The 122,609-nt window shown below is 43.6% G+C and overlaps 2 protein-coding genes and 2 long non-coding RNA genes across 9 annotated transcripts; 2 read left to right on the top strand and 2 right to left on the bottom strand.

Annotated features, from left to right (window-relative positions):
* The first annotated feature begins 6,328 nt into the window (after nucleotides 1–6,328).
* On the top strand, nucleotides 6,329–33,463 carry LOC120945179 (interferon-induced very large GTPase 1-like). Of its 4 annotated transcripts, none has more exons than XM_040359104.1 (5): nucleotides 6,329–6,359; nucleotides 13,076–13,199; nucleotides 13,282–13,375; nucleotides 20,928–21,154; nucleotides 25,654–33,463. In XM_040359104.1, the coding sequence occupies exons 4-5, from the start codon at nucleotides 21,016–21,018 to the stop codon at nucleotides 32,859–32,861; spliced, it is 7,347 nt and encodes a 2,448-aa protein (XP_040215038.1). In that variant the 5' UTR covers nucleotides 6,329–6,359; nucleotides 13,076–13,199; nucleotides 13,282–13,375; nucleotides 20,928–21,015; the 3' UTR covers nucleotides 32,862–33,463. The 4 variants fall into 4 exon arrangements, with proteins under 4 accessions (XP_040215038.1, XP_040215041.1, XP_040215040.1 ...); XM_040359107.1 differs by having other exon boundaries at nucleotides 21,003–21,154; XM_040359106.1 differs by having other exon boundaries at nucleotides 13,285–13,375.
* Nucleotides 33,464–45,654: 12,191 nt separating this feature from the next.
* Nucleotides 45,655–121,567, bottom strand: FAM3D (FAM3 metabolism regulating signaling molecule D). Of its 3 annotated transcripts, XM_040359109.1 has the most exons (11): nucleotides 121,550–121,567; nucleotides 121,332–121,459; nucleotides 93,259–93,329; nucleotides 89,354–89,461; nucleotides 83,180–83,203; nucleotides 79,494–79,617; nucleotides 58,654–58,712; nucleotides 57,296–57,346; nucleotides 54,920–55,004; nucleotides 50,282–50,408; nucleotides 45,655–45,918 (listed from the first exon to the last, which is right to left on the bottom strand). In XM_040359109.1, the coding sequence occupies exons 3-11, from the start codon at nucleotides 93,269–93,271 to the stop codon at nucleotides 45,829–45,831; spliced, it is 681 nt and encodes a 226-aa protein (XP_040215043.1). In that variant the 5' UTR covers nucleotides 93,272–93,329; nucleotides 121,332–121,459; nucleotides 121,550–121,567; the 3' UTR covers nucleotides 45,655–45,828. The 3 variants fall into 3 exon arrangements, with proteins under 3 accessions (XP_040215043.1, XP_040215044.1, XP_040215045.1); XM_040359110.1 differs by lacking the exons at nucleotides 121,332–121,459; nucleotides 121,550–121,567 and adding an exon at nucleotides 117,915–117,956; XM_040359111.1 differs by lacking the exons at nucleotides 121,332–121,459; nucleotides 121,550–121,567 and adding an exon at nucleotides 109,167–109,185.
* Nucleotides 86,668–87,538, bottom strand: LOC120945181. Its single transcript, XR_005750542.1, has 3 exons — nucleotides 87,296–87,538; nucleotides 86,975–87,153; nucleotides 86,668–86,879 (listed from the first exon to the last, which is right to left on the bottom strand). It is a non-coding gene; the product is annotated as an uncharacterized LOC120945181 (long non-coding RNA).
* Nucleotides 87,980–88,853, top strand: LOC120945182. Its single transcript, XR_005750543.1, has 3 exons — nucleotides 87,980–88,222; nucleotides 88,365–88,543; nucleotides 88,639–88,853. It is a non-coding gene; the product is annotated as an uncharacterized LOC120945182 (long non-coding RNA).
* Nucleotides 121,568–122,609: the final 1,042 nt, after the last annotated feature.

The raw sequence follows: 122,609 nt of genomic DNA on the forward strand, positions 1-122,609 counted from the left end.
TGTGTAGTGTTTTTTTATTGACATTTTTCTTCCACCAGGTGAATGGGTAGGGGTACGATGTACCCCATACTCATTAACATAGGGTGGGGGGCCGGGATCTGGGGACCCCCTTATTAAAGGGAGCTTCCAGATTCCGATAAGCCCCCCACCCGCAGACCCCGACAACCAACGGCCAGGGTTGTCGGGAAGAGGCCCTTGTCCCCATCAACATTGGGACAAGGTGCTTTGGAGTGGGGGACCACAGGGCCCCCCCCCTCGGCCCCAAAGCACCCCCCCATGTTGAGGGCATGCCGCCTGGTATGGTTCAGGAGGGGGGGGAGCTCGCCCGTCCCCACCCCCGTTCCTGACCAGCTGGTCTGTGTGCTCGGATAAGGGTCTGGTATGTATTTGGGATGAACCCCCATGCCGATTTTTTTGGCGTAGGGGGTTCCCCTTGAAATCCATTCTAGACCTAAGGGCCTGGTATGCTCCCAAAGGGGGAACTCATGCTGGTTTTTTATTTAAAATTTGTCATCCAGTTCCCCCCCTGGAGGCGACTTCAAGTCGTGTTGTAAGTCGTGTTGTGATTCATACTCAAGTCGTGTTCAAGTTGCCTCCCAAAGTTGCGCTGAAAGTCGTGTTGCCCCAGTATGAACCGGTTCTTATATTCACTTTAAGTTATGAGTGAACACAGTGAGCGATTGGTATTGATAACTCACTGTGTTCATTCTGAAAAGGAATAGGCGGGTAAATGACATCCTGTGCCTGCAGAAGCAGTTGGTGGGAAAGGAGAAAAGGGAAGGCGTCAGTGCTGTGGGGGGAGGGTCATGGGGGGGGGGGGGGTGGGTAGCAGATGTAATCTGCGCTGCACAGGGGTGATTGGGGTGTGCTCAGGCACACCCATGACTAACATATTTTTATTTACTTACTACACTATGGTACATTTCTATTTTTTGGTTTCTATCTGATCCTAGTATACCAGAGACTGTGGAGGAGTCACTGAAGCAGATAGGAGTCTTCACCATTTGGTAATTCAAAGGTCGGTGGGCTCTGGGTGAGATTTTGTGCACACATTGTAAATCAGGGCACGGGGTTCACGGCCATATGCACGACAGATTGGATGCATGAAAAAATAGATTTTTATTAGATGAACACAGAATATTGATGTATCACTTTTGTGTTTATTTCAGATTGTTGCTTTGTATTTTTCCACAGTGACAAATTGGGGTGGATTTACTAAAAGCAAATAGACTGTGCACTTTGCAAGCACAGTTGCTCCAGAGCTTATGCAATCCACGTGAAAGTAAAAATGTGATTGGGTATTCTTTGCAAAGTGAAGATTCACCTCATTTACTAAGCTCTTGCAAAGCTGCACTTGCAGAGTATATTTGCCTTTATTACAGTTTTTCTCTATTGTTTTGGCTCATTTCTTGAAACAGAAATGACATTCTCAAAACTCTAAGATCATTTGGCAAAACAGTCTTAAGCCTCGTACACACGGCCGAGGAACTCGACGTGCCAAACACATCGAGTTCCTCGGCCAGTTCAGCCCTGAAGCCGCCGAGGAGCTCGGCGGGACGAGAGCTCCCATAGAACAACGAGGAAATAGAGAACATGTTCTCTATTTCCTCGTCGAGCTCCTCGTCGGCTTCCTCGGCCGAAAGTGTACACACGACCAGTTTCCTCGGCAGAATTCAGCCAGAAACTCGGTCGGAAGCTGAATTCTGCCGAGGAAACTGGTCGTGTGTACGGGGCCTTACAGTTAGCACAACACTATAACTCACGTGCAAAAGCTCATATCTCTCCCAAAACTGTTCACTCTTGCTTCAAAACCGTATTAATTTCCCATATAAAGAGTCAGTGCCCTCAAAATGGCAAATATTTTTCTCAATTGCTTTGGCTCATTTCTTGATACAGACCGGACGTTCTCAGCTCTCTTGGTACTTTTGCCAAAATAACCTGGATGGTTCGGCACAACACCATGGTTCACCTTCAAAAGTTCATATCTTTCCCAAAACAGTTCACTCATGTGTCAAAATTAAATTTCTTTCTCATTCAAATAGTCAGTGCCCCCAAAATGCTTCATCCCTTTGGCATTGTGTAAGCACTGCAAGTCAAAATGTTTAGATGTTTTGTCTCTATGGCAGAGGACCATTGAAATATCCCTCATGTCCACCTTTCAGTCTTAGCCCAGTCCTTCATTGACAATGGTTACTGTACAGTTTTTGTCTAGCTAATTGAATACAATTGTGTATAAAACTGAAAAAAAAAGAAAAGATTTTAGGGTAAGAGTCGCCTCCAAGGTTTGACATCACACATTGCACTCATACTGGAAAAATTACTTTACAGTATTGTAACCATTATCATTCACACACAAAGTAACTTCCATACTTCAGAGTAAAAAGAAAATGTATACAGCATAATATATACAGAAATATAAATACACAAACATAAAACAAGGAAAATTACATTTAGCCTACAATGCTGTAAATAAAGCTGGAGTTTTACAACTACTGTAACATCTCTTCACTGGTCGCTGTCCTCACCCTCCCTCTCCTGTCCACCATCCTCACCCTCCTGCCCATCCACACGCTGCTGTCTGTCTGGCCACAGATTTTCGTCAACATCACAGCACATATTCTCCCTTGTGATGCAACGAGGGAAGAAACAGAGTGCATGTTGCAACCATCCCCTACACTGATCTCCTGTAATATCCTCACAGGCAGCGTCCATTGTATGGATCAGGGACCTCTGATCTTGAGCCCGATGCTCATACACTCTCCACCTCCAAGCGGAGAAAAACTCCTCAATAGTATTGAGGAAAGGAGAGTAAGGTGGTAGGAACACCATATCCATCCTTGGATGAGCAGTAAACCAGGCCCTGATAAGCGGGCCATGGTGAAAATTCACATTGCCCCATACAATTATATTTTGTAGTAGGTGAGGCCCTATGAGACCTCTCTCATTTTCAGGGATCAAATCCAAATGAAGGCGGTCCAAGAAGATGAGGAGCTTCTGTGTATTGTATGGGCCAAGACAGGGGATGTGAGTGGCCACACCATTCTCAGAAATGGCAGCACACATAGTTATATTGCCCCCTCGCTGGCCTGGGACATCCACCGTGGTCTGGTGGCCAATAAAATTATGGCCACGTCTTTGGCCCTTGGCCAGGTTGAAGCCAGCCTCATCCACATACACGGGTATGTGAGAGGTCTCGTTTCCTTCCAGTGCCATTATTATCTACAATAGAGTAAAAAAAGAAAACATCAAATCAGTCATACAGAAGAGTCATACACTACAGTTACAGACAGCTACATAGGAATGTTCTATGCTCTACACAAGTTCAATATACTACTGGCCAGTATTCCAGTGGTTCCAAACCTGGGGTACATGTTCTTCTCAGAATTGGGCACCCAGTCGAATACTGGGGCCCCGCCACAGCTTTAAATGTTCCGGGCCAACATGGTCCCGGAACCAGGAACACCGCGTGGCACGCACACCCCTGTCTGGTAGGCCATCTCGCTGGGGGGCCGTGATGTGTGGTCACCCTAAAGGTGGGTGCCACCTCAAGAAAAGAACCCCACCTCAATGGCGTCTGCTCCAGAAGTACCCTCCCCCAGCTTGCCCCGCGAGAGAAACTCCCTCCCGATTGGCTGCTGGCAAGAGGCACCCCAGCCTGGACTCCACTGTCGCCCCGGGGTGGTATGACAACCCAGCAACCACAGAATGGACCCGCAGCACAGCCCAGCTGAAACAGAGACCCTTTGTAAAATTGCAATCAGAATCAGAATCAACTACACTCTGATTATCCCTTAACTTTTACAGTAATAGCACCGGTACTTGGAAGTACACAGGCGCTACATCTACAATATTTTTCTTGTCATTGTTAGTATCATACGTAACATCCCACTGAGGTAAGATACTGTAATACTGAAGGCCTATCACACACACACACATACACACTAAATGGATATGTAAATGAATAAACATATTTGTTGCTCTATGCACAGTGTCCTGTCCTATACATTATATAATTCCATCATTGATTGTGAGGCCATGGTTGATGACATGGTCTATAATTGTGGCCCGAATTTCATCAGGGACAGCATGGTGTCTTCGTGCTCCTCGGCCTCTTCCCCCTATTCCACCATCATGCACCCTTACTCCTCCTCCTCTTCTTCCTCGAGCAGACAGTTGCCATTGTTCATTTACTTGGCCAGGTGACTCCATGTTCAGAAATTGTACTGGTCCTGCATGGTCAAGATCTATATATACATGTTTGGCATGTATATCATGGACAATCATGGACAGCACCTGTCAGGTACAGTAACTAAACATACTGTTTGATTGGTCATCTGAGACCAACTCCAACTCCTCCTTCGTTAGTCAAGTTCTAGTTGCACCCGACTGTCAATTGCTGTAATCATTTTATCAAATGTTCCAAGAGATTCATATATGGTATTCATGGTATTATGTTCCTGAATAATTTTGACAATTGAACAGACTATTGTGCATGTGATGACTTAAACAATGAAATGACGCTGACACATTTTGGAGAGAACGACCATTTGACTGAAGAAATGACAATCAGTTTAGATCAACAAGATCTATTCAATTGGAAATTGTGCTAAATGTAGGCTACTTGTACTAAATCATTTGAAAGATGTACTGAGACAGTGAAACATGAAATGAGACATTTGCAATTTGATGAAACAGTTGTGAACAATTGCAAAGTGGTTTAGAGATTTGTCCATGTTGTTTTGAGAATGTCATTTCTGTTTCAAAAATGAGCCAAAACAATGGAGAAAAACTGTAAATCAACCCCATAGTATGGATTATGTGGTGTTATCACTAGGGTTGTCCCAATACCACTTTTTTTAGACCGAGTACAAGTACCAAGTACTCGCCGATACCGTATACCGATAATTTTATTTTGATAGTGGCACTAATATGCAGTACTGACGTGTGGACTGTCAGTTTTTTTTTTCTTAAATATTATTTACAGTTTTTTTTTCTTTTTACAATGCTTTCTTTTGGAGGGGCGGTGTCAGTGTGTTTTTTTTTTATTTAACTTTATTATTTTTACAATTCTTTTTACAATTTTTTTTTTTTGCTTTTATCAGCCCTGTTGGGGGGGCTTTGGTGAGATTTTGGGGGTCTTAACAGGCCCCTGATATCTCCTCTTTGAGACAGGCTCAACTGCGGAGCGCAGAGGGGGACACGAGCGGAGCACGGAGGGGGACACGAGCGGAGCACGGCGGGGGACACGAGCGGAGAATGGAGGGGGACCGATGCAGAGCACAGCAGGGTACAGGAGCAGAGCACGGAGGGGGACTGGAGCGGTACTCGGCGGGGGACACGAGCAGAGCATGGAGGGGGACCGATGCAGAGCACAGCAGGGTACAGGAGCAGAGCACGGAGGGGGTCCCGAGCAGAGCACGGAGGGGGAAATGAGCGAAGCACAGAGGGGGACACGAGCGGAGCACGGTGGGGGACACGAGCGGAGCATGGAGGGGGACCGATACAGAGCACAGCAGGGTACAGGAGCAAAGCACGGAGGGGGACCAGAGCGGTACTCGACGGGGGACAAGAGCAGAGCACAGCGGGGGACCGATGCAGAGCATGGTGGGGGACACAAGCGGAGCATGGAAGGGGACCGATGCAGAGCATGGCAGGGTACAGGAGCAGAGCGCGGAGGGGGACCGATACAGAGCACAGCAGGGTACAGGAGCAGAGCACGGAGGGGGACCGGAGCAGTACTCGGCTGGGGACACGAGCAGAGCACGGCGGGGGACCGATGCAGAGCATGGCGGGGGACACAAGCAGAGCATGGAGGGGGACACATTCGGAGCATGGCAGGGTACAGGAGCAGAGCATGGAGGGGGAACGGAGCGGTACACGGCGGGGGACAGAAGCACCACTGACAAAGTATCGGATTAGGCATCAGAGCATTTGCCTGAGTACAAGTACTCGGGCAAATGCTTGGTATCGGCACCGATACCGATACTAGTATCGGTATCAGGACAACCCTAGTTATCACGCATGTTTTTTTCCTATTACTTCGGTAATAACACAAGATTTTCTTCATTTTTATTTTTAGGAGTGTGATATATATATTTGTACTAAATGGATGTTGATTTTCTACACTGTGATATTACTCCGAATTTAAATAAACTTTTTTTTTTTAAAAGGAAAAAAAATCCATCTATCTTTTTTTCCTCAGACCCCTCCTTTCCAGCCCCTGTGATTTCTTGGAAAAAGCCTGACTTCAGGAAGATATTCTAATAATGAAACTGAAAGCAGATCTCAGTGTATAAAAGCCGACTGTTTCCAGGACATAGCAGGACTATGCAAGAAACATCGGAATGTTCGGAAGCAAGGTAAGAAATCTTATCAACTCGTATAACATGTGATTTTGATAGACAGAGATATACTATAGATATATAAAAAGATAGATACATATTTATATATATATTAGATAGATATATTGCTGTGTTTTTAAACCTCCTCTTTTGATGCCGTTTAAAATTGCAGAGGGTTGAAGAATATCCCTTGCCAAAACTGTCTTTTTAGTTTTGCTTAGAGTAGGGAAGGTTAGGACTTCTGTCAAGACAAAAAATGATGGAAAACCTAAATTTTACATTTCTCACCAGAACAATCGGGGACATATCTGTGTAATAATAGGATTTTCCCCCACCATATAGAGAGATTTCTCCCTGGTCATGTTGTGTATTCATGGTAGGATGTAAATGGAAATCTATGGGGGTTATTTACGAAAGGCAAATCCACTGTGCACTACAAGTGTAAAGTGCACTTGGAAATGCAGTCGCTGTAAATCTGAGGGGTAGATCTGAAATGAGGGGAAGCTCTGCTGATTTTATTATCCAATCATGTGCAAGCTAAAATGCTGTTTTTTATTTTATTTTATCTACAGCGACTGCACTTCCAAGTGCATTTCAGTGCAATTTCAAATGCACTTTGCACTTGTAGTGCAAAGTGGATTTGCCTTTCGTAAATTATCCCCCTATGTATAATAATATCTTTAACCGCTTGGGATCCGCGCTATAGTCAAATGACGGCTACAGCGCGGATCCGAAAATCCAAGTGGACGTCAATTGACGTCCGCCCCTTTGCGCGTTCCCCGCGCGCGCTCCAGAGCGCGCAGCAGGGAAACTCTGTGTTGGTCGTGTCCCTTGGACACAGCCAATTACAGATCGCCGCGAACGGCCAATCAGAGTGGCCGTTTGCGATGCGATCTGTGTGGCCAATGAGAGATGATCTCATTTGTAAACATATGAGATCATCTCTCATTGCCGTTTTACACAGAGACAGCGTCCTGTCTCTGGAGAGGAGACCGATCTGTGTCCCTTCTACATAGGGACACAGATCGGTCACCCCCCCAGTCACCCCCCTCCCCCCACACAGTTAGAACACAATGCAGGGAATACATTTAACCCCTTCCTCACCCCCTAGTGTTAACCCCTTCAATGCCAGTCACATTTATACTGTAATTAGTGCATATTTATAGCACTGATCGCAGTATAAATGTGAATGATGCCAAAAATGTGTCAAAAGTGTCCGCTATAACATCGCAGTCCCAATAAAAATCGCAGATCGCCGCCATTTCTAGTAAAAAAAAAATAATAATAAAAAATAATAATTCTGTCCCCTATTTTGTAGGCGCTATAACTTTTGCGCAAACCAGTCGCTTATTGCGATTTTTTTTTTTTACCAAAAATATGTAGAAGAATACGTATCGGCCTAAACTGAGAAAAAATATGTTTTTTTTAAAATTGGGATATTTATTATAGCAACAAGTAAAAAATATTGTATTTTTTTCAAAATTGTCGCTCTTTTTTGTTTATAGCGCAAAAAATAAAAACCGCACAGGCGATCAAATACCACCAAAAGAAAGCTCTATTTGTGGGGGGAAAAGGACGTCAATTTTGTTTGGGAGACACGTCGCACGACCGCGCAATTGTTAGTTAAAGCAACGCAGTGCCGAAAGCTGAAATTTCACCTGGGCAGGAGGGGGGTATATGTGCCCAGTAAGCAAGTGGTTAATCTACGTATCCATTACAGAACAGCTGCTGAGGGGTTTATTTGCACTTTTAGGGATTGGCAGATATGATTTTTTTTTTGGGGGGGGGGGGAGTTTTTTTGGTCAAAGCATAGAAGGGTTTGATTTTAATAAATGAAAATCTACCCGATGGGGCAGGAAACAAATAACCCTGACAGGAGTGCTAATCATTCGCTATGTATCAATGACCCTCCAAGGGAATCAAAAAGGGATAGGGAAGGAAAGGGAAGGAACCATAAAACACAGGGAAAGGGAGGGCAAGAGGCAGGGAAAGGGAAGGGAAGGACAAGATACACAAGGAAAAGCACTCACATAAGCCACATCCGTATATAGTAGAAACAAGGAAAAAACACAATCACTAGAGTGATGGTCGGACTTTGAGGCAAGGCGGAAGTATGTATAAAATATATTATTTATTACAAAAGTAGAAAAATAGAAAAATTACAACATTGATGAAAAATAAGTAAAACCATCTAAATTAATAATTCATTAATTATAGACAAATCCTTTGAAGTCGCCTATGCGTTTCGCCGTTGGGCTTCCTCAGGACGAGACAAGAAGGATTTTTTGGCAATATACAAATATTGTTTCATAATCTAGCACATCGTGGTAAGTATATTCATCCAGACTGTTCCGGGCATTCCACAATAAATGCCGAGATGTCAGAGAATCGATTTCATGTTACTTCCAATTGTATCAGAGAAAATCCTGATCATCAATGGTCCTAATTGATTACACCTAAATTGATAATCCTATGATGTCAAAGATTATATGGTAAAGTGGTACAACAGAGCAAAAACCGAAAAGGGGGTATAGGGGCATTGCCCCCCCCCCCCCAAAAAAAATTACATGCCAAATGTGGCATGTAAGGGGGAGAGGAGTGGGTTAAGAGGAAGTTCCATTTTTGGGTGGAACTCCTCTTTAAGTGGCTCCTCTTTTGATCCAGCACTGTGCCCAAGAGCAGCATCGTTGCTCTCTCTCTCTCTCTCTCTCTCCTAACAGGCACAGAAGCATCAGTGGGAGCCATTGGCTCTTGTTGCTGTCAATCAAACCCTGTCAACAGAGAGCAGGGGTAGGGCTGAGCAACACTGGGGTAGATTCAGGTACAGCTGCGCGCTCCTTACGGAGGCGCAGTGTTTTTTACCCTGCGCCTACGCAAATTATTTGCGCTACGCTCCATTCATGAAGCAGTAGCCACGTAATTTGCGTGGAAGCTCCTCAAAAATGCCCTGCGTAAGGGCGCCTAATGTAAATGATCCCGTAGGGGGCAGGAATCATTTAAATTAGGCGCGTTCCCGCACCGAGCGTGGAGGGCATGCTCCGTCAGGAAACTTTCCCGACGTGCATTGCGGTAAATGACGTCGCAAGGTCGTCATTTGCTTCAAAGTGAACGTGAATGGCGTCCAGCGCCATTCACGATTCACTTACGCAAATGGCGTAAAATTTAAACCTCGCGACGCAGGAACGACGGGTATCCTTAGCATTGGCTGCCCCTTCTTTTAGCATGTGCAGCCTTACGCGAAACTCGCCGTACGCAAACGACGTAAACTGCTAACGCAGGGCTCGCGTAACATTGTGAATCGGCGTTGGTATGCAATTTGCATACTATACGCTGACCACAACGGGAACGCCACCTAGCGGCCTGCGTACGAATGCAGCCTAAGATATGAGGGCATAAGAGCCTTATGCCACGCATATCTTAGGCTGCAGTCGGCGTAACGAGCTCTCTGAATCAGGAGAAGTCGTTACGCCGGGGCAAGTAAGCAATTGCGCTGCGTAACTATGGTTACGCAGGCGCAATTCCTCTTTGAATCTGGGCCACTGTGTGTGTCAATAGATGCACACAGCCTGGATCAGGAACAAGCCCACAAATGTGCATCCATAGCAAGCGGCATTATTGGGGTCACACAAAAAAAAAAAGAGGAGGAGCCAAAAGTGCTGCTGGGGGACCATAGACGACCATAGGCGAGAAAGTTTGGGGCGCTTTGTGGAATAATGTTGCACAGAGCACGTTAGTATAACATGTTTATTATTTTAACAAAAAAAAATGTGCCCTCTCCAACACTAACTTTAATGCTACACCAAACTCTCCCTATGTGGTTTGTCATTAAACCCACCCTTTTATAGTGAGGGATCTGCATTTTCCATCCCACCCTACAATTATTGTCTCTTATAGTTCTGCTGGACAGTCAAAGGCTATGCAGTGCATTTGAGGTTGTCCCAAAATTCATTCAGGGTTTTTTCCCCACACATTCGCCTGTTTAACCAAATTCAAATCCCAGAAAAATATTTTTATCAGTTCGGATTTTACATTGTATCTACAGTGAGCTATTATACATCACAATTCACTTATTCTTATACACAATTTGCTGTCCTATTACTGTACAACTTTGAGAAAAACTGGCTGATAACATTTTCAATATTAAACTTCAAATAAAGAATGATAATTCTCAATGTTGTGATATGGTTTTATTAGGCTGGGTTCACTCTGGTGCGACAAACGCTCCGACATTGGGATCTCATGTCGCATGACGTATGAAAATCAATGTTTCCCTATGGGAGCCGTCTTAACTGGTCCTACACAAGTCGGTTCCGACTTTGAAAATGCTCCCTGCACTACTTTGGTCCGACTTTGATCCTACTTCAGCCCATTGAATATCACTGAAGTCGGATCCCCGTCTTGCATGATCCAACTTTGGCATGCGACTTGTGCTCTGATGATCTTGAGGGGGAACTCCACGCCAAATAAAAAAAAAAGTGTTGGGGTCCCCCCAAAATTTATACCAGACTCTTATCCGAGCACGCAGCCCGGCCAGTCAGGAAAGGGGGTGGGGACGAGCGAGCCCCCCTACTGAACCGTACCAGGCAGCATGCCCTCAACATGGGGGGTGGGTGCTTTGGGGCAGGGGGGCACTGTGCCCCCCCCACCCCAAAGCACCTTGTCCCCATGTTGATGAGGACAAGGGCCTCTTCCTGACAACCCTGGCCGTTGGTTTTTGGGGTCTGAGGGCAGGGGGCTTATCGAAATCTGGAAAGTGTCAATAAAAGAAATGCACTACACAGGTTTTTAAAGTGATTTATTAGGCAGCTCCGGGGGTCTCTTCTGACTTTGGGGGTCTCTTCTAGAGGTCGACCGATATATCGATTGGCCGATATATCGGCCGATATTTGGCGTTTTTAAATTAATCGGCATCGGCCGATTTGTGCTTTAAAAAAGCCGATTGATAAATTCAGCACCGCGACTTGCAAAAAGCTTCTGCAATACAAGTCAATGCAAGTGCTTCCCGTAGAAGACTTCTCTCTCTCTCTCTCCTGGGCAGCCTGCCAAGTTTTAGAAAAGATATACAATGTTGCTACTTATCAATTAACTGAACTCCGTGTAGGAGAATTCTCAGTTTAACCATTTAAAGGCTAAATCTTTTTTTACATTTGTTGCTTACAAGTAAAAATCCTGTATTTTCTGCTAGAAAATTACTTGGAACCCCCAAACATTATATATTTTTTCTTAGCAGAGACCCTAGGAAATAAAATAGGGATTGCTGCAATATTTAATGTTACACGGTATTTGCGCAGCGCTCTTTCAAACACATTTTTTGGGGAAAAAATATACTTTAACAAATTAAAAAAAAAAAACTAAACCCATATTTATTTATTTTTTCGACCAAAAGTTTTCATTACCTGTTTTTGTGTATTACATTTTATATATATATATATAATATATATATTACACAAAAACAGGTAATGAAAACTTTTGGTTGAAAAAAAATAAATATGGGCTAACTTTACTGTTTAGCCCAAAAGTGCCTGAAAAATCGGCTTAACATATCGGCCCAAAAAAAATCGGCATCATAAATCGGCTATCGGCCGCCGTGATTTCTAAATATCGGCATCGGTATCGGCCAGAGAAAAACCCATATCGGTCTACCTCTAGTCTCTTCCGTCTTCTCCGCTCTCTCCGGCCCCTTCTCCGTGCTCTCCGGTACTTCTCCCACTGTCTTCTGCTGGGGTCTTCCGCTCTTTTGCCTGCTCCTTTGCTAGCTCTTGCCCGGTCTTCTCCGTCGTCTTCTTCCCTCTGCTCTTCTTCCGATGTTGACACGACACTCTCTCCCGCTGTAATGCCACGTGCGTAACAACTTATATTGGCACTGGGCGTGGTCACCAGGTGATGTTATCCGGTGACCCCACCACTTATGATGTCACGTACCATCATGCGCCGGGAGGTGACGTCATGAGTGGCAGGGTCACCGGATGACATCACCTGGTGACCACGCCCAGTGCCAATATAAGTCGTTACGCACCGCGCAAATGGCATTACAGCGGGAGAGAGTGTCGTGTTAACATCGGAAGAAGAGCAGAGGGAAGAAGACGACGGAGAAGGCCGGGCAAGATTATTAAAAGGGGCTGCCAGATTCCGATAAGCCCCCAGCCGGCAGACTCCGACAACCAATGGCCAGGGTGGTCGGGAACAGGCCCTTGTCCTCATCAACATGGGGACAATGTGCTTTGGGGTGGGGGGGAAGTGCCCCCCTGCCCCAAAGCACCCACCCCCCATGTTGAGGGCATGTGGCCTGGTATGGTTCAGGAAGGGGGGCGCTCGCTCGTACGCACCCCCTTTCCTGACCGACCGGGCTGCATGCACGGATAAGGGTCTGGCATGGTTTTTCAGCGTAGGGGTTTCCCCTCAAAATCCATACCAGACAAAAGGGTCTGGTATGCTCTTAGAGGGGGAACCCATGCCTGTTTTTTAAAAAAAAAGTTGGCGTGGAGTTCCCCCTCAAGATTCATACCAGACACAGTGCCTGGTATTGTCGGGGATCAAAGTTGGATCCCTGTTCATTGAAGTCGGACGCATGTCGGACTTCAAGTTGCAGAGCAAAGACGGATCTAAAGTCGTACGACTGTCATGTGTGAACCTGGCCTTAAGGACAAGGTGTTGCTTATTACCTTTGATATATTTGCAGGTGGTGACTGTTCGGATTTTTCAATCAGGAAATTAAAATTCTGTTTTAAAAACAGCTTAGGAATCAAGAGAGCAGATATATTCAGCAACTTCAGAATAAACAAAATCATTAAGATTTGCCAATGAACATGGTGGATAATGACAATGTAGGAATATGAAGGAAAGTGGAGAACCTAACAGGTAACCCATCACATTACATGGAAATTATATGTAATTGTAAAGCTATTAGATGCAGTAGTTTAATCTATTTTAACCTTTTCAGCAGTGACTTGATAGGAAGATCAACGTGCTTTCCATAGAGACTGGCCCTGTGTGATAAGCATCCCTCTTGACTTCTTACTCTTCACTGGCAGCAGGTAAGCTTGCTTAGCGAAGGTCCACCAGGTGTGGTATGGATAGACAATAGGGCAATAAAAATGTGCTGAAATCCATAGCTGAAAATGCAGTTCTAGTAGTAATTCTCACCTCCTTCTCCCTGGTCCAGCACAAGTCCTCTACCAGGTTAAATGCTACCCAACATCATTCAACCCCACTTTGTGAGACCAGGACGTCACGTTCCCCCCTCCCCCCCCCCCCTGCAGGTCGTAGCCTAATCTCAGAATACTCATGAACAGCGCGATACTTGCATATCATTATGTTAGTGCTGCATGGTTGGGTAGAAAAGATATTGTCGACCACTGACATGAGAAGGTAAATAAAATCATCAGTTGTAGTCCAAACTTTGCAAATTAAATGAAGGGCTTTAAGTCCAAAAATAAGAAACAATCTTGCTGTGACCAGAAGAACGTGACTTCTCCAATCCGTGGTGGCGTGCGTTCCACCGGCACTACCCAGATGAACTGGAAGTGGCGTAGGGCATAGTACACGTGACCGCTGCGGGAACCTGGTCACATGTACATAGTTAGTCAGGTTGAAAAAAGACACAAGTCCATCCAGTTCAACCACAAAAAATAAAAAAACAAAATAAAAAACACAGTACAATCCTATACACCCAACTCCATACCCACAGTTGATCCAGAGGAAGGTAAAAAACCCCAGCAGAGCATGATCCAATTTGCTACAGCAGGGGAAAAAATTCCTTCCTGATCCCCCGAGAGGCAATCGGATTTACCCTGGATCAACTTTACCTACAAATCTTAGTACTCAGTTATATTCTGTACATTTAGGAAATAATCCAGGCCTTTCTTAAAGCAACCTACTGAGCTGGCCAGAACCACCTCTGGAGGGAGTCTGTTCCACGTTTTCACAGCTCTTACTGTGAAAAAACCTTTCCGTATTTGGAGGTGAAATCTCTTTTCCTCTAGACGTAAAGAGTGCCCCCTTGTCTTCTGTGTTGACCGTAAAGTGAATAACTCAACACCAAGTTCACTGTATGGACCTCTTATATATTTGTACATGTGGATCATATCCCCCCTTATTCTCCTCTTCTCTAGAGTGAATAAATTCAGTTCCTCTAATCTTTCCTCATAGCTGAGCTCCTCCATGCCTCTTATCAGTTTGGTTGCCCTTCTCTGCACTTTCTCCAGTTCTCCGATGTCCTTTTTGAGAACTGGTGCCCAAAACTGAACTGCATATTCCAGATGAGGTCTTACTAATGATTTGTACAGGGGCAAAATTATATCTCTGTCTCTGGAGTCCATACCTCTCTTAATACAAGAAAGGACTTTGCTCGCTTTGGAAACCGCAGCTTGGCATTGCATGCCATTATTGAGCTTATGATCAACTAAAACCCCCAGATACTTCTCCACTACAGATCCCCCCAGTTGTACTCCCCCTAGTATGTATGATGCATGCATATTCTTAGCCCCCAAGTGCATAACTTTACATTTATCTACATTAAACCTCATCTGCCACTTAGTCGCCCAATTCGACAGAGCATTGAGGTCGGCTTGTAAATTGGAGACATCCTGCAAGGACGTTATTCCACTGCTATGCCCTACGCCACTTCCGGTTCATCTGGGTAGAGCTAACGGACGGTGAAACACACGCCACTACCAAGGTGGGAGAGCTAGTGATTCCCAGACAAGCCTGAAGCCCCAGTGCCAGGTTAAGGCACTTTTTATGTGAGTAGCCATTTGGCTGGTGTTTTTTATTACATTTTAAATAAAACAGCGTTGCACTATGGAAGCCTTTTGTTTGTGTTACATGTCCTATCCATAATACTCAGAGTGAGGTATCGTACATGCTTCTGTCCATTGACATAAAAAAGGGGATGATACTGAGCTGTCTGTTTAAAATAAATGAGAACAATTAACAATAATGCTGCAACTTAAAATGTGAGACACACACAAAAAATAGACATATATAAAAAACAAGCAGTGCAAATGAACGTGAAAATATCCAAGATATCATTACACAAAACAGGTATCCTTATTTGTAGTAAATTCTAATGTGTCCAAATACAAAATGAACAAGTGAATGTTCTGTTTTTCAAAAAAACACATCAGATGATGATCAAAAAAAGCTAAAGATGTACAGTCCTCCCTATAGGTAAGTTGGTGTCTTCAAACCAGAGCAAACCAAGGAAAAGTGATGTAATAGGAAAGAAATCCTCCACCTTCTGTGTAACTGCCTCTTACTGAAGATGAAGATCCCAACTAGAGATCTTCTGTAGATGTATGGCCTATAACCCGGCCTAAGGGTCTATGCGACTGGATGTTGTTTCTTCGGCAATAAATCGTTCCCCAACCACTCACAAGCAGTCATGTATGATTATAGCCAGGTGAGGAAGGAAAGAAAGGCCAACATAGTGTAATCCAGTAAACATTTAATATAAAAAATGGTTAAAATTACACTTACAGTGTAAAGATAAAAACTCGCATGTGAAAATTGTATAGCCAGCGGGCTAACACAGCCCGTTCACTCCGGGACTCTCTTGTGTAGTGATGACGTCAGCATGCCGCTTCTCCCTACATCGTTTCGTCAAAACTGACTTTGTCCTGGGGCACGGGGACAAAGTCAGTTTTGACGAAACAACGTAGGGAGAAGCGGCGTGCTGACGTCATCAATACACAAGAGAGTCCTGGAGTGAACAGGCTGTGTTAGCTTGCCGGCTATACAATTTTCACATGCAATTTTTTTATCTTCACACTGTAAGTGTAATTTTAACCAATTTTTATATTAAGTCTTTACTGGAATATGCTATGTTGGCCTTTCTTTCCTTCCACACCTGCCTATGATCATACATGACTGCTTGTGAACGGTTGGGGAACGATTTATTGCCGAAGAAACGACATCCAGTCGCATAGACCCTTAGGCCGGGTTATAGGCCATACATCTACAGAAGATATCTAGTTGGGATCTTCATCTTCAGTAAGAGGCAGTTATATAGAAGGTGGCGGATTTATTTCCTATTACATCACTTTTCCTTGGTTTGCTCTGGTTTGAAGTCACCAACTTACCTATGGGGAGGACTGTACATCTTTAGCCTTTTTTGATCATCATCTGATGTGTTTTTTTTGAAAAACAGAAAATTCACTTTCTTCATTTTGTATTTGGACACATTAGAATTTACTGTCCATTGACATGTCTGCAGGCATTATCCTATACAAGCGCATCTGACTATATTTTTAAATAAAGAGGTCAACTAGTTGTGGTAAGCACAATACATATCCTGTGCACTTTTGGGTGTAGTATCAAATATTCTGTTGGAGAAGGAATATATATCGCACGATTGGAGAAGTCACTTTCTTCTGGTCACAGCAAGATTGTTTCTTATTATTGGACTTTAAGCACTTCATTTAATTTGCAACGTTGGGACTACAACTCATGTTGTATATGAAGCTTGATCTAATCACGGACTAATTTTTACTATTCACTAATTTCTACAGCTATTGTTTGTTGGTTTGTAGTATTTATGTAATTTATTGTGCACTAGAATAATTTTGCACTATAAGCGCCCTCTATAACTCACATCCTAAACATATTGGCAGACCTACTTCCAATTATGCCAATTCCCCTTAACGTGTTAAAGCAGAGGTCCACCCTAAAAAACATTTATACATTAAAATGTTCTTTGAAATAAATTAAAAAACATAGAAAAAAAGTATTTTTACTTACCAGAAACCCCTGTTCCTAATCTGCCTCTTCCTAGTCCGCGGAGCTGTTCCGCCACTTCCTTCTCTTCGGCGAGCTCCCCGTTGTCTTCTGGGACCTGTGTGTGTCCCAGAAGACGACGGGAACATTCAAAGCACCGCGCGACTCGCGCATGAGCAGTAGGAAACGGGCAGTTAATTGCAATGGCGGCGCCGGCACCCTATCCGATGGACGGATCGGCCTTGGGGGGCCGTCACCGCGGGCTCTCTGGACAGGTAAGTGCCCTTATTAACCACTTCCCTACCGCGTCATTGTGAAATGACGGCGGCAGGGACCCCTCCTCGATCCGGGTGGACGTCATGTGACGTCCTGGACTTTGAAGGGGGATATCTGAATGATGCCTGCAGCTAGAGGCATCATTCAGATATCCTTCTCTAATGCCGGCGATTCTGCACAACGTAAGAACGATCATAGCGGCGATTCCGCCGCTAGATCGTTCTTACAGGCGGCGGGAGGGGACATCCCCCCCTCCCGCCGCCATCAGGTGCTTCACCGGGCTCTCCCGTGCCATCGGGTGCCCGGAGAACGAACCAGATGGTCACCAGTCATCTCTATGACCGTCGGAGGACCCGGGCGCGATGTGATGACGTCACGCCCGGGTCCCCGTAAGTAAACAAAGCCGCAATTGCGGCTGCTAAGCAACAGCAAGCATGAGATCGGTGAATTTTTTTTCACCGATTTCATGCTTTCCAGCCTGGAGGAGAGATGTGGGGTCTTATTGACCCCCCTCCCCGCCTCTCTCCATAAAGAGTACCTGTCACACACATTCCTATTACAAGGGATGTTTACATTCCTTGTAATAGGAATAAAAGTGATAATAAATAAAAAAAAAAAAGTGTAAAAAAAGAAATAAATATGTAAAAAAAAAAAAAGAAATAATTTTTTTTTTTTTAACGCCCCTGTCCCCAGTAGCTCGCGCGCAGAAGCGAACGCACACGCAAGTCCCGCCCACATATGTAAACACCGTTTATCGCCGCGTGCGTTAGAGTGCCAGCAACAATTCTAGCACTAGATCTCCTCTGTAAATCTAAACTGGTAACCTGTAAAAAAATTCAAAGCGTTGCCTATGGAGATTTTTAAGTACCGAAGTTTGGCGCCATTCCATGAGTGTGCGCAATTTTAAAGCGTGACATGTTAGGTATCTGTTTACTCGGTGTAACATCATATTTCATATTTTACAAAAAAATTGGGCTAACTTTACAGTTTTGTTATTTTTTTTTAATTCATGAAACAATTTTTTTCCAAAAAAAAGGCGTTTGAAAAATTATTGCGCAAATAGCGTGCAAGATAAAATGTTTTAATGACCGTTGTTTTATTCCCTAGGGTGTCTGCTAAAAAAACATATATAATGTTTGGGGGTTCTGCATAATTTTCTAGCAAAAAAATGATGATTTGTACTTATAGGAGAGAAGTGCCAGAATAGGCCTGGTATGGATGTGTGTATAACAGCCCGGTATGGAAGTGGTTAAAAGTCAGCAGCTACGGTGTTTGTAGTTGCTGACTTAAAAAAAAAAAAAAACGGCTGGAACACTGCTTTAAGTTCACCCCCACTTGGATCAGTTCTAACCAGAATTGACTCACAACAGACAAACATGATCAACTAGAAGGGTCGTATTGTGGTTTATGAGGCAATAAGTGCTTCACAAATACACAGATAAAATACTGTAGGTACTAATTTGAAACTGGATACATCTCTCTTCACCAGCTTCTAAAACCCCCAAATTAAACAGTTGCTAGATAATCAGATTTTAGACTATGACAAGAAATGGATTTGGAAAATATCAGTGAGCCATATAGCTGTTTGACCACATCATAGCTTGTAGTTCTCAGTAACAGCAGTAGAATGTATTTTATTTGATATCACTGTAATAATAAGGCTTGGGGGTAACAGATAGAAAGTATTCCTGGATATCACCATCCAAAGCTTCCAGTAACATTGCCCTGTGAATCAAACCACCATGTTCAAAGCCCAAATTTCTAGACATTACATATTCCATCACATTGGTTGTACTATCTGTAAGGTCCTTTGGACATTCGTTTTTCGTTGGTCCAATCTTCTCTAACAAGAACACTTTTGTTGTCACACCATAAAGTGCCTTTAATAATTCCCTCAAAACAGCTTTGGTTTTATGATGCTGGCCACAATTCTGCAAAATCTCTACCCATAAATCATTGCCTACAACTTTCTGAAACACCCTAGTGGTAGTGGTATTCTGTATTTAGGTTGTATGCCTCTCTGGCTTTCTGCAGATCATAAACCCATTTCATAAACCTATTTGTCATAGCAAGGTACTTGTCCTATCTCTTCTTCAATGGCTTTCATTTCCTGCTGGGGACACGGGTCTGCATTGGTTGGCTATTGGTGCCATATGGACTCTGTACCCACCGCACTTTTTCTTGCATAGGACAGTCACCTGTTGTTTTAGAGAAACTCCACCATATTGTGTCATCTTTGTCCGACCTGAAGCCCGCTTACACACATATTCCCGGCCTGAGATCTGTTACTTTGAATAAAGAAATGTCCAGACAAGTTGCATTTTTACTGCTTTACTGTGTTCAGAGTCACTGATAACAGTTCACAATGCAGAGCACTCTCCTCTTTCTCATAACTTGCTATGCATTGGTCACAAGGGCAAGAACACTTACTAGTCTTCCAAGCCAGTAAAGCCATCTTCCCCAAATGTTGCAGTCTATTTATCTAGGTGTTACTCACTCAGTATGTCTTTCTTTTCACACTAAGAAGATCCTCCATAGGTCTTGGGGCCCATCAAATCTTAACCGTAAGCCATCATCTGAGGGTCAGGGGTGACAGGTCTCCCTGTCTGTTCCTTAGTGTCCTCTGTCATCATCTTGGCAGTTTGGCCCTGAAGAGGGAAATCTGTTACAGCTCCAGCACAACATCCTTGGAAGACCTGCTCCCATGCCCCAAGTGCAATGGGCCCCATCAACAACTGACATATAAAGAGGCCCTATCTCCCTCCATTACATTGATACAGGAGGGGCAACAATTAAAAGGGCACTAACAGCTAACATGTCACCCCCTACAACCAACCCAACCTTTTCTTTCCTGTATTGCCTTTATGGGTTACTAAACACACACGTTTTTTTTATATAACAAACCTGTCATACTTACCTCCACAGTGCAGTTCATTTTGCACAGAGTGGCCCCAATCCACCTCTTCTGGGGTGCCTCAGTGGCGCTGGTGGCTCCTTACCCGCATCGAGTGCCCACGTTGGAGAAGCACTCTCCTATGGTGGACACCCGTGCGGGCGTGCTCCTGAGTCCTCCTTCTGTGTGTATTTACACAGAAAGCAGGACTTGGCCCCGCTCCCAGGCGCCCTCGTCATTGGATTTAATTCACAGCAGCAGAAGCCAATGGCTGTGCTGTTATCAATCTATCCAATGAGGACACGAGACAGGCCTGAGCTGGTGTGCCCACTCCTGGCGTGGGACTTTTGGAGCTCAGGTACGAAAAAGGAGGGTTGGGGCTTCAGCACTACAGAAGGTTTTTCACCTTAATGCATAGAATGCATTAAGGTGAAAAAACATGAGGGTTTACAACCCCTTTTAATTTAATTAGTACAATTAAAGGTACAGAATCTTTCTTTGTTTATGTTTTTGAGGTCCTGTGTCTCCTTCCTGCACCCCCCACTCCTTACATCCTGGTCACTTATAAGAAGTTACAGAAAACAGCTATTATCAGAAGATCCTCACTTTTTTCATCTTGGCAGTTAAAAAAAAAAAAAAATGATTTGAAGCTGAGCATTGAATGTAAATTAAGCAACCAATAAGGGTACATTTTTCCTTTATAGGTTTTAAATCTGTGGTCTGGTGCAACAGTCTGAATCTTCACTCAAGCTATCATCTCTTATCTCATCTATTACAAGCCTATAGGATAGCATGGATGACCACCACCGGAAACGGTCACAGGATGTCTTGGAGAAAGAAGCAGACTCCCCACCACAGAGAAAGAGGAAGCTCCCAGCACTTGATCAAAAACACCTTCTTGGAGAAGAATCAGTAGCTTCTTCAGGGCTTGGTAAGTGCAATACAGGGGTTGGGAAATCTACTTTGTTAGAGTTCTCTTTCCACTGTCCCAACTACTTGGTTCTGTGGATTCCTGTTATCAGGCCAGGGGTGGCAGAAAGTTGTTACCATTATTTTGACATTTCTCCTTTGGGTGTTTATTTATCATTTGGTATTATAGAGAAAATTTAGCAAGGTAAATATTTAGATATCTTATCATTGCTACCCAGTCAGAAAGTTTTTAGTCAGAAAGAAAGGAAGGGGGGTGTGGCCGAGATGTGAGAGCGACAAGATGTGCCCTACTGTAGCTTCCGCCATCCATCCGGATAATCCGTCCAAATCCTGGGCTTTCCCTAGCCATCCTGCTTAGCAAACATCTCCATACCGCTTAGGGAGCAGCTCCAGTTCTTTCCATAACTGGTAAGCGTAAATCCAGCAAGAAATCAGCCTCCCACAGCTCCTGGTCTGTGCTGCCGATAACTTGAATTTTCTCATGGCTCGCTCAGAGGATGCTGAGAATCGCCTCAGACGCAACAATGTCTGGGTGGTCTGGCTCCCGGAGGGCGTGGAAGGCCCTAACCATGCAGTGTTCGCTGAGGCCTTCTTCAAGCAACTTTTGGGCTTGCAACAACTGTACTTATGTAGGCAGTCGAACGTGAGCATAGAGTGCCTACTGGCCCGAGACATGCAGGTTTTATGCCGCATGCTTTCTTGGTTCGTCTGCTTGACTTTAGAGACAGAGATCAGATCCTAGCGGAGGCCCGTAAAACATGCTGTATCCTAGTCGCTTGAAAGTCGTCCACCATAGTTCTGCTAAGTTCTTCGAATCGCCTGCGGAGGTTGCTAACTGGCTGGATTCTATTGCCTAACAGCGGCGGGTCACCTGGCCCACCTGGTAATGTGCACATGGCCGTGGGCACTTCTTCTCACCCTGTTCCGAGATGGTGCTGAGAGTTGTGGAACATGTTCCTCTCTTATGAAGTTGTTCTCCTCTTCAAATTTCCCCCACCTGCAAGAGATTCTTATTGGAGAGCTCAGAATTGCATGTCCGTTTATTGCGGGTGGCTAAGGTACTGTTACTGGGCGCTATGACTTGATCATACGTCTCCTCAGCCCCTCTACAAGTAGATTATCCCTTGGAACAGTCTGCTGCTGTTTTTTCTAGTTTTGGGACTGAAGTTTCTTTGGAATTTTAACAGTTTTTTTGGTTTGTTCCACTGGAGTATACAGGGTGTTGGGATTATAGCCTTTTTTTAAAATCTTTTTCTACCCTCAGTTTCTGATGTTTGGACCAACGGGTTTACCCATCCCTGGTCTGTCTATGGGCCTTCGATTTGCACAATCTGTACTAATATTATATTGCTGTCTGGTGGGATGTGGTTCTCTGTATCTAGGCTCCCACCCCCCTAGCTTCCCCTCTAGTCACACACATCCTGTCTCACTGGAATATAGGTTAGTGCTATATGAGTAATATCAAAATTGGGCTAAACTCAAAGTTTAAGAGATCCCTAGTTCTTCAATATCTCAAATCCCAGAACCCACATATAGTTTTCCTACAAGAGACGCATCTGATGGGTAGTAAAACACTCTCCCTTACCAGAAACTGGATGCAGAGAGAAATACACACTACGCATAAAAAACTGGCATGTACAATTGAACATGTGGTCACGGACCCCCAAGATCGCTTTGCAATAGTGGTTCTGGACATAGAGTCCCAGATGCTGGCAATAGTGAATATCTATGTCCTACACCCCCTTCCGAAATGAGGTTTTGTTCACTGTTTTGGAGAAAGTCGCCACCTTTGGTCCATTGAAGCTATTCGTGGCTTAAGACCTCGATAACATTTTAGACTATGTTCTAGACACCTCTAACCCAACTCGGGTACAAAAGCTTGACCTCCGGCACTGGGCTGACTCAGCAGCATTGGTGGAGTTATGGCGTTGAAAAAAACACCTCATGGAGCGGGGTTATTCCTATCTATCCCATGTAACAGCTTCTTCCTCCCGCATTGATTTAGCCTTCACCAACATCTGGTTACGGATGTCTGTTATTTAGCGGGTGGAATTTCTGACCACACCCCCCTGCAGGTAATACTGGATCTGGTGCCCCGGAGACACAGGGGTGTTTGCTGGTTACATCTGGGTTGGTTGGCGGAGCCCTCAGTAGCTCTAAGTGTTGTTCCTCTCTGGTGCTTTGTTCCTCGTTTATCAGCATGAGTCACTTCTGAGAAGTTTTCCTAACACATAGATAAATTTGTATCGAGAGGGAAGAGGGGGGGGGAGTGCTCAGAACAAAGCTTATCTATTCACAATACAGTTCTGCTCTGTGTGGAGGGGGGCGAGGGTTTCTTTCCTCCAGTCAGCTCTCACACAATGTAACTATAGTCTCTACACCCTCTGCTATCTGCTAAGACAGGTGAAGAACGATTTTTAACACGATCTACACTTCTGAAGGGGTGTAGAGAGGGGAAAACTGCACAAAAACCTTATAAAACCTACGTAGGAGGATTTGTTTCATCTCTGTCTATCACCTGAGGAGGCTGTTCCCTTCACTTGGTATATGCTAGTAGTTCCAAAACATACCTGTAAAGCAAAGTTAGATTAATACTTACCTTATCCCCATCTACCACTTACAACGCCTAGGTGAGGTTGATGTCACACTCCTGGTTAGCTCCTGGGGGATACAGAGCAGCCAAGATCTTGAGAGAAGATGCTCTTGCAATGAACTGAAGTGTCTTCTTGCAAAATTTTGCCTGCTCTGCATTCCACCCAGTGATGCAGAATACAGAGGTAAGGTGTATAGATAAATATAACCTTTTTCTTTATAGGTACATTTTGTAATTACTAACATTAGCTGATATTTTATGTGGACCTTACACTGTACTGCAAGGTGCACTATAAAAGGCAAGTTCACCTTTTCATAAACAATGAAAAGCTGAAGTAATTTTGAAAAAAACTCTACCTAAAAAACCCCTTCTTACCCCCTGCACATAGCTGGTCCCATGTCACTCTCCCACTGCCCCTGACAGCTGCACACTCAAAATCTTTACCACATGGTTCCGGCAGCTGTGTAGCATCATAATGCAGGCTATGGTAAGCCGTGACTGGTTAATATGGACTCTCAGCCTTCCTCGGGGACCAGGTTCCAGAAGAAAGAAGTCTCAACATAGATTCACATTGGTCATCACGGTCACATGGCCTCATTGGCCAATTACCACTCACTTGTGCTTGCGTTATGAAGCTACCCACAGATTATGTAGGGAAGATTTTGAGAGTTCAGCTGCTATAGTGACTGCTGGGGACAGTGGAAGAGTGACATGAGACCAGTTTTGTGCAGCAGGGGCCGAGGGGTTTGGAGGGTGTTTGGAGTTTAATCAAAATGTTAAATTTTTTTGAAAAGGTGAAGTTATCCTTTAACCCCTTCCATACAGGGCATTTTCACCCCCTTCCTGCCCAGACCAATTTTTAGTTTTCAGCGCTGTTGCACTTTGACAATTGCGTGGTCATGCAACACTATACCCAAACTAAATCTTTATGTTTTTTCCCCTCACAAACAGAGCTTTCGTTTGGTGGTATTTGATCATCTCTGTGGTTTTTATTTTTTGCGCTATAAACAAAAGAAGAGCGACAATTTAAAAAAAAAACCCAATATTTTTTACTTTTTTATTTAATAAATATCACAATTTAAAAAAAAAACTTTTTTTTCCCTCAGTTTAGGCCGATATGTATTCTTCTACATATTTTTGGTAAAAACAAATCGCAATAATCGTATATTAATTGGTTTGCGCAAAAGTTATAGCGTCTACAAAATAGGTGATAGATTTATGGCATTTTTATTTTATACATTTTTTTACTAGTATTGGCGGCGATTTGCGTTTTTTTTTTTTTTTTTTACTGTGACCGTGACATTGCGGCGAACACATCGGACACTTTTGACACGTTTTTGGGACCATTTACATTTATACAGCGATTAATGCTATAAATATGCATTGATTACTGTGTAAATGTGACTGGCAGGGAAGGGGTTAACCACTAGGGGGCGCTGAAGGGGTTAATATGTTCCCTAAGGTGTGTTCTAACTGTGGGAGGGAGGGGACTCTCAAGGGGAGGAGACCGATGTGTGTTCCTCTGTACTGGGAACACACATTGGTCTCCTCACCACTGACAGGAGGTGGATCTGTGTGTTTACACACACAGATCCACACTCCTGCCATGATTACCGGCAATCGCGGGTGCCCGGTGGCAATCGTGGCCGCCGGGCACCCGCACCGGGTGTCGAGCGCTGCCGCGGGCGCGCGCCCTAGATCGCCGGGGACACAGGACGTCATATGACGTCCACCCGGATCGGCGAGGGGTTCCTGCCGCCGTAATTTCCCTATGGCGCGGTATGGAAGCGGTTAAAGACAGACATATAATCCAATTCATAGATAAATTATCCTAACGTATGAAATATGTACATATTTTAATTAAAATGTATCTTCCTAAAAATATTTTTTTTATTGAATTTATACAGAGATGTCAAGCCATAAACCCAACAACTATTCTACCAATACTGATCTTACCAATAAACTGGAGGAGATGGGTTTGGATCCTAAGTACTGGCTTCCCATCTTAGAAGAATGTTTGGGTATACGAAATATTCAATCATTAAACTTTATTGAGCTCGAAGATTGCTCTGTGTTAGAGGAAAAAATTCGCTATCCCTGGGAAAAGAGGGCATTGCATAAAATGTTTAATAACAGCAGTGCAAACATTTCTGAATTTCAAGAAAAGAGAAACCAATTCATAAAGGAGAAAAATAAAGAAGCACATAATTTAATAGAAGCGTTAAAAAAAATGACATCTGAAGGGAAAAGTCGACATGATGACATTGTTAAAGAGCGTGAAAAAGAAATGTGGAAGATTCTGGAAGTTTCTCCTGAATACTCAGCACTGCCTGAGATGTCATTGTTGGATCTCATAAATTACTTTGAAAAACAGATTTGCTTTAGAGAAATGTCATTTTCAAAAACCGAAAACTTAACTGATAAAGAGGTCATTCAACATTCATCTGGAGGCCTAGCACTAGAGGGAATTTTCCAAACCAAAAACGCAGAGGATCTGTTTAAGAAACGTGAACCACTTTTGTGTATCCCAGAAGGCTTCAAACTTGTTGGACCAGAACAAAGTCCTGTTTTTGAACAAAAAGAATTTACCTCTCAGAAAGCGGAATCGCATTTTCATAGCACAGTTGAGAAAATCGGGTTAAGTTTAAGTAGTTCAATTACTGCAGGTTTCATGGGATTTAGTATAAAAAGTAGTTCTAACTATAACAATTCTGTAGAGTCTAAGCACACAAGCCAGCAGTCAGTTCAACACGGCTACGTTTGCACCACCAGATATAATTACATTCCTTTAGCATCCTGTTACTTTAAAATGGATCAGCTGAGACTTTCTCCCTCTGCTCTAAATGCATTACAGAAGATAGAAAATGTATTAAGAATTGATTCAAATGCACCAGATTTGTCAACAAAATGTTCAGAGTTTTTCCAGAGGTTTGGCTCACATGTAAATCTTGGACCAATACACTTTGGTGGGATACTCTGGTGGAAGGCATCCATGGAAGGAGTAGACAGTAGCAACATGGAAGAAGCAAAAAAAATGACATCTGAAGCCCTGAATATGTATGTGGGCGCTAGTTATGCTGGATTTGGAGGGGATATCGATGGGTCAAAAACAAATACACAGGGATCTGTGCACAATTCAAAAACATCCAGCCTTCAGAAAGATGTTCAATTGTTTGTTACTAAAACTGGAGGCCCTTTAGAGGCTGATTCTCTCCCACAGTGGAAATCTGGTTTAATAACCAGTAACAAAACATGGAGTGTCATAGATCGTGGATTTCAGCTGATACCAGTATGGAAGATTATTGTGGACAATCACAGGGAGGAGTTTACAGATAATTTAAAACTTGCTTTTTGTTTGACTGACCATTACAGGTCACAGACCGGTCTCACCACAGAAATGATGGTTGGAGAAAATTTACCAAATGCTTTAGAAAAAGCAAATTCATTCCTGCAGGGTGTGGAGTTCTGGGATGTAAGCAATGCAGAAAAACACTTACAGGAGTTAAAGGACTTTAAAGTGGAACTCTGTAAAACAACAGGAAGTTACAGTGCTTGGAAAACTATTTGTCTGTCAGATAAAAACCTGCAAGCATTTTTAGTCAGTATTGTTGACAAATACAAAGACGATTCTACAGAAGACACAAATCGTATAAAAACTTTAATGAAATCTTTAGTGGATCCTCACATTTATTCCATTGAAAGTTTTCCCAATACATCAGGTATTATGAGATGGATACATGACTCTGACAAGGATAAACCTGACATAATTACTGTATCTGATTTTGAAGAGCTTCTTAATATTTTAGAGATATCTATTAATGAAGTTCTGCAAGTTACTGCCAAAATAAACTCGTCCAGTGATGATCAACGTCAAGCAAAGATTAAAGTTACAGAGAAAATTAGTCTTTCACTATATTCCTTTCTAAGCTCCCTAAGGAAAACAAATCAAATAGACACAGAATTACTGCTGCTCTGCATTGCCAACAACTCTGGGTACTGTATTCAAAACTACAACTTTAAAAATCTTTTAGGATACAGAGAAATAGAATTTCTAAAACGTCAGATGCAAGAAACTTATAAGGAGTACACAAGCATCAGAAGTCAGTGCACTGATCAAGCTCAAGCTTTTGTCCTGTACACAGGCCTGACATCTGTAGGGGAATACCAAGAAATGTCTCTAGATAAGAAAACAGAACGTCTACATTTTATGAAGAAACACATGGCAGGACATATTTCTCCTGATGTCAATAAAATAATACAACAATATTCAGAACATGAATTGCACAAAATAGAAAAAGAGCTTAGAACATTTAGCTATGGGGAATCAACAGACATGGACCTGGAAAAAAAGATTGCCACTGAGCTGAATAATATATGCAAGGAAGAAACAACATCTACTAAAAATGACATAACAACTGATTACAGCAGTGTGGACAAGAACTTTTTACTATTGCTGAAGAGACTGGACCTTGAGATGTATTACCCACAAAAAATGAAGAATGCTGATTTTCATAAGATTTGTCAGCCTTCTTTGGTTGAAGAACAGATTTCTAAAGAAAAACAACTTCCTCTCCATTTTCTGCAGAAATTACTTATGTTGGACTATCGTGCAAGATATGTGCAGTGTGAATGCAATAGTGAACCCCTCCATGCAGAGGTCAGGAGCATTCAAGAAGAAGAAGAAAACATGGACACAACTGATCTTGATTTAGAACAATTTCTAGTTGATGAAGATGAAGATTTGGAGCAGCAAAATTCAAACTGTGAACAACCTATTCACCCAATGGATGTGCAAATGTCAATATTCCATTGTGCTAATGATTTCATGAGACAGTATCTTTACACAAAACTTTCATTTTGTCAGTTTGCTCTTCCACTTTTGGTAACTCTTCCTAATACAAGTTCTATAGAGTTCCCACTTTGGGCTTTTCAGGAAGTTAAAAAGAAGTGGAAAAATAAAAGTGACAAATCTTTTGACAAGTTCATTAAGAAAACCGAGGCTCCCATCATATCCTTCATTCGTCTTGGTCCATCTTCTACCTCTAAATCACAGTTAATGAACTGGCTGATTAGTAAACAGAGGCATGATATCTTCTATCATAGACATTGCAAAGGAAGCACACAAAATTATTTTCTAATGAATGGAGTGGCAGAGATTGCCTGGTATTGTCCAGGTGCAAAAGAGGATGACACATTTGATGACTGCATTGCATTTACCAATCTACATGGTGATGCCACAGAACATGACCAGCAAGTGAAATTCTTAGAAGAAATTTCCTCAGTTATTGTCATTCTATTCAGTGAATTGGATGAAAAAGGGAAAGATCTGTTACAGTGCCTGTTAAAATCCTCAAAATCACTAATTTGCCTGTGTGCAAACAAAGAGAAGAGTCCTCCAGCTAAGGGAACCAAAGTAAAAATAGGTATAAAAAACCGAAATGAAGCAGAATTGTTACAACAGATATCAAAAACGATACAATCTTTGTTGGCTAGTTCAAATGAGAGATATTCACTTGACACATGTGCCAGTATTGCCAGGAAACATGGATTTGTAGTGGATGAAGACAAAGAATTGTGCAAACAGGGAAGGGAACAAGCAAAGGTTTTACTGTCATTGTTAAAGAAAAATTTATCAGCTATGAAAGAGGCATTTTTGCCTCTACAAGGAGATCTCTGGAAAAAATGGTGCAAGAAAGACAAAGAATTGACTAGACTGAAGCAAACAAGTAACATGAGTATTGAGCAACAGCGGAGCAACATTGAGTATGAAAAGCAGGCAATAAGGAATACACAACTTCAAAGGGCAGTTCCCCTCAATGACTTCATGAAATCTTTCCTACAGATTCTTTTTTCAGATAGCCAAGACTCAAAAATATACTTTCTGCGATGGTTTAGCATGTATTTAGATGACCTGTCTTCAAAAACTCTTTCAGTACTCTACCAGGAATACCACAATAAATGGTCAAAAATAAAAGAGCAAAGGGAACTAAAAGATAAAAATAAACAGAATATAGAAACAATGGAGAGAGGATTAGAGGAATTATCAGTTAAAATTGAAGTCTCAACTTTTGGCCTTGAACACATTCTAAGAGAAATTGGACAAATATATGAAGCGTTAGAACAATTTCCAGAAAAGGATGAAAGTTTTTTCAAATTGCCAAAAGTGGCTGCCAATCTCATGGTCTCAGGATATCCACTTGAGCTGATGGATGGTGATGCTGCACATGTACCATTGAGGTGGATTGGAGCCATTCTGGATGAGCTGATTAAAATATTAGGAGACAAAAAGCTGTATGTCCTCTCTGTATTAGGTATACAGAGTACTGGAAAATCTACTTTGCTTAATGCTATGTTTGGTCTTCAGTTTGCAGTGAGCGCCGGCAGATGTACTAGAGGAGCATTTATGCAGCTTTTAGAGGTTGACAAAGAACTCAGACAGGAAATGAACTTTGACTATGTGCTTGTGGTAGATACAGAAGGACTAAAGGCTGTTGAACTCTCCAAAAATACTACACTTAATCATGACAATGAACTCGCTACTTTTGTAATTGGCCTGGGTAACCTTACCTTGATCAATATCTTTGGGGAAAATCCTTCTGAAATGCAAGACATCCTACAGATTGCCGTTCAAGCATTTTTAAGGATGAAGAAAGTCAATCTAAAACCCAATTGTGTATTTGTTCATCAAAATGTTGGAGAAATAACAGCCAAAGAGAAAAACATGGAGGGAAGGAGACAGCTTCAGGAAAAACTGGATAAAATGACATTGTGTGCTGCACAGCAAGAGCAGTGTGATGTCACATGTTTCAATGAAGTCATTAAATTTGATGTAAACACTAATATCCATTACTTTGCTCACCTCTGGGAAGGTGACCCTCCTATGGCTCCCCTAAATCCAAGTTACAGCCAGAACGTTCAAATGCTAAGACGGGTCATACTTGAATCAGGAAAACGGGAAGGGCAACACAATATTTTAAATATCTCTACATTCAAAACTCGAATAAATGATTTGTGGAATGCATTGCTTAATGAGCATTTTGTATTCAGCTTCAAAAATTCACTTGAAATTGCTGCATACAAAAAACTGGAAGAAAAATACAGTCAGTGGACATGGAAATTAAGGCAACACATGTTGACCCTTCAAATTAAAATCCGCAACCAGATTTACAAGGATGAAATAAAGCAGGTTGATAAGATGTCTCTAAATAAGCAGTTTGAAGAAATATACGGCACAGTCCTAGGAGAGCTTAAGGCATTTTTTGATGGTGAAAAAGACAAAGAGATACTAGTTCAATGGAGAGCGAACGTTGAAAAAAAACTGGATGCAGTCAGAAATGAATTAATAGAAGAAATGCATAAAAAATCTAAAGAGCTCATTAGATCAAAGAAGAATAGTAAAACTATAAACCAACTGAGTAAGAAATATGAAGATAAAATGTTAACTGAAAGCAAGAAATTGGCCTTGTTTTTGCAGGGAAAAAATGTCACTGAAGAGGAATTGGGAGAAAAATTCAACAAAATGTGGATTTCTCTGATCACTAAAGTAGCTGAGGAAACATATACTCCCGAACCGCCACAAATCAACTGTGATTTGCAAAATGTGTTACTTGAACACTTCAAAACTGAACCCAATATAGCCGATACAATTAAAGATTCTTGTCATTGGAAGAACTTACTACAAGAATTCTCTAAATATATATCAAGCAAGCGAAAATTGCATGTATTGTGGAAGGAAAAGCTTTCAGATGATGAACAAAATACAATACAACGTTCAATAACAATTCTAAACAAGAGAATGGATAAATACATGGACGAAAAGCAACAGAAAAAAATAGATTATCAGAACATTTACTTCCATGAACTTCTGAAAATAATAACATCTGAAATAAGCATCACATTAGATACGTTTAAATTCAGGAAGGAGTTTACATTGTACGCATCTCTGTTCTTGTGTCAGGAAGCAGCTCGCAGATTTCACAAGATTTCTAAAGCTTTTAGAGAAGCCAATGACCCCCTTGTCTACCTAGGAAGTAAGAGAAATGAATTTTGGGAAAGTTTTAAAATCTCCTGTGAAGGAAAAAAACAAATCACAACATTGGCAGATTTCCTGTGTAACAAGTTAGAAAAGGCCATCCAGCAAGGTGTCTATGAGAAATCTGCAATACACCTAGCTGGGGAGGTAAACAATAATAATCAAGCCTTGAATGGAAACAGATCAAAACTAGAGTTCTGTCTGCTCAGGTCACTGGCAGAGGAGGAAAATTTTCAGCAGTATATAGACTACATTAATGATCCAGAATCTGCATTTACTGACTTTATTCAAAAGTGTGTTGAACAATATTGTAAAGACAAGAGGAACATATCAGAAATTCTAAACACTAAACTGGATGAATTTGAGAATGTTATATTAAAGGCCATCAACAAATCAACTACAATAGTCCATGACACACAGGGGGGTATCAGTGAATGGCTGGATACTTTCTGCTCTCAGCTTGGAAGTGACGTGAAGCTGTCAAGTGATGATCTCAAGAGTGTGAAATATCAGAATATAACTGATATTGATTTTTTGAAGGAAGCAATGACACAGGCTCTGAAAACTGTGTTGAAAAAGCTCAAAGAATTATTTTCTAAATGCAATCTTACCCATCTTATACAAATGATTCATGAAAATATATCTGAACAGTTTTCTAGGTGCTGGGCAAAGTGTCCATTTTGTGGGGCTGTATGTACAAATACTATTCCCGGGCATGATGGAGACCACAGTGTTCAATACCATCGTCCTGCTGCTCTAAAAACATGGAAATATAGAAACACAAATCAATTTTGTCTTAATATCTGCTCCAGTGTTGTGTCCAGTGATATAGAATTTCATCCTGGTAGTGATGACAGAAGTTTTCCCTACAAAACATACAGAGATGCTGGACATCCTTACAATACCTGGTCTATTACTCCAGACAACTCATCATTGTCTTACTGGAAATGGGTGACTTGTTTCTTCCAACGTGACTTTGAAAACCATTACAACCTAAAATTCACAGGTCTGGGGACAATTCCATCTCAGTGGGCTAATATAACAAAAAAGGAAGCAATTGAGGAGCTTGAAAAAAATATGTAGATTTCTAAAATTAAATTTATCCTGACACATTGGATGGACATTTGAGGACCTAAAGACACACTTTATATTTAACCCCTTGGAAAGTTTAAAAGGCAAACTTGATGGAAGATTTATTCTTGGATAGATTGTACATATGCAGAATGTTGAATATGATCATGATCGATGTGCTGAAGGTGACTGAAGACCTGTGAAAAGCATCATAACTATTGGTGTACAGAATGACACCTACAGAAGATGTTTCCGGCTCACTACCGATCACATACAACTCTGTACAGTGAAAAAAGACAGAAAAAAAGATGATTTGCCACCAAAAACAAGTCTGCAGATTTAAATCTGGAAATCATCTTAATAATTAAGAACATTTTGATTAAGCTGTAGTTTAGGTATGGGTATGTTTTTCATAGTTACATTAGTCCAGTGTAAGTATGTATGTGCCATAGCTGGCTGATCCCTGAAGAAGCTGGAAATCTTTCTAGTAATCACCACTAATACAGTGATTGCTGCTAGCTTCTGAGCCTGCTGCTTAGTGAACACAGGAGGTCACTCACTCGACACAGGCTCACTCAGAGAACACTTTGCATTTTCTCAATTAATGCAAAGTGTTCTCTGAATGAGGTGGAGATTGTGACATCGCCACCCCTCCTCTCCACCTCATCCAATCTGGGCTAATGTATCTATGCAAAAATATTCATTCCCAAACTTTAGCTTTAAGTAAGTTAGAGAGCAAATACTGTGTGGACCTATATACTTCTTTTTTTTTGATTGATCTGTATTAAAAACATAAAAGCACAAAAATATATTCAAATAATCATATATCTGTTATCTTTGTCTTTATTTCTAAAAACATTTAGGGGCAGTTCCACAAAAGGATTACGCCGGCGTAATTTTAAATTTCCTGCGTTGTATCTTTGTTTTGTATCCACAAAACAAGATACGACGGCATCTGGGATCGATCCGACAGGCGTACGTCTTACTACGCCGTCGGATCTTAGATGCAATTTTTCGGCGGCCGCTAGGTGCCGTTTCCGTCGAAATCCGCGTTGAGTATGCAAATTAGCTATTTACGGCGATCCACGAAAGTACGTCCGGCCGGTGCATTTTTTACGTCGTTTGCGTTCGGCTTTTTCCGGCGTATAGTTAAAGCTGCTGTTATGAGGCGTACTCAATGGTAAGTATGGGCGTCGTTCCCGCGTACAATTTTTATTTTTTTACGTTGTTTGCGTAAGTCAATCGCGAATATAAATTTGCGTAGAATGACGTCACCATCGTAAGCATTGGCTTGTTCCTGTTAAATTTCGAGCATGCGCACTGGGATACCCCCAGGGATGGCGCATGCTCAGTTTAAAAAAAACGTTGTTTACGTCGGGTCACGACATATTTGCATAAAACACGCCCCCATTAGATCCATTTGAATTCCGCGCCCTTACGCCGAGATACACTACACCGCCATAACTTACGGCGCGAATTCTTTGTGGATTCAAAATAAAAATAAAAAGTTACGGCGGTGTAGTGTATCTTAGATACGCTGCGCCCGGCGGAAGATTACGCGCAGGTACGTGGATCTGCCCCTTAGTCTGTAGCTTTTCCACTATAAGGCTTGTTTATAAATGGAAATATAAAGGCTGCCATTGCAAACCTGCCTCAGAAAATGCTAATTACCAGGTTGACAATGGCTTTACAGCGGGGGTCAGCAACCTGTAGATCTCAGACAGGTGACTGGTAGATCGGTAGATCGAGGTCTGGGCTTGCTGACCCGCCATTCCAGAGCATCAAACAGTGCAATGTAGAGGGACTATTTGGAACTGTAGTAGGGAGCAAGAGCCGCATAAGCCGATATCTCCTCTGTAGCGCTGGCTCCTCTCCCATGCGGAGTGATGCCAACTGTACTCCACATCTTATGCTAGCTAACAGACTCCAGAGTGGTGCCAGCAGCTGGAAGGAAGAGATCTTTAGGTCAGTAAGGGTAAGTTTATCTTTTGTAACATGTTGCATCCATATTCAGTGTATAACATGTTACAAATGGACCGGCCCCCATATCTCCCTCCGGGTCCCCAATCTGACAGCTATAGGGGATCCCCCCGCTAGCGGTCACAAATGGGAAAAAAAATGTGGCAGGGCGGGAATCCACAATCCTGGCCGTGTCACTCATTCACAGAGCTCTGTGATTGGAAAACGACAAAGTCTGGCAGCCTTTGCTGCTGTCAGCTTGTAATCTTTAACGAACCATCATGGTGATGTGGAGCGCTGTGGTACTTCATTCTCTCTTCCTGTCAGATTGTATCTTCTTACCTGTATGGGACGTACGGGCACACAGATACACTGACAGATCTGCAGGAGACCTGCATGGCACCATCAATCTGCTGATCATTAGTGCAATATTTTGCATACTCCTGCAACAAAAAATAATAAATGCACATTTTTTTACCTGCAAAAAAAAAGTGCAGTTGCTATTTTTTGTTAAAAGGTGAACTAATTCTTTTAAGGACAAAAATCTGCTGCCTTGGATAAAAATAGAGCACAACGCATAGAACGTTGGGTAGAAAAAAACATCACAGAAAATGCTATCCACTTGGCAGATGAGTGCGCTCTCAGTACAGAACCCCATTCTTCATGGACACATTTGTGTGGCAGCTCAGTGTTAAAGCTCGCCCACCACATATATGGGTAGGAAACAGGTGAAAGTAAGATAAGTCAACTGTACAATATATCACCCAGCTGAACACATTCGTAAAATTAAGTTATAAAGTGCCCTAGTGCAGTGGTCATCAACCCTGTCCTCAGGGCCCACTAACAGGCCAGGTTTTATGCATTACCTTGGGGAGATGCAGACTAGAATACTGCAATCACTGAGCAGTAAATGATGATATCACCTGTGATGTATTTCAGTTATCTTGCAAACCTGGCCTGTTAGTGGGCCCTGAGGACAGGGTTGATGACCACTGCCCTAGTGGATGGTCACATGTTTCATATGAGTGGTCACACATTATATCCAATCCACCAGAAATATAAGGAAAGGCAAAGTTTTGAAGAATTGAGTGAAACCATTTTCAGAGTATAGGAAATTAAGGTGAATCTCTCTAATGCCTCGTACACACAGTTGGTTTTCCCGTCAGAAAAAAGTTGGATGCTTTTTCCGATGGAATTTCTCTCAAGCCTGCCTTGCATACACACGGTCACACAAAAGTTTGGTGAACTTTTGACTGCCAAGAACGTGGTGACGTAAAAGCCTACGACAAGCCAAGAAATTGAAGTTCAGTGCTTCTACACATGCGTAGGAATTTTGCGCGTTGGGATTTGTACACATGATCGAAAATTCCGATCAGTTTTTTTCCTGATGGGAAAAAAGAGATCCTGCTCTCTATCTCTTTCCATCAGTTTTTCCGTTGGAAAAAGTCTGATGGAGCATACACACGGTCGGGATTCCCAACCAAAAGCTCTCATCAGACTTTTTCCAACAGGAAAGCTGATCGTGTGTACGGGGCATTAGGCCTCATTCACAATGGTTGTCTGGGTGCGGTAAAAAGTGGTGGTTTATCTGCATTTATACCATCTCCCCGACCACCCAATTAAACTGTGCAATGGCCGGTAGAGGGGGAAGTACACTTTGTGGTGGCCTCAATGCTTTGCAGCACTGCAAAAATTATAAAGCATGTTGCATTTGGGAGGCAGTGGTACCACCAAACGTGAAACCATTCAAGGTCACTGGCTCAAGAAGGAACCAATGAGCTGTTCCGAAACGCGTCCCGCCTCTATGACACACGTCCTGTCCTCTTCCTGTTTGTGTTCCATGCTGGTTTTTGTCTCGCTTCCTCTGACATCATCCCCAGGCTCCAGCACCATTGTGTTCCCTAAACACTCACAGCACAAGTTGGCTGTTATCTTGTGGACTTTCCTGGAAGCTTTATCATCAGACTGGGACTGCCCTGCCACTGGAACATCTTCTAGACACACTTACCTGCTACATGCCTGCTTCATCCACCATCTTGTAAGTGTTTTTAACCCCTATAGGGGATATTAAAAGTTTTATATGTCTGCACTTAGAGGCGCCTTGTTTGTTTTTCTGTTCCCATTAGAGATTGCTTGTCTCCCTGACTGCTGCCTAAAGTGTGTGAAGATCTGCTACCCTCTCCAACACAGACTTTATCTGTCAGGATTCAAATTCTTGGAGCGCCCTGTATATACACATTTTTCTGAAACCATTCAAGTGAATGGGGCATTGCCACAACTGCAATCCAAACACGTAGTTCACGTTTGTAGTGCACTGTATTTTAATAGTACACCCCCTTTCAGCTAAAAAAATAAAATAAAAGGGTGGCAGTATTACCTTCTGAATGTCTGGCAGCTGCTGCTCTACCACCCTCTTAAAAGGGTGGTAGATAATTTTTAAGAACAAGAGAGCATGCCACTTGTGTACACAAGCCCTAACTGAGCCCCTGATAGCATTACAAAGCAGACAAGAGTTCTAATCCTTCCACACTTTTCCAAAAAAAAAAGACTAAGGGCCAGTTCACACCAGATGCAGTTCGGTGCGCTTTATATATATACACTAAAAATGCATGCACAGTGTTTTCCATGTATTCCAATGGATCTAGTTCACACCATGCAGTCAGATTCCGGTGCAGAAACTGACCAGAAACTGAATCCATGGTGTGAACTAAAACTACTGTGCATGCATTCTGTGGAACACGCTACTGTGGAACAGCTGTATGACAGCTATGAAGGGGTTAAGTATAAATCAACTGCTACAAAACACTGAAAGGTAAAACCAAGACCTGAGTGTGCATGAATATAAAAAGTAGTGCTGAGCTGTTGATAAAATTGTATGCAAAATTATAAAAACGCACAAGCATAAAAGCAATGAGTATAAAACCGCACACGCATAAAAGCAATGATAATAGGTGCAAAGTGCATAATATTGTGCAAGTGGCAAACTAAATAACATGCCAAACAATATAGTGTCCAAATAAACCTCAAATGCTGAAGAGGTATGTAACACAATGGGAAATAATCATGGAAAAAAACTTCATATAGTGCAAGTGCAAATAACATCTGCTCTGAAACGAACACATCTGCTGTGAAATATGTAAAATAAGCATAAAATGAAATGCAAATGTGCATTAGGTGAACGTGGTAAATTCCAAAGTGTGATGCAAAAAGAAAAGAAAAAGTCCAAAATGTGCAATCACACATAAAAAGTGATGTGTGCAAGGTGATGGCTTCTTCAGTGCCTTCTACTAAGATGCAAATGTGCAGAGTGATGGCTCTTCAGTGCCTTCTGCTAAGGTAAATGGATGGCCCCTCACCCCACTTCTGTGAGATTACAGCATATAAGAAAAGCCTGAATGTATCCAGCGTAATGCAGCCTGCCTGGATGGTGCCTTGGGTAATTCCTGGATGTGGTCCCTGGTTGTAATCCATGGTGTAAGGCAGGGGTGGCCAACCAGTGGCCCAGGGGCCACATGTGGCCCGCGGAGCCCTCTGATGTGGCCTGGCGACCTCCTGCTCTGGAATGGCGGCTTGACAAGCCCAGTTTGCAGGTTGACAACCTGTCATACCACAGCATCAGTGTTGTGAATGAAGCTGGTGGTAGAGGAAGCCGATGCTTCCTTTATAGCCCTGGCTTTTGCCACAGGTGGAGTCTATGGCAAAGTTCAGCTAACCCGCAGGATAGACATAGGTGCACTACGCTGCACCCACGGTGTGGGTAAACCGCAGCACATCAGTGTGAAAAGCAGTCTTAGGCCCTTTTCACACGATCGTCCATACCTAATCGGATCCTCAATTCACCTCTACAGAGCAGCAAATATAAACAGACTTGTGTCCGCTTACGCCCGCCTACCTCCAATCCGATCCTCTAAAAAAAAAATGGAAGGGAATTCATACCCTTCCATCTGGGCGGATCAGATCGGAGGCCCTATAGAGTAGCCGTGACCTGTCCAGAGCTTTTTTTCTCAGAAAATAGGTGCAGGAATTCAACCACGACCCCATTCAGATATCACAAACAGTAGAAGGGTCTTAAAGGGGCATTAAATACCAGGATTGCATTACATACAGAGTTTAGAGTTCAGGGGGGTTACACACAGAGTGCAGAACTGTGACTTGTACACACAGAAACCAGACTTCTGTGTTTACAAGTGATTGTGGTGAGCAGGCACCAAAGGGTCTGAGCCAGAGGTGGTGGAACTGAGTTCCACCAAGTTCCCCCTGAAAAAAAGCCCTGGACCTGTCATCCGCCTGCTCCGCTCATTGTGGCCCGCGACTGGTTACCAAGTTCCTTAAGTGGCCCTTACTCTTCAAAAGGTTGGGCACCCCTGGTGTAAGGGGTCTCCAGATGTTGTGCCTCTATGATAGCAGGGAAGGTAAAAGGAATCCCAGGATAGTGTAATTTGTTTTAACTACAATTGTGTTTATTGCATAAAAAGCATTCAAGCTACTCACATTCAAACAGTAAACAAAACGTGTATCCACGAGCGCCGAGCTCGCCTGCGTCACTTTATATTCGTGGGCCCGGATTCAGATAGATTCCTCTATCTATCTGCGGGTGTAACGTATCTCCGATACGTTACACCGCCGTAACTTTGGGCGCAAGTTCCGTATTCAGAAAGGACTTGCGCCCTTAGTTACGGCGGCGTAACGTATCTCGTCCGGCGTAAGCCCGCGTAATTCAAATGGGGATGTTGTGGGCGTGTTATATTTAAATGACACTTGCCCCCGCGTATTTAAATTTTTTGGTGAACGGCGCATGCGCCGTTCGTGAAAGAATCCCAGTGCGCATGCTCAAAATTACGCCGCAAAGCCTCATTGGTTTAGACGTGAACTTAACTTATTCGCGAACGACTTACGCAAACAACGTAAAATTTTCAAAATTCGACGCGGGAACGACGGCCATACTTAACATAGGATATGCCACACATACCCCTCGTATAGCAGGGGTAACTTTACACCGGAAAAAGCCTAACGCAAACAACGTAAAAAAAAGCGCCGGGCGGTCATTCGTTTCTGAATCGGCGTAAATACTAATTTGCATATTCCTCGCGTAACTATACGGAAGCGCCACCTAGCGGCCAGCGAGAATATGCAGCCTAAGATACGACGGTGTAAGACACTTACACCAGTCGGATCTTAGGGATATCTATGCGTAACTGATTCTCTGAATCAGGCGCATAGATACGACCAGGCACACTCAGAGATACGGCGGCGTATCCGGAGATACGCCGTCGTATCTTCGTTCTAAATCTGGCCCATGGTGTGAAATAGCACTAAAGGTTAGAGTAAAGGCTTGACTTTATTGGTGAAACAGTGACCTCATGTGGTGAAATATAATAATGCGGTTTAAGAGTTTTCATTGATTTTAATGGAAGAAAGATATAGGAAAACAGAAAATGTACAATTCATTTAAACTTCCCAAAACTGTTTCTCAGTCTCAAAGTTCTGTCAGAGAACTGATTTTTATTTTAAATGTAAGTTGCTGCTGTTAATAAATCTGTTTTCGCTTAATGCAACTATAACAGAGGTTTCACAAGGTTGGCTTGGGTTCACCAAAGACAGTGGAGTCCATACTGGAAGAAAGAGAGTATTCCTGCTCCTCCTCCAGGTGTAGCAAGTTTTTTTAATCAATAACTCAGAAGTACATCCTTTAGCCCTAACTGAACAGTAAGTGCAAAACATCCCAGGGTCACAACACTAGCAGTACACTTGGACCAATCCTGGACTGGACCTCCCCAGGACTTTGGGCTTGTTCATATGTGTGGCAGCCCGTGACAGGTGATAACGAGGCAATGGGGATGATTTATTAAAGACAAATCCACTGGCAATGCAGTCATTTTAGATATGAGGGGAAGATGTGAAATGAGGGGAAGCTCTGCTGATTTTATCATCCAATCATGTACAAGCAAAAATGCTGTTTTTTATTTTCCTTGCATGTCCCCCTCAGATCTACAGCGACTGCACTTCCAAGTGCACTTGTAGTGCAAAGTGGATTTGCCTTTAGTAATTAAACCCCAATGTGTCTCTTCCTTACCACCTGTTTAACCACCTCAATACAGGGCACTTACACCTCCTTCCTGCCAAGGCCATTTTTCAGCTTTCAGCGATGTCACAATTGCCCGGTCATGCTACACTGTAACCATGTGAAATTTGTTAGTTTTTCTTAGTTTCTGTCAGTAAATTTTGTAAATAAGTAATATTTCTCCTTCAATGATGGACGCTAATATGCTGCACTGATGAGCACTGATAGGTGGCACTGGTGGGCTCAGATAGGTGGCATTAATGGGCAGCACTGATAGCCAGGACTGACATTGCTGGCACTGGTGGGTGCTTAATTGTAATAAGGACACTGATGATCAGTGCCCTGATTTCATCCCTAGATGTCCTCTGTGAGGAGATGCCACTGATCGGCTCTCCTCTCACTCTGTCAGTGTGAGGCGAGGAGCGCCGATTACCGGCATCTCCATGTGTACATGTGACCGGCTGTGATTTGACACAGCCGATCAAATGGTTATTGGTTAAAGAGCTGTGGCAATGGCTCTTTACAGAGATCAGGGTCACACTGTGATCTCCACGCTGTACCCCAGAGCGAACGTTCTGGGAGGCCGTCAAATGGCGTCCAGCTAGAATGAGAGCTGGGTGACGATGCGGTTTTTCGTGGGCAATTTGTCAGGACATGGCTGGTGTTGGCACTTCAATCATCACAATATCATGGTTAATATAGTGTCAGGATGATTGAAGCGCATTATTTTTATTATAGTTCAACTCACCATAATGCAGAATCTGCCACCAGATGCAGCTTGCCTGGGGGGTGTCCTTAGTATTCCTGTAAAGTAGCGCATCTTTCTCATGTTTATAACAGTGCCACAGCAAAATTACATTTCTAAAGGAAAATATTTTTATCAAAACTGCTCACGGCTGTAATGTATTGTTGGATCCCAGCAATATAGATAAGAATACAAACAAAATATGGCGTGGATGTCATCCCCCCCCAAAGAAAATCCATACCAGGCCCTTCATGTCTGGTATGGATATTAAGGGGAACCCCGCACCCATTTTTTTTTTTAAATGGCCTGCCCTATATACTCTGCAGAAAATTTGGCCTTAGGTGTTGGTGGTACCAGAACACTGTAAGCCCTCACAGTTACTCTTGTTGGGCACGGAAAAGGGCACCTGCAGAGGATGCACCATGTCTACGACCACCACTGTTGACTGTAGACACAGAGGCTGCTTGTTCTCTTTTACTGGCCTGTGAGCGTCTGCCTCTCCTTGGTGGCCTTCCAGACATGATGTATTTTCTGTTTTGCAACACCACACTACATTGTATTAGATACTGTGTACATCGCCTGAAGTGTATTACAAAGTGTACAACGGCTGCACTGTATTGTATAATGTGTACATCACCAGAAGTGTAGTAGAAACTGTAAATACTGTTTACACCGCCTGCACTGTATTAGCTACTGTACACCACGGAATGCACTGTAGATATAGGCCAAGTGAAGGGACAAGCTACAAGGAACCAGTCGTTATGCGTGGCACCTGGCAAAGGTGACAGGTCCTCTATAGCGAGGTGGTTGATGACCTGGCTCCCTCCCTAGTGCTTGGTGCTCGGCCGGAACCTATTCTGTTACTGGGAGTGAGGTAAAACAGAGGTACACTGGACTGGTGGAGTGTGCACGGGCTTAGCATGTCCCTCCTAATGCAACCAACATACAAGTACAATGTGTGGTGACATGGCAGAAGTCCCTTTTCAGAGGAACTCTGCATTTTATTATTGCACACAATGAAGACTCATCTCTACTGTAAGTGGAGTAACTGCCCTTTATTCTCCACATCACTGCAGTCTCTGCCTGGACCTAGTCATTGATTAGCGTGCTCTGCGCAAGTGTTACCCAAGGTGCATGGGCACAGTAGACCACTGAAGGGGGTAGCACTTTACGGCAGCCATATTGCTCCTGAATGGTAGTTTGGAAATGTGGTCACCCTAAGGTGTACATATTGAGGTTCACCAAGATAGTGGGGTCCATAATGGATAAAAGAGGATGTTTGCCTGTTCCTTAGCAGGTGTATAAAGATTTTTTTTTATCAGTACCTCTTTGCCCCTCACCAGAGATGGATGCCAAACATCTAAGGGCCACAACACTAGCAGTGTGCTCAGCCCAATCATAGACTGGACCTCACCAGGACTTAGAGCTTGTTCATATGTTTGGCAGCCCTTGTGATGGATCGCTTTTCAGAGGCATTTGACAGGCAGTAAGGAGACGATGTGTCCCTTCCTCACTGCTCTTTTTAACCATGAAAATGGCAACCCACCATGCTGCACCTGCATGCATAGCATATGGTTGCAGAGCGGATGCACTGCAACCCTATTCACGCTTGAATGGGTCACATTCGGCAGACTCACCACCCATTTAATTTTTGCCAAAGCAAAGCATAACAGCTGTGCCATGTGTACAGCCCTGAATAGCTGCATACATACCCTTGTTTAGGTGGGCAGACAGTGAAACCGCTGCTTAACCTCCTGCTTTTACTGCACCCTGGCTGTCCATATGAACAAGGCCTTAGACTTGTTACTGGTACTTTCACTTCCTGCCTCTCCAGTGGCAGATGTCAATGTCTTACCTATTTCCTCTCAGGGGCTCCCTTTGGAAAAGTTGCCAGATCTGGTCAATCATTACTCCAAGCCCTCATCACTCTGCTGTTCCTTCCACACCTGAATGGTTTCTGCACTGTCATTACTTTTTCTTTTCTGTTTGAAAGGAAGTAAAAAAGCCCAATGGAACTGCATGCTGACAGTATTGTGCTGTCTCTCATGGGGGTTCAGCACTCCTCATGGCCAGAGGTCAGCTAAGTTCACTGGCCCTATATACGGAAGGATAATGTCCTTACCCTTGAGAGTGACACCTATCCCTGCAGAGTCATTTGAAGAAACCATAATGAGTGCTGATTCCCTCCACCAGCTCTTCACCACAATTCTTAAACTTCAGCCCATAGGATAGCATAGGCCTTCAGACCCTGCACACCATGATTCTAGGCCAGGTCCATAGGCCCTAAGATAGGGAGCCTACCGCTTGGCAGGGTGCATCACATACCAGATCATTATGCCTATGGCACCTTCATCACCCGGCCACCACAGCTTCCTCTCCCGAACTGGCTGCTCCTTCTCCTCACTTCACCACCCAAAGGGATAACTTGATGGTTTACGCTTTGTTCCCCAGATCATATTTACTGTAGTTTCAAACTCTTCACAAGAATCAGACCAGATGATTTATCTCCACCAGTAACCTCTTTACTTAAAGCGGTAGTTCACCCTCCTTTCCATCATTAGACCATTACATTCGGCATCGTAGCGTGAGCTACGGTATGCCGGTCTTAAATTTTTAATCCCCGTACTCACTGTGCTATCGATGATTGAAGAATCCGACTCCCGCGGGGAATGGGCGTGCCTATGGAGAGGGAGGATGATTGACGGCCGGCTCTGGCACGTCACGCTCCCCGAAGACAGCCGGAGTAGGTCTCGGCTATTCACGGCGCCTGCGCACAGGCTATGCGCAGGCGCCGTGAATAGCCAAGCCTATTTCGGCTATTTCCGGAGAAGCGTGACGTGCCAGGGCCGGCCGTCAATCACCTTCTCTCACCATAGGAACGCCCATTCCCCGGATTCTTCAATCATCGATAGCACAGTGAGTACGGGGAAAAAAAATGTAAGACCGGCATACCGTAGCTCGCGCTACGATGCCGAATGTAATGGTCTAATAAAAAAAAACTTTTTTTTTTTTTTAACAGGGTGAACCCCCGCTTTAAATCTTTACTTAAATTGGAACTTTAAAAATTAAGTCCTGCTAGATCACTTTATGCTGACTCCTTTTGCAAGTATAGCCTGGTGCTAGAGTATTTTGCACCATAGGCAAGACTAGCTACTTGCACCCCCCCCCTTTCATGATGAGGGGTAGGTAAGACAGTATGAGGGGTAGGCAAGGCAGTATGGGAGGTAGGTAAGGCAGTATGAGGGGTGGGTGAGGCAGTATTAGGGGGGTGAGGCAGTATGAGGGGTGGGTGAGGCAGTATGAGGGGTGGGTGAGGCAGTATGAGGTGTAGGGGAGGCAGTATGAGGGGTGGGGGAGGCAGTATGAGGGGTAGGTGAGGAACTATGTGGGGAGGCAGTGTGAGGGGTAGGTGAGGAAGTATGGGGGGAGGCAGTATGAGGGGTGGGTGAGGCAGTATGGGGGAGGCAGTATGAGAGGTAGGTGAGGCAGTATGGGGGGGGTAGGTGAGGCAGTATGGGGGGTGGGTGAGGCAGTATGGGGTAGGTGAGGCAGTATGGGGGGAGGCAGTATGAGAGGTAGGTGAGGCAGTATGGGGGGGTAGGTGAGGCAGTATGGGGGGTGTGTGAGGCAGTATGGGGGTGGGTGAGGCAGTATGGGGTAGGTGAGGCAGTATGGGGGTGGGGGTGAGGCAGTATGGGGGGAGGCAGTATGAGAGGTAGGTGAGGCAGTATGGGGGGGTAGGTGAGGCAGTATGGGGGGTGTGTGAGGCAGTATGGGGTAGGTGAGACAGTATGGGGGTGGGGTGAGGCAGTATGGGGAAAAATGGCCTGGTAATGAAGGGGTATTACAGATACTCGAGTCATTAGAGTGGAACATTCAGTAACTATATAAGTCTGCATGAATAAATTCCTGTCATGTCACAATATACAGGACCTGTATGATTTTTCAATAATTTTCAAAAATGCTATATTTGATGCTAGGTCCACTTTAATGTCATTTACTATGTTATCACCTTTTAAAGAATGTATCACTGGACAGCATTCCCATCATTAGATCCTGCCTTTATTAAATAAAATAATATATACATTAACATATAAAACATATCAAAACATCCTGTAGAGATCGTATCACATTTCTCTGCTAATAAGCGATGTGTACAGAGGAGTCCTGGGAGTGCGGTGCGGGATGAACGGAACAATAACCAGACCACTCTCTCATTCCATTTTGCGTGGAATACAGCCTTCCATCTCCAGGACTTCCGGCCAGCCGTCATATTTGTTTGTCTCCTTATCATTCTTGATGTACTGTCAGGAAAAGAAACAACATGACATTTACATTTTTACCTAAACGTTTCCTGCCCAGAGGCCATTGATGCCTATCCAGACCAAATTCAGCATCAACTGGTCAGCTGGACTCTATAGCCCTCTCCTGCCCGGCCTGACTGTCCTTTCATTCGCTGGATCCAGTTGTTTCCAATGACAGAGACCAGCATCACATGTAGGTGGTCTTGGGTGGTCAGCATGTGACACAGCCTGTCTAGAACGCTGCTCCTCCAGACTAACATCCTCCCTTCAAGCATACCTCCCAACATTTCAAAAATCCATAGCGGGACATTCTTGTTGAGCGGGGGGGGGGGGGGGGGGGGTGACAGCCGCGGATCAAAAGTTGTTAAACGGGGGGTGGGTGATTGCCGGTGATTGCCGCGGATCGCAGAAGTTGTGGAGCGGGGGGGGGCGGGATAATTAACCACTTCTTGGGACTGTGGGAACATGCAGTCTGTGCGTGAAGTTCCCCCGCAGAATCCGGGCGGGTTGGGAGGTATGCTTCAAGGTATTTGGTATTTGAATAACTCCTCATCACGGCTGAGGGATCTTTTTTGTAGCGGCTGACTTTTAATAAACACAAAAACGAGTGGAACTCTTCTTTAAGATAAGTACTGAGGCAGGGTGCTGTGATATTTTCAGGAAGCTATGTACAGCACCATGCTGGCCCCTCCAACCAGCCAAGATCTGCCAGCATTGCATAAAGAAATATAGAGACTTAGTGATGACATTACTGGGTTAAATTGGGTATTAATAGAAACTGATCATTCACATTTTTTTTGTTGTCGAGGGGGAAAGGAGGACCCCGTGAAGGCAAAATATAGTAAAATTAAACGTATAGCCGGATTCAGGTAGACTCACGCCAGCGTACTGTATCTACTGATACGCCGTCGTAAGTCCAAATGTGCGCCGTCGTATCTATGCGCTGATTCTCTAAATCAGATATGCCTGAATTGTGGCAATATACGACCGACGTAAGTCTCCTACGCTGTCGTATCTTTGGTGCATATTTACTCTGGCCGCTAGGGGGCGCTTCCGTTGATTTACGCGTTGAATATGTAAATTAGCGAGATACGCCGATTCACGAACATACTTGCGCCCGTCGCTGTAATCTACGTCGTTTACGTAAGGTGTTTTTCCGGCGTAAAGTTAAACCACCAAATAGCTGGTCTAAGTCGTTTAGGGTACGGACGTCGGAACTGCCGTCGAGTTTTACGTCATTTACGTAAGTCGTACGTGAATGGGGCTGGGCGTAAGTTACGTTCACGTCGTACGCATTGAGCCGTCGTATCTTAGGGAGTATTTGCGACGTGATTCTGAGCATGCGCGCGCATGCGCGCGCATGCGCCGTTTGTACGGCCATGCATTTACATGGGGTCACGATTCATTTTAATACAACACGCCCACTACCTGCCTACTTTGAATTAGGCGGGCTTACGCCGGCCCATTTTAGCTAGGCGGACGTAATAGAGGGAGCAAGTGCTTTGTGAATACTGGCCTTGCCTCTCTATTTTACGCCGGCGTAGCGCATATGAGCTGCGCTACGCCCGCTTATATATACATGATTTTGAAGATGTATTAATTATTAGTTTTCTTTTTTTACTTTTTAACATAACTTTATATTTCTGCTATATAGAGTGTATTGGATAAATACAAAAGTTAAAGTGGAGGTTCACCCTATAAAACATTTCTAACACTACATCCAGCCCAGTTCTGCATATAAAATGACACTGACCTTTTTTTTTTTTTTGCCGTAGATAGCGTTTAGCCTTAGAATTCAGTGCACACAGCGAGTCACGACTTCCCGAAAGAAGCTCGGGTCGGCTCGGCTCTATACGGCGCCGGTGCGCAGGCGCCGAATAGAGCCGAGCCGACCTGAGCTTCCTTCGGGAAGTCGTGATGCGCTGTGTGCGCCGTCGTCTAGCATGTCAATCAATTGGCATGTCAATAGGAACGCCCACTCCCGCGGGATTCCCTACCCGGAAGCCGCGGTGAATTCTAAGGCTAAACGCTATCTACGGCAAAAAAAAAAAAAAAAAAAGGTCAGTGTCATTTTATATGCAGAACTGGGCTGGATGTAGTGTTAGAATTTTTTTATAGGGTGAACCTCCACTTTAACATATTATAAGAGAATGCATTAGATAAAAAATGCTAAGCATCCTAGATTCTGAAGAATAGCTTGGGTGATTTAAAGTGAACCTGTGATTTGCCTGTGGAAGGCTGAACCCTGTATAGCAGCATGCAGTCACATTTCTTTCTATTCTCAATTACTCTGCTCAGCCATTGGTAGTGAAGAAAGGCACCCCCCTTAGGTTTCACAACACTTCCCATCTTCTAATGTACCAGTGCTTGATGATTGGCTCAATGTTGTCACATGGTGGGGAAGACTAAACTCCATGCTGTGAACTACTTTCGGATCCATTTTTTTTGTCAGCCTGATTGATGGGCGTCTGTCACAGCTATTGTTACTAAAGACTTGAACTCCCCAACTTTGAGGTTAACCGCTTAAGGACCGCCGCATGACTATTTACATCGACAGAATGGCACGGCTGGGCACATGGACGTACAGGTACGTCCCCTTTAAGATGCCCAGCCGTGGGTCCTGTCATCCGTGACCACGCCCGTGGGACCCACAGACCCAGATACTCAAAGCCAGATGCAAGTCCAAAGGAGATCAAAGATTTGCAGTCCAAGGACCCCGCCTGTGGAATGCACTACCAACCACCATCCGACTGGAGTCGGACCACTTGGCCTTCAGGAGAAAGATTAAAACCCATCTATTCTGAGGTCAAGGGGTTCCTTACCCATGAAATGGATACAGCGCCCAGAGGGGATTCAGTTCGCATGTGTTGCGCTTTACAAGTCTCTCTCTCTCTATCTCGCCCCTGGTGTCCCGCGATCGGGATACAGAGAGGAAAAACAGGGAGAGGTAAGTGTAAACAAACCTTTCCCGTTCTTCCTAGTGTGGCTGTCAGTGATCGTCTGTTCCCTGTGTTAGGGAACGACGATCAGTGACGTCACACGCATAGCCACGCCCCCGCAGTAAGAACACTCCCTTAGAACACACTTAACCCCTACAGCGCCCACTCCTGGATAACCCATTCTCTGCCAGTGTCATTTTCACAGTAATCAGTGCATTTTTATAGCACTTTTCGCTGTGAAAATTACAATGGTCCCAAAAATGTGTCAAAAGTGTCCGATGTGTCTGCCATGATGTCGTAGTCACGAAAAAAATCGTTGATCGCCGCCATTAGTAGTAAAAAAAAAATATTCATAAAAATGCCATAAAACTATCCCCTATTTTGTAAACGCTATACATTTTGTGCAAACCAATCGATAAACGCTTATTGCTATTTTTTTTACCAAAAATAAGTAGAAGAATACGTATTGGCCTAAACTGAGAGAATTTTTTTTTTTATATATATTTGTTGGGGATATTTATTATAGCAAAAAGTATTTTTTTTAAATTGTCACTCTATTTTTGTTTATAGCACAAAAAATAAGGTGATTAAATACCACCAAAAGAAAGCTCTATTTGGGGGAAAAAAAGGACGCCAATTTTGTTTGAGAGCCACGTCCCACAATCGCGCAATTGTCAGTTAAAGCGACGCAGTGCCGAATCGCAAAAAGGGGCCAGGTCCTTTACTTGCATATTGGTCCGGGTCTTAAGTGGTTAAACTACAACCACTTGCTGCACCCATTTAAACAAGATCTCGAGTGTAATGTAGTGCCATCTGTTGATCAGGAGATGCAACCAATACAACTAATGCCACGTACACACGATCAGAAATTCCAACAAGAAAACCGTGGATTTTTTTCCAACGGAATGTTGTCTCAAACTTGTGTTGCCTACACACGGTCACACAAATTTCCGACTGTCAAGACTGTGGCGACGTACAACACTACAACGAGCCGAGAAAAATTAAGTTCATTGATTCCGAGCATGTGTGTCGAAATTTCATACAGACGATCGGAATTTCCAACAATAACTTTTCTTGTCGGAAAAATTGAGAACCAGCTCTCAAATTTTAGCTGTCGGAAGTTCCGACAGAAAAGTCAGATGAAGCCTACTCACGGTCGGAATTTCCGACCAAAATCTGACTTTTCTTGTCATATGTAAGCGGCATTAAGGTTTGGTAACCTTTGATTCTCAGGACGTTCAAGTTTTTAAAGGTTTGTAATAAAAGTTTGGTCCAGAAAGAGAGAAAATGTGTGAAGTTGAGCAATTTGTGCTATTTTCTACAGAAGGTCAGAACCTTTTCAGTTCACTTATTTACTGATGTGCATATATAGCTTGTGTGGACTTTCTTTGCTGACCTCGGGCTTAATCCAAAAACATATTTACCTGTTCAAAGGGACTTTTATTCTTGATGGCTTTTCCTCCGACAAATGTCCACGAGTCCCGGAAACCAACTTTCTTTGCATAACTACTGCCATAACCGGAAAATAAATTCCTGGTTTCCTCATCCAATCTGAAACAGAAAACAGATTCAATTTTTTCAATGTTAGAATGTATATCAGGGCAAAATGAAAAAAATAAAAAATATGCAGTACATGTCTGCAATAAATGCACATGTTTTACCCCCTTTAAGACCCTGCAAGTGCAGAACTACATCCGTTGATCTGCCAGAAATGCATTCATCTTATTGAGGGCTGATAATACTCCATTAGTGCGCTGAGTGGTGTCAGCCATTCCCAGTTTTCTCTTGTCAATTACTCAAATTTTCTCACACTTTTTATCGCTACAATATTGACAGTAATTGATCTGTAGGCCCAAGATAAGAACTAGGGGCCAGATTTACAAAAGAGATACAACGGCGTATCTCCTGATACGCCGTCGTATCTCTGTTTCTATCTATGCGACTGATTCATAGAATCAGTTACGCATAGATAGCCAGAAGATCCGACAGGTGTAATTGTTTTACACTGTCGGATCTTAGGATGCAGTACCGCGGCCGCCGCTGAGGGGATTTTGCGTCGTAAACCAGCTTTGGGTATGCAAATTAGGAGTTACGGCGATCCACGAAGATTTTTCCTGTCGTTACGGCGTCGCAAGTGTTAGATTTCCGTCGCAAAGATAGGGCACCTTTAACATGGTGTAAAAGTACTCCACCATGTTAAAGTATGTCCGTCTTTCCCGCGTCGATTTTGAATTTTTTTTAAATTTTTAAGTCTTTTTTTCACGTCGCGATTCACAAAACGTTGGCGCGTTGTAATTTCGCACAAAGCACGTCGGGAAATTTGCGACGGGAGCATGCGCAGTACGTCCGGCGCGGGAGCGCGCATAATTTAAATGGTACCCGCCCCATTTGAATTGGGCCGCCTTGACCTGTTTACGATACACCGCCGCAAATTTCCCGGTAATTGCTTTGTAGATCGGGCACTAAATCGCAAAACTTGCGGCGGTGTAACGTAAACTGGTTACGTTACGCTGCGCCCGCTCTACATGAATCTGGCCCTATGAGGGCTAATTATTCTCCCCAATTTAAAACAGAAAGTGTGCATAAGACATGGGACATGTGGGGCTTACATACTTAAACTATTATTTGAATATTATAATACAGTGGGGATCGAAAGTTTGGGCACCCCAGGTAAAAATGTGTATTAATGTGCATAACGAAGCCAAGGAAAAATGGAAAAATCTCCAAAAGGCATCAAATTACAGATTAGACATTCTTATAATATGTCAAAAAAAGTTTGTTTATATTTCCATCATTTACACTTTCAAAATTACAGAAAACAAAAAAATGGCGTATTATAAGAATGTCTAATCTGTAATTTGATGCCTTTTGGAGATTTTTACATCTTTCCTTGGCTTCGTTATGCACATTAATACAAATTTTTACCTGGGGTGCCCAAACGTTCGATCCCCACTGTATATACACTATGTGGGCCAAACTTTTTTTTACACCTGACCATCACACCAATATGATCTTATTGGATATCCCATCCAGTATCAAGCCTCGTACACACAATCAGATATCTGATGGAATCTAATCCGATGGATTTTTTCGTCGGATATCCGATGAAGCTGACTTTCATCAGCCTTGCCTACACACCATCAGTCAAAAATCCGACCGTGCCAAAACGCGGTGACGTAAAACAATACGACGTGCTGAGAAAAATGAGGTTCAATGCTTCCGAGCATGCGTCGACTTGATTCTGAACAGGAGTGGATTTTTGACCAATGGACTTCCACACAGACGATCGTTTTTTTCTATCGTTTTTTTATCCATAGGTAAAAATTAAAACATGTTCTATTTTTTTTCACAGATGGAAAACAAACCGATGGGGCCCACACACGATCGGTTTGTCCGATGAAAACAGTCCATCGGCCTGTTTTCATTGGACAAACCGATCGTGTGTACAGGGCTTCAGAGTGTCAGAAAAAGGTTTATGCCAGGTACAAACGATCAGTCCATCCGATGAGAACGGACCGATGGACCGTTTTCATCGGTTAACCGATGAAGCTGACTGATGGTCCGTCGTGCCTACACACCACCGGTTTAAAAACCGATCGTGTCAGAACGCGGTGACGTAAAACACAACGACGTGCTGAAAAAAACTAAGTTCAATGCTTCCAAGCATGCGTCGACTTGATTCTGAGCATGCGTGGATTTTTAACCAATGGTCGTGCCTACTAATGATCGGTTTTGTCCTATCGGTTAGGAATCCATCGGTTAAATTTAAAACAAGTTGCCTTTTTTTTAACCGATGGTTAAATAACCGATGGCGCCCACACACGATCGGTTTTGACCGATGAAAACAGTCCATCAGACCATTCTCATCGGTTGAATCGATCGTGTGTACGCGGCATTAGTCTTTAAGTGGTTAAACTGACCACATTTACAGGCCGAAGGGTCATCCTTGATCTCTAAGGCTGAGTTCACACTATTGCGACTTGGATGCAGGTTTCCCCGCATCCAATTCACATAGCAGGAGATTGTGACCACCTCTCTATGGAGCGGTTCACATATCTCTCCAGCGGCTCCAGTGCGAATTGCACAGGAGCCCTGTGTGTCTTTTGGTCTGTTTCAGGTCCGAATTCAGCCCAAAATTTGGGCAGAAATTGGACCTGAAACTGTGAATGGAAATGCATCGGACTCCTGTTGTGAGCCACTGCGTTCTCCAGTGTGACCCCAGCCTAAAAGAACAAATTGTTACAATGTTTATAGTTATCTCCCAGAGCTGACAATGTTGTAAAAAACTTGGCAGGCTGCCTATTTTTTACAGCTGAGTGAGCTGAGAACTCTCTGCACTTGTTATATGAATGAATCGGGGAAATGCTGCATAGAGATCGTGAGGGGTGTTGAATCGAGATCGCATTTGTTTTACAATTAATCGTGCAGCTCTACTGGGAATGCATGCCCATCTTTAGTAACGAGATGGCACCACTAACATTGCTAATGATTGATCACTACACATTTGCATAAATAGGCTCCCTAGACATTTGTCTGAATATGTATTCATAAACTGCTACTCTTAGCAATAAACCTCTAGTGATTTTAGTAGTGATAATGCTATCAAAAGGATGCCCATGTGCTCCCACATTATATACAAGGACTGCAGTGTCTTGAGTAATCAACCATGTAATGAAAATGTGACCAAGGCCCAAACCCTTCCACATTCCATTCCAAACTAAAAAAACAAGAAGAGGTGGAAGCAGTGCCTGTCATCTCATTAATTGTTATGACAACAGACCCTTCTCTGACGAGCTATTGTCTATTAGAAACCCTTTGTATAAGACACTAAAGAAGGATTTTTTTTTTTAAGCACCAACACTGCGGGTGAGTGATATATTCTTGTCACACCCCAACACCCGTCATACTTTTATCTTTTCTGATAGAAAACAAACAAGCGGACAAGAACTTTAAACTTTCTATAAATACTTTGTGATTACGTAATGGGTAATTAAAGATTAGCCAGACAGATATAAAACACCAAATAATGAGGAAAAATAAAAGTTTTTATATAACCATATGTTGAAAAAAAAAAGGGGGATTGCGATATAGGAGGAGGGGGGCTGTGATGTGAAGGATTTCAGTCCTCGCACAAACATGCAATTCTGGCATTTGCTTGAAGACATTTTTACTGATCAGAACTCTGATTTTTATTTCAAAACCTCTGATCTAGAGCTTCCACAAGGGCCCAGACCCTGATTTAAAGATCAATACAGTTTTCTGTAGACATGACAAGAAGCCCGCACTACAGCAGAATGCTTAGTTGAAATAGATGTACTTTTTAGGACTTGATTGGTTCACTCTGAAGTAATAAGAGCCAAGGTAAATTCACATTTGTAAGTGTGGAAATTTCGAAATTTCCAAATAATCTTCAATTGAGACATTCAACATTGTATAGAGTTTTGCTGTTTTTCTGTTATCAGCTTTTTTAGGTTAAGAAGAGACTTGACTGCAGCATTCAGCACAACCATGTGACTGGGGAATGTATAGAATGCAACATAATTTTTGTAACACACGATAAATGCTTAGCAGCCCCCGCTCAGGCTAACAAGGTCTGATGAATTGGTTGCTGCTGACTAGTTAGGGTGCAGGCTGGGGAAAGGTTGTCCAGATCCAAAGCATGCTTTATATATATAAAGAGATAGGCTGGCCGCAGCTAGGGTTGCCACCTCATCCCTTTAAAAAGGAACACATATTAATTACACAGGTTCTGTGGCTAATTAAGGAGGTAATTAGACTCATTTGGTGCCTTACCTGCATTAAATTAACCTCAGAACCTGTGTAATTCATATGTGCTCCTTTTTAAAGGGATGAGGTGGCAACTCTAGCCGCAGCACACCGCGTGCAGCCCAAGTGGTTAGCAGGTAAAAGTAGCCTCAGCTCGATTCATCCAGGCCACATCCCAAAAATGTTTTACCCCAGGGGCGGAACAAAATATTTTTGTGGGCATGGCCTGAATAAGGTGAGGTGTGCAGCGGCCGGCCTATCTCTTTCTATTTCACAACAAGATACTGTTTACTTACTTTGTGGCTGGATCATCATAAGACGCCATAAGTATCAATGTGCCATCTACCATCTTCTCCAAGAACTTCTTAACTTCCTTGATATCTTAAGGAAATTACAAAAAATGTCATGACAAAAAGGTTATAGCATTTTGCACACTACAACTGCTTATCCTCATTATTAAATTAGTTTGTATTTTTGTTAAACCACTTGCCAACCATGCTAAAGCAAAATGACAGCTACAATGCAGTCGGCCAATTCTGGGAGCACTCTGTGATCGGGGTAGTAAAGACACACTCAACGGCTCTTTACCACCTGATCAGCTGTGCCCAATCACAGCTGATCATGATATAAACACATTTGCTGGTTATCGGCATTTCTTTTCCATGCTGTCACATTGCTGTCTGCACTGATAATCAGGGCACTAATCATCAGCATCCTGATTATCAGTGCAGCCCCAACAGCGCCAATCATTGCTGCCTATCATTGCCTATCAGTGATGCCAATAAGGGTCCATCAGTGATGTCAATCAGTGTCCATCAGTGCCGCCCATCAGTGCCTCCAAATCAGTGCCCACCAGTACCGCCTAATCAGTGTAGCCTATTAGTGCTCATCAGTGCCTCCTCATCAGCGCACATCAGTGAAGGAGAAAAATTACCTGTTTGCAAAATTTTATAACAGAACTAAGGAAAACTTTTTTTCTAATTTCTCTGTATTTTTTCGTTTGTTTAGCAGAAAATAAAAAAACCCAGTGGTGATTAAATACCACCAAAAGAAAGCTCTATTTGTGTAAAAATAATGATAAAAATGTCATATGGGTACAGTACTGCATGACTGCCCAATTGTAATTCAAAGTGCAACAGCACTGAAAGCTGAAAATTGGCCTGGGCAGGAAGGGGGTAAAAGTGTCCAGTAGGCAAGTGGTTAAACAACAGAAGGTGAAACACATAGTCAGGTACCAAACCGACAGAAACTTCATCTAACACAATGGTTCTCAACCTGGGGGCCAGGATCCCCTCGGGGTTAGAATGACGATTTGCCAGGGGTCACGGAATCCACAAGCTCCAAGGAGGGCTGTCCCTCGAGTTTTTGGCCGCCCAGCTGGGCTGTCCCTGGAGCCCACTCAGCCTCTTCGCAGCCACCAATTCAGTTCCCGACATGGCAGGGGGGACAGAGACTAGAGGTCAGCTGACTGGTGAGGAATGTGAAGTAGGAGGGGCTGGAGGAGACCATATCTCCTGATTTTGGCATATGTGTCACTGCTGCGAGACACCACAGAGCTGGAGACACAGTGAAGTCAGAGACACAGTGAGTAACACTACCTGTGATTATAGTTGCCATTAAAAGTCCCCACTACAGTTCTCAGATCAGCAGATTACCTTGATCAAGAGCACCTAATTTGGCTGATCAGAACTGCCCCCCCAGCACTTGTCACTGATCCCACCCCCCACCAGCATTGCCACTCATCCCAACTCCCCACCAAGGAGTAAGAGAAGGAATAAAAATAGAGAATACATGGAAGGGGGAGGAAAAGAGGGGGAGGAACAAAGAAAAAGGGAGAGAATGAATAAGAGAAAGAACACGAAAGATGGGATGGGGGGAAAAAAACAAGAAATTAGGATAGAGAGAGATACAAGGGAAATAAAGGAGAACAAAGAGTGGTACATCCTAAAATGTACCATAAAAGGGTTTTAATAGTGTACGAGTGGATGGGACTCAGGGAGGGCTAAATGTCCGTGGGTTAGGGTCGCAAATTACTTGTCTTGCCTTGGGTGCTGACAACCCACGCTATGAAAATATTACTGTTAGGGGTCCCCACAACTTAGAAAATTTAATCAAGGGGTCACGGCCCTAAAAAGGTTAAAGCGGATCTCCACTCTAAAGTGGAGTCCCGCTGATCGGAACCCCCCCCCCCTCCGGTGTCACATTTGACACCTTTCAGGGGGGAGGGGGGTGCAGATACCTGTCTACAGACAGGTATCTGCACCCACTTCCGGCCCTACGATACGGGCAAAGGACGGGTTTTTTCCTTCCTTCCCGTCCGTCCCCCCGTTGTATGCTGGGAACACTCGGCTCCCAGCACACAGCGGGAGCCAATCGGCGGGCGCAGCGCGACTCGCGCAATGCGCCGTAGGGAACCGGGCAGTGAAGCCGGAGCGCTTCACTTCCTGGTTCCCTCACCGAGGATGGAGGGGGGAGCAGCAGGGTGACGAGCGATCGGCTCGTCATCTGCTGCGATCACCGCTGGACTCCAGGACAGGTAAGTGTCCTTATATTAAAAGTCAGCAGCTGCAGTATTTGTAGCTGCTGGCTTTTAATATATTTTTCCCGTGGCACATCCGCTTTAAGAACCGCTGATCTAATATAATATATGAAAAAGAGAAAAAATTACTTACTTCCAGAGTACATGTCATAATGGCCCGTATGTTGAAGTATACCTGTAGAGGCTAAAACCAAGTTACACATATTAAATGAAAGCAGTTAAATAAGGATTTTTATCTTGATTACATTTATTTTCATACAAAACTAAACTCTATTGACACTAAATGAGGGATTCCTAACTAGGGGTATCCATTTTCCTTTGGGGTATGGGAACCAAATGCTGAAGGTATGAGACTGGATCTCTGAATAATTTTAACAAAATTGTTGTTGGATCAGATTGTTAACTATCACCATTATCAATACAAATTAAATTGGTAAGGCCACTAAGCAATCAATACTCGAAGCAATCAACACGAACGTCTTGCTTTTCCCAGTACTGCCAGTTTGTGCAGTACAGTTAGGAATAGTAATAAACAGGAGATCCGATGACCCATTACAAGTTGCACTTAATGAGAGATTATATGATATTATTTTCATCTATCCACACTTTGAAGAAAAACCTTTTTGCACTGTGAAGTGAGACTTTTCTGCACAACTTTGAGTAGCGCAGAAATCACATTTTACAAGCACTTTATAAAAGAAGTTTACTTACGCTTTAAAATGTTTTAATAATCTATACTGTGTATGTTACGTATAATTCTATCAATATCTGTGCTATAAGCTTGTACAATTAATTGCATCTCATTGGTCTATTATATAAACAGTATATAATTTTGTAAGTTGAGACAGCTGTTGCACTATTTTTTTTTTCTTTTTATATAAACCATTGTGACACAATCTTCCTAAATCGAATTATGAATGAGCAAAATTATAAGCTTGATTTCACCATAACTTTGGGGACAATTAAAGCAACATTTTGCTATTTTGGCAAATGCCTTGGAACCCAGGGGGAAGATGAAATGAAGGTGTTTTTTAGCCCTTGTTCACACTGAAGCCGGGTTTGATATTGTGCGAGTTCTGCTGAACTGTCAAAATCATCCCTGAAGTCACCAAAAGTAGTGCAGGAACCAATTTTGGAAATAGGTGCTGCGTCGTAAATATTGGGACAATGCTGTTGCCAGCAATAGGCTGCGATTTGGTTTTGACATGTCAAATCGCACTGATGTGAACAAGGGCTTAAAGTTGTTTTATAAGGGTGTGGTGGGTTTTGGCTCCTGGTTATGTTCTTGTGCCTCTCATTAGCATTCATTTACATTTTATTTTTACAGATCATGAGTGTCAGGTCCTGTGTGATTCCCATGCAACTCAGTGGGCTGAAATCATACTGGATCACACCAAAAGTATGGCATGCACTACTTTTCAAAAACTCACTGCACCGGATTGCATGGTACTGTGGTACATTAGTCTGTATTTACTTTTTCATTTTTCTTACCATTCACAAGGGCCATGTTTAGTCCTCTTCCGATGTTGTTTTTTACGCTGCTCATTAGGCTGAAAAAACAGAAGAACATTTAAATTATATATATATATATATATATATATATATATATATATATATATACACACATATACACTGTATGTACAATATATGTCATGATGAATAATAAACACAGTACTACTCTGAACTATAGATACAGTTTGAATAACAGATCCACAGTCTGTATTCAAGAAGTGTACATAAGGGCAAAGCCAGCATGAGCAGTGGCATATAATGACTGCAGGAGCAGTGGCATCTAACGACAGCAAGAGCAGCGGCATGTAATAACAGCAGGAGCAGCAGGATCTAATGACAGCAGGAGCAGCGGGATCTAATAACATCAGGAGCAGCGGGATCTAATAACAGCAGGAGCAGCGGGATCTAATAACAGCAGGAGCAGCAGGATCTAATAACAGCAGGAGCAGCAGGATCTAATGACAGCAGGAGCAGCGGGATCTAATAACATCAGGAGCAGCGGGATCTAATAACAGCAGGAGTAGCAGGATCTAATGACAGCAAGAGCAGCAACAGGTAATGACAGCAGGAGCAGCGGGATCTAATGACAGCGGGATCTAATGACAGCAGGAGCAGCGGGATCTAATAACATGCGGATAGAGAAATAGATGGACAGCCGCACTCCAAAAATGGGAGGACCTGTACAGCAAGAGGCTAGAACAACAAAAGCATAATAGCTAGGGTGTCTCCTGGAAGAGACTGTAGGGTAGAGGAGATCCCTCTGTCCTTTTAACTTCCTCAGCTCCTAGCCTGGAGGCAGAGCCCCCTCAGCCCTGGGGTCCCCTCCCAGGCTACATGACACACACTCAGTTCTCCATCTTCCACCCGACAACAACCCTACTGACAAGGCTCCACAATATTTATGGGTTGACCCAGCCACCCTGCTAGGCTTTCTGCCTAAGGATTGGTCAGATCTCCATAAATATGCAGATCATGTTCTCCTTACCTCCACCCACTAGCTTCTAGAATATTTCAGTAGCTTCTAGAACCAGGGGGAGGTACCTGAGGACTGACCTGTGGAGCCCTCCAGCTTGACCTACAGTAACCCAGTGACCAATTATTAGACTCACACAGCTACTGTGAGTCAAATAAATTTTTCTCACACTATACTGTACACTAGAGGGAACTACATAAGGTTGCACTGATTAAATAGATACAATTTGTGTCAAAATTGTGAGTACCTGTGAAACCCACAAATTTTGATATCCAACTTTTTTCACAGGCTACGCTTTAAAAATCATTAAAGGTCATCCATTTGGCGTTAACTATAAATAATGAGCCTAGAATTATTGTTCTCATTCTGGCATGTGCAGCAATACATAACATGTGTAGCACAAACAAAAGTTTCATGCGTAGGTGCCTTATATGCATGCATTTAAGTTTATACATGCATTTATATTGGGATGGTGGGCTGTCTCAAAAATGTTTTTGAAGGGACTTTAGGTGCTCGGTTGGAATTTTAATATTTTACAAGTTTTTAATGCTTTATTACACTGCATCAGTTTCTTCCCCAGCTTCTGGGTCAGTAACAGGAGGAGGAGACCAGTAAATAGGCTCTTCCCCCCTCCCCTCGAATGGCGGCACCTGCCATACTGATTTCAGGTATGCTGATGGTCATGCAGAGTCTAGGAAAGCTTGTAGCATGGCTGTCCCCCTGAGTTAAAGGGTCACTAAAGGAAAAAAAAATGTGCCTAAAATTAATGTCTGCAAGACAGAATAGTGTAATGATTCTGTTAAAAAACAAGTAAATACCTATTAAATTCCTTCATCTATATCACCTCCGGCATTCTAGTTTCTGTTCTCTCATTCACTTCCTGGTTTGCATCGCTCGTTCATGTAAGAACTACATTTCCCAGTATGAATTGCGGCACGCCCAGTAATTCACACCTCCTTGAAGTCTCTAACACGTAGAGAGCGTCCTGCCACACAGATGTAGTTCCCAGGAGGGAGTGAGCACGTCATTGACCACCGCAGTAAAGCCTCCCATCACGGTGGTCAGTAAAATCAGACAAGCAGGAAGTGAACAGAACAGAGAAGAAATAGAGCAACTTCTGAGCAAAAACGAACAATGAGGAAGTGAAAAGAGGAATGTCTGCAGGTAAAGGATGCTTATTATGAAAAAAAGATTTTTCCTTTACAACCCCTTTATCTGCTCATTTAGATCTAGGGGACATGGAATAATAAAATGACTAACACCATCCCCTGCTCCTGCTAGCTCCTCTGTGCTGCTAAACCCATTCCAGCAGCCTCTTCTTGCCTGTGCTCTGGTGGTCTAAGGTCATGACATCATCAAGACTAATGCAAAATCCAGGACCCCTGCATTGGATGGGAGAACGCCAAGACAGTCAACCGTTGGGGCATGGGGGGCGCTCTGTCTGGTGGGGGAACAAGTAAGCATAATTGCCTTTCCCACCACCTAGAGTCCTAGACTAATGCCACATACACACGATCAGAAAGTAAAGAAAAGTCCGATGTGAGCTTTTGGTCAGAAATTCCGACCGCGTGTACGCTCCAATGTAATTTTTCTCTGGTTCTCAAATTTTTCGAAGGGACAAGGAAAAATCCTACGCATGCTCGTAATCATTGAACTTCATTTTTCTCGGCTTGTCATAGTGCTGTACGTCACCTCTTTCTTGACAGTCAGAAATTTGGTGTGACCGTGTGTATGCAAGACAAGTTTCAGCCAAAATTCCATCGGAAACAAATCCTCGGTTTTCTTGTCGGAATTTCCGATAATGTGTACACGGCATAAGAGTTTAGCTTTAATGTATAGATTGGGTATGAATTTATACACTCTTTGCTTTGTGCAGCCGGGCAGTACACATTAGGGTGCTGCATGAAAACTATCTGGGTTGATTAATTCGCAGCATTACAGCTAATCATCTTTTTGGCAAATTTTCTGGCACTTTACATTATTCCCTACGAGTCTCCCAAAACACATTTGCCATATGTTTCTAACAGGATAATACAATATAGAGCAATAACCCCTCATCTGCTGATGTCCTACGAAAGGAGAGATTTATCAAGAAGGGTGCCGACTGAGGCAATGCAGAGAAGCAGCAATGCTAAATCATTTCAGACATGTTTACTAGTAGATCATATTTTATTCATAAAATTTATTCATAAATAACCGTCGTTCAGCATGTGTGCCCCTGACAGCAGGGCCATCCTAATAGCATCATGTGCCCCGGGGCAAAGTAATGCACTGGGGCCTCTACCAGCCTGCCCCACTTTATTCACTCACTCTCAAGAATTAAAGTACAGTATATATAGTTGATAGAATTAAACATATAGGTATTAGTACTTTTAATGAAATAGATTTGAAACAATAAGAAAGCATGCCATAAATCAAAGACTAATCAACACAAAGGGACAATACAGGGAAGGGGGGATGGGAGGCAGTAGGGTACAGTACAGGAGGGGGTACACTAGTGGGGTCTGGAGGGCACAGTTGGGAGGTTGTGGGAGAGCACAATACAGAGGGGTCAAGAGGGCACAGGGGGCCGGAGGGTACAGCACAGGGTTCCAGCAGTCTACAGTACAAGGGGGAAGAAGGGCAGAGTACAGGGGGTCATGAGGTCACAGTACAGGGGGTAGGAGGGCAGAGTACAGGGGGGTCAGGAGGTCACAGTACAGGGGGTAGGAGGTCACAGTACAGGGGGTAGGAGGGCAGAGTACAGGGGGTCAGGAGGTCACAGTACAGGGGGTAGGAGGTCACAGTACAGGGGGTAGGAGGGCAGAGTACAGGGGGTCAGGAGGTCACAGTACAGGGGGTAGGAGTTCACAGTACAGGGGGTAGAAGGGCAGAGTACAGGGGGGTCAGGAGAGCACAGTATGAGGAGGTAAGAGGACATAATATGGGGGGGGGGAGGCAGGAGGGCACATAATGCAGTAGGGCAGTATTGTTTAATATACAGTAGATATAAGGCTCTATTCACAAAAGCACATTACATGCAGTATTTAGATGTTTTCCCAAATACCACATACGATCCTAAAAATGTCAATTCACTATTGCTTTATGTGGTATTTGTGGTTTGTTTGTGGGGGAGCTTATCGGAATCTGGAAGCCCCCGGATTCCCCCTCACGAGTGAATGAGTATGTGAATGAGTATGAGGTTTTGTACCAAAAGAGTGATAAAAGTAAAAATGCAGAGCCAGTTTTTGACAGTTTTTGAACAAAATGTAATTGTCCCCCCCGGTGCAGATCCACAGTCAATTACAATGAACGCCAGCCCCCTTAAGTAAATATATGTGCTGTAGGAAAGAATAACTTCTTCTAATAGTAGCTGAACAAGACTTAGCAATGGCACTGGGACTGTACAACCAGAAGTGTCACACCAGCAAAGACAAAAATGTACGAGAAGGGTGTCTGATTTTAGCCTAGTCATTACCCAAAAAGGACCATCTGCCTCGCCTCCATTTACGTTGTTTTCAATGTGTTCAGCCAGATGGGAGTTTAAGAAAGTTTTTGTGATATAAATGACACGTCACATAATTATGCTTAGTAAACATAATATCAAGTCTGACGACTGCCGTATGTTGTGCTCTAACAGTTAAAAGTTTGTATATCTACAAATCATTTACAAAGATCAGCAGGAAGTTTGGCAATGAAAGGGCCAGAACAAGGAAGAATTGTTGTGAAGCATGTGTTATAAATGTGACTGGTTGTGCTCCACGTTGTGCACTTCTATCTAGCAAACTGTTTAATAAATCTTTATATTTGCAGCCAGGGGGGGGGGGGGGGCGGGGACGGATTTGAGCCCCTGCTGATTTTGTGCATTTGCCCACTGACAAAGAAATGATCAGTCTATACTTTTAATTGTAGGTTATTTTAACAGTGAGAGACAGAATAACAACAAAAATATCTAGAAAAACGCATTTCAAAAAAGTTATAAATTGATTTTCATTTAAGTATTTGATCCCCTATCAATCAGCAAGATTTCTGGCTCCCGGGTGTCTTCTTTACAGGGAACGAGCTGAGATTAGGAGCACTCTGAGGGCCAGTTCACACCAGACGCAGTTCTGTACAGTTCCGTGTGCATTTTTTCTGCACTAAAAATGCATGCACAGTGTTTTACATGTATTCTAATGTCTCTAGTTGACACCATGCAGTCAGTTTCTAGTCAGTTTCCGGAGCAGAAACTGACCGGAAACTGACTGCATGGTGTGAACTAGAGCCAATGGAATACATGGAAAACACTGTGCATGCATTTTGTGCAGAAAAAAAGCACACAGAACTGAACGGAACTGCGTCTGGTGTGCTCCTAATCTCAGCTTGTTAGGCTGGGTTCACACTACGGTTTTCCCGTCCGTCAGCCGCATACGATTTCAGTATTGAAAACGTACGGGCACGGACGGGAAAACGTATAGATAGACAATGCATTGCAAATCGTATGCACTCAGATGCATCCGGGTGCGTACGATTTGCTGGCAAAACGTTTTTTAAACGTACGCAAAACCGTGTTCAACCACGGTTTTGCAGTCGTTTTTAAAACAGTATGGCAACCGCATACGTTTTCCTTTAACATTAATGTCAATGGAAAACGCACATATGTGCGGTTCCATACGTTCCCGTCCGTTTCAGCCGCATACGGTTTTTCATATAAATAGTATGCGGCTGACGGACGGGAAAACCGTAGTGTGAACCCAGCCTTACCTGTATAAAAGACACCTGTCCACAGAAGCAATCAATCAGGCCTCGTACACACGACAGAGTTTCTCGGCAGAATTCAGTGAGAAACTCGGTCAGAGCCGGATTCTGCCGAGAAACTCTGTCGTGTGTACACTTTCGGCCCGATGGAGCCGCCGAGGAACTCGTCGAGAAAATAGAGAACATGTTCTCTATTTTCTCGTTGTTCTATGGGAGAACTCGGCCCGCCGAGCTCCTCGGCGGCTTCAGGGCTGAACTCGCCGAGGAACTCGACGTGTTTGGCACGTCGAGTTCCTCGGCCGTGTGTACGAGGCCTTCGATTCCAATCTCTCCACCATGGCCAAGACCAAAGAGCTGTCCAAAGACATCGGGGACAAGATTGTAGACCTACACAAGGCTGGAATGGGCTACAAGACCATCGCCAAGCAGCTTGGTGAGAGGGTGACAGCAGTTGGTGTGAACAGAATATGTCACTTACGCCTAGCAAAGCTCACAGGTATGGGTGCCAATCCCTAATATTAAATATGAACAAACAATACTGGGAAGGGGACTTTCTAGGCACCAATGACAATGACAGTGGGGCAGATCCACAGACAGAGTACGCCGGCGTATCTACTGATACGCCGGCGTACTTTCAAATTACCTGCGTCGTATCTTTGGTTTGAATCCTCAAACCAAGATACGACGGCATCTGGGTTAGATCCGACAGGTATACGTCCTCGTACGCCTTTCGGATCTAAGATGCAATACTTCGGCGTCCGCTGGGTGGCGTTCACGTCGTTTTCCGGCCGTCGCATTCTCTTACGTCGTCTCTAGTCTGCTTTTTGCGGCGTATAGTTAAAGCTGCTTTTTTGCGGCGTATAGTTAGATTTGCCATGTTAAGTATGGCCGTCGTTCCCGCGTCGAAATTTGAATTTTTTCCTTTTTTTTGCGTAAGTCGTCCGTGAATCGGGATGGACGTAAGTCACGTCTAAGTTTAAAAAATGACGTCCTTGCGACGTCATTTTGCGCAATGCACGGCGGGAAATTTAGAAACGGAGCATGCGCAGTTCATTCCGGGCGGGGACGCGCTTCATTTAAATGAAACACGCCCCCTATTTGCCGATTTGAATTCCGCCGCCAGAGATACACTACGCCGCCGTAACTTACGGCTCAAATTCTTCCAGGATTCGAACCAGCCAAAAGTAAGTTACAGCGGCGTAGCGTATCTCAGATGTGAATCTGCCCCAGTGTGTGTAAAAAATACAAAATTATTTTATTTAAGCATAGAAAAACATAAAGATGAGATAACCCCCATGGGGTTACCATTGGGCTCTATTGCCCTTGTGACAGATTAAGAATTCTAAGTATGACATGTTTGTTATTTAAAAAAAAAAAAACCTTTAGAATCACTTTAAAGTGCTATTAAGCTCATGTATTAAGAAATAAAATACAGAGGCACATTTTATTTAGTCGATTAGCTGCTGTTTAGTTTTTTCTCAATGCCGTCCTTTCCTAAAATGAATAACTTGAAGGTCTCCTTGGGGTCACCCTTACACAGACAGCCTGCTCTGTAGACCACAGCACTGCTCTGATCACCAGTTCTCAGACTGACGGTCTACTCTGTAAACGGCAGCAATGGTTTCACGCTATATGTGTGATGTATACAGTGTTTGCAACCTAACAGGAGGTTCAGGGAAGCTGAGTGGAGAGTCATACAGTAAACACAATTTGAGAGCAAAATAATCATCAAAAAACAGTTAAAAAAAGATAGACAATGTATGAAAGTGGTTAAGAGTGTCTTTACTGCTTGCCTTACTGGTATAGTAATTGCTCTGCCACAGCTTAGCAGGCAATGCAGCAGGTGGTAAAGCTTGCCCAGAGGTTATTAGCAGCAATATACCCACTATCAACAGTATATACAAAGGGAGGGAAAGCTTTTTTCAGATTTTGTGAGACTGACAAATCCTGAATCATCCTGAATTATTTCTGTTATATATTTGTATTTATGCATACTCTATGATTACATACCTGCAATATTATTTTATGTATTTATATTAACTTATTTATTTGTTTTTCTTTATTTGTTTGTCTTGATTTTATTATTGTTCACTGGGATCTGAGTACCCTAAAGTGTTACTAAACCTAAAACAGTTTTTTACCTTAAAGCGGATGTGCCACAGGGAAAATAATATTAAAAGCCAGCAGATACAAATACTGCAGCTGCTGACTTTTAATATTAGGACACTTACCTGTCCTGGAGTCCAGCGCTGATCGCAGCAGAGGAAGAGCGATCGCTCGTCTCTCTGCTGCTCCCCCCGCCATCCACGCTCAGGGAACCAGGAAGTGAAGCGCTGCGGCTTCACTGCCCGGTTCCCTACGGCGCATGCGCGAGTCGCGCTGCGCCCGCCGATTGGCTCACACGCTGTGTGCTGGGAGCCGAGTGTTCCCAGCACACAACGGGCGACAGACGGGATGTGACGGAATGCCCGTCTTTCGCCCGTAGCGTGTGGCCGGAAGTGGGTGCAAATACCTGTCTTTAGACAGGTATCTGCACCCCCCTCCCCCCTGAAAGGTGTCAAATGTGACACCGGAGGGGGGGAGGGTTCCGATCAGCGGGACTCCACTTTAGGGTGGAGAACCACTTTAAAGTGGATGTAAACCCCACATTTTTTTTGATGTCACAATGTAGAGAATAAGATTTCCTATTATCTGTGCCCAGTCTTGCCACATAGAGTTAATCCAGCTCTGAGCAATCCTCTTTTATTGTTCAGTGAAAATTAACAGACTTCCAGATAAAACCCTGTCTAAATAAAAAGTCCTTTCCGTCCCCTTGCTTCGAGTGACATACATTACCTCTCACAATAAACTGTGGATCACCCCCCATATTATGATAAACATCCAGGAATGTGCATGTGTCCAAGCTAGTGCACGAGATATGTAAAAACCCTGTCACTCGAAGCAAGGGGACGGAAAGGACATTTTATTTAGACAGGTTTTTATCTGGAAGTCTGTTAATTTTCACTGAACAATAAAAGTGGATTGCTCAGAGCTGGATTAACTCTGTGTGGCAAGACTGGGAACAGATGATAGGAAATCTTATTCTCTACATTGTGACATAAAAAAAAAAATACATTTGTTGGGTTTACATCCACTTTAAAGGGGTTGTAAAGGTACAATTTGTTTCCCCTAAATAGCTTCCTTTACCTTAGTGCAGTCCTCCCTCACTTACTTTACCTTTTGCTTTTAAATGCCCTTATTTCTTCTGAGAAATCCTCACTTCCTGTTCTTCTGTCTGTAACTCCACACAGTAATGCAAGGCTTTCTCCCTGGTGTGGAGTGTCGTACTCGCCCCCTTGCTTGGACTACAGGAGAGTCAGGATGCGCTCTACGTTGCAGATAGAGAAAGGAGCTGTGTGTTAGGGGGCGTCCTGACTCTCCGGTAGTCCAAGGGAAGGGGCGAACACAACACTCCACACCAGGGAGAAAGCCTTGCATTACTGTGTGGAGTTACAGACAGAAGAACAGGAAGTGAGGATTTCTCAGAAGAAATGAGGGCATTTAAAAGCAAAATGGAAGGATGAGGTAAGTGAAGGAGGACTGCACTAAGGTAAAGGAAGATATTTAGGGGGGAAAAAAATTACCTTTACAAACCCTTTAATGCATTGTTTGCATTAAAGCGGGGTTCCAACCACAATTAGCATTTTTTAAATGTATGTCCTTTCATCCTGCGTTTTTATATTATAAATCTGGTCACTTACTATTTTACAATCCGCCGCCGCTCCGCATAGTTATTCAAAAAAGATAGTTTATAAAACTATGTCCACACCGTTGTCATTTTGCTTGTGGGCACTGTAAAGCCCACAAGCACTTACTTCCTGGAAGTCTTGGATGGGGAGTGATAATTGGGTAGCGCAGTGCATCCTGGGAAATGATGACACACATTTCCCAGGAGCATTAGAGGGAGATGATGTCAGGATCCTAGGTGATTCCAAAGGCAGATTTCGTGGGACTGCATAGCAACAGGCATTTCCAGATTCTTTTATTTTTTAGGTCTAATGAGCACAATCATGAAAAAAACATTTTGGGATGGAAACTCCACTTTAAGGTAAAAAAAATCAGTTTCTCTGTGCCCCTCCTTTTCTGTGTGAAAGGGAAGAGAGGGGAAAAGAGATTGGCGCTGTGCACGGCTGCATCTATTCTCCCCTCTTTTCCCTTTTACACAGCATTCGAGCAGCAGCAAAAGCCATTGGCTTCTTCAGATGCAGTGAAGAAGAAATGAGAAATGGGCCTAAGTACCGCTGTGTAAATCTTTGGAGCGCTGCTCCATATATACACAGGTTGGGAACGCGCAGACTACGCTCTCCCCATAGCTAGCAGCTGGCTATGGTAGTCACTAAGAAGAAGAGGAGGAGCCAAGATCGCCGCCAGGGACCCCAGAAGAGGAGGATCGTGGCCACACTGAGAAATACCACTGCAGGTAAGTATAACATGTTTGTTAATTTAATTTTGTTATTTTCATGTATACCATATTGTTGGGCTGGCAATAAAAAAACATCCTTATCCTCATCCCGCTGCTATAGGGTACTGACACCAATGATGAGCCACTATTCCTTCTACTGACACTAATGATGAGGCACCATTCCTTTCACTGACACCAACAATGAGTGACTATCCCTCTCACTGGCACCAAAGATGCAGCACTATTCCTCCTACTGATACTAATGATGGGGCACTATTACTTCCACTAACACTAACAATGGAGCACTAGTCCTCCCATGGACACTAACCATAGGGGACTGTTCCTCCTCCTACCGACCAGAGGGTCTGTGGTAATTAATTTACTCCCACTAACCACCGGCCTGAGACATTGTTTATTCCCATTGATGATGGGGCATTTTTTATTCCCGTTGGCCACAATCTGCCCCCCCCCCCTCAAGTCTGAAGAACAGTAAACTGACCATTTGTTTAGAAAGTTTGGAGACCCCCTGATCTAAAACTAAACCCCTCTCAATCAATTCTGTTATAACTGCTTCTCCCTGCATGTCAGTGTTAATGTACGCTGAACTGTGCAAGCGCATGAAGATGTGACTCCTGTGCACATGTGCAGGAGTGACATCATTGCAGCCTGACCAATCAAGCGGTCAAAGAGTCCAAACCCAGAAGAAAGACCGGGAGAAGATGGACGCACCAGTGACAGTTGACACTGCAGTGTTGGAGAGGGGATGATTTGGTAGATAAATCTGCCATAATGTGCTAATATGCTGCCCTGAGTGCCCTACTAGTATATTTTTGCATAAAGGTATAATAATATTTTAAAATGGTGTAGTGAGTATCTTTAATTTGTTTTTTCAAACAAAAGTTGGTTACGTTTGATTGAAATCCCCTAAAAATTGCTGTATGTATGACCAGTGCCGATCCTGACCTCCCTGGGGCCCTAAGCAAAGTGACATGTCACATTAACCACTTCCCGACCTCCTCATGTAAATATACGTCAGCAGAATGGCACGGACAGGAACATGCACGTACCTATACGTCCTCTGCTTGACGTGGGTCGGGGGTCCGATCGGGACCCCCCCCCCATACATGCGGCGGTCGGCAAGCCTCGGGGAGCGATCCGGGACGACGGCGCGGCTATTCGTTTATAGCCGCTCTGTCGCGATCGCTCCCCGGAGCTGAAGAACGGGGAGAGCCGTGTGTAAACACGGCTTCCCCGTGCTTCACTATGGCGGCGCATCGATTAAGTGATCCCTTTTATTAGGGAGACTCGATCGATGATGTCAGTCCTACAGCCACACCCCCCGACAGTTGTAAACACACACACAGTGAACCCTAAATGTTACAGCACCCCCTGTGTTTAACTCCCAAACTGCAACTGTCATTTTCACAATAAACAATGCAATTTAAATGCATTTTTTGCTGTGAAAATGACAATGGTCCCAAAAATGTGTCAAAATTGTCCGAAGTGTCCGCCATAATGTCGCAGTCACGAAAAAAATCGCTGATCGCCGCCATTAGTAGTAAAAAAAATAAAAAAAATAAAAATGCAATAAAACTATCCCCTATTTTGTAAACGCTATAAATTTTGCGCAAACCAACCGATAAACGATTACTGCGATTTTTTTTACCAAAAATAGGTAGAAGAATACGTATCGGCCTAAACTGAGGAAAAAAAATGTTTTATATATGTTTTTGGGGGATATTTATTATAGCAAAAAGTAAAAAATATTGAATTTTTTTCAAAATTGTCGCTCTATTTTTGTTTATAGCGCAAAAAATAAAAACCGCAGAGGTGATCAAATACCACCAAAAGAAAGCTCTATTTGTGGGGAAAAAAGGACGCCAATTTTGTTTGGGAGCCACGTCGCACGACCGCGCAATTGTCTGTTAAAGCGACGCAGTCCCGAACTGTAAAAACCCCTTGGGTCTTTAGGCAGCATATTGGTCCGGGGCTTAAGTGGTTAAAGTTGAGAAGTGGGGGGAGGGGGTGTTCTGCTGTCAGAAATGACATCTTACATTAAAGTGAGAAGTGGGGGGGTGCTGACTTCTTACCTCTTCTCCCATGCAGCCAGAGAGTTGAGAAGCGGGGTGAGGGGCTGGAAAATTACTTCTCACCAGACGGGGCCTCTAGTAATTTGGGGGGCCCTCCGCAGCTTTGCGGGGGTCCTAAGCGGCTTGCATAGTGAGCCTATAGGGTGGATCGGCCCTGTGTATGACCAACATTAGAAATGAATAGAAAGTGATTGGAGACTATTTATGAGCAGCTGTAAAAGATACTGTATTTTTAACACAATGCAACACAACAATCAGGAAGTAAAAACTATGTACATTGCATTAGGTTACATGGAAAATATATTTGTATTAAATGACATCAATGTAAAACTAAAACAGATCATATATCTTGGGAGTAAGAAGAGTCGCCTGTCAATGAATATCGGACCAAATTTTCCTATCAGGTTGCCTGGAAATGCTCTCAGAACTATAACAACCTCGTTGCTTCATATGCCCTGACCTCAGTCTATTGTTTTTAGCTCCCACGCCTTGGTTTCACAAGGGCATGTCATAATCACGGGCAAACAACAAAATCAAAATTAATAAAGTATACGTAAAATCAAGACTTTTTCAGTTCTAGATAGCATAAAAATGGTTGGGACCTATATCAGTTTTTCTTGTTAGGTCAGTGTTTTTCTGGGAGATGGATGGGATGTATCCTTCTAGACGATTGTCACCAAAACAAATTTACTCATTTCACCTCACTTCCTGTCCCTGTGACAACTTAAAATTTTAGACGTCCCATAACTTACTGTACTCGAGACAATGGTCATCAGACCCAATAGTGAGAGTGAACCTTCCCACCAAGGAGAAGGAGAGTATTAAAGTGGACCTTGCCCCCTTTCCCTAAAATTCAGATCAGCATGCATCTCTCCAGGACTGGTTACTCTAAAAACATTTAGGGCCAGATTCTCGTAGGAGCGCGTAACTTTGTGCGGGCGTAACAGATCTGATTTACGTTACGCCGCCGCAACTTAGACGGGCAAGTGCAGTATTCTCAAAGCACTTGCTCCGTAAGTTGCAGCGGCGTAGCGTAAATCGGCCGGCGTAAGCCCGCCTAATTCAAATTGTGAAGAGATGGGCGTGTGGTATGTAAATTATCCATGACCCGACGTGATTGACGTTTTTCACTTACGGCGCATGCGCCGTCCGTGGAATATCCCAGTGTGCTTTGCGTCAAAGTACGCCGCAAGGACGTATTGGTTTCGACGTGTACGTAAATGACGTCCAGCCCCATTGACGGACGACTTACGCAAACGATGTAAAAATTTCAAATTTCGACGCGGGAACGACGGCCATACTTACCATTGGTGCGCCGCTCTTACGCCACCATATAGCAGGGGTAACTTTACGCCGGAAAAAGCCTAACGTAAACGGCGTAACTTTACTGCGTCGGCCGGGCGTACGTTCGGGAATTTGCGTATCTAGCTGATTTACATAATTTGACGCGTAAATCAGCGTAACACCCCTAGCGGCCAGCGTAAGTATGCAGTTACGATCCGACGGCGTAAGAGACTTACGCCTGTCGGATCTAAGAGATATCTTTGCGTAACTGATTTTAAGAATCAGGCGCATAGATACGACGGCACAACGCAGAGATACGACGGCGTATCTGGAGATACGCCGTCGTATCTCCACTGAGAATCCGGGCCTTATTTTTATTTTTTTTGCTTTTACTTACCTTTTTTGGTTTTAACTTCTGGTTTCCCTAAAGGCTAGTGGTGATGATGTAGCCTTGACCACAAAAATGCCACCTGCGAAGGTAACATCACCATTTCTTTCAGGGAGATCTCATACCTAAACTATGGGATTGCGCAGTATTGCCACACTGTGCATTTGGGAGATGAAGCACACAATGCCGTGCTTCATCTTACACATTATGACATTACACTCATTTGATGGTAACAAAAACTTTGCAAGACTCCAGGGGAAGGGTTAATGCAGATGCCTGTGACATTGTGTGGCACATGTGCAAGTTGAGGCACATAAAGTCATATGCTCCATCTTGTGTAGCACAACAATACTCTTAGCAGAATCATGACCTAAAATTTTAAAAATGGCGGAGCAGGAGCCCAGGCAGTACAGAGGCAGAATGAAAGTCAATAAAAATGAATAAAAAGTCACACAGGCATAGGTAAGTATACTTGTTTATGTACACACTGTCACATATTTTTTGGCAATTTTGTAACTGGGGTCTACTTTAAAATCTTGGAGATTCTAACCCCATTTCACATTCTATCCAAGACAAAAAATGGCTTTTCAGACAATTTAGAAAAATACGCTCACTGTGTTAGAAAAAACAAGCTGCTGAAGGGTATAAAGTTCAGGGACCTTGAGTTGGCTGCTCATTCCCGCAGGAACATTCGTTGCCTTGACATGCCAGAATTACATTACACATACAATCTTCCTACCTTTTTCTTACTCTGTAGCCCTGATGAAGGGAGCACTATTGACCTCCAATATGCTTTGGCATTTTACTCAATAGCAATAAAAAGCCTTTAAAAACCTGGTTTCTTGATTTTCTGTTTGTGCTTCAAACACATGTAGGCAGGTGCAGTCTATTTTCTCCACTGCAGGTAGTGCTCATCCAAAGCGGCAATACGGGTGGAGAAGGAAATCTAGAAGAGCCTTGCTCCTCTATGATTTCCTCAGTCAGAGAGGGACAGGATCCAACTGGAATGCTGGTATCCCATGAGACCTTGATGGTCATCTTGGGTAAGGCAGAGTCTATTTAAAAGAGAAGTAAAGGCATTTTTTCCATATTCCTACTTACCTTGGTGGATGCAGCATTGGTCCGATGCTGCATCTGTCCCTCAGCACCTCTACACTGAGAACCAAGTTTTCAAACACAGCCGATAAATCGGTATTCAGAGCTCCATGAGCAGAGAGCTGCAGACTGTCAGTCACAGCTCTCCGCTCTTTTCCCCCCTAGCTCATTGGAGCGCTGAGCTGTGGAGGGTGCGGAGCAGCCGTCTCAGGCTTTCAGTGGCTCGCTGAGAGGCTGAGACTGGTGTCAGTCCAGGCACCTGGCAGCTCCAGACTCTGTGACATTGGTGACGTTAGCAGAGAGAAGACTTCAGTCTGCTCTCTGCTGAAAATGCATCACAGGAGTGCAAAACCAATTGCACTCCTGTGATCCATAGGAGAAGTCTAGCCAAACGAGGTTTGGCTGGACTTCTCCTTTAAGACCCTGGCTCCAAGGTTTGGTACATATTTTGCCTGTGAGTAGGGACATGTCACCCGTCACTCTGTCTGATAGGAACAGTGATTAGCATCAAGGAGAGGTTCAAGACAAATAGGGAAAGTGCAGGAACACGCCATACTTCCTGGAAGCCTCAACGCTTGGGTAAGGACTGGTCTGGCCACATTCCACCCCTCGAGACAAATGCTGTCGGTACGCCTGTGACCTGCTGCCACTACTCGTCTCTGTTCATTCTGAGAGTGTCTTTCCACTGGTCTTGCTGTACATTGTTGTACTTCAATTTCAATACAGTTCTGTTTGTTTTTAAACTCATTTGGACTTTGTTTATTGCCGCCGCACCACACGGTACCTCCCCACTCACATATCAGGGTAACTGACAGAATCTGTCTATATGATCAGGTAAAGTGCACACTCTGCTCCTGCACACTCCAATGGAAAGGTCATCTGCTATCCGAATGAAAAATAAATGATCTTTCTGTAGAGATGAATGATGATTGTGTTTATTAATGATTCCTGTGTATATTTGCATGAAAAGGAACATTATAGCACAACCATGAACTAACCAAGAAAAGTCTCCAATATGTAGAAGAAAAAAGGAAGCTTGCAGCACATTAATATTTATATTTAATATTTTACTCAAACTTGTAGCAGTAGCAACTGTTTTGAGCTTTCATCAGCTCTTCCTCAGGTAAGAAACCAATCTGTTTGAAACATCACTCCACTTGTCTCCCCCAGTTTGATTTGAATAAGGTGTCGGCCATGAAAGTGTGTCCTCACCCTAGTATAACGCTCAATGTTGACAAGAAAGGCCACAAACTAATGATAGCCTTTCTTAAGATTTGGTTTATTCAAGGTCTGTATCAGAGAATTCCTACCAAGTCACACCCCTCAAGTGCGTTTCTCACAGGTAGGGCATAATAGTCAATGAGTCCACCTTTACATGAGTGAAATGTATTAGAGGGACTGTCAATGATACAGACCTTGAATAAACCGGATCTTAAAGCGGGGTTCCAACCACAATTAGCATTTTTTAAATGTATGTCCTTTCATCCTGCGTTTTTATAATATAAATCCAGTCACTTACTATTTTACAATCCGCCGCTGCTCCGCATAGTTATTCAAAAAGGATAGTTTATAAAGCTATGTCCACACCGTTGTCATTTTGCTTGAGGGCATTGTGAAGCCCACAAGCACTTACTTCCTGGAAGTCTTGGATGGGGAGTGATAATTGGACAGCGCACTGCATCCTGGGAAATTATGACACACATTTCCCAGGAGCATTAGAGGAAGATGATGTCAGAATCCTAGGTGATTCCAAAGGCAGATTTTGTGGGACTGCATAGCAACAGGCATTTCCAGATGAGTAAACATTTTTTTTTTCTTTTTTAGGTCTAATGAGCACAGTAATGAAAAAAAATATTTGGGATGGAAACTCCACTTTAAGGAAGGATGTCATTAGTATGTGGTCTTCCTTGTCTGGTTACACTTTAACAAAGGAAGTATTTATACATAGAGGAACCAGAGGTAATGCATTCAAAGAGACAGAATAAAAATAGTGGGCCAGATTCTCATACAATTGCGGCGGCGCAACGTAACCCGTTTACGTTATACCGCCGCAAGTTTTCAGTGTAAGTGCCTGATCCACAAAGCACTTACATGTAAACTTGCGGCGGTGTATCGTAAACACGTCCGGCGCAAGCCCGCCCAATTCAAATGGGGCGTGTACCATGTAAATTAGGCGAGCTCCCGCGCCGGACATACTGCGCATGCTCAGTTTAGAAATTCCCGCCGTGCTTTCCGCAATGTGACGTAATTTTTTAGACCGGCGACGTGCGTAGCGTCCATTTGTATTCCCGGACGTCTTACGCCAAAACAAAAAAAAATTGAAATTCGACCCGGGAACGACGGCCATACTTTAACATGGCTCGACTAAAGCTAAGCCATGTTAAAGCAGGTGTAACTTTGCGACGGGAAAAAATTACTAGCGACGACGTAACGAACGCGAAAACCTTAGTGAATCGCCGTAAATCCTCATTTGCATACCCGACGCTGGAATACGACGCGAAATCCCCCCAGCAGCGGCCAAAGTACTGCATCCTAAGATCCGACGGTGTAAGTCAATTACACCTGTCGGATCTTAGGGCTATCTATGCGTAACTGATTCTATGAATCAGCCGCATAGATACGACAGGAGATACGACGGTGTATCAGGAGATACGCCGTCGCATCTATTCTGTGAATCTGGCCCAGTATGTATAAGGACACAAAAGGTAGCTGTAAAAAAGACTCAACAACACAAACAAGAGAATAAAGGAAAAATTGTAATATGTTAGTTTACAGTATGTATTCCTTCACAGAAACCCAATGTAAGAGCAAAAGAAAAGATCAAAATATGATAATCACTTGAGCTACATTGACAGAAATAAATATACCGTATATACTCAAATATAAGCCAAGCCGTAGGTCCCCTGGACCCCAAACTTAGCACACATGTAGCCCACAGAGGAATGCAAAGTGTGTTGTCCGGGGGACCTACGGCCGGGGAGCACCGATTTTTCAAACCAGGCATCCCTTCCATAGACTCCCATGTTAAACGATAATTTCTCCGGTGAATTTGGGGACCCGAAACTTAGCACACATGTAGCCCCAAATGTGCAAAGTTTGTTGTCTGGGGGACCTACAGCTGGGGAGCACCAATTTTACAAAGCCGGGCATCCCGTCCATAGACTCCCATGTTAAACGTCAGGCTAGTCATGGACACAGTGAGGCATGGGCATAGTGAGGCATGGGCACAGTGAGGCATGGGCACAGTGAGGCATGGGCACAGTGAGGCATGCACATGGACACAGTGAGGCATGCAGATGGGCACCCTAGGCTTATATTCGAGTCAATAAGTTTTCCCTTTTTTTGTGGTAAAATTAGGTGCCCCGGCTTATATTCGGTTCGGCTTATACTCGAGTATATATGGTAGGTCCAAATCAGAATTCAAACTCTGTGAGTGGAGAGTATTAAGAAGGTCGAACCTGTTGTATCTCCAGTTTTTTTTAATCTTGCTCCCACCTCCTCTGTTTTTAGGAATAAGGGGCCAGATCCTCAAAAGGGATACGCCGGCGTAACTGCTGTTATGCCGTCGTATCCCTGTTTCTAACTATGGAACTGATCCACAGAATCAGTTTTCCATAGTTAGGCAGAAGATCCGGCATGTGTAAGGGACTTACACTGCCGGATCTTAGGATGCAGTACCGCATCCGCCGCTGGGGGCATTTGCTGTCCCCTCAAAATAACTCAACACACAGCCATTAGTGGCAACAAAAGTGAGTACACCCCTAAGTGAAAATGTCCAAATTGGGCCCAAAGTGTCAACATTTTGTGTGGTCACCATTATTTTCCAGCACTGTCTTAACCTTTGGGGGCATGGAGTTCACCAGAGCTTCACAGGTTGTCACTGGAGTCCTCTTCCACTCCTCCATGATGACATCACAAAGCTGTTGGATGTTAGAGACCTTGCGCTCCTTCACCTTTCATTTGAGGATGTCCCACAGATGATCTATAGGGTTTAGGTCTGGAGACATGCTTGGCCAGTCCATCACCTTTACCCTCAGCTTCTTTAGCAAACCAGTGGTCATCTTGGAGGTGTGTTTGGGGTCGCTATCATGTTTGAATACTGCCCTGCAGCCCAGTTTCCGAGGGGAGGGTATCATGCTGTGCTTCAGTATGTCACAGTACACATTGACATTCATAGTTCCCTCAATAAACTGTAGGTCCCCAGTGCTGGCAGCATGAGTGCCCCAGACCATGACACTCCCACCACCCTGCTTGATTGTAGACAAGACACACTTACCTTTGTACTCCTCACCTGGTTACCCTCACACAAGCTTGACACCATCTGAACCAAATAAGTTTATCTTGGTCTCATCAGACCACAGGACATGGTTCCAGTAATCCATGTCCTTAGTCTGCTTGTCTTCAGCAAACTGTTTGCAGGATTTTTTGTGCATCATCTTTAGAAGAGGCTTCCTTCTGGGACGACTTTGATGCAGTGTGTGGCGTATGGTCTGAGCACTGACATGCTGACCCCCCACCCCTTTAACCTCTGCAGCAATGCTGGCAGCACTCATACGTCTATTTCCATAACCCCCTAAATCCCAACTCCAACCAGAACTCTTAACCCCTGACCATGAAATTAATCTTAACCTAATCCCTTAACACTAACTTAACTTTAAACCCTCACATATACCCAGTGAAGTGACTGATCTCAGGTGATACACAGAGATTGAACAACAACTCCTTCATAAATTGCATTTGTTTATCTGCAGCCTCTTTTCTCTACCACCAGTAGAGAATAATAAAAGCAAGGGGTGAGGAGCTGAAGTTACACATTGCTCTGAGCCCTCATAGGAGGGAATAGACACACCCCCTCCACACAGCTGAAAAACACTGAAACCACTGATCCCTGCGGGAGATTAACATGTACAAACATGTCACTGCCAAGAACAAATTATAGTATGCATTACACTGGGCCATCTAATGTCTGTACAGATCTGGCCATATGATAAGGCTAAAACAAACACAGTATACAATATATATTTCAGAACATCCCTAGAAGAAGCTAAATGTTCTCTTGAATTTCTCCTTTTCCCTTCACTTTTGTGTTTTTTTTAAATTTTTGGAATGTGCAGTGTGCGTTAGTTGAGGCATAGCTCACAACCATCCCTGATTTCGGGGGACTGTCCCTGATTTGGAGCAATGTCCCTCTGTCCCTCTTTCCTCCTCATTTGTCCCTCATTTTGGTCTGATTTATATAGTTGTATATAAAATGCACTATGTATCTATCAAAAAGTGTTTTCCAGTGCTAAACATTTCATCCAGTTTCTAAATTGCTGCATTTGTAAATTCCAAAAGTCAATATAAAGGAATAGTAGTGGGGGGAAAAAACAACACTTGTGGATTTACCCAATCTTGTTTTTTGTACAATTCTCCTTTAAGGGGGTGTGGCAAGGAGTGTGTCCTATGCCTGCACACTTTTGCTGATAGGTGTCCCCGTTCCCATTTTTCAAAAAGTTGGGAGGTATGGTTGAGGTCATGAACACTGCTCTATGCACACTACATATCCCACAATGCAAAAACAATAGTCCATCTCTGGAGCAAGCAAATGGAGAACGGACATAGCCACCCTCTAACAGGAAGTTAGATCACAGCAGCAAAATGCAAAGGAATTTGGAGATTTGGGGGAAGCTGAAAGTAATAAAACCAGAGTTAAGTGTCATATTAATTTGGCAAATGAAAGCAATCTTCTCTGGGTCTGGCACACGTCAAACACTAGAAGTATGTTACTTGGTGATAACAATCGGTACATAGAGATGAGACCATGCCAAAAAGCTGCTACATTCCACTTACATTTTGTCTTCAAAACAGATTGTAGGGCCGACTACATTGGCTGCTCCACTTATGATTTTGAAGGCATAGTAATTTTCCGAACATTCCTTCTCATTTCCGCATTTGGTGTGTGTTTTTTTATGACCTGGAAGGAAGTAAAATCCATCAAATTTTACTAGAAAACACAGCATGTGAATTGCACTTTTTTTTTATATATATAAAGAGGGCCTTAAATGTGACCCTCTACATCACCAAAGGGCCACACATAATATTCAATTAATGTAATGCTACCCCTACTGGATTTCTCCTGGGGAATATAGGAATACTGGATACCCCAAGCATTTCATTGAAGATTAACCCTTTCATGACTAAGCCTATTTCTGACATTTGGTGTTTACAAGTTCAAAAACGTATTTTTTGCTAGAAAGTTACCCCCAAACATTATACAGTGGGGATCGAAAGTTTGGGCACCCCAGGTAAAAATTTGTATTAATTTGCATAACGAAGCCAAGGAAAGATGAAAAAATCTCCAAAAGGCATCAAATTACAGATTAGACATTCTTATAATATGTCAAAAAAAGTTAGATTTTATTTCCATCATTTACACTTTCAAAATTACAGAAAACAAAAAAATGGCGTCTGCAAAAGTTTGGGCACCCTGCAGAGGTAATATCTTGTACTGCCCCCTTTGGCAAGTATCACAGCTTGTAAACACTTTTTGTAGCCAGCCAAGAGTCTTTCAATTCTTGTTTGAGGTATCTTTGCCCATTCTTATTTACAAAAGTCTTCCAGCTCTTTGAAATTTCTGGACTGTCTGTCACGCACTGCTCTTTTAAGGTCTATCCATAGATTTTCAATTATGTTGAGGTCAGGAGATTGTGAAGGCCATGGCAAAACCTTCAGTTTACGCCTCTTGATGTAATCCCCCATGGATTTTGAGGTGTGTTTAGGATCATTATCCATTTGTAGAAGTCATCCTCTCTTTAACTTCAGCTTTTTCACAGATGGCATCAAGTTACCATCCAAAATTTGCGGAAATTTTATTGAATCCATTTTTCCTTCTACTCGTAAATGTTCCCTGTGCCACTGGCTGCAATACAACCCCAAAGCATGATTGATCCACCCCCATGCTTAACAGTTGGACAGAGGTTCTTTTCATTAAATTCTGTGCCCTTTCTACTCCAAACATACCTTTGCTTATTCCGGCCAAAAAGTTCTATTGTTCTATTGTTTCCAAAATGCATCAGGCTTGTCTATATGTTCATTTGCAAAGTTCAAACGCTGATTTTTGTGCTGAGGACATAGAAGAGGTTTTCTTCTGATGACTCTTCCATGAAGACCATATTTGTACAAGTATCTCTTTATAGTGGAATAGTGTACCACAACTCCAGTGTCTGCCAGATCTTTCTGGAGGGATCGTGCAGTCAAATGTGGGTTTTGAATTGCTTTTCTCACAATCCTGCAAACTGTTCTGTCTGATATTTTTCTTGGTCTTCCAGATCTTGCTTTAACTTCCACTGTTCCTGATGACTGCCATTTCTTAATTACATTCGGAACAGAGGATATTGACATCTGAAAACGCTTTGCTATCTTCTTATAGCCTTCTCCAGCTTTGTGAGCGTCAACTATTTTCAGTTTCAGTTTTCTAGACAACTGCTTAGAAGAACCCATGGTGCTGATTGTTGGGGCAAGGTCAGATGAGTCTGGGCATTTAAAACCTTTGAGATTGACATCACCTGGTCTTCCCAGACGATGATTGAGAACAATCCATGACACTGGCAGGTCTCAGCTTTGCAAAGGGGGCAGTGCACGCTATAAATTCTGCAGGATGCCCAAACTTTTGCAGACAACATTTTTTGGTTTTCTGTAATTTTGAAAGTGTAAATGATGGAAATAAAATCTAACTTTTTTTGACATATTATAAGAATGTCTAATCTGTAATTTGTAAACATCCCTTGTGACAGTAATAGGTGGTGACAGGTACTTTTTATGGAGGGATCGGGGGTCTAAAAGACCCCCGATCCCTCCTTTGCAATTTAAAGTATTTAGATCGCCGAAAACAGCGATTCTAAATACTGTGTATTTTTTTTTAAATCCAGCGCCATTGGCAGCCGAGTAACCCAGAAGTGACGTCATGACGCCATGGATCGGGTCTCACAGTGGGACGGGAGGCCCGGTCAGAGCGGCGGGAGGCGTCGAGGATGTTCCCTCCCGCTCCTCCGGCATTACAGCGAGCAGCTTTTAGCTGCATCAGTTGTTATGCCTGGATAGCAAATCACCGGCTCTAAACAGCGGTACCGGGATAATGCCTGCAGCTGCCTGCAGATGCATGAAGTCAGCTTCATCGGATATCCAACGAAAAAATCCATCGGATTTGATTCCATCAGATATTCGATCGTGTGTACACGGCTTGAGAGTGCATATTTTTAGCACTGATCACTGTATAAGTGTCGCCGGTCCCCAAAAAGTGTCAAAAGTCTCAGGCCCCATACTCACGAGCAAACATGTCTGCTGAAACTGGCCCGCAGGCCAGTTTCAGCAGACATGTTTGGTCGTGTGTGGGCGCGAGCGGGCCGAATTCCAGCAAACATTTGCCCGCCGGGCCTTTTCCCAGCAGACAAATATTCCTGGACTTGTTTTAAAACAGTCCGCTGGAATTCAGCCCGCTCGGACATGTACGGTCGTCAGTACAGACCTACCGTACATGTCCAGGCGCCCGCCGTCCCTCGCATGCGTCGAATGACTTCGACGCATGCGTGGAAGCATTTTAAAGGCGGGCCGCCCACGTCGCCGCGTCATTGTCGCGGCGACACCGCGTCATCGACGCGGCGACACCGCGGACACGCCCCGCGTATTGTTTACGCGCGGACTTCTGTACGATGGTGTGTACAACCATCGTACAGAAGCCCTCTGGCAGACATGTATGGTGGAAACGGTCCGACGGACCGCTTTCACCATACATGTTTGTCCGTGTGTACCCGGCCTAAGTCTTTTTGTTTCTTGCTTTAATGCAGAACTTTTCAAAGGGTAAAAATGGTTGCCAGGTAAACTAGGCCTACTCGTTTTGGCCGCTAGGCCTTAATCATGGCTAACAATAAAAACTTTAACACGCTATATATAGAATTGAAAAACCATGTGACAATAAGGGGAGAGGTAAATAAAAACACAGGTGTGCATAAAGATGAATCCAGTATATAGTATACAGAAGTGATTAAGTGGTTAAGTAAGGAGTAAAGGGCTGTCTCCAAGTGAGTCTGATCTCTGTTTGTGCATTGCTATATATCAGTGATGGCAAACCTTGGCACCCCAGATGTTTTGGAACAACATTTTCCATGATGCTCAACTACACTGTAGAGCATCATGGGAAATGTAGTTCCAAAACATCTGGGGGGCCAAAGTTCACCATCACTGGTATATAGTCCTACTTGGGTCTGTAGAGGCCTCCAGTCTGATCACTGGTGCATCTAATCTACTAGTGTTTAATGGAGTGGAGATATCAGGTCTGTGTGTCTATCTTTAACTGCTTAATGCCTCACAAGAGAGATGAACAGCTGCAGTTCAGCTGAATAGCAAAAGAAAATGCAAAGAGGCCTTAGAGCGTGCAAGTTCATGCACATTGTCAAATCTGTACACTTCTGTACAAGTTTCAATAACCAGTGTCACAAAGTAGTAATGAAGCTTGCCAAGTGTAATAAAATCATACTTACTAGGTTTCTCATCAGTCTGCTTATCTACAAGAAAAGAGAAAGAAAAAGTTTCAATAAACTGCAGGATTACTTTGTATTCCATCACTAGTTCTTTTAAAGCTACAGTACTTGTAAAGGTATAAAGCTGAACAGCAACACAATGTGGTGAAAATAAATGCGCTTTTGAGGCAAAAGTGATCATTACACTTATCTGAGCTTCTTAAACACCGTATTCCAGAACCCTGGGCATTGTTAAGTGTGACAGACTCACCCGGGACATCCCCGGACCGTCTTATGTCTAAAATCATCCTATGTCCACTAGGGGCATAGGATGACTGAGAAATGATATATTGGACTACCTGAGATGGAATTATTATCCACAATAGATTCCAGGATATCTGTAAAGTACTATTTACTATTTGTTGATTCTGAACTCAACGGGTTAATTGTAAGAATGACTCATTCTTAATGTTGGGACACATACTGTTAGATGCTAATGTCAATAACTCCAGCCATCTGTCTGTTCCCTGTGCTAATTGATCCTGCTATTGTGTGAAGATGTCATGTGTTTACACTTATGATAATATGTATTGTATAGCAGGTGAGCGAGGAGACGTGACATCTACCCTGCTATGAGTCACCTCGTCTGGGTAAATGATTAGTTAATTAGCTCATGTTAATTTATGTTCTGGTTACCTCCTAACTGTATATAAGGTTGTATTCTTGTTTCTATTAAACACTCCATGTTCAGCAGACAAACAAGTCTCGTCTCGTTGTGTGCTTGTGAGCAGCTGGAATATCTGATATCTATATCCAGACTGATAGGAAGCGGTATATGACGGAAGCACTCAAGCGGAGTGTGGGACGTTCCGTTACATTAAGTACCCGCGTTTCCCTCTTTGCAGCTATAACACCCTTCATTGTGTAGAGGCATTCCACAAGATTTTGTAGTGTGTCTATGGGAATGTGTGTCCTTTCACCCAAAGGAGCAATTGTTGGGTCAGCGATGTTTGGATGTCTGGAAATCCCTTTCGAAACGCATCAGCCTGCAGGGCCCCCGGAGAGGTCCCCCCTATGCCCTGGTTACCGTTCAGCAAACTCCCAACATTTTGAGATAGGAATGAGGGACCCCTACTATCAAACGCATGTAGGCATAGGACATGCCCCCTGCCACACGCTTAAAGAAGAATTTACCAAAGAAAAAGGTTAATTAAATCCACAAGTGCTTTTTTTACCACTACTATTTCTTTATATTTGCTTTTAAAATGTACAAATGCAGCAATTTAGAATTTGGATAAAAGGTTTAGCACTGGGAAACACTTTTTGAAAGATAAAAAGTGCACTTTATATACAATTATATAGATAAGACCAAAATGAGGGACAAATGAGGAGGAAAGAGGGACAGAGGGACATTGCTCCAAATCAGGGACAGTCCCTCAAAATCAGGGACAGTTGGGAGCTATGGTTTAGTTTGAAAGTGTTTAGTCACGGAGAGTGGTCTGATGAATTCTATTAATACCTATGCTTGAAAGTAGTTCTTTTTTATCATATTTATATACAAATTTGTGGGCATTCCTAATAAAGTTTAATACTTCTACAAACAGGCCCAGATGATCAGTAGTGGAAGTCAGTGTCCTACTGTATCCTGACTACCTGTCCCCTCTATGCCCTAGCTTTCCTCCATTGCTCTCCAACCTTCTGAACACAGGAAGTATCCATGTTCCTTCCCTTAAGAAAAAAGGGTACATGAGTTAGGACTCTCACACATGGGTTCCAAAAACTCCACATTTTTAGGTATTCGGGACTTTATTATTGATCTGCATGCAGCCTATTGCTTTCAATGGGCCTGTACACACAGGTGTGTAGCTATAGTTTAGAGATCAGTAAAAAAAAAATAGAAAAATCTGCAATACTGGTCAATACTGTACATGCAACGACTCATGTAAATCACACCTCCTCCTTTGAATAGTTGATTATATATATTGCATGATGGAATTTTTTTGTGTGTATATGTGTGTAAATGCTTACTTACTTTATATGGACTACACCTATATTTTTGCAAAAGGAACTTTCTGCAAGAAATATCCAGCATTCATACACTATGTAGCAAGGTCCTGGACCTCCAAAGACCTAAAGGTGACCTCCAGAGTCAGGGATAGCTGTCATCCGTCTTTGTAGAGTGGGTTACAAGGCATATTGGGTGTGATGCAAGATGGAGTGATGGGCGCCAGACACTTTTTGAATGCAAAAGTGATTTATTGTCTCTTAACAGAACTGTGGGAGAGAGGGTTAAGGCCAGGACCCTCTTAAAGCAGAGTTCCACCCATTTAAAAGTCAGCAACTACAAAAATTTTAGCTGCTGACTTTTGATAATTAAACACTCACCTGTCCCACGGTCCAGCGATGCGGGCGTGCAAAGCCCCGCTCCTCTCCCCCTCCTCCCCCTCCTCTCCATCTGCATTCTAACTGTGGGCGCCTGGCTGTGACTTCACAACCGGGCGTGCACTGCACATGCGCGAGCCGTGTTTAGGCACTAAGGGCCAGATTCTCGTAGAATCGGCGTTGGCGTAGCGTAAGCCATTTACACTACGCCGCCGCAAATTACTGGAGCAAGTGCTGTATTCTCCAAGCACTTGCTCCGTAATTTGCGGCAGCGTAGTGTAAATGGCCCGGCGTAAGGCCGCGTAATTCAAAGGGGGCGGCTTGTATTTAAATTAAGCGCGCCCCCACTCCGATCGAACTGCGCATGCGCCGGGCGTAAAAATAGCCCAGTACGCATGCTCCAGCTCACGACGGAAAACGTCAATGACGCCGACGTGAGCGTCATTGACGTAAACGACGGAAAAAGACGACGCTGACCCGACGCCATACTTAACATGGCATACGACGGACCTTAGTAAACTTACCCCTCATATAGCAGGGGTAAGTTTACGCTTACGGAAACATCGTAAATTCACTGCGTCGACCGCGCGTACGTTCGGGAATCTCGCGTAAAAAGCTTATTTGCATAGACGACGGGGAAAACGACGAGGCGACACCTAGCGGCGGGAAAAAAAATTGCATTTAAGATCTGACAGCGTAAGAGCCTTACGCCTGTCAGATCTAATGGATATCTATGCGTAACTGATTCTAAGAATCAGTCGCATAGATAGGACGGCCCAGATTAGGACTTACGACGGCGCAAATGGCGTTGCTCCGTCGTAAGCCCCTTGAGAATCTGGGCCTAAGTGTTCTAAACTGAGACTGCATATGGGAAAGATGTCATACTGTGCACCAAAATTGCTGCAGTAAAGCAATTAAAATAATGTGGATATATAGTAAATGGATGTGACCTGACACACACTATAATAAAAGTAGAACACATGGCGGCCTCCATCCCTAAATTTGTTATATAAAAGAGAGGAGTTTGTGGGACTTTAAATGAGGGAGCGCCATGTAAAAAGAAATACCATAAAAAGTAAATTACAGTACATGATTTATTTTTACAATCTTATATACATGTCAAATATTTTGTATTAAATAAATAGGTAGTCACAAGGCTTACTCTAGATATGCTGCTACATAGCATGCAATACAGAAATAAAATCAAAGACATGGCAGATATATGTAATAAAATCGGTAAGTATGTGGAATATGAACAGGTGATTGTTGGCATCTGGGGGCACTCTACGCGTTTCCTGGCATTTCAGCCAATCATCAGGAGTGTTTTTAGGACAGTATACTGGAAATGAGAATAAACAGAAATAATTGATGATGCATGAAAAATGGGGAAGTACAGGGACTGTCCAACAGAATGGAAATAGTTGGGAAACTTACTATGCCACCACAAGACCCGGTCCGGTATCTGCCAAGGAAAGAAGGGGGGTCCGGGCAGGATGTCTCCCCCGGGGTTGAAACGGGGAACCCATGAGAACGAGGAACAGTGCCCGGAGTAAGACACGGTGGTCACAGCCTGATCCAAAATGTTATGTGTGCACGTAAAGTGCATAGTGTACCTAAAACAATGTATCAAAAATAAATAAGTAAATAAAAAATATTTGTAAAGAAGAGGTAAGGAAATAACAATGTGTTCCCATAAGGGGATGCATGGGAAAGTGTGCAAAGGGGAGAGCCAGACAGGGGAAGAAAAAAACATACCATAAATTGGTGACTAGGCTCCCAACAAGGGAGGGTGACCTGTGTGCAGGATCAGATGTGTTGTTCCTAGTGGTTGAGTCAAGCAAATGAACCACCAGCCACTCCAAGGCTACTATATACCTCCATTCCCAGGTGGGGCCCCCATCAACATCATGCCTAATTGACCATTTAGCACAAGGAAGGCGGGGAGGGAAATCCCAGCTGCGTATGGTGAACCATCAGCAGTGGGTTCCCCGCCCAGCTAGTATGGTCAAAGATGGAAATAAACATCAAAGTGATGTCAGTGACGCTGTTAATACAGCATCAGAGCATGATGCCGATGCGCAGGAGGCCGACCCCAACACCCACCAAAGGGTGGGGGGAGGGGCCGGACTGCCACGCATCGCAACCCCGGAGCCAGAAAAACCACCCAGGCCCCCCCTACTACTTTTCCATGTGTTATATTTGACTCATTATTGCTACCAGACCAATTCCCAACTCCTTGTCTGGTGTGGTCTGGGTTTTTTGGGGGGGCCTGGGTGGTTTTTCTGGCTCCGGGGTTGCGATGCGTGGCAGTCCGGCCCCTCCCCCCACCCTTTGGTGGGTGTTGGGGTCGGCCTCCTGCGCATCGGCATCATGCTCTGATGCTGTATTAACAGCGTCACTGACATCACTTTGATGTTTATTTCCATCTTTGACCATACTAGCTGGGCGGGGAACCCACTGCTGATGGTTCACCATACGCAGCTGGGATTTCCCTCCCCGCCTTCCTTGTGCTAAATGGTCAATTAGGCATGATGTTGATGGGGGCCCCACCTGGGAATGGAGGTATATAGTAGCCTTGGAGTGGCTGGTGGTTCATTTGCTTGACTCAACCACTAGGAACAACACATCTGATCCTGCACACAGGTCACCCTCCCTTGTTGGGAGCCTAGTCACCAATTTATGGTATGTTTTTTTCTTCCCCTGTCTGGCTCTCCCCTTTGCACACTTTCCCATGCATCCCCTTATGGGAACACATTGTTATTTCCTTACCTCTTCTTTACAAATATTTTTTATTTACTTATTTATTTTTGATACATTGTTTTAGGTACACTATGCACTTTACGTGCACACATAACATTTTGGATCAGGCTGTGACCACCGTGTCTTACTCCGGGCACTGTTCCTCGTTCTCATGGGTTCCCCGTTTCAACCCCGGGGGAGACATCCTGCCCGGACCCCCCTTCTTTCCTTGGCAGATACCGGACCGGGTCTTGTGGTGGCATAGTAAGTTTCCCAACTATTTCCATTCTGTTGGACAGTCCCTGTACTTCCCCATTTTTCATGCATCATCAATTATTTCTGTTTATTCTCATTTCCAGTATACTGTCCTAAAAACACTCCTGATGATTGGCTGAAATGCCAGGAAACGCGTAGAGTGCCCCCAGATGCCAACAATCACCTGTTCATATTCCACATACTTACCGATTTTATTACATATATCTGCCATGTCTTTGATTTTATTTCTGTATTGCATGCTATGTAGCAGCATATCTAGAGTAAGCCTTGTGACTACCTATTTATTTAATACAAAATATTTGACATGTATATAAGATTGTAAAAATAAATCATGTACTGTAATTTACTTTTTATGGTATTTCTTTTTACATGGCGCTCCCTCATTTAAAGTCCCACAAACTCCTCTCTTTTATAAAATAATGTGGACTAGGACTGGACATTCTTTATTCCTGGTTGCAGGCCTACAGCCTGGAATATGTGAAGAGGTTGGCTTCAGACCAGGTGTGTGAATGGCACATTATGGCAGAGTATCTCCAAAACACAATAATGTGAATATTCCATCCACAGAAGAAGCGAGGAAGGACCTGGGACAGCTTGGCGGGAACCCCCGTCCAATCTAGGTCCCTTACATGCAAACTGTCTGAAGAAACAAGTTCTCTTGTTCCATGTTACCAGTCACTTTCCTTCTTCTATTCTCCCAAACTCTTACTGGGAGATTCTGCTTCTCTAAACATGCAACAAATAATTTTTTTCAGCACATTAATAAATAAACACATTTCTTTAAGATGTACAGCTCACCGAATATACTCCGTAGACTCTTTCCTTGCCATTTTGCGGCAAAAATTGTTTCCGCAAAGTACCACGTTGTTAGGAGCGTGAACAAGATCACCAGGATCCGTATAGCACCTGAGTATGAGGGGAAACAAATCAATTAAATACAGGCTGTGCATTTGTGAAGATACTTAACATCAGCAGATAGAGTGGGAGGGACACAGCAGTTCAGACTGAACTTTACATAGCTGAGAACTGTGTTTTATGCCATCTCCCGTCATTCTTTTTCTGTCTGCACAGCATGGTTAATTTAACACAAATAATGCGGCTGCTACAGAGCAGGAAAAGCCAGGATGACAATTTTGACTATTTTACTACTGTGATGACTTATGGTATGAATACTAATATCATATCGCTTTCCTGTGGCGGCATATAAATTTTACACATCTTAAAGGGCAAATTTGTTCTTCTGAGAAAATCTGAAAAAAAGATCATAAGGGCATAAGCTACATGTTCAGTGAACTACATTGATTTTCACTCAGTAGCTGTAATTGGAGTTTCATGCTTATAAATGTAACTTTAAAGTGGTTCTAAACCCTTTACAACCACTTTTACCTACAGGTAAGCCTAGATTAAGGCTTACCTGTAGGTGCTCGAAACATAGGGCTCAAGTCCTGCGTGAACGCGTGGGAACGGGTGGCCAAATCCTCCAAAAAACTGCCTAACTTAACTTTCAGCAGTTAAGTTACACAGGCGTAAAATTTCTACCTAAGTGCCCGATCCACAAAGCACTTACCTAGAAATTACACGCCGTGTGACTTAAGTGCCTCCGTCGCAAGGCGGTCGTCTGATCGAGGGGGCGATTCCTATTTAAATGAGGCGCGCTCCCGCGCCGGACGTTCGGTGCATGCGTGTGACGTCATTTTTCCCGACGTGCATCGCGCGAACGTACTTTACGCCAGGCTTTGTGGATCGCGACGGGACAATAAAGTTGCGTCGGGTAAAAAAAAAGTTACGTTTTCGAAATTTTAAAAAAAACGCGGCGATCGAAAAAAAGGTTTGTTTTTACAAGGTCTAAACAGTTTAGGCCTTGTAAAAGCATCCCTAATTTTACGCATGCAAAACGTAACTTACGCAGAAAACACAAAGCTAAAAAGCTTTGTGGATCTGCCTAAGTACTCATTTGCATACGCAAAGCGGCATTTCGACTCGAAATGCCCCCAGCGGCGGATGCGGTACTGCATCCTAAGATCCGACAGTGTAAGTCTATTACAGATGTCGGATCTTCTGCCTATCTTTGGAAAAATCCTTCTGAGGATCGTTTCCAAAGATAGCCACAGGGATACGCAGGCAGAACAGCAGTTCCGCCTGCGTATCTCCTTTGAAGATTTGGCCCCGAGTTCCTGCACTTTTTTCACAGCAGGAACGCAATTCCCTTTGCAGGACTAGAGCAGCCGAGAGCCGCCCGAGCCAATCCTTCACTAAGCAGCGATGCCCAGCTCGAGTCACTGTCAGGGGGAGGCGAACCTTAGTAATCCTTTATGTTACTGGCTGCTTCCTGTATATGGATTCATCAGGTAGTGTGCGGGTATTCCGTCACTTCCTCGATGCCGCAATGTCTCCTGGGAGCTTTTGTCATTGTTCCCAGGAGACATTGCTGAGGTCTGCCGCGAGTTATCGCGGGATTTAGAAAGAACTTGCGGTTTAGTAATTATGCATATGAGCGTGTCATTTTTTTTTTTGGTGGGGGAGTGGATCTTGGGTGGGAGTTCCCACACTTTTTTTCCCCAGGACTTGACCCCTGTCGAAACATCTTCTAAACCTCCACGGTTTAGGAGATATTTTCAATAATGACGGGCACTCATGTCTACGGGGCATGCGCTGTAGACAATGGCACAGGCATACATTAGAAACGGCGATCGTGCCGTTCCTAAAGGAGGCCGTGCTGTGACTGGCGGCTCCCGCGCGCCCGAGCGGTGTACGAGGACGGCTGTGGGGGCTTCGATCTGAGATGAGTATTACATAATGAGCTAATAGGCTATGCATACTAGTTCATTATGTTCATTATGTCATTATGTTCATTAGTTCATTATGTCTTGCAGGTGGTGTTTTTTTTTTTTTTTTTTTGATAAGTGAGTTTACTTCCTCTTTAAAGGATGAGTTCGGCTTTGGGAACATGTCACATGTTTTAGAGTGAAACATGAAAACATGTTCCCGCTCCTGCAGTGGCTCGGCGATCACAGCCTTGTGTGTGATAATATGGGGAGAAGTTCCCCGTAACAGCTGTCACATTTTGACAAGAGCACGGCCGCGCGGGGCTCCACCCACACAGCCACGTCATTCATTCACAGAGTTCTGTGAATGAATGAATTGCAACTACTGACATCCTTTGTGGCTGATGACTTGTAGTTTTCAATGAACTACAGAATTGAAATGAACCAGGCACTGTTGAGTGCTGTGGTTGTTCATTGATTCTTCCTGTCATTGTGAAACTGCCTTCCCGTACGATGCACAAGCAGAAAGCTCATACGCATTGAGCCGTCGTATCTTAGGGAGTATATGCAACGTGATTCTGAGCATGCGCACGCATGCGCCGTTCGTACGGCCATGCATTTACATGGGGTCACGATTCATTTTAATACAACACGCCCACTACCTGCCTACTTTGAATTAGGCGGACTTACGCCGGCCTATTTACGTTACGCTGGCGTAAATATGGGAGCAAGTGCTTTGTGAATACTGTACTCAGCTTGCCTCTCAATGTTACGTCGGCGTAGCGCATATGAGATGCGCTACGCCGGCACAAAGATACGCCAATGTACCTGAATATGGCCCGTTGTTTTGATGCTGATCAAAGCACACCTGTCAAGCACACACTTCACCATCTTTAGCCACACGGGTAACACAGTCTTAATCCAATTACCATGGTGTTGATGTTAACCACTTGACCTCTGGAAGATTTACACCCCTTCATGGCCAGGCCATTTTTTGTGATACGAACTGCGTTAGTTTAACTGACAATTGCGCGGTCGTGCAACACTGTACCCAAATAACATTCATGGCCTTTTTTCTCCCACAAATAGAGCTGCAAATTTTTTTTTTAGGTTGCACACAGGTTTTTTAGGGTCCTCACAAAAAATCCTGCTCTCTAGCTCCTTAGGCCTCGTACACATGACCGGGTTTCTCGGCAAAAAACAGCAAGAAAACTGCTTCTTGCCGAGATTCCCGTTCGTGTGTACGAGGCATTCAGGTTTCTCGTCTGGAAATCTGGCCAGAATCTCGACGAGAAAAAAAGAGAACCTGCTCTCTTTTTTCTCGTCGAGATTCTCGTTTGCCTGTTTCCAGATGAGAAACCCGAGAGTGTGTATACTTACCTGTCGCCATGGAAACCCGTGCATGCTCGAAATGACTTTGACGCATGCGCGGTAGCTTCCACAGCATAGGTTGGGTGAAGCAAGATGGCGGCGACGGCATCGAAAGTGACGAGCGCATGCTCGTCGTACGCGATTACATCACCGCGTTCTTTTGAAATGAAAGTCAGTACACTCCGGCGGCAAGAGTTTCTTGCCAAGAATCTCGTCAGGGAAAACAATGTGTTTTTCCTGATAAGATTCTCGGTCGTGTGTACGATGCCTTAGAGATGTGCTCTGACCAGTGTTATTAGATTATGCTTCTGCTTGCAGTGTAGGCTGAGGACCTGGCTGTGCTTTACTGGTGAGGGTACCTGAATCCCAAAACTGGCTAAACAATTAAAAATCCTTTGGAAAGCAAAACTATCTCCACAAATATATTTCAGCTGCATATTTAGCTGTTTGCCTGTATTTCAGTTTTAACATCTCGTCCATTGCTCCCTCTGCATACAGCACTCCTAGTAAAATGTTTTGTAGGATTATACAATATTTGTTTTATTTTTATTAAATAACAGATCTTACCTATCCACCTCATAGTATTCCAGCAGGCCTGCAAAATCAGTGATGAAGAAGTCTGTATTTTAGGAATTATTCTGGAAAGACAATAATATAAGAGGTTAGCTGAAAGAATCACATTACTGTGAATATTTCATTTCTATTGTCTAATTTTCATTTATATTAAACTTGAATTTCAGGCAGATAAAAAAAAGACACACAATAATGCAACTCTTTATTCATTAATGCATCATTAATTTTTTTTTTTAAATGCTGTCTCCGACTGGGGAAAGGACAAGCCATACAAACAGCCGATCAGTGGTGCTGTAAAGCAAGAAGTATGCTTATAGGACGTGACATCGAGATGAGCTCATCAGTCTGTTGCTTCTCCTTTACTGTCCAGTCATTGGCTGGAGGAAGGGACAAGACCTGTAAGGCCTCGTACACACGATAGGTTAACCAGAGGACAATGGTCTGATGGACCGTTTTCATCTGTCAAAACCGATCGCGTGTGGGCCCCATCGGTTAAAAAAAAGCCAACTTGCTTTAAATTTAACCGGTGGATTCCTAACCGATAGGTCAAAACCGATCGTTAGTAGGCACGGCCATCGGTTAAAAATCCATGCATGCTCAGAATCAAGTCGACGCATGCTTGGAAGCATTGAACTTCATTTTTTTCAGCACGTCGTTGTGTTTTACGTCACCGCGTTCTAACACGATCAGTTATTTAACCGATGGTGTGTAGGCGCAACGGACCATCAGTCAGCTTCATTGGTTAACCGATGACAACGGTCCTTCAGACCGTTCTCATCGGATGGACTGATCGTGTGTACGAGGCTTAAGTGTTACTAAACTGCAGCAGAGAAAATTAGGTCCCCTACCCTGCCAGACAAGGTTATGCTGTGTGGTAGAGCCATGGCTGGCTAAACCATAGCTCCCAACTGTCCCTGATTTTGAGGGACTGTCCCTGATTTGGAGCAATGTCCCTCTGTCCCTCATTCCTCCTCATTTGTCCCTCATTTTGGTCTGATCTATATAGTTGTATATAAAATGCACTATTTATCTTTCAAATAGTGTTTCCCAGTCCTAAACCTTTCATCCAATTTCTTAATTGATGCATTTGTAAATAACAAAAGCCAGTATAAAGGAATAGATTTTGACTGAAGACTAAGGTTGTGGACTTTAAAAGCACACGGTAGATATATTAAGAGACTAGATCATTTATTTTATAGAAACGTCATAAAAAAACAGTTACAAATATAAAATCAAAGAAATCAATAACTGGTCCACACAGGTTATCACAGTCATAATACAGTTGTATCATAAAGGACCCAAATAAGAGTATAATCAATAATTAGCTGTGTGATGTGTAACCAGGCGGCGGGTCAGAAAACTGGGGACATCTACAGGCTTACTGTTTTGCTGGCAGAATTGAACGGCTTGTATTTTTGAATCTATTCTCTAATTGATTGGAGGCCCTAAGCCAATTACTAGTCATTTAGGTTTACCCTCCTATATGACTGTTGCTTTGGCTTAATAATACAGCCATTGCTGCGGGCACGGGTCCAGCAAAGTAGCCTCAATTTTGCTATGTATCATGAATTGAGCTATCCTACTGTATATCCTATTTTTCATTTCAAGGATGCATAATGTAGGTTTTTTCCAGGCTCTAGCAATTGTTTGCTTTGAGGCACATGTAGGAGAAGTTTGAACTGCGCACATGTTAAGTCTTATGCCGCGTACACACCATCACTTTATGTGATGAAAAAAAACAACGTTTTTAAAAACGTCACTTTAAATGACCGTGTGTGGGGGAAAACTTAGTTTTATGTCTTGTGAAAAACGACAAAAAAAAATTGAAGCATGCTTCAATTTTATGTGTCGTTTTTCAAAGCGTCGTTTTTTACTTCACAGAAATTGACCGTGTGTAGCAAAAAACGACGTTTAAAACGACGTTTTTACACCCGCGCATGCCCAGAAGCTAGTTATGAAGCGAGCTTCAATGGAAAAACGTGGTGAACGTAACCTCGCTTTGCTAGAGCATTGTGAAAAAAAGATGGTGTGTAGGCAACTTCGTCTTTGAAAATTGAAGTTTCAAAAACGTCGTTTTTTACTTCACAGAAAATGTCGTTTTTTTTTCATCACATAAAGTGATGGTGTGTACGCGGCATTATGGATGTTTGTTTCGTAACCTTACAGCCAGGTCAAGTTGAATGGGAGTATTTAACAATACAGATAGTATATGAAATACTTCAGTCTAGAACACAGAGACTATGGGACAGGTCCACCGTGTTTACTATGCTTCAGTCTGTGAATGAACAGGAAACCACTCAGCACAGAGCACTTCCCATTCATTCACTGCCCCACGCAGCTGAGGCTGCAGAGAAAGGCATGCGTGTTTGAGCTTTGGGGTGCACACCCTACTGCAATGGGCTGCGCACACCTATGTCAACAAGTGGTAAATGTGCTTTAAACCCCTTGCTGAATTTTGTAGCTACAGACAATGTGGAGTCACTACTGGGCAACGAGGGGGAGCACATGGTGGTCTGAGCCCAGGAACAACAGAGCTGGTATGAATTTTAATGATACATTACTCCACAGGGGTTGTAGGTAGCTAAATAGATCCATAAGGACTGGTTTTAAAGCTAATAAAATTAATATCTAAATACTTGTAGGTCCATAGCCTGACCCAGGGCAGCCATCACAAATTTTGGGGCCCCTTCCACAGCTTTAGGCAGGGCCCCCCTGGAGCATAGAACCGGGGTGGGGGGGTTTCTCTCTCCTGTCATGAGATGATAAGTGGGGGGGGGGTTATCTCTTCTCTCTCCTGCCTCGAGATGGTAAGCAGGACCCGGGGGGGTAGGGTTGGTGCTGACGAACAAAACAAAGTCAACTCAAGTCTTCTGTTTTCTCTCCTGCCGCGAGTTGCTAAAGTCTGACGAAAAAAATATATAAGGGGGGGGTTGAGTTGCTAGGGGGGGTCAGAACAAAAAAAAAACAGGAGAAGGGAATGGCGGGTGAGGACGACCATCGGGTCCCTTACAGGTGTAATGCCTGTACCCCCCTGATGGCGGCCCTGGCCTGACCACAGGTTTAGTTTATAATAGGAATATTATGAAACGCAACAGAATCAGATGGTTGGCTAGTGGCAACATGGACAGCTACTTTCAGCTATGATATGATTTTTGAACGACAGAATGATAACAGATCTCCATTATCTGCTGCTAACCTCACAGTCACTATTTAGAATTGTTGGGCCCATTTGTCATCATTGTCAAGTAAGTGGTGCTATGCAGTACCAGCAGGATCACCTCTGTTGTACAATAGTCAGGGAAGGTAAGCAGATGGGGAAAAAAAAAATCCAAATGTCACAACTCTGCAACGCTGCACTTTCTTTGTGAGAATGTTTGCACATAATTCACATATTTGGGTATATTTTCTCTTAAACATGCAGATTCTGCCCTACAGCTTCTTTAAACAGTACTAACCACATTCAGTTAACCAAAAACCTGTTAGGATCCCTTTTTGATTGACATCCAGCTTTCATGACTGTACAGTAGTTAGGGTTGGGCACCCTGGCAGGACAGATTTAATTACTGCTGCTGGGCGTACTGCATGTCATTAGAGCAATTGCTTATTACATTTTTTTGTCAGGAGTCAGAACCTAAAATCAACATCCTGTATTAAAGCAAGTTCAACTGTTTGTAAACCAGAACAATAAGCTTTTGTTATGGAATTAATAAAATTCTGCGCTTGGGATTATGTTGGGCTGCTGACTCCTCTGAAAAACTCAAAAAATTAAAGCGACTAAAATACAGGGGTATGGGAAAGAGGAAGGTGGCGCTGCCCCTTAACTGAAGAGTGACCTTCAAGTGGTTGTAAACCCATACAACACACTTTATGCTACAGGTAAGCCTATAATCAGGCTTACCTGTAGCTATCTTGGATATCTCCTAAACCTGAATGGTTTACGAGATATCCCCTGTATTTGCATGTGCCGATGTAATTGGCACATGCGCACTGAAGCAATGGCACGTAAGTGACTGTGCCCCAGGGATGGACTGGCCATTGGGACTACAGGGAGTTTCCCGGTGGGCCGATGGCTCAGTGGGCCGGCTTCAGTGACAGCGGACTGCCGCCCCCCTCTGTTCCTCTGTCTCTCCCTCACCGCAGCGCTCACCTGGGGGGAACAAAGAAGCAGGGGGAGGACCAGAGGAGCAGGGACGACGACAGAGGAGCATGGGGGATGACAGAGGAGCATGGGGGGAGGGGACAGACATTTGACTCAACAGCTATGGCCTGGGAGTTTCTCACTTCTGCCTAATCTTGTCCTATAAGGGGGGCACCGAACTGATTCTTTGCCCGGGTGAAATAATGTCTAGCTTCCCCACTGGTACTGCCTATAAGAGTACCAGTACCAGCCGTTCTACTCTAATAAAGTAGAACGGCTAGTGGCTAGTGAAGGTTGAGAGGGGGCTTGGGTGGCCGACGAGGTGCGGGAGTTGTCCGGCCACCATGGGGGAGACCTGTCAAAGTGGGCCAGTCTGGATGAAGTTCAGGGCCAAATTTCTGTCCCAGTCCAGCCCTGCTGTGCCCTTACCGGCGGGTCCCGTGCGCATGCACGAGAGTGACGTCATTGCGGCTCCAGCCAATCACAGCGCAGGAGCCGCGATACCTGGAAGTAACTCCGGGACAACATGTCGCCGGCCGGGGGCTTCGATGTGAGGTGAATATTACATAATGAGCTAGTATGCTCTGCATACTAGCTCAATATGCCTTTGTCTTGCAGGTGTTACATTTTTTATTTTTTTTTGCAAAGTGGGTTTACAGACACTTTTAGAAGAGTATCACACTTCGCATCAGTGAGTGCAAGTGTTAACATGATCCGCAATAGTTGAGTGTATTAAACCACTATAAATGCTTATGATAGCAAATAAACTATAAAGTGAAATGTGCTAATCTATTACCAAATGTGTGACACAGCTTTACTGAGATGTGTGTAAGCCTGGTTACCAACAACAAGAAACATCTTACCTCTGTGCTTGCTTGTGCAAGGTTACACAAATACACAATTACTGTATTTATCGGCGTAAAACGCGCACTTTTTTCCCCTGAAAATAGGGGGAAATTCACGGGTGCGCGTTATACGCCGATCCCTGCGGTCTCCATCACTCACAGCCACGCCTCCTGGCCCCGCATTGGGCAACTGTCTATCATATGAGCAGGGCCAGGAGGCGTGGCTGTGAGTGACGGAGCGCCCGGTACACAGAATATTGCGGCTCTGTAATTCAGCAGCACTCGTTCCTCCTCTTCCCTCAGAGACAGCAGGGATCTGACACTGGCGAGGCTGCAATGGTGGCAGTGTTTCCAAGGTCAGTGTTTCCGGAGCAGTGAGGGGGTGCTGTGAAAGACAATATAAGGTGTTCGGGGTGTGGGCTTTATCCTAAATGGACAAGGTCTTCTTATTACATGGACTTTATTATACATACAGTAGATACTTCAAGCTGTTCCTCCAGGAAAAGAATACTAGCATGTTGTTTATATATCACTTGTGGTCTAATTCAGCGGCACTCGCTCCTCCTCTTCCCTCGGAGACAGTTCAAAGTTCTTTATTTAAAATGTTATTTTCCTTGAACTTCCCTCCTAAAATTAGGGTGCGTGTTATACGCCGATAAATACGGTAATTCCAAATAAAAACTGTGAATATTTGAAAAAATATATATACTCCTCTACAAATAATCCTCCAAAAATATATATAATAAACCAAACCAAAGTGTCCTCATGTGAAAAAATATACACATTTCTGGATTTTCGTTGATATTCTGTCTCTTTTAGTTAAAATACACCTATGATAAAAAAAAATTATAGACCCTTAATTTCATTGCAAGTGGGCAAACTCACAAAATCTGCAGGGGATCAAAAAATAATTTTTCCCACTGTAAATACACCAATGCACGTGATTTATTATATGTGTTTGATAAGTATAAAGTGATCCTCGTATAAATCCAGTGATGTCCTTTGTGTGCTCTGTAGTTTCATTGCAAGCAGTGTTATTAGCCCTGACTAGTTGTCTCTGTGGGCTACAGAACACATCCCACTGTGTCAGGGAGATAAGGAGAGGAAGAGGTGTCCTGTAGTCTTAACACACTTTCTGTCCTGTGGTGACAACGCTTTTTTACCATAAATACAGTACAGTGAGAAAGCATTGCCAGTATAGGACAGGAGGTGTGAGAATAGTGAAAAAAAAAAGCTTAAAAATAATGCAGCTACCACATCTAAAGATCAGTAATTTGCAATATATACACTTTTGCTCTTGAATATAGATACATTTTTATTTTGAATGGTACTTAAATGCACATACTCAGTGCATTACACATCTGCATTTTTTTGCACCATAATACACAGATGTGGTTCATATATGACTTTCATGCACCAAAATGCATTGACAGTAGGAATGCACCGATATATCGGCGGCCGATACATATCGGCCGAAAATAGCTGTTTTGGGGAAATGCCGAAATAACTTAAAAATTGACGATAATGACTAGTGGTGCAACACGGCATTGCAGAGCGGTAAAACACACACTGAAATTGTCTCCGCTCTGCTCGCACACAGCCCCGCCTGCTGCTAACCACGCTGGGACAGACAGAATGCGGGTCTAATGCTGAGATGTGTTCTGTCTATCACAGCGTCGGGTTAGGAGGAGGCGGGGCTGTATGCGAGCAGAGCGGAGACAATTTCAGCATACGGGCGGTGAGTTGCTTTCCTTTCTAGCAGAATATGTGTGCACTGTGCAGCCATCCGTCCTCCCCTCTCCCCCCACATACCTCCCTCGGCTGGCTCTATCTTCGGGACTCTGTCCCCCCCCCTCCTCCCCCCGGCTGCCGAGTCTGGGTCCTGTCCCTGCCGCCAATGCACTCCTGTTTTTGGAGCTGACAGGGTCAGTAAAGAGAACCTGTCACCTTCAATTGCTTTCACACAGGGAATTGTTTTCTCCTGTGTGATAGCAATAAAGTTAAGTGTAAAAAAAAATAAGAAATAATAATTAAATTAATAAAATAAGTAATTAAAAAGTAAAGAGTAAGAAAAATAATATTAAAAATAAGAAAATTACACAAAAATAAAAAAAGTAAAACGACAAGCTACAAAAAAAAAAAGTGATAAAGTAATAAAAAAAGAAACAAGAGGTGGCAATTGGGGGACAGTGATAGGATGCTCCATACATGTTTGCAATCCGACTGTACTGTTTTAACATACAATTATTTAAAAAAAAAGAAAAGTAATTTTCGGTTTTGGTTTCGGCCTGACATTTTTTTTTATTTCGGTTTCATTTCGGTTCTGAAATTTCCATTTTGGTGCACCTCTAATTGTAACTAATCATATGAGTTATTGCTCCTACAAATGTTTCCAAAACTGTTTCTCTGCATTCTTATGTAAAATTTATATTTGTGTTTCATTTTCTCTAAAAAACTTTATGGAGAAAAAAAAAAAAAAAAAGTGTGCATTGCTCCAAAGTACGCCGCAAGGACGTATTGGTTTCGACGTGCGCGTAAATTACGTCCAGCCCCTTTCACGGACGACTTACGCAAACGACGTAAAATTTTCAAAATTCGACGTGGGAACGACGTCCATACTTAACATTGGTACGCCGCATGTACGCCTCATATAGCAGGGGTAACTTTACGCCGGGAAAAGCCTAACGTAAACGGTGTATCTGTACTGCGTCGGCCGGGTGTACGTTCGTGAATTCGCGTATCTAGCTGATTTACATATTTCTAGGCGTAAATCAGCGTACACGCCCCTAGCGGCCAGCGTAAATATGCAGTTAAGATCCGACGGCATAAGAGACTTACGCTGGTCGGATCTAATACAAATATATGCGTAACTGATTCTAAGAATCAGGCGCATAGATACGACGGCTCAGACTCAGAGATACAACGGCGTATCTGGAGATACGCTGTCGTATCTCCTTTGAGAATCTGGGTCATAAGCTCTGTTTTGTGTTAAAAAAAACTTGAATTTTTTTTTTTTCGAGAATCGTGATTTTCATTTTATGCAAAAGAATCGTGATTCTCATTTTTCCCAGAATCGTGCAGCTCTAGTGCAGAGTATGCAGTTGCTCAGCTGCCAAAGTGAAAAATGGGACAATCTGCAACTCCATACATGCTCTTTAAATCAGTCAAAATGTATTTCTCCATAAAATAAAATTACAGTACGGAGGTAAACACGTTTCAGCCGTCTTGTCAGGAAAACTTGTCGGAAGTGATTCACGCAAAATTCTCAGCTCACTTACCAACCAGCCTGCAACAAACGTGGTAACGTGCACTCTCAAGTCCCATACACACTATAAGTTTTTAGGCAGGTTTCTCTTCAGGTTTACCAAAACCATGTAGTCCAAGGGCCTGCCTGATTGCATACAAATTGAAACTCTTAAGATTTGACCTCATATTAGATGGTTTTGGTAAATCTGAAGAGAAAAACCTGCAGGAAAACTGATAGTGTGTATGGGGCTTTAGACAGGACAATGTGGTTCCTTGCAGGCTGGTTGGTAAATGAGCTGGGAACGTCTTTGTTCTTTTTTGACAAGGGCCCATTCATGCCACAGTGCAGGGTGTTGCAGTGCATGCATTTTTGTGCATTGACACACATTGCAACGTGCTGCATTAGGCAGCCTAGTGAAAATGAATGGTAACACAGGTACTGTCTGCATTTAATTTGCAAATCCAAAATTAATGGCACAGCACCATTTTAATGTAACAGGTAACCAACGGTAAGGTGCATTTTACTGCACTGCGAAGATATGAATGGACTCTTAGGATTTGTATCTCCTTTGAAACAGAAGTACATTTTGTTTTGTTTTACCTAGGTGGATGCTGCAACTGTCCCCTGACGGCTTAAACACTGAGAACCGAGCAATTAAACACAGCCAATTGCACAGTTCTCAGAGCTCCTTGAGTAGAGAGCTGGTGACTGTCAGTGACTGGCTCTCTGCTCTGTCCCCCCCATGCTCACAGGAGCTCTGGGCTGTGGAGGGGCAGGAGTGGCCGGCTCAGCCTCTCAGTGGTTCACTGAGAGGCTGCGCCAAGTGCCGGTCCAGGCGTGTGAGTGGATCCCAAACATATGGTCGCAATCTTTCCAGAGTCTGCAGCGGCTCTGTGACGTCAGCCGACAGCAAGCTTTAGTCCGCTGTCTGCTGAAAAGGGTCACAGAATGAACTGCACTCCTGTGATCCACAGGAGAAGTACAGACAAACAAGCTTTGGCTGTACTTCTCCATTATGGCTCGTGAGAGGAGCCACAGAGCTCAGAAGAGGGCAAGGTATCCAAGACAGTCAGAAGAACTGGCCTACGATTTGCTTGAAAGGAAAGTATGATATAAAACTTTTTTGGGTGCGATACACATACGACAAAACACACATGGCGTAAATGATTGATGCCGAAAATTGATGTGCCACTTATTCTGTGGCTGAGACTGACACAAAAAAAACCACAAGCCAATGTCCAGAGGCTGGAAACGATTGCCCCAGAGTGGTTCTTTAATTTGTTGGACAACCAGAGCAGTGGTTGCCTATGTAAACACTAAAGGACATTATAATTTAGGTTAATCTATAAGGTTACAGCTTGTCGAAAAGAAGACAGCAAATAGTTACAGCAAATTAGCCGGGGGAGGAAGAGGGTTCTGCTCATTTACTCACAAATAAGGGGACATTATGCAGAGAGAGCTGTAACATCTCTTCAATCAGAGAGCGGAACAGATAATTGCCTATCAGCCCGATACATACATGACCAGCTAAGTAGTTAAAAGCTTTCACTATCAGGAGTGGATAGCCCATTCTAAATCCAGCACTAATTACAGAATTAATTAAAGTGCCTGAGTAATGTCTCACAGGCCACACCTCACAGAGGCTAATGAAGGTGACAACAACTGAAATATAATTAAGCAGGAAAAAGGCTCCTCTTAAAACTTTGATTATATTTGGGGTTTAATTTCCTGTCTGCGTGAAAAAAAAAAAAAAATTAACCACATCTCACAAATAACTTTTTCCATGTTAGTTCAATTAATTAAAATTGTAATTAACACAGTAATCTCAGGGAGTTCACTTTTTTCTTACATTTCCTACCTGTGACAAATTTGTTCTGCATCCTTGATTTTCTCCATTCGATTTGATTATCTTTCCCCTTTGCATATTTCTTTACAATGTTGGGCAGTCAAGCCAAAAGGTGAACCAGTCCAAAATGCTTTTAGTTATTCATAATTAGATCACGTAAAAAACAACCAACGTGTTTCGACACTCTTCTTTCATCAGGGACTAGAAATATAGAATGAGGACTTGAACAGACTCACAAGGATCATACACTGTGGGTGCATCCAATATAGGCCACTTCTGCTACTCTTTTTTTGGAGTCTGTTCAAGCCCTTAGTCTCTTTATTGCCGGTATTTATTTAGCAAGCCCTCAAGGAGCTTACAATCTAAGGTCCCAATCTTACATACACATACTAGGGCTAATTTAGACAGGATCTGATTAATGTACCAGTAGGTCTTTGGAGTGTGGGAGGTAACTCATGCAAGCACAGGGAGAATGTGACGGTATTGGTATGATATCCCCGTCAAAGATTCCCTTCTTCCATAAGAACGTCACCCAATATTCCACTAGGAGGAATATTCCTGAGATCGCCCATTAAGCCACACATTAGTCCAGGCTTACTGCTAGAACAAGACAGACTTTAATGTTATATCACACAGCTTATATGTAATTTCCAAAACTGTTACAATGACAAATCTCCGCCCCCTCACACTGGGGCTTCCATACAGATGATTAGGCAGACACGACGGAGCCGATCAGTGACGCTCGACCCCGCATATAGAGAGATAATTACCACAATGGAGCAATCAGAATAATTAACACAAGCCACTTAAACACAGATCTCCTTCACACAACACAATAGATCAATTAACCTTTAGAAATAGTGAGGGGACATTAGCACGTCAATAACCTGTTAGCCGAGGACAGAATCACACAGGGCAAGCAGGGAGCATTAAACTGAGACATATAGGCAAATGCATCACAATGGCCCCCCTTTTTCTCCCTGCTCCGGCAAACCCAGTTGGACCTTCCCTGGTCCAGTAGGGTTGATGGGTTCAGAGCTTTCAGTCCGAGGTTAACTCCGTTTGGCGTGACTGACCTCCCTTGGCAACTGCTTCAGACTCAGGTATGCCACCGGGTCGTCGGATCACACGCCGGTCAGTCCCCAAGTCTTTGTGCGATCTGCAAAGTCACCAGAAGTCAGTGTGAAGACGGCGAATGGGTCTGTGCGCCGCCGTCTAGGTGTCCCGCTATGGGAGGGGCAGGTTATGGCTCTGAAGTGACAATCACAGGAGATTCATAAAAAGAAAAAGTTATATTTGTTGAAATGCTGTAGCACTGGTGCTCAGAGTCCGGGGGGGAATCAGGGCCCCATAGGGTCAGCCACCCTCTGCTCCCTCCGCAGCCGCCAGTTCTCCTCTTTGAGCTTCTCCAGCTCCATCTCCAGTTCATGGAGCCTGGGGGGGTCAGCCTGCTGTGACCTCAGGAGGTTGTTCTCCTCCTCCATGCGGCTTATGCACTCCTCCAGCTCTATGTACTCACGGATCAGCTCCTGCTTGCTCATGTTCTGCAGGCTCTCCACGTGGTCCTTCATCATCAGGAACTGGGTGGTGGTGTAAGGGGAAACCGGTGGGCCCTTGGCGAACATCTCGGCCCGCATCTGGGACGCCCGCTGCGACTCCCTCTCCTCCAGTCGCTTCTTCTCCTCCCAGGTCAGCTTGTTATACGGCTTCCAGGACCTCTTCTTCTTGGGGGGTAGCCGGCGGTGCCTCTTTCTGCCCAGCTCCCTCCAGGGCCCCTCCGGCTCATGGCTGTCGCCCATGACCAGCTGACAATGGTGTTCCCTGTTGTCCGTAATACCAGATTGTACCGTGAGGACTTCGTAAATGGTGTCCAATGGTTCTTCCGGACACAGCTCCTGGAGATCCCAAGCCGAGTCTACACAATGGGCTGCTGCTGGTGGGCGGTACCCAGGTTGAGACCAATTTGACCTGGTGTTGTCGTTCATGGGGCAATTCTGCTTGAAGTGACCCAGCTGTTTGCACCGGAAGCAGCGTTGTTCGTTGTCCTCCTGGCGTGGATAGCGAGGGCTAGATGTCACCGGTCTGTTAGGAGGTTGGTATCTAGCGGCTGGTGGGTGTGAGGGCACCGTTGGTCGTGGAGGTTGTACCCGTGGTGTGACCTGGTTTGTCTTGTGAGTATCCGCATATTCACCCACCCGACAGGGACAACTGGCATGCCCATTCCGCGTAAGAGTCTTTCGTGGTTTTGCGTGAGTCCCTGAACTTCTGTCGGTGGGACTCTGGGGTTACTGCATAACGAGCCAGGAGCGCTTCTTTAACCCTGGCGTAGCTATGGATATCCTGATCTGGCACGGTCCGGAAAGCATCAGAAGCTTTGCCTGACAGTTTGCCTGACAATATTGCAACCCACTCTCCTCTAGCTATTCGGTGCAGCTTACATTGTCGCTCAAAATCTGCCAGGTAGTTATCAATTTCACAGTCCTTTTCATCAAAAGCTTTAAAAGCGCTAAACGGAATCTTCCTTGCGTCTGCTGTGCTGTACTCACTGTTTGGAGAATGTGCGGCTGCTTGTTGGACTGCTGCCAGTTTTAACTGTAGCTCTGCGTCTCTTATTTGTTTATCCTTCTGTAGCTCTGCGTTTACTAACAGGTCCATCACTTTCAGCACCACATCCGGCGTTGGGTTCGGGCCGAACCATGCTAGCTTCTCTCTCATTAGCTTGTTGGCTGGCGATTCCTCCTCCTGAATCACTGGTGTCTCCATCTCTTGTACTGCTGGCGTTGCTGCAATCCCGTCCTCCTGGTCTATCTCCATTGATTCTGCTATGATGACCCGCTTGGTTTTGTTGCTAGCAATCCTTCCACGAACTTCCAGTAGTTCTTCCAGTGTCTGCTTGGAATCCGGGTGTAAAGGAGAGTAGAAGGGAAAATCCCTCTGCTGCCAACCAATTGTGACGGTATTGGTATGATATCCCCGTCAAAGATTCCCTTCTTCCATAAGAACGTCACCCAATATTCCACTAGGAGGAATATTCCTGAGATCGCCCATTAAGCCACACATTAGTCCAGGCTTACTGCTAGAACAAGACAGACTTTAATGTTATATCACACAGCTTATATGTAATTTCCAAAACTGTTACAATGACAAATCTCCGCACCCTCACACTGGGGCTTCCATACAGATGATTAGGCAGACACGACGGAGCCGATCAGTGACGCTCGACCCCGCATATAGAGAGATAATTACCACAATGGAGCAATCAGAATAATTAACACAAGCCACTTAAACACAGATCTCCTTCACACAACACAATAGATCAATTAACCTTTAGAAATAGTGAGGGGACATTAGCACGTCAATAACCTGTTAGCCGAGGACAGAATCACACAGGGCAAGCAGGGAGCATTAAACTGAGACATATAGGCAAATGCATCACAGAGAATATGCAAGCTGTCCGTAAATATAACTAGAGATTTCAGTGCTGCAAGACAGAAGTGATAAGCATTAAGTCACTGTGCTACCCCAAAGGGAGAGTTTTGTTGTCCCTAAAACACATTTGATTAAGTGAACAAATTACAAACAATTAAAAGCATCTTGGACTTTTTCAACTATTGGTTGGGGGCCTGTTCCTAAAGATATATACTTGGAGTCATTTCCGAGTACCCATCGAAGTAGGCCTATTTGTTGAGAGCTGTTTTACCAGAGCCATTGAGCTTTTTTAAATTCCTTTCTGCGATTATTTGAATAAGGCTTCATTCACACAGGCACTGAGGTCTGTAGTGCGTGAATGGGCCTTGTATTTATGTGGTTTGACCTGCCAGAAGCTGCGGAACGCAGCTCAAGCCACACACAAATCAACGAAAGGAGATGTATAGCCAAAGCATTTATGGTGCTACTTCTTCTATAGATCAGAGGAGTGCAGTTCATTCTGCACCCCTACAGCACACTGAAGCCCACTGTCGGCTGAAACCACAGAGCCAGTCCAGGGTCTGGAAAGATCCAGACCATATGGTCGGGATCTACCCAGAAGCCTGGATCTGCTTTTTAGCGATCCACCAAGAGCCAGCCGCCCCCGCCCCTCCACAGCTCAACACTAGGGTTGCCACATCATCCCATTAATCCAGGACACATATTAATTACACAGGTTCTGTGGCTGATTTAAGTGGTAATTAAACTCACTTAGTGCCTTATCTGCATTAAATCAGCCTCAGAACCTGTGTAATTAATGTGTGTCCTGTATTAAAGGGATGATGTGGCAACCCTACTCAGCACTCCTGTGAGTGCTGGAGGGCCAGAGCAGAGAGTTGCTGACTGACAGTCATTGCTCTCTGCTCAGAGCGGAGGGGGAGAACTGAGCGATCAGCAGTGTTTGATCACTTAGTTCTTACTACAGAGGCGGCAGGGGACAGATGCAACATCAGATCGAAGCTGCATCCACCTAACTGAGTATATACTGTATATATATATATATTTTTTTTTTTTTTGGAAGGCAATGCATTCTCGTAAAGGATTTTTTTTTTACTTTGACGCAAGACAATTTTATGTGTCAAATGGTGGAAAGCCCAACTAGAAAAAAATGCTCTGCTGGACCTAGTAGCCACAAACAACAGCTGACTGCAGAGGTTGAAGTAAGGAATAACTTAGGAAACAGTGATCACAGAGTAATTATGTATGCCATTAATTGTAGGTAAAGGAGACACCGGGGAAGAATAATTACACTAAATGTCAAAAGCGCCAACTTTACAAACCTGCACTCAAAACTACATGATACTAAATGGGATTTAATTATTGAAACAAAGAGGACTGAAGAGAAGTGGGAGTGTTTTAAGGACATATTAAACAATGCCATTTGTCAGTGCATTTCAAAGGGTAGCTAATATAAAAGAACAAAAGTCAAATCTGGGTGGCTAAATGCTAACATAAAAAATGCATATTAATGAGAAAAAAATGCCCTTTAAAAAATATAAGGTCAAATGGTCGCTATCGACATTCCAAAACTTCAATGACACAATTCCAAAACTTCAAAAGACAAATTGCTGAGGAAAAAAAAATCCCAGAAAGTTTTTCAAATATATTAATAGTGGTTCAGAACACATTGGCCCATAAAAGATGATCAGGAGAAGTTGGTCACAAGTGACAGGGAGAAAGCAACTGTATTAAATACATTCTTCTCCTCAATTTTTACAAAGGAAAATGAGGGGTATAATAAACAAGACTGTGATGTCAATAACATTAAATTAAATAGACCCTGTGTGAGAGATAGAAACCAGTGTTCAAAAAAGACTAGAACAACTTAACGTGAACAAACTACTAGGACCAGATGGCTTAAACCTGAGAGTCCTCAAAGAACTTAGGCATGTAATAGCCAAATCATCATTCCTAATTTTTAAGGAAAGCTAAGTGACTGGAATGGTACCAGTAGATTGGCAAAAAGCAAACGTGGTTCCAATATGAAAAAAACAGAGCCTTGATATTACCTGGGAATTACAGACCAGTCAGCCTAACATCAATAGTATGTAAACTATTGGAAGGAATGATAAGGGACCATATCCAAAATCCTGCTGATGAAAATAGTAAAACTTGCAGTAAACCAACATGAATTTTGAAAATATGTTCTTGCCAGAGCAACCTTTTTAACATTCTATGATGAGGTAAGGTGTAATTTGGATACAGGAAGGCATGTAGACTTAATGTATCTGGATTTCGCTAAGGCATTTGGGCCAATAACCCGTAAACACTTCATTTACAAATTAAAGAGGTTGTAAAGGATCATTTTTTATTTTCTAAATAGGTTCCTTTAAGCTAGTGCATTGTTGGTTCACTTACCTTTTCCTTCGATTTCCCTTCTAAATGTTTTTTTTTCTTTGTTTTCTTTTTCTGAATTTCTCACTTTCTGTTCCTCCTCAGTAAGCTGTTCAGTAAGCTGTTCTGGCTGACTAACTACCGCTCGGATGATGGTGGCAAGTTTACTGAGGAGAAACAGGAAGTGAGAAATTCTGACAAATAGGTAGATTCAGGTACAATGGTGCAAACTTGCGACGGCGTAGCTTAGCGTGTTTAGGCTACGCCGCCGTAAGTTAGCTAGGCAAGTACATGATTCTCAATGTACTTGCCTGCTAATATACGGTGGCGTAGCCTAAAGCGGGCGGGCGTAAGGGCGCCGAATTCAAATGTGTGTAAGGGGGGCGTGTTGTATGTTAATTGTGCTTGACCTTACGTTTTTCAAGTTTTTTTAAACTGCGCATGCACCGGGCGCTTACATTTCCCAGTGTGCATTGCGGCTTAGTCCGCCGCACGGGCCTATTGATTTCGACGTGGACGTAAACGACGTAAATCGCTATTCGCGGACGACTTACGCAAACAACGTAAAAATTTCGAATTTCGCGGCGGGAACGGCGGCCATACTTTAACATTGCTATTCCACCTAATAGATGGAATAACTTTAGGCCTGATAATGCCTTATGGAAACGGCGTAAATACACTGCGGCGGCCGGGCGTACGTTCGTGAATGGGCGTATCAAATTCATTTACATATTCTACGCCGACCGCAATGGAAGGGCCACCTAGCGGCCATCCAAAAAATTGCAATCTAAGATAGGACGGCGCAAGCCGTCTTATCTTAGATATGTTTAAGCGTATCTCTGTTTGAGCATACGCTTAAACATAAGTCGGCGTAGATTCTGAGTTAGGTCGGCTTATCTACTGATAAGCCGGCCTAAAGCCCTGTACACACGGTAGGACATCCAACAAAATTTCCCTTGGATTTTTGTCCTAATTGATTTGTCCTGCCACACCCATAGCATACACACAGTCAGACTTTTCTGCAAACTTTTCTAAAAGTTTCCTAACATCACGTGTTTTTTTTTGCTATTTTCTGCTCTTTACCGCCACCCTTTGGTTAACTTCTGCTAGTTTGTTGCTTTTAACATTGGTTTTGAGCATTCGTATTTGCACTTTGTCCAAAAGTTGGTTGGATTGCTGTACACACGGTCACACAAAGCACACAAAGCACCATCTGACTTTTGTTGCCGAAAAGTTGGTCCGTTCGCAGACCCAACTTTTTGTTGGATGAAACCAGAAAAAGTTGGTCTGATGGAGCGTACACACGGTCGGACAAATTTGAAAAGTTGCAGATTTTGAAGTTGGTTGGCCAAAAGTCCTACCGTGTGTACAGGGCTTAACTCTTACTGAATCTACCTAAAAGAAAACAAAGAAAAAAAAACATTTAGAAGGGAAATTGAAGGAAAAGGTAAGTGAACCAACAATACACTAGCTTAAAGGAACCTATTTAGAAAATAAAAAACAAACCTTTACAACCCCTTTAAGTATTTAAAGAGCCAGCAGGAGACTAGTGTAATAATTAAACCGTTTGCCATATTCAGCCATTAGTTTCTTAGCAGCATGCAAGGTTTGTCAGAATCCAAGGTTTGCTCGCTTTCTGCTTCTGTTACGTGCCAAAAAACAGCACATAACTTTTGAAATTTTGAAAACAATAGTGACTAATAGCAGTTATTCATTTAGATTTAATTAGAATAGGTAAAGCAGGGCCCAGCACCTGAAAGCTGCACCTACTGATTTATAGTGGAAAGTCTTGGCTCAGCTCGAGCGGCGACAAGAACAAATTGTGCCATTTCATGCCTACAAAAGCTGCTCAGGCTGATCCAACACCAGTCAATAAATCAACAAGTTTCAAAGAGTTCTTGCTACCCATTCTTCTTTTATTTATAAAGTACTGGTAGTAAGCACTGAAAATCACAATGCAACAGCTTCCAAATTCAATATATTAGTTTGAGACCGGGCTAGTTTCATCCGCGAGGCCCTTTGTTTATGGCAGCGAGGCCTGGAAGGCTTTTCATCATAAAACATATTATTTTATTTTCCATTTTTAACTCAGTTTGTTGCTTTGCGACATACTTCTGTTAAAAATAATGTAGAATGTGTACACAATGTAGATTACAGGTTGAAGTAGGAACTTTTAGAACTCTACAACCCTAATGCTGCCCATACACTATACGAAAAATAGTCCGAATCCATTTTTGAAAAACGAACATTCGGCCGTGAGAGCAAACGATAATGCCATCATGTAATGACCGATAAATCATTCAGTGGACATAAATGAATACATTTTTTGTTAGTTTTTTTACATATACCTAGTGCAGACAGTTCGCATGGCAAACACATGGGCCCGGATTCAAAGAGATCTGCGCTCTATTTGCGGAGGCGCAGGGTAACGATTTTGCCCTGCGCCCCCGTAAATATTTTGCGCTGCCCTCGATTCACGAGGGCAGCGCCGGCAAAATTGCCCGGCGTAAGCACGCGCAATGTAAATGATCCCGCCGGGGGCGGGAATCATTTAAATTAGGCGCGTTCCCGCGCCGATCGTAAAGTGCATGCGCCGTCGGGAAACTTTCCCGACGTGCATTGCGGCAAATGACGTCGCAAGGACGTCATTTGCTTCAAAGTGAACGTGAATGGCGTCCAGCGCAATTCACGTATCACTTAAGCAAATGGCGTGAAATTCAAATTTCACGACGCGGGAACGGAGGGTATACTTTAGCATTGGCTGCCCCTACTATTAGAAGGGGCAGCCTTACGCTAAAGACGCCGTACGGAAACTCCGTAACTTGCGTACGCAGGGCCCGCGCAACATTGTGAATCGGCGTAAGTATGCAATTTGCATACTATACGCTGACCACAATGGGAGCGCTCCCTAGCGGTCAACGCAAGAATGCAGCCCAACATCTGCGTGGCATAAGAGCCTTATGCCACGCAGATTTTAGGCTGCAGTCGGTGTAACAAGTTCTCTGAATCAGGAGAACTCGTTACGCCGGCGCAAGTCAGCAGTTGCGCTGCGTAACTATGGTTACGCAGGCGCAATTGCTTACTGAATCTGGGCCATTAACATTAAAATTTATCGTTCGTTCAGCAGAAAATTTCCAAACTTGTCCTTTTTTTTGCCTCAAAAACAACCCAACGATTTTCGACTTTGTGCCCAACTGGCCGAGAAAAAAATGAACTGGCCAAATGACCGAATTTCAGACGATTTTTTGTTTAGTGTATAGCCAGCATGAAACTGCAGGTAAGTGTGGCGGAGGGAACTGTGAGGCTAGTAGCAAATTTGGGGATGGGAATCAAGGCCCGGATTCACAAAGCACTTGCGCTGACATATCTCGAGATACGCCACGTAAGTGCAAATATGCGCCGTTGTATCTATGCGCCGTGCCCACAAACTGAGATACGCCTAAAAATAGGCTTCATCCGACGTAACTTGCCTACGCCGGCGTATCGTGGGCGCATATTTACGCTGGGCGCATGTGGCGCTCCCATTGATTTCCTATTCAAATATGGAAATGAGGAAAATACGTCGATTCACGAACATACTTGCGCCCGGCGCATAATATACGCGGTTTGCATAAGTCGTACGTCCGGCATAAAGTTATTCGCCATATATGAGGCGCAACCCATGCAAAGGTATGGACCAGGGAACACAAGCCGTCATATCTTTTGTCGTTTACGTAGTACGTGAATATGACTAGGCGTAGGTTATGTTCACGTCGTAGGCAGTGATCCGGCGTATCTTAGGGAGTAGTTCCGACGTGATTCTGAGCATGCGCACTGGATGCGTCCACGGGAAGGCGCATGCGCCATTCGTTATTCGTTTCTTTATGGCTCTCGGCCCATCATTTGTATGGGGTCATGCCTCATTTGCATGGCTCACACCCACTTACACTTACGACGACTTACGCCTAAGAAACCCTGCGCAGATTTGGTGGCAAGTGCTTTGTGAATTCCGTGCTTGCCTCTCTGCGCTGCGTCAGCGTAAAGAAGATACGCTATGGCGGCATAAATATGCGCCGATGTATGTGAATCCGGGCCCAATTCTTTTCATTTGCATACACGCTAATAGGTCAGTGACTCTGGTTTTTGGGTATGTTGTTTATGTGTGTGACTGATAATAAAAATGGCCAGCTAAAAATTAAAAGAGCATACCCCTCTATAGCAGTGTTTCTCAACTACAGTCCTCAAGGACCCCCAACAGGTCATGTTTTCAGGATTTCCCTAATTGGATGCGAGTTCCCTGCATCCAACTGGCAATAGCAGGAGATTTAACTGGCTCTCTATGGAGCCGGTTCACATATCTCTGCAGCGGGTTTGGTGCGATTTGCACAAAAACACTGTGCATCTTTTGGTCTGTTTCGGGTCTGAATTCAGCCAAAATTTGGGCTGAAATCAAACCTGAAAGGTGAACCAGGACTCCTGCTGTGAGCCGCATGTGGCTCATATATTAAGCCCATCTCTGGAGAAAAATTGCAGAAGTGGGGCTGCACCTACATTGCAGAGTATAAGCACTTTTTCTTACAAGACCTTCAACCCCCCCCCCCCCCCCGATGAATGAGGCTCCTGCATTGGTCTTATTGATGTCAGATGCGTCTGACCTCTGGAGTGCAGGGGAGAAGAGGCCGCTGGGTCCCATCTAGCGACGTGGAGTTTACCTTTGCTGTGCAGCCCTGCTGCAAGGGAGAAATTTGAGTTCAGCTTTAAATGATATATTGTTATAACTTTTTGGTAGCAAACCCTTCTTCCCCTACGATGGTAAGACTCTAATGTTTTTTTTGTTTGTTTTTTTGTAGTCCAAGGGGATACACCACCGGTCCTGCATTGTACTTAAAGCTGGCAAGGGGGATGAAACCACTTGTTGTGCATGCTTCTTGCCAGCACATGAACTGTGTAGCCCCATCTGCACCTTCTTCCACTCACACTCTGGAAATGCTGTACAGGGACTGCAAGAGGTCAAATTTCCATAATTACACTGCCTGCATTTGAAAAATACATTTACTTATAGATTAATGACTACAGAGCCTCATTAACAGGGCTCAAGTCCTGCGGGAACGCGTGGGAACGGAGTTCCTGCACTTTTTTCACAGCAGGAACTCAGTTTCCTTTGCAGGACTAGAGCAGCCGAGCCGCCCGAGCCAATCCTTCACTAAGCGTTGATGCCCAGCTCGAGTCACTGTCAGGGGCAGGCGAACCTTAGTAACCTTAGTAATCCTTTATGTTACTGGCCGCTTCCTGTATATGGATTCATCAGGTAGTGTGCGGGTAGTCTGTCACTTCCTCGATGCCGTAATGTCTCCTGGGAGCTTTTGTCATTGTTCCCAGGAGACATTGCGGAGGTCTGCCACGAGTTATCGCGGGATTTAGAAAGAACTTAGAAAGAACTTTATAAAAAACATGCGGTTTAGTAATTATGCATATGAGCGTATCATTTTTTTTTTTTTGGTGGGTGGGGGTTCCCACACTTTTTTCCCCAGGACTTGACCCCTGCTCATTAATCTGTGTCTTTCAAATCTGACTAGGGTTCCGCATTAAGCTTTTAGTACAGATCACTTGATGTGTTCAAACTCATTGACATTTACACACATCCTAGTTTCTTTTGAGAAGAATAAAACATTTTTCTTCTAGCAGTCAGTCATACATAGCATGAAAGCTACAGTTATGGTTCACTGCTAAAAGATAAAAAAAAAATACTGCATGGTAAAAAAAAAAAACATTCATTACACAGACTATATAGCCCTTCAATGACCACATTAGGGCACCCCTCCCACATAATTAACCTTCCTTCTATTCAACCTCTCAACATCCTAGTGAAGCTGCCTCCACCTTGCTTCAAACAATAGAGTCAGCTATAGATGGTTCGAATCTCGACCGGTCCCTACTGAACCAGCCAAGATTTGATAGTCTGCAATCAATCAACTTGGGTACGCCCAGTCTGTCAGATTTGACATGCTATTACAGACACTAGCAGTAACCACCGCCAGGAGAACACAATGGCGCAGTGAGAGGGATTCCCCCATTAACACTGACTGTGTTGATGGGTGAATTGAGCAATTTTCTTTCCTGCCACCCATTAAACGCTCTGTCTATGGCCGACTACCTGCCAATGGGCTCAATTCCAATTACATGCGAGAAGCCCAGCGGGCGTTCATGGTGGTTAGCTGCTGGAGGCAACCGCATTGAATGCAATGGGAAACTGCTGGGTCCTGCAGCTAATTGCAGATGCTCGTAGTGATCGTCCATGCATGCAGACAGTCTGCTGTACACAGAAGGCTTTTTATCTTAAAGCAGTGTTCTGCCAAAAAAAAAAAAATTAAAAATGAATAATAGGACACTTAAAGCGGGGTTCCAACCACAATTAGCATTTTTTAAATGTATGTCCTTTCATCCTGCATTTTTATAATATAAATCCGGTCACTTACTATTTTACAAACCGCCGCCGCTCCACATAGTTATTCAAAAAAGATAGTTTATAAAACTATGTCCACACAGTTGTCATTTTGCTTGTGGGCATTGTGACGCCCACAAGCACTTACTTCCTGGAAGTCTTGGATGGGGAGTGATAATTTGTTTAGCGCACTGCATCCTGGGAAATGATAACACACATTTCCCAGGAGCATTAGAGGGAGATGATGTCAGGATCCTAGGTGATTCCAAAGGCAGATTTTGTGGGACCGCGTAGCAACAGGCATTTCCAGATGAGTAAAACATTTTTTTTTCTTTTTTTCTTTTTTAGGTCTAATGAGCACAATAATGAAAAGAAAATTTGGGGATGGAAACTCCACTTTAACTATCCTGGAGTCCATCGATGTCGGCACCCGCAGCTGATGTTTCCATCAGCTGTCGGGTGCTGCCGCCGCCATAGCGGGTAAGGGAACCCGGCAGTGTAGCCTTTCAGCTTCACATTGGGAACCCTACTGCGCATGCGCGAGGTCCGCTCCTCTCTCCTACTGGCCTGGCGGCCAGGGGAAGGGGAGGGAGCCCCGCGGTGACGTCAGGGGCCGCAGCCTGGACTTCCGGAAGTGGGAAAAGACAAGGTCAAAGACAGGTATCCTGTCGTCCCCCGTCCCCCCCGAAAGGTGACAATTGTGGCACCGAGGGGGGGGGGGGGGGAATCAGATAAGCGGAAGTTCAACTTTTGGGTGGAACTCCGCTTTAAAGCATAGAATCCTTTAAGAAAGAAAAGCAAGTAAAAATGCTTGTACAAACACTCAAGAAAGCCTGTAAAAATGACCAAAGATACTCAGCTTAAGTGTCTTACTGAGGTATTACTAAAGGTTTGTGTTTACACAAGGGACCAAGATGTGTACTGATCTCATATCTCTTTATAAACAAGTTTGGCTACTTTTTATTGCATGCAATGTTCAAACATTTGCTAAACTGGCGAGGGTGAATGTGTGACCGCTGCCAAGAGCAGCTTAAAAGCGGGATTCGACCCGCAATTTTTTTTAAAAGTCAGCAGCTACTAACAGTGTAGCTGCTGACTTTTAATAAGGACACTTACCTGTCCTAGGCACCTGCGATGTCGGTCCCCCGACAGAGATCGCTGGCGTTCGCTCGGTCCTGGCGCCTCCATACTAAGGGAAACAGGTAGTGAAGTCTTACAGCTTCACTGCCCGTTTCCTTCTGCGCATACGCGACTCGCACATCGCTTTGTGAATGGGCGGCTGCCTCCCGAGATATACACAGTTCCCAGAAGGCAGCGCAGCTCATTCACAAGAAGACACGGCGACGTAGGACAAGCCAGAAGATCCACCGTGGTGGAAGAAGAGGCAGAAGAGCTACTTCCACATAGCAACCGCCCTTTCAGGAGAGTGTACATTTTTTCTTCTCAATTTTTTTTTAATTTATTTTAAGATTTTTAGGGGGGGGAAAAAACGGGTGGAACTCCACTTTAAGCTGGCCATACATGGATCAAAATTCAGCCAGTTCAGCATGGACAAGCCAAATTTTGATCCATTTATCGCCAGGCTGATCCATCGATCGACTTGGGTACACCCAGTCTGTCGGATTTTTCTACATACGAATACTGCCAGCAGGTATATAGCCGCTAACAGTAACCATTGTATTCTGCCAGCATGGAATGCTCCATGCGCCCCCTTCTGGCAGAATACAATAGCACAGCAGGAGGCAATCGCCCATCAACACTGACTGCGTGGATGGAGAAATCAAGCAATTTTCTTTCCTTCCATCAGTGGTGGAAAGAAAGAAATTTGTATAATCTATGGCCTGCTTTACAGAGATGGCTGGAAAGTAGTTACACAAGGGTTGCAAGGATTTAGGCAAATAATACAGCTTCTTTTGCAACACCCTAGACTTAACCATCGTGTAACCCTTGCAGTGGGTTGGGGAGGGGGGGGCAGGACTACAAGAGTACATTTTGCTGTATCTGGAGTTGGGCTTTAAGCAAAATGTTGGTTACCAAAATGGATGTTAAAAGATTTCGAGCAGAGACTTCATTCATCACTTTGATTAAAAACTCATTATAGTGCACTTCTGCCTATCATGTCCTGCAGTCATGTCTGTTATTTACACCTGGTAGTAAATTTATTGCGGCTTATCTTAGGATGATTCAGCATGGATTCTGGGTGTTATTTTTCTTCTGAAAATTACGGTTGATAAACACTACCCAATAAATACAACAACTAAACACATTAAATACAAATTAAACTTTCAGTTTAAATTAAAGGGTCACTAAAGGATTTTTTTTTTTTTTTTTAGCTAAATAGCTTCCTTTACCTTACTGCAGTCCTGGTTTCATGTCCTCATTGTTCGTTTTTGCTCTGATGTTGCTGTAAATCCTCTCTGTTTTGGACACTTCCTGGTTGTCTGTTTCCTGATAACCACAGTACTGGGAGATTTCTCACGGTGGTCACTAATCAAGGAGGTGTGATTACTGTGTGTAAAACGAAACTGGATTGGTGCTGAGGAGTTTTAGACAAAGTATCACTGCTCTCTATTGGCTCACTGCCCTCTAGTGGCTCTCTGTACATCAGAGAACCAGAAAACAAAAGCAAAAACAAAACTACACTGCAGGCACATTATATGATTGTTTTTTTTATCTATTTTTAATCATTTTTAAAAGGAATCAGTTAACTATTATGTCTCTATACCATGTAAACAGTAATTTCAGCTAAAAAAAATGTTTTCCTTTAGTGACCCTTTAACTAAATACATTCCAGGTGCATCAAAACAAAAGTTGTGCAAAATCTTTACGGTTTTCTTAAATAAATCAGCCACAGCCTAAGTAGAAAAGCCACTGCCAGCTTGTTGCAGAGATGGACCTTTGCTCTCTTTGTGGAAACATTGTTCGCTCTGCAGAGGTCTGACATGCCCCTGCTGAGTCAGGAACAGAGCTCTCCAATCAACAGATATATGAGCCTTCCCACAAAGAGCAAGGATCCTTCTCTGCAGCTGCAGGATGCAGGCTTTTCTACTCAGGATGTGTCTGCTTTAGAAAGGAAACAAACTTTACCAGGTCACTAAAGTCTAGAATACTTACCTCTGCTCCAATCGTCTGACGTCCAAGAGCTTTTTTCAGGTGCCAGGCTTCAGCCATCTTGATTGGCCGGCACGGCGTGACCTAACATACAAACATACGGGAATATAAACTGAGCTGCACAGGCACAGCTCAGTGTACATTTGTAAGAAGACTGTGAGCAGTCAAGTAAGTTTAATTGATTGCTAGAGAGACATGGCATATTTATTCTGCAATAACGAGCCTCAGACTGCCTGTTTGCACATTTTTATCTAGAATTTAGTTCCACTTTAAAGGGGTTGTAAAGGTACATTTTTTATCCCTAAATAGCTTCCTTTACCTCAGTGCAGTCCTCCTTCACTTACCTCATCCTTCCATTTTGCTTTTAAATGTCCTTATTTCTTCTGAGAAATCCTCACTTCCTGTTCTTCTGTCTGTAACTCCACACAGTAATGTGAGGCTTTCTCCCTGGTGTGGAGTGTCGTGGACTGGTGTGGACTACAGGAGAGTCAGGACGCCCACTAACACACAGCTGCTTTCTCTATCTGCAATGTAGAGAGCGTCCTGACTCTCCTGTAGTCCAAGGGAGGGGGTGAACATGACACTCCACGCAGAACCAGAACCAGAACCATGATTGGTTATAAGAGCATCATTGTTTCTTTTTTATTATGGGGTTGTGGAGATATTTACATTGAAGGGTGTACCACACATATAGCCATATATGTGAAGATTTTTTTTTTTTAACCACTCGCTGCCTGGGCCAATTCTGACATTTCTCACATACTTATTAAAGTGGAGTTCCACCCATTTTCTAAACTTTCTCTGTATTCGACCTCCTTAGTTAATCCTTTTCACATTGGCGGTTCTCTTGAAAGGAAAGAACGTGGTGACGTCATCACGTATGACGAGCATGCGCTCGTCACATTCGATGCCGTCGCTTCACCCTACCTATGCCGTGGAAGCTACCGCGCATGTGTTAAAGTCATTTCGAGCATGCGCGGGTTTCCACGGCGACAGGTAAGTATACACACTCTCGGGTTTCTCGTCTGGAAACAGGCAAACGAGAATCTGGGCGAGAAAAAAAAGGACAGGTTCTTTTTGCCTCGTACACAACGAACGGGAATCTCGGCAAGAAGCAGTTTTCTTGCTGTTTTTTGCAGAGAAACCCGGTCGTCTGTACGAGGCCTTAGGCTCCATGCACACTGGAGCTGATAAACTGCAGTTTATTGGAGTTTGGGCATTTTTTTTAAAAGCCCATAAACTGAACTCTATGTTGGTCTATGTGTCCATGCACAAATGGAAGTTTTTCAGCTTTAATAAGCAGTGGAATTTATGGGCTTTTCTGAACGCATAAAAATCATGTTCAAAGTGCCGTTTTTTTACCAAAAGAAATGCCAAACGTGGCTCACCAGCAAAAAAAAAAAACGCTAACGCTAAAAAACGCCAAAAAAACACTAATAAATGCTATTGCAAAAAGGTTAAAAAACGTTGAAAAACTCCTACAAAGCTACTGGCGTTTTTATAACATTATTTTAGCGTCCAGTGTGCATGGAGTCTAAGGCCCCGTACACACGAGAGGATCGATCCGCTGGAATTGATCCGCGGACCGGTTTCAGCGGATAGATCCCCTGGTGTGTACGATCCAGCGGATCTTTTTCCGCAGATTTTTGTCCCCGGGGATGCATTTCCAGCGGATCAAAATTTCTTGACATGCTAAGAAATCGATCCGCTGGAATCCAGTCCAACGGATTGATCCGCTGGTCTGTACAGACTCACCGGATCAATCCGTCCGAATCCATCCCCCGCATGCGTCGTAATGATTCGACGCATGCGTGGAAGTCCTTATATCACAGCGTCGCGCACGTCGCCGCTGCATCATCGCGGCGACGGCGCGACACGTCACCGCGGACGGAATTCCGCGGGGATTTTGATCCCATGGTTAGTACAACCATGAGATCAAAATCCGCCAGAGGATTTATCCGTGGAAACGGTCCCCCGGACCGTTTCCGCGGATCGATCCTCTCGTGTGTACTAGGCCTAAGAAGTCAGTGGCTGTTGCTTGTCAGTCTCTACCCAAAATGTGCATGCGAGTGTAATAAACATGCGGCTTAAGGTTTAAAAAATAAATATATATTATAAAGTTGAGTACAAAATAGAAGGGATGCCAGTAACAAAGTTCACAGCAAAAAGCCATAAATGTTTGCGGGCCAATAAAACTTTACTACATGGTGATGATAAACCAGAATGTAGTTAAATATGTTCAGTAATTAATAATGTGTAGGTCAACTCACTCATGATCAAGAACTGATCCAGGCTTTATTCTTTTTATAAACTTGATAATAAAAAAAATAAACCCTAAAGCCAACGTTCAGAATGATTGGAATACAGAGGAACATATATTCTTATGAAGATACTGTAAAATGATTGGAATACAGAGCAATATATATTCTTATGAAGAGACTGTAGAATGTTTGGTATATAGAGGCACGTATATATTCTTATGAAGAGACTGTAGAATGTTTGGAATACAGAGGAACATATATATTCTTAAGAAGAAACTGTAGAATGATTGGAATACAGAGGGACGTATATTCTTATGAAGACACTGTAGAATGTTTGGTATATAAAGAGACGTATATTCTTATGAAGATACTGTAGATATATAAGCAGTCCCTTACCGTGACAAGTAGGGTATTTCCTGGAGCTCTCAGGTGAATGGAGAAGGTCCAGACCACATGCACAATCCACAATTGGTGCTGTCACTGTCAGTTGAGCCGTGCTGTAAGTCTATGAAGGAAGTGCAGACCTTGGTAAAGGGAGGAGATTTAATCAGCTAAACTGGAAATGCATGAAGTGTGTAGCTATTCTTTTAGACAGTTTATGCCTTGCAACACACCTTACTTTGTTCAACCTGCTACGCAGCTTCCACTCCCACTGAGACACCTGTCCCAACAAACAGAGTCACAATCACCTGTATAAAAAATAATCAGCTGCTGAGCCGGTTGTGACATATAGATAGGAGGAGACAGATAATGATCGATATCTTTAAACCTAAAGGGATTGATTTTTATACATTTAAAGCAAAGGTAAATCACATAATTTCCTACTAAAGTGCCTAGCTCCATAGACATTGCTGCCTGATATTGTCCACTACATTCCAACTGATATCCAACACACAATGGGCCTCATTTACAAAAAGTATCTTAAAAAGTTTTTTTTTTTTTTATGTCACAATGTAGAGAATAAGATTTCCTATCATCTGTGCCCAGTCTTGCCACACAGAGTTAATCCAGCTCTGAACAACGGGTTGCAGGAAAGAAAATTGATTCCCCAGTCAGTGTTAATGGGGGAATCTCTTCCGTGGAGCTATTGGCCCGGATTCAGAGAGCAATTGCGCCTGCGTAACCATCGTTACGCAGCCCTGCGTACGCAGTTTACGCCGTTTGCGTATGGCGGTTTTCGCGTAAGGCTGCCCCTGCTATTAGCAGGGGCAGCCAATGTTACGTATACCCGTCGTTCCCGCGTCGCGAAATTTTAAATTTACGTATTTTGCGTAAGTGAATCGTGAATGGCGCTGGACGCCATTCACGTTCACTTTGAAGCAAATTACGTCCTTGCGACGTCATTTGCCGCAATGCACGTCGGGAAAGTTTCCCGACGGAGCATGCGCACTACGCTCGGCGCGGGAACGCGCCTAATTTAAATGATTCCCGCCCCCTACGGGATCATTTAAATTGTGCGCTCTTACGCCGGGCAATTTTAAGGAGCGCACACGCAATTTACCGAGCTACTGCTCCGTGAATCGCGGGTAGCGCAGAAAAACGTTGCCCTGCGCCTCCGTAAAAAAAGCGCAAATGTACCTGAATCTAGCCCATTGTGTTCTCCCGGCGGGGGTTGGGGAGCACAGTGATTATTGAAAGCAGCTGTTGTCGCTGGCGATAATTACATGCTAGAAA

This window comes from Rana temporaria, chromosome 7 (genome assembly GCF_905171775.1).
Source record: "Rana temporaria chromosome 7, aRanTem1.1, whole genome shotgun sequence".
NCBI lineage: Eukaryota > Metazoa > Chordata > Amphibia > Anura > Ranidae > Rana > Rana temporaria.

Excerpts from the sequence above, each read along its gene's own strand:
- LOC120945179 (XM_040359104.1), top strand. The coding sequence starts at position 21,016 with ATGGATGACCACCACCGGAAACGGTCACAGGATGTCTTGGAGAAAGAA. Across the intron at positions 21,155-25,653 it reads AGTAGCTTCTTCAGGGCTTG|AGATGTCAAGCCATAAACCC; the intron begins GTAAGTGCAATA and ends GAATTTATACAG.
- FAM3D (XM_040359109.1), bottom strand. Across the intron at positions 58,713-79,493 it reads ATCTGTTTTGAAGACAAAAT|CCTAATGAGCAGCGTAAAAA; the intron begins GTAAGTGGAATG and ends CTGTTTTTTCAG. Across the intron at positions 45,919-50,281 it reads ATAAAAGTCCCTTTGAACAG|TACATCAAGAATGATAAGGA; the intron begins GTAAATATGTTT and ends TTTTCCTGACAG.